Here is a 144,179-nt window from a genome sequence, read left to right on the forward strand (position 1 = left end):
TAGACATCAAAGTCACTTGTATTGTAATGGTCATACATCAGTCAAGGTTAAAAGGTAAAATAATATTTGTTCCGTCACATAGGTTTCCATGTGGGAGCTAAACCAGTGCACCCAGTAATATGAAGACTATTATCCTGTCCATGATAGAACTTCAACATGCAGCAATCACTTGCTTGATAGTCACATGTTGTACCGATTGACTAAAAGGAAAATTCCACTAGCCAGATCTAGAAAGGTGGCCAAACTCAATCCTTCACACTGTCTTAATCTCCAAAAACAGTCACAACTAAGGTTCTTAGAATTTAAAGAAAACCTCTCATTTTACTCAGGGCATCCAGAAGACCTTTGAGAGAATGTTTTTGACTCCCAAAATAAGATTTGACTTTCAGGATTGAAGGAGCATGTCTATTTGACATATGTTTTGACCCTTCACATTTCCAAGAAATTGTGATTTGACTAAATCTGACATTGCTAAAAATTAAAGGTCAACTGGATGCCCTGGAACTAAAGCTTAATGACACCAAATCAGTAAAATGGATGATGCTCAAACTAGGTTAAAATCTAAGTTAAGGATAAACTTTCCTTGAATTATGTAATGGTTTTCCTTGGACAATGTTTGAAGTTTAGGAATTTCTCTCAAGATTATTAATGAATCTTGGGTGCTTGGTGAGGTAGTTTTTCTTGTAAAATTTAAAAATAGGAACAGAACAGAAGCTAATTTCTTGGAACATCTATACATGTATATGTACACCTTATGGTGAGTTGAGAAACACCTTTTTCTGTTTTGTAATTCCTGTATCTTTTGAAGCTTATGCAAAATCATGCTCATGATATGTACACATATTTAATCAAATAATTACATCTAATTATATATTATTATGCATAGAACTTCAAATGTTTTCATGGATTCTGATTTTGTAAGCACACAGTGTGCTTGTAAAGATAGTGTGTGACCTTAAAGGGAACAGGAAGCTTTGGAGCATGCATATACATAACATATTTCTGCCTATATATAGCTATCTCTATTTCACACAGTTTTGCCAGGTATATTGAAAGTAAATACATGTAGCTTAGGTTATTTTCAGTTTCCTGTAAGAGTTAATTTCTTCCTTAATGTAGAAAGTTCTTGGTGAATGTGCAGGTAAATTGGATTAATATGGTCTGTAGTAATTTTATTAGCATGTCAGTTAAGAAGTTCTGAATCAGTGACATGTCTGATTTCATTAATGATGGTGCCGACATCTCCATGTCTCGGTATGGTACATTTTGTCCTGAGTCTAGTGTACCTTTACTCAAACCTGGCCATTCCTCTCCTTCCTGTTTTCTACGTTCTAATATCTACCAGGTAAGTGAATTTGATAACAGTTAATATGATGAACGGTTTCCTCTGTTGATGACATAATTATGATGTTTATAATCAACCACTGATCTAGGGGATCTTTTGGGGTGGTTGGGTGGCCCAGTGGTAACACATTTGCCTTTCTACTAGGCAGCCAGGGTTTGATTCCATGATCCGACGTGTAAAGGTACAGGGCCACCTGCCCCACCACATACATTTTCCCTGGTTACTCCAGTTTCATCACACAGTCAGACACATTGAGAACTTCCATGCGGACCAAAAAAGTGATTAAACAGATTTATATAAGTCGATATAACTTATCGCAATTAGTGTAAAATATATAAAGATTACATTTAGAGCTTTAAGAAAGATAATCTTCTAATAGTCACAATTCTGTGTAGATTGAGTAGAATGGTTATGAGATGATTGACATATACAGTACAGGACTATCTGAGTGATATGGGAGATATATTATTGTACAGGACATTATGAGTGATATGGGAGATATATTGTACAGGACTATCTTAGTGATATGGGAGATATATTGTACAGGACTATCTGAGTGATATGGGAGATATATTGTACAGGACTATCTGAGTGATATGGGAGATATATTGTACAGGACTATCTGAGGGCAGATATAGGAGATATATTGTACAGGACTATCTGAGTGATATGGGAGATATATTGTACAGGACTTTATGAGTGATATAGGAGATATATTGTACAGGACTTTATGAGTGATATGGGAGACATATAGTACAGGACTATCTGAGTGATATGGGAGATATATTGTACAGGACTTTATGAGTGATATGGGAGATATATTGTACAGGACTTTATGAGTGATATGGGAGGTATATTGTACAGGACTATCTGAGTGATATGGGAGGTATATTGTACAGGACTTTATGGGTGATATGGGAGATATATTGTACAGGACTATCTTAGTGATATGGGAGATATATTGTACAGGACTATCTGAGTGATATGGGAGATATATTGTACATGACTATCTGAGTGATATGGGAGATATATTGTACAGGACTTTATGAGTGATATGGGAGATATAATGTACAGGTCTTTATGAGTGATATGGGAGGTACATGTATATTGTACAGGACTTTATGAGTGATATGGGAGATATATTGTACAGGACTTTATGAGTGATATTGGAGATATATTGTACAGGACTTTATGAGTGATATAGGAGATATATTGTACAGGACTTTATGAGTGATATGGGAGATATAATGTACAGGACTTTATGAGTGATATGGGAGATATATTGTACAGGACTTTATGAGTGATATGGGAGTCATATTGTACAGGACTCTCTGAGTGATATGGGAGATATATTGTACAGGACTATCTGAGTGATATGGGAGGTACATGTATATTGTACAGGACTTTATGAGTGATATGGGAGTCATATTGTACAGGACTATCTGAGTGATATGGGAGATATATTGTACAGGACTATCTGAGTGATATGGGAGATATATTGTACAGGACTTTATGAGTGATATGGGAGACATATTGTACAGGACTATCTGAGTGATATGGGAGACATATTGTACAGGACTATCTGAGTGATATGGGAGATATATTGTACAGGACTTTATGAGTGATATGGGAGATATATTGTACAGGACTTTATGAGTGATATGGGAGGTACATATTGTACAGGACTTTATGAGTGATATGAGGAGATATATTGTACAGGACTTTATGAGTGATATGGGAGATATATTGTACAGGACTTTATGAGTGATATGGGAGATATATTGTACAGGACTTTATGAGTGATATGGGAGATATATTGTACAGGACTTTATGAGTGATATGGGAGATATATTGTACAGGACTTATGAGTGATATGGGAGATATATTGTACAGGACTTTATGAGTGATATGGGAGATATATTGTACAGGACTTTATGAGTGATATGGGAGATATATTGTACAGGACTTTATGAGTGATATGGGAGATATATTGTACAGGACTTTATGAGTGATATGGGAGATATATTGTACAGGACTTTATGAGTGATATGGGAGACATATTGTACAGGTCTTTATGAGTGATATGGGAGGTACATGTATATTGTACAGGACTTTATGAGTGATATGGGAGATATATTGTACAGGACTTTATGAGTGATATGGGAGATATATTGTACAGGACTTTATGAGTGATATGGGAGATATATTGTACAGGACTTTATGAGTGGTACGGGAGTCATTATCTGAAAATTATTCGTTATGTTTACATTTTATTCATATTGATTTGAAATACTTTTGTGTCTATTTTATTGATTTAAATCATTTGGTTTTTAGCCCACCGTCATCAAATTGCCCCCATTCAATTTTGAATCTGCAAAATGGCAGACAGGCAGCCATCTTTGATTTTGACAGTTAAAGGTTTTTATTGCTATTTCTTAAGAAGTACCGAAAAGATATTTCTCAAACTTCATAGGAAGATTCCCCAAGGTACCTTTCAATTTTGAACCTGATTGGGAAAACTGTCAGCCATCTTGGATTATTTGTCATAGAGAAAGGATCATTGTTACATTGGACCAATAAAGATCATTGATTTGTGAGAGCCAAGATCTGTCTTGATATCAAGTTTCTTTACCGGATATCACTGTGTGAGGCTGGTGACGCTACTACAGATATAGAATAAAATAATTATATAGATCCGTGTACAAAAATAGTTGTACACAGTGTTGGTTGGTCCTGATGGTAACATACATACAGGTAATATTGTACAGTAGTGTACAACCCCAGGCTTCTGTGTGCTGCTACCTCTTGACCCTTAACTTTGATGTTGTGATATACATCTTGTTTACATCACCGACTTCACTTTTCAGCTTGCAGTCATGCATCTCGACAGTTGATATCCTGAATTGGTGTAAACAATCGCATCTGAGTCATTTGATGATAAATAATTTTTACTTAGTAGTTTAAACTACTTACCAATTTGTGTTTTGTTTTTAATTAAATGTTTTCAGTGTCTATTGGTCCAAAATACATTGCTGTAGATTTAATTTATAGTAAAAAGTTCCAATACTAGGATTATTAAAGTTATGAAATCTCACTGGTTGAAAGTTGACTAAGCTTTGTGCACTGGAGTAAAATTTTATATGAATCTCTCCAAGCTTGAGGAAGATGGATCATTGGGTTTCCAGTTAGCCTCGTGGATAATATAGCTGTTATTGTGATTTCAATTTGAAACCACAAATACTTTAAAGAGATTGTTCACAGACATATACATTAAATCACCCCATGACATATTTATTATGAAATGATAGGGCCAAATATAGGGAGCTTCTGTCTAAAACATGGAGGGTTGGCAGGCATCCATTTGTTACAAGTGTGTAGATAAAATCACTGGGTGTGAGGATTAAAAAGTTCACAGAGACTACTTCTAATGGCACGAATTTCTGCGAATTTCTGCGAATTTCTTGCGTTAACAGAGGGATTATTAATGATATGTTGTCCAGTTTCTCCAACGTGAGATTTGTGTACTCCTTCCTTACAAACCCTGTACACACATCTGGAATTTATAATTATAAAGAGACAACAGCCTTTGACCTATACACAGATGATAAAATATTTGTATAACAATACTGTCGTAACTTTATTGTCATGACCATATGCATTGTTTGTCCAGTAAACAGAAATTATAATCTTGACCCAGCTGTAGATTGGGACCCTCATAAAGGACTCTCTTGAATGGGTTGACAAAAAAATCCAAGTTTCGAAGTGCCATATTTTTATCAATAGTATTGGTTCAAGTTAATTGTGTGTTAAGGATAAGAAAAGTAGAGAAAAGATCAGTATATATAGATCTAATAAAGATCATCCAAAGTGGGTGCAGAGAGTCCTCTGGGATCTCTAATCATTAGGGTATACATTTGTACAGGTTCAAGTTTCCTGTGTTGGTCCCGAAGTATTTATAACAAAGTGATATTTGTGATGCACACCCTAATCGACTTAACTCTCTCCCCGGGAGTTCTAATCCCATAGGTATAATGTGGCGCTCCTTAAAGTGAATTGTTATAAGGAAAGAGATTTAATTTGACTGAATCTCAATGATCATCTATTAGTAAATACTGCATGTTTCTTCTAGATATCAAAATGAAAAATAATGTCAGGAACTAGGACATTAAGTAACGGAATACGTATCATTATAATAAAGAGTAAAGTATTGATAGGATAGAAGATTATAATACCATGGTAGATAAGTCAGAAAATCTGTATTATATGATGTGAATAGACAGGAAACCACTGTTAATCTTCACACAAATTTTTTGACCCATTTACTATGAATCATGTATTTTTTGTTTACACTTCATTTTACTTACGTGCTGTTTAAACGACATATAACAGATAATTTTAGTTAAGGAAAGGTCAAATTGATTAAGGACAAAATGTATTGTCAATATAGTAATAATAGGTCAAAGTTAAATACAAAATGTCAATATTGAGGTCATTGACAGTTTTGAGACAAATAAACGAGGTTTAAGAATGATGGTTTTTAAGTCAAAGTTAATTATACTATGTTCATATGTAGTTGCTGAATATTTTTATTGATTCTAACTCAAGGTCAAATATATGAAGGTAAAAAGTCAAGGTCAAATATATTGCCAAGGTCAAAGGTTTAGGTCAAAGTCAAATGCTGGGACATATATATATATGTGATAAGATTGTACGAGGACAAAGTTAATGGAGATTTTTTTTTACATTTTTATATGTTTGGCTCAAAGTTGATTTTAATAAGGTCAAGCAATGCAAATTGTCAGGTCAACATTTGATAAAATATTTAGGAGGTTTTGTGTCAGCATCAAGTAGAAAGATTCTGGTGTCAAATGTTTACTCTATATGATAACCATACAGTGTAACAGGATACAGAAAAGTATATACATGTATTAACATTTTAAACAAAGTAGTTTACATGTGTATTGTGACAGCTTGGATGTCAAGGAATACAAATACCGTATTTGACCTAATAAGGGCGCCCCTACCTTTTTTCAAGGAAATAAATCTTTGACTGAGTGTCAAAATGGTGTTTAAAAGTAATAATTCATGTGAAAAGTTTTGCTACTTTATGTGTTCAATTTTCTTCAGCAAATTAAGTAACTGGAACACAAGTTTTCGCCATATTTTGTCTATTCCTACAGATGACATGTCAGTGCAAAGAGCACCCGAAACTAAACACACACACAAATAATAACTTACCATCTTTATTTGAAGATAAAGTAAAAGACTTCATTCTTGTTGATAAATAACTTTTGTTCAGAACAGAAAGCTAGTAAAAGACATTGTAAATCAATTATTAGGTCAAAGAAAACGATGTCTGATATGATCTGGGAAATCACCTATGTCTATAAATAGAACACAAAATAGTTCCATTTGAACATAAATGGTGGAACACACATTCTCTGGTCTAAAGATCAGCTGGCATGTTTTACAAGTTTACAGGAATATTCAAGTGATGTTTAAGCTTAATATATAGTAATGAATAGGTATCTTCATCTGGAATATTTTTATGACTGAATATTTTACCGTTTCCACAGCCTTGGGTATTCTGCTATAAGGTATAGTCTGTTTCATAAAACTTCAGAATAACTAATCTTAATAAGGGCGCCCTCACTGTCAATATTACCCGCGCCCTGCGCCCTTATTAGGTCAAGTACGGTAGGACTGTATACATATATACTGTAGTAATGGTAAAAGTATTTTATATGTAACTATTCAGTATGTATTTCATTACAAATATTTCTGACAATGGTATTTATCTGAAAATGTTTATCAGAAAATAGTGTTATTTATCTGACAACAAACATATTGATGAAAAAGACAGCAACAGAATTGATGATAAGAAAACAATTTGGTGAAAAAAACCAGTTTATGGTACAAAAATTCTTGTCTGACAACTATGTTTGCCTGACAACAATTTTGTATGACAACTGTGTTTATATCAAAACAGTGTTTATATAACAAGAGTTTATATGTTTATATGACAACGTATTGTTTATATGACTATAGTGTTTATATGACAACAGTGTTTATATGACAACAGTCTTTATATGACAACAGTGTTTATATGACAACAGTGGTTATATGACAACAGTGTTTATATGACAACAGTGGTTATATAACAACAGCGGTTATATGACAACAGTGTTTATATGACAACAGTGTTTATATGACAACAGTGTTTATATGACAACAGTGGTTATATGACAACAGTGTTTATATGACAACTGGTTATATAACAACAGCGGTTATATGACAACAGTGTTTATATGACAACAATGTTGATATGACAACAGTGTTTATATGACAACAATGTTGATATGACAACAGTGTTTATATGACAACAGTATTTATATGACAACAGTGTTTTAATGTCTGTTTTTGCTGTTTCTTATGTTTAATTTTTCTTTTGACAGGGATGTGTGAGGAAGCCAGCTCAATCAGAGAGAAAGGTGTATGTGGGTAACAAACCATTGGCTGGTGAGGATGTGGCTGTACTCCACACACAGAGGTTTCCCAACAACAGGGTCATATCCTCTAAGGTAAACAACAACAGGGTCATATCCGCTAAGGTAAACAACAACAGGGTCATATCCTCTAAGGTAAACATCATGGTCATATCCACTAAGGTAAACAACAACAGGGTCATATCCTCTAAGGTAAACAACAACAGGGTCATATCCTCTAAGGTAAACAACAACAGGGTCATATCCTCTAAGGTAAACAACAACAGGGTCATATCCTCTAAGGTAAACAACAACATGGTCATATCCTCTAAGGTAAACAACATGGTCATATCCACTAAGGTAAACAACAACAGGGTCATATCCTCTAAGGTAAACAACAACAGGGTCATATCCTCTAAGGTAAACAACATCAGGGTCATATCCTCTAAGGTAAACAACAACAGGGTCATATCCACTAAGGTAAACAACAACAGGGTCATATCCACTAAGGTAAACAACAACATGGTCATATCCTCTAAGGTAAACAACAACAGGTCATATCCTCTAAGGTAAACAACAACAGGTCATATCCGCTAAGGTAAACAACAACAGGGTCATATCCACTAAGGTAAACAACAACAGGGTCATATCCTCTAACAACAGGGTCATATCATCTAAGGTAAACAACAACATGGTCATATCCTCTAAGGTAAACAACAACAGGTCATATCCTCTAAGGTAAACAACAACAGGGTCATATCCTCTAAGGTCAACAACAACAGGGTCATATCCTCTAAGGTAAACAATAACAGGGGCATATCCTCTCAGGTAAACAACATCAGGGTCATATCCTCTAAGGTAAACAACAACAGGGTCATATCCACTAAGGTAAACAACCCCAGGGTCATATCCTCTAAGGTAAACAACAACAGGGTCATATCTTCTAAGGTAAACAACAACAGGGTCATATCCTCTCAGGTAAACAGCAACAGGGTCATATCCACTAAGGTAAACGACAACAGGGTCATATCCACTAAGGTAAACAACAATAGGGTCATATCCACTAAGGTAAACAACAACAGGGTCATATCCACTAAGGTAAACAACAGGGTCATATCCTCTCAGGTAAACAACAACATTGTCATATCCTCTCAGGTAAACAGCAACATTGTCATATCCTCTCAGGTAAACAACAACAGGGTCATAAACTTTAAGGTAAACAACAACAGGGTCATATCTTCTATGGTAAAAAACAACAGCGTCATATCCTCTCAGGTAAACAGCAACATTGTCATATCCTCTCAGGTAAACGGCAACATTGTCATATCCTCTCAGGTAAACAACAACAGGGTCATAAACTTTAAGGTAAACAACAACAGGGTCATATCTTCTATGGTAAAAAACAACAGGGTCATAGCCTCTCAGGTAAACAGCAACAGGGTCATATCCACTAAGGTAAACAACAACAGGGTCATATCCACTAAGGTAAACAAGAATATGTTCATATCCTCTAAGGTAAACAACAACAGGGTCATATCCTCTAAGGTAAACAACAACATGGTCATATCCACTAAGGTAAACAACAGCATGGTCATATAATATATCCTCTAATGTAAGTAACAAGAAGATCATATCTTCTACCTTAAAGGTAACATTGTATACATGAAGGTTATACCCACTCTATATACAGTGATTTTTTGGGGTGGATTTGGGGCCGAATACAGGCCCCTGTAAAATCCGGGTAAGATAATCATTGATATATGTAGGCCATGTGAATCCTGCATTAAGCCCTTGTTTTGTAATTCCTGTCTTTTGCAATTCTGTAAACAAAACTAAAAGATGCAGAGTTTATTGGTCTACAGTAAGTCCTCTCCTGCCTATTTTCAGTCAAACTCTTAAGTGTTGCCTCACCCCTATCCCCTCCCTTCTTGACACCACTACCACTAAAAATTAAAAATCAAACATACCAGGTAGATAGTCAAAACCTAAAACAAAAATATAAAAAAGAAAGTAAGATGGAAACAAAACAGAGCAAAAAAGTTTAATCCTTCCTGAAGACAAATATGTACACATAAATATTGTGGGAGTGTTTCCTGGTCCTATAAACCATAGTACAGCCAGTCTGACTACAGAAGTCATGTGTAGGTAGATGATAGGAAGGTTGTTCTATCTAATATCCGCTGTTATTATACTGTAGGGAGTGGATGATACTGACATTATATCAGGGCAGATATAGTCAAAATTATTCAGACAAACAGGGAAGTAATCTCCTCCCTTTCTATATATAGCTTATTTACCTGAGACAGGTGCTAAATATTGATTAACATATTACATAGGTATAAGCCGCAGGTTGGCTGTCCTGTTGGTGTACATACTAGCCATGAATATTTCATTGATAAACTTCATCAACTCACGTCTTGTCTTCAGTAAAGATACATATACACATTGGGTCAATAATTGTCTAAGGTACAATTAAATACATGTACATGTACACATGTTGGGTTAATAGTTGTGTAGCGGGACTGGACTGGGTCGATCATCGGTGACCAGGTAGCTCAATTGGTAGAGCATCCGGCTAGTGTTCGGAGGTCCCGGGTTCGAACCCCGGTCTGGTCGCTACATTTTCTCCTCTCCTGTTACAAAATTGGCGCCCAACTAAAATACCCACGGTGGTGGTATAAGGGTCTCGTGTGTCTTCGAGGGCGAAGACTTGGAAAAAAGGAGGGAGGTGTGTAGCGGGACTGGTCTGGGTCGATCATCGGTGACCAGGTAGCTCAATTGGTAGAGCATCCGGCTAGTGTTTGGAGGTCCTGGGTTCGAACCCTGGTCTGGCCGCTACATTTTTATACCCCCTGCAACGAAGTTAGGGGGGGGTATACTGGAATCAGGTTGTCCGTCCGTCCGTCCGTCCTTCCGTCCGTCTGTCTGTAGACGCATTTTGTCCAGACAACTCCTCCTAAACCGATGGGCCAATTCCGATGAAACTTCACACAAATATTAAAGATCATGTGTAGATGTGCATGCCACTTTATTTTTCTCAAAATTATGGTTACTATGGCAACTGGTCACTATAAACAGGTTTTCTGATAAGTACCATAACTTTAAGTTTGTCGGACAACTCCTCCTAAACTAAATGGCCAATTTCAATGAAACTTCGCACAAATATAGAGGACCATGAATAGATGTGCATGCCACTTTTTTCTTCAAAATTATGGTTGCTATGGCAACTGGTCACTATAAACAGGTTTTCTGATAAGAACCATAACTTTAAGTTTGTCCGGACAACTCCTCCTAAACCGAAGGGCCGATTTCAATGAAACTTCACACAAATATAGAGGACCATGTGTAGATGTGCATGCCATTATATTTTTCTCAAAATTAGGGTTGCTATGGCAAATGGTTGCTATGGCGACCGGTCACTATAAACAGGTTTTCCGATAAGAACCATAACTTTAAGTTTGTCCGAACAACTCCTCCTAAACTAAATGGCCAATTTCAATGAAACTTCACACAAATATAGAGGACCATATGTAGATGTGCATGCCACTTTATTTTTCTCAAAATGATGGTTGCTATGGCAACTGGTCACTATAAACAGGTTTTCTGATAAGAACCATAACTTTAAGTTTGTCCGGACAACTCCTCCTAAACTAAATGGCCAATTTCAATGAAACTTTACACAAATATAGAGGACCATGTGTAGATGTGCATGCCACTTTTTTTTCAAAATTATGGTTGCTCTGGCAACTGGTCACTATAAACAGGTTTTCCGATAAGAACCATAACTTTAAGTTTGTCTGGACAACTCCTAAACTGAAGGGCCGATTTCAATGAAACTTCACACAAATATAGAGGACCATGTGTAGATGTGCATGTCACTTTTTTTTTTCTTCAAAATTATGGTTGCTATGGCAACTGGTCAATATAAACAGGTTTTCTGATAAGAACCATAACTTTAAGTTTGTCTGGACAACTCCTCCTAAACCGAAGGGCCGATTTCAATTAAACTTCACACACATATAGAGGACCATGTGTAGATGTGCATGTCACTTTATTTTCACAAAATTATGGTTGCTATGGCAACTGGTCACTATAAACAGGTTTTCTGATAAGAACCATAACTTTAAGTTTGTCCGGACAACTCCTCCTAAACTAAATGGCCAATTTCAATGAAACTTCACACAAACATAAAGGACCATGTGTAGATGTGCATGCCACTTTCTTTTTTTTCAAAATTATGATTGCTATGGCAACTGGTCACTATAAACAGGTTTTCTGATAAGAACCATAACTTTAAGTTTGTCTGGACAACTCCTCCTAAACTAAATGGCCGATTTCAATGAAACTTCACACAAATATAGAGGACCATGTGTAGATGTGCATGCCACTTTTTTTTCAAAATTATGGTTGCTATGGCAACTGGTCACTAAATTACTGGGTTATCTTAGTTACTAAGCCTCTAATTAACAGTTCCAATTCACCATTGACTTGTGCAGATTGTGGGGGTATTAGTCAGCCATCCTGGCGACAGTTCTAGTCTCCTGTTACAGTTGTATGATGTACACACTATTGACATGTATTTCATCTGCTGCTTCAAATTCTTAATGATAGTTTGTTGTTTCTTCTCTTCTATTGAATTTTATACATATTGCTTTAAACATCTTAACAGAAGCCATCCCCCAACATTTTCTCTTAATTAATTTTGTAATTTTTGTTCTGATAGATCTGTTTTAATTTTATATGATCAATGCTAAGTTTATTTACTGCCAAATATAACCATCAATCATGATTTTTTATGACTGACAGTTTAATGTATGTATTATATTCCTAAGTATGTCATACGTGTTTTAGTGTCTAGACATCACTCACTGTATTGTAACTAAAATGAAGAATACTCATTACTGTCTTTTACATTGTTTTTCCATTTCTTTTCTTATTGCATGAGGAATCTACCTTTCTAGAGGTATTTTGTCCACTGTTTATAAACCTAAGACTTTACCTAGGATTTATTAAGTTAATATTTCCCCTGTGTTTAATTTGCCCGGCCAATTATTCAAACACTTTCCTCAATTGAATCAAATAAAAATCTTATCAATTAAAACTGTCTTTTGATGATAATGGAAATATTTTTATTTTTATCTTGCAATTCACAATAAGGTCATAATAAGGTCATGCCCTGATAAGCTGATCCATGTCTATTGCAATTTAGTAAAAAAGCACTGTTTAATTGTCCTGTTATACATCTAATAAGACCCCAGGACTTATTACAGGAAAGGAGGGTAATCAATTCTTATAATCAATACCCAATAAACTCAAGGAAATTCAGCCTGTGTCAAATTTTTCTGTCAGAGATGGTAGGTGTCTTAATTTATCAGTCTTTGGAAAATAGGCAGCAATAAACAGGACATCAGGATTGGGAGAAAGACAAATATTTAAAGTACATGATTAGTGTAATCAAAACACAAAATTTTTGTATCCTATCCAACGCGGACTACATAAGGAAGCTTATGTTTTACCCAGTTCTGGTTTATATCTCATTTTTTGTGTATTTGTTGCAGTATACAATACTTAACTTCCTGCCAAAAAACCTATTTGAACAGTTCCGGAGGATAGCTAACTTCTACTTCCTGTGTGTTGGCATTATACAGGTATGTGAAAAAGATTGTTTTAAAACCACTTTCCTCTTACTGTAAACGTGGAAATTTACGCGAGGGGGGAATTTACGCTAATTACGTGGATCCCTTTTGATCACGAAAATTTCCCCCACATGTATTATTTTGATATTAATTTCAGTAAACTCGAACTTCAAATGAAAGGTGGGTCAATTGCAAAAATTACCCCCGCACGTATAGTTTACGTATGGAAATCGCGAAATTAAACCCCCGCAAAAATAACCACGTTTACAGTATATAATCAACTACACCTGATAAATAGGAGTTATCACAGGGATGCTCACTCAGCCATTCATTCTTTTTTTAGATCTCATACAACATATTTAGTACCTTAATATGTAGCTATTTTAAGGTACATTATATTTCATAAAGGTACATTTTATGGCTTTGGCCACAATAAATATTTCACTTGCTTTACACAAAGAATATTACATCGCTTCCTTTTCATGTGATATTGTAAAGGAAGAACATATAACACAAATATTGCGTTCCTTAGCATTGTTTATTCATTTAAAAAATTATCAAATTTCTTTACAAAACGAAAAAAAATAATAGCAATATTACTTAATATAGTTTAATCACACAATTTTCTGATATCTGTGCATAATCAAATGTAACATTGTAAAGACAATATTCAGAGTTTAATTTTACTTAATATTTTATTATGTGTTTTATGTTTGCAACATGTCATTTGATATTAAAAATTCTTAAGAAATAATTTAAAAATCAATTTGATTCTTATTTCAGTTGAGTATCGATACACCAGTCACACCCATCACCAGCATTGCTCCTCTGGTTTTTGTTGTTTCTGTTACTGCAATCAAACAGGTGAGATAGTTCGATATTAACACACCTGTCTCCCCATCACCTGTATCTGTCCCCTATATATTAGCACACCTGTCTCCCCATCACCAGTATCTGTCCCCTATATATTAACGCACCTGTCTCCCCATCACCTGTATCTGTCCCCTATATATTAACACACCTGTCTCCCAATCACCAGTATCTGTCCCCTATATATTAACACACCTGTCTCCCCATCACCAGTATCTGTCCCCTATATATTAACACACCTGTCTCCCAATCACCAGTATCTGTCCCCTATATATTAACACACCTGTCTCCCCATCACCAGTATCTGTCCCCTATATATTAACACACCTGTCTCCCCATCACCAGTATCTGTCCCCTATATATTAACACACCTGTCTCCCCATCACCAGTATCTGTCCCCTATATATCAACACACCTGTCTCCCCATCACCAGTATCTGCCCCCTATATATTAACACACCTGTCTCCCCATCACCTGTATCTGTCCCCTATATATTAACACACCTGTCTCCCAATCACCAGTATCTGTCCCCTATATATTAACACACCTGTCTCTCCATCACCATTATCTGTCCCCTATATATTACACACCTGTCTCCCCATCACCAGTATCTGTCCCCTATATATCAACACACCTGTCTCCCCATCACCAGTATCTGTCCCCTATATATCAACACACCTGTCTCTCCATCACCAGTATCTGTCCCCTATATATTAACACACCTGTCTCCCCATCACCTGTATCTGTCCCTATATATTAACACACCTGTCTCCCCATCACCAGTATCTGTCCCCTATATATTAACACACCTGTCTCCCCATCACCAGTATCTGTCCCCTATATATTAACACACCTGTCTCTCCATCACCAGTATCTGTCCCCTATATATAACACACCTGTCTCCCAATCACCAGTATCTGTCCCCTATATATTAACACACCTGTCTCCCCATCACCAGTATCTGTCCCCTATATATTAACACACCTGTCTCCCCATCACCAGTATCTGTCCCCTATATATTAACACACCTGTCTCCCCATCACCAGTATCTGTCCCCTATATATTAACACACCTGTCTCCCCATCACCAGTATCTGTCCCCTATATATTAACACACCTGTCCCCCATCACCAGTATCTGTCCCCTATATATTAACACACCTGTCCCCCCATCACCAGTATCTGTCCCCTATATATTAACACACCTGTCTCCCCATCACCTGTATCTGTCCCCTATATATTAACACACCTGTCTCCCCATCACCAGTATCTGACCCCTATATATCAACACACCTGTCTCCCCATCACCAGTATCTGTCCCCTATATATTACACACCTGTCTCCCCCATCACCAGTATCTGTCCCCTATATATTAACACACCTGTCTCCCCATCACCAGTATCTGTCCCCTATATATTACACACCTGTCTCCCCCATCACCAGTATCTGTCCCCTATATATTACACACCTGTCTCCCCATCACCAGTATCTGTCCCCTATATATTAACACACCTGTCTCCCCATCACCAGTATCTGTCCCCTATATATTAACACACCTGTCTCCCCATCACCAGTATCTGTCCCCTATATATTAACACACCTGTCTCCCCATCACCAGTATCTGTCCCCTATATATCAACACACCTGTCTCCCCATCACCAGTATCTGTCTCCTATATATCAACACACCTGTCTCCCCATCACCAGTATCTGTCCCCTATATATTAACACACCTGTCTCCCCATCACCAGTATCTGTCCCCTATATATTAACACATGTGTCTCCCTATCACCAGTATCTGTCCCCTATATATTACACACCTGTCTCCCCATCACCAGTATCTGTCCCCTATATATTAACACACCTGTCTCCCCATCACCAGTATCTGTCCCCTATATATCAACACACCTGTCTCCCCATCACCAGTATCTGTCCCCTATATATCAACACACCTATATCCCCATCACCTGTATCTGTACCCTATATATTAACACACCTGTCTCCCCATCACCAGTATCTGTCCCCTATATATCAACACACCTGTCTCCCCATCACCTGTATCTGTCCCCTATATATTAACACACCTGTCTCCCCATCACCAGTATCTGTCCCCCTATATATTAACACACCTGTCTCCCCATCACCAGTATCTGTCCCCTATATATTAACACACCTGTCTCCCCATCACCAGTATCTGTTCTCTATATATCAACACACCTGTCTCCCCATCACCAGTATCTGTCCCCTATATATCAACACACCTGTCTCCCCATCACCTGTATCTGTCCCCTGTATATTAACACACCTGTGTCCCCATCACCAGTATCTGTCCCCTATATATTAACACACCTGTCTCCCCATCACCAGTATCTGTCCCCTATATATTAACACACCTGTCTCCCCATCACCAGTATCTGGCCACTGTTGCACTCATTGTCTGTTAATGCCATGTGTTTGCATTTTGACTGTTAATATTGCACTGCCCTTCTAAAAATCGTTAATTGTTCAAACCTTCTTGTTTCTGGAGGTAATCGCTGAATAAAAATGTCTGAATTTCCTGAAATTTGATTTGATGATAAACTTTTAGTGTTGAATATAATTTTAAAGTTTAACTAAAAAGTAATTTCTGATCATGGTAGGCTATTTAAATTGCTCTTTGTCTGTGGTCTGTCTGTCTGTCTGTCGTCCATTTGTAAAAAAAAAATGCTTGTTATCCCCCGCCCAAACGAAGTCACCAAGATTCCTAATGATGTTTTTGGGGTTGTGTTTCAGGGATATGAGGACTTTTTACGACACAAAGCAGACAATGAGGTCAATAACAGGATGACCAAAGTTATCAGAAATGGCGAAATGCAGGAAATCAAATCTATGAAGATCAAGGTTTGTCATATCAAAAAGTTTTCAAAGTCAATCATCAAAGTTTACATGTTTTCACAAAAAGCATGATTTGTACAGGTGTCTGAAGTCAGTGTAATCATCAAATTTTTCATGTTTCCATAAAAGGCTTTTATTCCAAAATAATATCACAAAAAAAGGTAAAAAGATGCTCAGGAAGTACATGTATATTTTCAATAAAAAAATAATCTGTTTCACACAAAGAAATATTGTACTGCTTACATCTGAGACTCATTATCAATACTTGAATCAATAAATAAACTTTATTGATGATTTGATCATTTTAACTTTATTTTGTGGTAAATTTTATTTTTTCTCATACTATGATGATATAATTTAATAGAAAACATAGGCTAGTTAAGTTCAGTGTTATAGGAATTGTCAATTGTACCAGTATCAAGATCTGTACATGTATAAAACCTGGATCATCATAAAACCAAATGATCTAGCTTATCTCATGCAATGTCAGACAGAAACTGTCTCCGATTTGTTAAGGTCAGCTGAACATATTACCATTGTCGCTGTAGATGGGCTGTAGGGGTGGTCCTGGTTTATAGCTTACATTTTGTTCTTGGTACAATGGCAAGAAATCTCAGGGAAATGACTGAGAGAGAATCTTTTCTTATATACCCATTGTATAATGACTGAAGGAGATAACAATACAATGAGGTCTATACTTGACCCATTTACTTTGTGTACCTGTACCATGTATACTGTCAGATAAATTAATGCTCTTGAAACCCCAATTTCAGAAATCAGTTTAACTTACCATTTAACCTACTGGTCTTTGTCACAGCTTTAGTGTACACAATACTATGTGTAACATGGATATGTGAAACATGGATATGACATATATTCCACAAATAAATTCCCTTTATTTTTGCAGATTCATCAGTTCTAAAATAGTAATTGAATTAAAAGCATGTCTCAAATAAGTCCAGACTCCCTAAACTTTAATACTAACCTTTTAAACTAGGGGAGATGGTTTATTTTAAGATAAATACGGTGCTAAACTTTTACACTAGGGGAGGTAGAGGGAGCTTATTATAGGATAAATACAGTACTAAACTTTTACACTAGGGGAGGTAGAGGGAGCTTATTATAGGATAAATACAGTACTAAACTTTTACACTAGGGGAGGTAGAGGGAGCTTATTATAGGATAAATACAGTACTAAACTTTTACACTAGGGGAGGTAGAGGGAGCTTATTATAGGATAAATACAGTACTAAACTTTAACACTAGGGGAGAGGGGTTATTTTAGGATAAATACGGTACTGAACTTTTACACTAGGGGAGGGGGTTTATTTTAGGATAAATACAGTACTAAACATTTACACTAGGGGAGGGGGTTATTTTAGGATAAATACAGTACTGAACTTTTACACTAGGGGAGGGGGGTTATTTTAGGATAAATACAGTACTAAACTTTAACACTAGGGGAGGGTGGTTATTTTAGGATAAATACAGTACTAAACTTTTACACTAGGGGAGGGGGGTTATTTTAGGATAAATACAGTACTAAACTTTTACACTAGGGGAGGGTGGTTATTTTAGGATAAATATAGTACTAAACATTTACACTAGGGGAGGGGGGTTATTTTAGGATAAATACAGTACTAAACATTTAACACTAGGGGAGGGGGTTATTTTAGGATAAATACAGTACTAAACATTTAACACTAGGGGAGGGGGGTTATTTTAGGATAAATACAGTACTGAACTTTTACACTAGGGGAGGGGCCTTATTTTAGGATAAATACAGTACTGAACTTTTACACTAGGGGAGGGGGGTTATTTTAGGATAAATACAGTACTAAACATTTACACTAGGGGAGGGGCTTATTCTAGGATAAATACAGTACTGAACTTTTACACTAGGGGAGGGGGCTTATTTTAGGATAAATACAGTACTGAACTTTTACACTAGGGGAGGGGGGTTATTTTAGGATAAATACAGTACTGAACTTTTACACTAGGGGAGGGGGTTATTTTAGGATAAATACTGTACTAAACATTTACACTAAGGGAGGGGGAATATTGTAGGATAAATACAGTACTAAACGTTTACACTAAGGGAGGGGGGTTATTTTAGGATAAATACAGTACTAAACTTTTACACTAGGGGAGGGTGGTTATTTTAGGATAAATACTGTACTAAACGTTTACACTAAGGGAGGGGGGTTATTTTAGGATAAATACAGTACTAAACGTTTACACTAAGGGAGGGGGGTTATTTTAGGATAAATACTGTACTAAACATTTACACTAAGGGAGGGGGAATATTGTAGGATAAATACAGTACTAAACGTTTACACTGACTAAGGGAGGGGGGTTATTTTAGGATAAATACTGTAAGTTCTACTCGTGACACCACGGCCATCCCACAGTGATAAAACCTCTTGGACATATTGGCCCTCCATAATCATGAATGAAATTAACGGTTGTTTGAAAGATCACAAAATAAAAAGTCCTGTTACCATATTTATCGTACGTTTAGCCCATTGAGTATCGATGATACCTAGCCTATGTTTAAACATTACTTTGGTTGTTTTAACTTTTAAAATTGATTAACTCTTTTGTTAAATTTGTGATAATCAGTCTGATCAGATTTAACGTGACTGATATCAGTCTGAGCTGACTATCAGTGGATTTGGCGACTACCTTAGATAAACAATTTGAGTTTTATGTGGTCTGGTAAAGGTTCACACTAGAGATTTATATATTGTGTACATTGCTATATGATGGTAGATCCTTATAGATAATGATAATGTATATTCATTTGGCTGGAAGTACTTATTTTATTGATTATATCTAACTCAGGGAGCGGTATACGCCGTTTTCGTTTCTGTTCATAAACTTGTCTGTGCATGCTTGTATTAATAGTCATTGGCGGCGATTAATTTTTCACACTTCGGGTCGAAGTGACATTTTCAAAAACTTTTATATTTAAGAACTTTGGGTTATCTTCTGACTTAGTGTTTTATTACGGTAAAGTTTATAACTTTTACTAGTTTAGAAAAATAAATAATTCTTGTTTTCTTTTGTTTTTGTTAGCATAAACTCATTTCAATAACGGAATGCCCCTTTAAACAATATATCTATAATAATACATAACTGATTTGAATTGTCAGGACTAGTTAGGATGTTAGCTATACAGTATACTACTGCCCTGTCTGAACACTGTGTGTACATTTACTAAAGATAATTTCTAGGTTATCAGTGTAAAGGAGTGTTATAGGTACATTTCTGTCAACAGTATGATAGATAAACGACAGTATATACATATGATAGATAAACGACAGTATACATATGATAGATAAACGACAGTATATACATATGATAGATAAACGACAGTATATACATATGATATATAAACGACAGTATACATATGATAAACGACAGTATACATATGATAGATAAATGACAGTATACATATGATAGATAAACGACAGTATATACATAATAAATAAATTATGATAGATAAACGACAGTATACATATGATAGATAAACGACAGTATATACATATGATAGATAAACGACAGTATACATATGATAGATAAATGGACAGATGTCGGTGGAAATTATGGTCAGTAACCTACAGTTGGGGTTATAGACCACTGCTGTATCTATTAAATATGTTTTAGACGTTCTTCTGAGTTAAATTGATTATGCAAAATTCTCTGGGAAAAAAAATTGTGCATGTCACTCTGCATTGAATTATGGACTGGACCCTTCAATTTTATACAAAGATTAAGTAATATGTCCAGTGAAAAATGAAGTTCTCGAGCTTAGAGGTTTTAAAAAACTTAATTATCTTCTGTTACAGGGTACTTTAGTTCATAAAGGTACAAGAGGTTGTTATCAGTATTTTACAACAGAAATGATGGAATTTTAAATAACAAAAGAGAAATGTATTTTGAGATCTAAAGTTTTCTAGTTTTTACACCTTGAAACAATGATATTGAGGAATGAAGCACCTAACAGCTCATGAAATATTACCAATGTAATAATATTGTCTTGTGATATATATGTTATCCCTAATTGTAAAAAAAATATAAGAAAAATAAAGAAATTTCTGCAAAATGTTTGATAACAGATAAAAACATTGTTATGATAGATTTTGAAACTATAAAAAATTCAGTTTTTTCTTTTTGAACACAGTTTCTGATAATTGTGTAATGATACATTTATTTCAGCAACAGGTTGATTGAGACAAATGCACAATATACAATGTACATTGTACATAATTATGTACCTATGGTACAGCTACCCCAGTATTCACCATCGTCTTTGCTCAGAATTATGTTGATTAAATTGTGTTATAATCAGTACCCGTAGTTGTCTTTCACTTTATCGATGAAGAGCTGTTTTATTTACTTGCCCTTATAGAATTAATTATCTACCTTAATTTAACAAAACAGGTGGGGGATATTGTGAAAGTGGAAAAAAACCAGGAATTCCCGTGTGACCTGGTCATGTTGTCGTCATGTGATGAAGAGGGTCAGTGTTATGTCACCACAGCCAATCTGGACGGAGAGACAAACCTCAAGGTACGGAATTGTCAGATGATGATATTGATTGACTCATCAAATTAATATTCTGCTTGAGTTAATTTGTTTCACTGTTTTTGAGCCAGGAAGGCTGTCTAAATCATTGATAATAAATAATTATCAATAAAATGATTGACCCATGAAGTCCAGTGTCCTCCAATTGAATTATCTTGTTTCATATTGCCCTGGAGCAAGGAAGGCTAGAAATTTAGTGACATAATATCACTGATAATTGACAGGTGAACAGCCACTACTATCAGACACTACCACCAACGATAAGAGTGATCAAATGTAATAGTAAGACTACAGACCTCCATATTTGTCAACACTCACCAAACTACAGACCTCCATGTTTGTCAACACTCACCAAACTACAGACCTCCATGTTTGTCAACACACACCAAACTACAGACCACCATGTTTGTCAACACACACCAAACTACAGACCTTCATGTTTGTCAACACACACCAAACTACAGACCACCATGTTTGTCAACACACACCAAACTACAGACCTCCATGTTTGTCAACACACACCAAACTACAGACCTCCATGTTTGTCAACACTCACCAAACTACAGACCTCCATGTTTGTCAACACTCACCAAACTACAGACCTCCATGTTTGTCAACACTCACCAAACTACAGACCTCCATGTTTGTCAACACACACCAAACTACAGACCACCATGTTTGTCAACACACACCAAACTACAGACCTTCATGTTTGTCAACACACACCAAACTACAGACCACCATGTTTGTCAACACACACCAAACTACAGACCTCCATGTTTGTCAACACACACCAAACTACAGACCTCCATGTTTGTCAACACACACCAAACTGCAGACCTCCATGTTTGTCAACACACCAAACTACAGACCTCAATGTTTATCAACAAAATCCAAAATACAACCCCCCCTATATGTTACTGACAGTAGACATTTAATTTGCTTTCAGAGTCTTGATTCCTTAATTATATGTACAAAATTATAATTACATATTATGCATTCAAAAATGTTTTTAAGTCCCAAGCACACACAAGCATTTGAATAGATTGAGGCCTTTAATGATTAGTTATTGCTAATGAAATTTCTTTGATATTTAGCTTTAAAATTGCATTTGGTTGAAAAGATAATGATGGACACTTTCATTTTGATGTGTATATTCTTATTTAATTAAGCTGTCAGGTTAATTCTGTTTTTTGAAATAAGACATTTATCATTTTAATAAATTAAAATTCTATTTTTTGCCTTGTAGACTCAGATGTGTATAGCAAACACACGGAAATATCAGACCGATGAGGAATTCCAGGACCTTCATGCCCACATAGAGTGTCAACAGCCGATCCCGGACTTGTACAAGTTCATTGGGCGTATCACCGTACCAACAAACACAAGCGAAGAAGTCAGATCTCTTGGCCCAGACAATGTACTGTTACGTGGGGCAAGATTAAAAAATACACCTTACATTTATGGTAAGGAACTTCAGGGCCAAGTTAGAAACATTTGTACAATTTCAAATATGTATTACTAGATAATATATATAGTCCTGTGATGTACTTGGTCATTGATGTTTTCATCAGGTAATTTTGAAATATTTGGTCTTTGATGTTTTCATCAGGTAGCTCTGAATTTCTTTTTGGCTGGTTTCTAATAAAGGCCCTGGTAATTAGTAACCACAGATAATCAACTGCTTTAATACAGCTGTATACTGCTGTGGTAAAGTTGTATATAATAACTTCAAATCATTATCATTACAGGTGTGTATAATTTTCTTTTTTGTAGGTTGTGCAATATATACTGGACCAGAAACCAAAATGGCATTGAATTCCAAAAATAAAGTTACAAAGTTTTCTCAAGTTGAGAGGTAAGTACAAACTGTCTTACTTTGTATATTAGATGTGGTCTGACTTTCCTGAATTCTCCTTGGCCAAAATATAGACACATGGAGGTTAATATTTTAGATATTAACCTGATGTTTCTATTTTTAGAAACATCAGGTCAATATTGTGTTTATAATATCATAATTATTGTGACATTGCAATGCATCAATGTAAATTCCCTGTAATAAAGATCAGTATGCAAGTATAATACATTTCCACCATCTTTAAACAAGTTTCATATCTAAATATAAAAACTAAGGACCTTTGATTAGGTTAATATGGTGTACTACTGACCCAATATAATCAAATATTGACTAAGGGCAAAGCCCTGCGCGCATGCATGCATGCAAGGTCAATATTTAAGAATCTATCAGGTTAGAATAACATCTTATTGATCTCACCAAATGTGTATAATTGATAAATAATTGTTAGATATATTGTCTCATATTAATGAATATCTTATCATGGTCCTGACAACTGATTTTTTCAGTAAAATGAATCTTTGATAGCCATGGAACTTGATATAAGATCATGGTCATATAATATGTTCATTCAAAAATTCATTTTCATCAATAAAATCATGGCTATAAATGAGAAAACTAATGGTCAGGAAATGTGTTCTTTATGGAATTATAATGAGGACTTATTCAAACTTCATGGCAATTTCATGATAACTTCAAAGAATCTTTAGCCTTGAATGCTTACTCTAGAATCTTGAGTCTTGAAGCTTAGGCTGGGATGTTTAGTCTACAATGTTGAGTGAAGTACAAAAAGATGTATATATTTAGTCTGACATGCAATGCACATGTGTTTATAAGGGTGAAGCTATACTAAAGAGTAGGGTTGGAACAATGAGTCAAAAGTATCTATAAACTCACTTACAATATGAGACCATTGGTCAGTGGTTACAACAATATGAGACCATTGGTCAGCGGTTACAGCAATATGAGACCATTGGTCAGTGGTTACAACAATATGATACCATTGGTCAGTGGTAACAACGATATGAGACCATTGGTCAGTGGTTACAACAATATGAGAACATTGGTCAGTGGTTACAACAATGTGAGACCATTGGTCAGTGGTTACAACAATGTGAGACCATTGGTCAGTGGTTACAACAATATGAGACCATTGGTCTGTGGTAACAACAATATGAGACCATTGGTCAGTGGTTACAACAATATGATACCATTGGTCAGTGGTAACAACGATGTGAGACCATTGGTCAGTGGTTACAACAATATGAGAACATTGGTCAGTGGTTACAACAATATGAGACCATTGGTCAGTGGTTACAACAATATGAGACCATTGGTCAGTGGTTACAACAATATGAGACCATTGGTCAGTTATGAGACCATTGGTCAGTGGTTACAACAATATGAGACCATTGGTCAGTGGTTACAGAACTTTTCTGTTAGTGATTAAGTGATCGTTATATTTCTCATTTTTTGTACAACAATTGAAATGAATAATTGTCAGGCGAATTACCAATGTAGTTGTATTAATGTATCCAGTAAAATGTTAACAGAATAGAAGAATATAATACAATTAATATTTAAGTTAAGAGTCAAAACAATATTTGATTAATAATTTTTTTTTTTCCAGAGCAATGAATACATTTTTGATCATCTTTCTCATTGTACTGCTGGTCGAATCATTAACCTGTACAATACTGAAATATGTGTTTGTGAATCGCTCTTCTGTAAAAGACAAGCTCTGGTATGTCCCAGACATGGACAAAGAAACAGAGATCACAGTAAGTGCACATGTTTTAATATCTTACACATCGTCTCAGACATGGACACTGAATCGGAGATCTCCTATTAGTAAACTGTTAGGGCATAAAAAAACAAACTATGGTATGTCCCAGACATAGACAATGTCTTACAGCATTAGAGTTTGTACAGGTTGATATAGTCCACAAAGTGTATATTGTAAATCAAAGGACAACTTTGATTTTCTGTTTGATCTGTTTAAATTCTGTTTTCTTTTTCTTGTTAATTTATCTTTGTTTGTACTGCGTTACTGCTTGAATGATCAGCTGCAATTATGTTGTATATTTTTTGCTATTTTTTAATGGCAAAAGATATAATTTCATTTTCTCAAATTTTCTCAGTTTAGGCTTAATGACAGAACATGTGATTAAAAAAAAGATATTTGATATGACTAAGGAGAAATGATGTTTGAGATGACTATGGATACATTGCAGTGTCTGACTTTCCAAGTGACTGTGGAGGTTTGATTTCACAGGAAAATTGCCAGTGTTGGTAAAATAAAATGTTTACTGTTACAGTTGATGATTTGTATTATAACCGACTTATTCTATTTTACAGGCTCTGCGAGCAGTAGAGACGTTCCTGTCTTTCATGGTGCTATTTAATTATTTCATTCCAATATCTATGTATGTAACTGTAGGTAAGTAATTGTATCACAGAGGGAAATTATTATTTCAAAAAATACTAAAAAAGTTTTGTAATGCATGATTTGGGCATGGGTTAACCTAGCTGAGACAGTGTGTCATGTACATCTATAAAAAGTAGGTCACTCTGACCTACATTTTGACCTTTGACCTACATCAAAGAAAGAAAACTTGTCTCCGCGCTCGATCTCCTACAGTACACTACTTGACACTGAAACTTCATACTGCAGTTTAGGCCTATCTAGGTGAGGTGGTGTGTCAGGTGTCAAACGAAGGTCACTTTGACCTACATTTTGACCTTTGACCTACATCAAAGAAAACGTTTGCTAGGCTCTCTCTCCTACACTATTTGTCACTAGAACTTCATACATACATGGGGCATTGGTTCACCGGCATGAGGCTGTGTCAATCAGACCTACATTTTGACCTTTGACCTACATCTAAGAAAAAGTTTGACCTACATCAAAGAAAACGTTTGCTAGGCTCTCTCTCCTACACTATTTGTCACTAGAACTTCATACATACATGGGGCATTGGTTCACCGGCATGAGGCTGTGTCAATCAGACCTACATTTTGACCTTTGACCTACATCTAAGAAAAAGTTTGCTAGGTTCTATCTCCTAAACTATTAGTCACTGGAACTTCATACATGGGGGCATGGATTCACCTGCATGAGGCTGTGATGAGGCTGTGTGTCAAGTATCAAAAGTAGGTCAATCAGACCTACAAAGTACATTATGACCCTTGACCTACATAAAAGAAAAACTTTGGTCTCTCTCTCCTCCTACACTACTAGTTACTCTAACATCATACTGGGGTTTGGTTTTTCATTTATGCCTTCTTGGCATAATTCACATCTGGTGATAGCCCGAAATATTCTGACATTTTATCACCATTTTTATATCAATCTAGTGTTGATCAATATACATGTATCTCAAAAGTACTAAATGCTACATGTAACAGATTCTACAGTTTACAGCATTTAAAAAAGGGGCTGATATTAATAGATACAGGCCAAATATATCAAAGTTACGTCAGAAAATAGTATTATGAAATCTCAGGTATATAATGTATATCGCGGATAAAAACACAATAGGTTAATACAATGGATGTAAACAGTGTATATTAAATAGTAAATGGTTTGAAGTGACTGAGGAATCCCAGGTTACCTGAAGGCATTGATCCTGACATTGTCTAGATGTATGTTTTCTGTTCCTCCTGATGTGGATGGGAGACTCAGGGTCAGAGTTGATGACCAGACAACAGATATTCTGTATGTCATGGCTGGGTAGACTGATGAGTGTTGCTACCGGGGATACCTTCCGGTTACGTATATTCCAGGGGTGTTCACTGATATGTTTATGAAATGTAAAGCACCTTGGCGTTGACTCATGAAAGAACACTTTTCTGTTGTTCTGTAAAAGGTGAGGAAATAGGAAACATCCTATAAAAATCTATATACAATGTACATACCTTTGGTGATTACTGCTAAGGTTGACACACACATCAATTTTACAATTAATTCCTTCATCAAGTAGATTGATCTCTTTGATTAGAAATTTTGAGATTTTATTTTCAGTAATACAGAAATTGATATTCTCATTTGATTTTTTTCAGAGATACAGAAATTTGTAGGTTCATTATATTTTGGCTGGGATATTGATATGTATGATGAAAAAATGGACCAACCAGCCCGAGCTAATACATCGGATCTTAATGAGGAACTGGGTCAGGTCAGTATCTCTAACACTGTACCACAATGTAAAATTAATACACATTGAAATAGATATCACTGTTAAAGTAATAGACCAGATTTCTTTTAATATATCACTTTGCTTAATATCATGTTTTGAAGAACTACTCTTTTAAAAGACTGAATTTCTAAATATCACAATGCTTAATATCATGTTTTGAAGAACTACGCTTTTAATAAACAGTATTTCTTTTAAAATCACATTGCTTAGTATCATGTTTTGAAGAACTACACTTTCAAAAGACTGTCTTTTTTAGCTCACCTGCCCGAAGGGCAAGTGAGCTTATGCCGTGGTGCGGCGTCTGTCGTCCGTCCATCCGGCGTCAACTTTTCATTTAAACAACTTCTTCTCAATAAGCAAGAGGCCCAGCGACTTGATATTGGACGTCTAGCATGCTGGGGTGAAGGGCTCAAAGTTTGTTCCAATAAATGACCTTGACCTTAATTCAAGGTCACAGAGGTGAAATAGACTATAATCTTCAAACAACTTCTTCTCAATAAGCAAGAGGCCCAGGGACGTGATATTGGGCCTGTATCATGCTGGGGTGAAGGGCTACCAAGTTTGTTCAAAGAAATTACCTTGACCTTCATTCGAGGTCACAGAGGTGAAATAGGCTATAATCTTCCAACGACTTCATCTCATTAACCAAGATGCCCAGGGACTTGATATTGGGCCTGTAGCATGCTGGAGTGAAGGGCTACCAAGTTTGTTCAAATAAATGTCCTTGACCTTCATTCAAGGTCACAGAGGTGAAATAGGCTATAATCTTCCGACTTCTTCTCAATAACCAAGAGGCCCAGGGACTTGATATTAGGCCTGTAGCATGCTGGGGTTAACGGCTACCAAGTTTGTTCAAATAAATGTCCTTGACCTTCATTCAAGGTCACAGAGGTGAAATAGGCTATAATCTTCCAATGACTTCTTTTCAATAACCAAGAGGCACAGGGACTTGATATTGGGCCTGTGGCATGCTGGGGTGAAGGGCTACCAACTTTGTTCAAAGAAATGACCTTCACCTTCATTCCAGGTCACAGAGGTGAAATCGGCTATAATCTTCCAACGACTTATTCTCAATAACCAAGAGGCCCAGGGACTTGATATTGGGCCTGTGGTATACTGGGGTGAAGGGCTACCAAGTTTGTTCAAATAAATGTCCTTGACCTTCATTCAAGGTCACATAGGTCAAAAAGGCTATAATCTTGCAACAACTTCTTCTCAATAACCAAGAGACCCAGGGACTTGATATTGGGCCTGTAGTATGCTGAGATGAAGGGTACCAAGTTTGTTCAAATAAATGACCTTGACCTTCATTAAGGGTCACAGGGGTGAAATCGGCTTAAATCTGTAAACAATAATTTTGCGATAGCCAAGAGTCTCTGAAACCTGATATTAGGCAAATATTATGCTGGAATGAAATAAGGACTAGAACATTTATTGATATGAAAAAGCAAGCATACACTGATATTTGAAAAAAGGGGAAACAGCATAGTATGTGTAGAAATGACCTCAATCAACGTCAAAGTTGGTGTAGAGCCAGGTGAGCGATACAGGCCCATTGGGCCTCTTGTTTTAATACCACATTGCATAATATCATGTTTTGAAAAAAATTGCTTTTAATAACCATATCTCTTTCAATATCACATTGCTTAATATAAATTTTTTTTTGTAAATAAGAGCTTACACATTTTCTATGTGATATGTCCAACTTGTGAGATTGTTTTGGCTTCTTCACTTAAAATCCTGTTCTCTTGACTGTTGTTTCCTATGACATGTTCAGACTTTACTCCAATAAAAATGACCAGGTATTCCATGTGTTGTTGATGTTTACTGTTGTTACTCTTGTTCAATTTCATTTTATAATGTATAAGTTTGTGCTTTGTTTTGTGTAGGTCGAGTATCTGTTCACAGACAAGACAGGGACGCTGACGGAGAATGAGATGCAGTTCCGTGAGTGTTCTATCGGTGGGGATCGCTATATTGAGGTTGACAATATGTTGGTGGAAAAAAGACCTGTTCAAATGCAAGGAAGGCTTGTTACTCAAATGACAGTAAGTCTATTGTTAAGAAAATACTTTTTTGTCATTTAGATAATTTTCATAGATATTCTTTTTGAATAACAGAATCACAAATACTGACACAAGTCTTACAAAAAACATGTAATATATAATGTGTGGATTCTCCTTTCATAGTAGCTGATATTTGTAGAAATTCTTGTCAGTATTTTATTTCTACAGTAAGAAAATGGGTAAACAGTTTACAAGATTTGATGTAAAGTGCCATGTAGTTGTAGTTGTCTTGACGGTAACTACAAATTGAAACAGTCGGTTTATACTTTCAGTATTAGTAGTTATGTGAGGGGGATGTCTATAGAGAGTGGTCATTGTACAAAGGTAGTTATTAACAGTGATCTACATATTAGGTATTTCTAACATACAACTTATCAATTAAGACAAAATCTTCATGCAGAAACAAAGGTTTTATCAAAATTGAATTAATGTATTGAATAAATGTAGTGAAGTATATTTCTTAATTCCTATCAGAAAAAGATGGAGGATTTCTTTACTGTACTTGCCCTGTGTCATACTGTACGAGTGGATCACCCTCGGTCACACCTGATCGAGAAAGCTTCAGACAGAGTTTACGATCACACAGGCATGGACTACGAATACCAGTCTTCATCTCCAGACGAGAAAGCATTCCTCGAGGCCTGTAGGAGGTGAGAAATAGACTGACAAATGTTATTTTTAACAGACCGAGTACTGTAGATATCAAATTAAAGTGAATTGTTAATGTTTCGTTTGTAAAAGAATATTTTTTAACCAATCAAACAGTAACATACAGTGTAGTATGTGTTGTAATGGATTACATAGAGAGGTAGAAATAAAACAGAAGAAAAAATGCAAAAATACTCAAATTTTATTGTATCTTAATTGCTATTATTTTGCAAACAGAATGTCTTTTTTTAGCAGAAATAGTGAAATAAATCCACTTCCTCTGCACCTATTTTTGCAATTTTATTTTGTCCTTGAATAATAATAACAATATTTAGCAGTGCTACCAACACAAAGAGTTTCTCCAGGTTGACCCATTTTTAGACCACACATACCGGTAGTTTATAATCACCAGAAAAAAACCTGCCTACAAATAAACTCCCTTCTTTATTTTTGCAGAATCCTCAATTTCAAAATAGTTGGCTAAAAAGTGGTTCATAAATAATAAAGCCCTCCCCTAACTTTAAAACTGAACTGGGGGAAAAGGTTATTCCTAATCCAATGCAAAATTGTTGCTGTTCACAAAATAAGTATTTTGATGTTTCCACTTTTGATAGAAAAGGAGCTATATACAATGTACATACAAAATTTAACCAAAGTTTAAATTTTAAACATACCAAAAATTTGTGACAATAAAATTGTAAAAAATTGAATTCATTTTCCAATTTGATTCATCTAAAAAAAACATTCAAAAGAAGTCTCATTCAAAATATCAACCCATTGTAATATCCAACCAGTATTAACAATTAGGGAAATGTGACAAACTTTTAAACCAGATTTTAGATGGACATGCAGACAGAGCAAAGGTGGCACTTATGCCAAACTCTTATGACATGTGTGTAAACGATGTGCAATTGTCATGTTAGTATGTCTGGAAAAATTAATCTACAAAATTACAAATGGCATTAATCTCATCTTTTCAGGTATGGTATTGTTCTCCATGGTATCCATGACGACCGTTTGGAAGTGACGTTTAAGGGTGAAATGAGACGGTATAAGCTGTTACATGTACTAGAGTTTGACCCCACCAGGAAAAGGATGAGTGTCATCATACAGAATGAACAAGGTCAGGGTCAAACAAAACACACAAGGTCAAGGTCATACAAATAATTAATGTCTGGTTTGATCATACAGAACTGTTTAAAGTGTAATAAAGTAAACATGGTTTTGATCCTGCAATAAACAATGTCAAGGCTATACAGAATTAAGAAAATAGCATTATGCAGAATTGACAAGGTCAAGGTTAACAAGACTGATGTAGGATCAAGGATGCGATTCATATAAAAAATAAAGGGATCATATTGAACATTGGGACTGTCCGTCCATAAGCTTGTATGCCAGAAATAAATTTATTTTGTTGTTGAGAGGGACTAGGGTATATCTATGTGAGTCCTCACTCACATTGGGTTTATTGTTAGGGATAATTTTGGAGAATTGAGGGTTTTTTCCACATATTTTTAATAGAATTTTCAGAATACAGTTAATTATGAAAGAATTCATCTACTTTCTTCAAAATCGCAAAGTTTTCTCATAGTATTCTGAACCAGACATATCCAAGTACTATTTCTCAAAACACACAGGAAACCTGATAATTTGGAAAAAAAAGTATATAGCATTAACTGAAATTTGTTTTATTACAAACAGATGAGGTTTACCTGTTATGTAAGGGAGCAGAGTCGGCCATTCTGGACCGTGTGGCACCGGGACTGAAGGAGGTCACTCTACAACATGTCAATGACTATGCATTGGTAAATATCAGTATCATCAAAGTTTTCATTTCTCAGTGGAATTTATCATATACTAAGAAGCCAGATAACCAACACCAGGAGGTGGTGGGCTTATTACTAGAAAACAGTTGGGGTGGGCTTATTGTGTGACAAAGTTAAGGTGTGTTCATTGTTGGACAAAGTAGGGGGTAGGTTCATTATGGGACAAAGTTAGGGATGGGCTCATTGTGAGACAAAGTAGGGGATGGGCTCATTGTAGGACAAAGTAGGGGATGGGCTCATTGTGGGACAAAGTAGGGGTGGGTTCATTATGGGACAAAGTTGGGGATGGGCTCATTGTGAGACAAAGTAGCTATGGGGTGGGTTCATTATGGGACAAAGTTGGGGATGGGCTCATTGTGGGACAAAGTAGGGGATGGGCTCATTGTGGGACAAAGTAGGGGATGGGCTCATTGTGAGACAAAGTAGCTATGGGATGGGCTCATTGTGGGACAAAGTAGGGGATGGGCTCATTGTGAGACAAAGTAGGGGATGGGCTCATTGTGAGACAAAGTAGGGGATGGGCTCATTGTGAGACAAAGTAGGGGATGGGCTCATTGTGGGACAAAGTAGGGGATGGGCTCATTGTGGGACAAAGTAGGGATGGGCTCATTGTGGGACAAAGTAGGGGATGGGCTCATTGTGAGACAAAGTAGGGGATGGGCTCATTGTGAGACAAAGTAGGGAATGGGCTCATTGTGAGACAAAGTAGGGGATGGGCTCATTGTGAGACAAAGTAGGGAATGGGCTCATTGTGAGACAAAGTAGGGGATGGGCTCATTGTGAGACAAAGTAGAGGATGGGCTCATTGTGAGACAAAGTAGGGGATGGGCTCATTGTGGGACAAAGTAGGGGATGGGCTCATTGTGGGACAAAGTAGGGGATGGGCTCATTGTGGGACAAAGTAGGGGATGGGCTCATTGTGAGACAAAGTAGGAGGTGGGTTTGTTGCAGGACAAAGTAGGGGATGGGCTCATTGTAGGACAAAGTAGGGAATGGGCTCATTGTGGAAGAAAGTAGGAGGTGGGTTTGTTGCAGGACAATGTAGGGGATGGGCTCACTGTGGGCAAAAAAAAAGCAGCTGTAAGTATTTTCAACTGAATTGCAACAAACATAAATGGGTTTAGTAGTAGTCATGGAGTTAAATAGAATGTAACCCATGTCTACTAAATAAAGAATATTACCTTCTACAGTGGGCAGATATTTCTTGTTAGTTTCTTCATTATGACTTGCAATTATTCTGTATGGAGAAATAAAAAATGTTTTTTATTGAAGTAGTTTTTTTTCATTTTCCATGACAGCTTGGTTTGAGAACACTTGTTTTAGCGAGACGACTGCTCACTTCAGAGGAGTATGGAGAGATTGATAGACGTCTTAATCAGGCCAGAAACTCTCTGGAGAACCGAGAAGTCATGGTAAATGTCCTGTAACCATCTACACCATTCTGATTACAATACAGATCATTATATACTGCTGTATGTGAAGAGTTGAAGGTGGCCAGTAAAAGGTCATGTTCAGATGACCTTTCAGACAAAAAACAGGGAGGTTTCCTTTCCCCAGGAAGCCGAGATCACAAATTGTCCATTGGTTGTGTCCTGGTGAGAGAGATTTCACACAATTTGCTCTGTATAGCTGGCAACAGGCTTTCTGTAGGATGTTTAGTGAAGTAGCTACTTGCTATTATAAGGCAACTCAAATTAGCCCTAGCTGTTCATTAGGAGATGGACACAGTCAACAAACATTATCAAACTGAAAGAGAATGTATTGGTGATATGTCAGACTGTATTGATTTTAGAGTCAAAGGTCAAGGTCACAGTAATCTTTTGAATGAAAATTGTTTCCAGACTCAGTATGATGTTTTTGCTTCATCTAAAACGTTGAAATATCAAAATGAAAAAGAGCTTTATTATGTTTAAGGTCAAAGGTCATATCAGTCTTTTTTTTTTTTGCTTTTTTTTTTTTTTTTTTGGGGTTAAATAAGATACATTTAGTAAGGTCTGACAGACATTTGTCAATTAAACAGATCTTTACTGTCAGCAAAGTTCTTTAAATATCAATTCTTATTTTTAATAGTTGGATGAGGTTTTTGAGTTCATCGAGCATGACCTTGAACTGCTTGGAGCTACAGCTGTAGAGGACAAACTGCAGGATGAAGTACCAGATACGATTCAGTCTCTACAACAGTCTGGCATCAAGGTAAAACCATCTAGCTTGATACTACCAAATCAGTGTCTTATTATCTTCAGAAAATACCCCAAAGTGACTTCATTTTAAACAGATCTTAATTAGAAGTCTTAGTCAAAGTTTCCAGAAGATAAGTATGAGAATACCTCAAAGGAGTTAAGCCACCTGGACTAATGGAAGGATATTCCAGGGGGTATGCTTGGCACACATGGGGATTTGTATCACTTGCAATGTCTTATTTATTAATGGGATAATGTATTTAATCACATTATCTAGTCACATGGCTTAAATACATATAAGCTAGAGGAATTTATCAGATACCGGGAAAAATCATTTAACCCTGCATTAAATATTATTAGGAAAAATATGCTGGTGATTTTTAATATGCACATGATTGAGGTTTTCAATTTAAGATTAAAGATTAAAGTTAAAAAAACTCTTGAATTCAAAATGTTTTAAGAAACTAGAGCATGATTTATCTTAGAAATATCTTATGTACATGTATCTATCAGTAATTATTATCAACATCATACAGGTATGGGTGCTGACCGGAGATAAGGAAGAGACAGCGGTCAACATAAGTTACTCGGCCGGTCACTTCAAACAAGGCTTTGCTGAACTACGTATCACAAAGATGTCCTCTTCACTCCAGTGTTCTGAAGTCATGACCAGGCTTAAGAGCATGTAAGCCAAACATTGATTGAATTAAGTTGTTTTTTCTTACCGTTATATTAAATAGATTACTATACCAAGGTATATGTAATAAATCCTATTTTGTCTGAAAAAGTCAGTAGTTTAAAGTTTGTGAGGAGTTGACCTGTATACCTGGTGAATGTTGTTGATGAAGCATTAAGGACACTTATCATATCAGAACAACACCCGGTTTAATCAATGTTCCTGAAATTACTTATCTTAAAATTTTCCTTAGCAAAGCATTAATATTATCGGATTTAAGGTAAAGTCTTAGTTGAGGAACTTTCCTTCCTTAAATTTTGTAATGCTTACTTATGGAAAATTTTAGGTTAATGAATTCCATTGAATTAGTTGATATTGATGAAATTTGGGTCTAATCTAATTTTACTTTTACAAGGGGCCCTATGTTAATGATCTTTCCTTCACAGTTTGCTCACATTTTATTGGCTTTTGTTAGAATGATAGTTTTCATTGTAACTCGTTAATCTCCTATTTTTGATGGGACTGATTTAGGTCCAATTTTATGTACTAATTCACATAGTTATAAGGTTGTTCATCTGTCCATCTGCATTTGTCAGGATTTTGACTGGACAACTATTACAGTTTTCTTGAAATCTTTGTGAAACTCTGTGAATACTGTATAGTCAGCCACACTGAAGTTGTACACTCATGGGCTTATATTTTAGATCTGTTGATTTTCATAGCCATTACAGTTATGTCCCTTGTCCTGTGTCGAGGGACAGAATCTTGTCTGGACAACTCTGACAACAGTTATGTCCCTTGTCCTGTGTCGAGGGACAGAATCTTGTCTGGACAACTCTGACAACAGTTATGTCCCTTGTCCTGTGTCGAGGGACAGAATCTTGTCTGGACAACTCTGACAACAGTTATGTCCCTTGTCCTGTGTCGAGGGACGGAATCTTGTCTGGACAACTCTGACAACAGTTATGTCCCTTGTCCTGTGTCGAGGGACAGAATCTTGTCTGGACAACTCTGACAACAGTTATGTCCCTTGTCCTGTGTCAAGGGACAGAATCTTGTCTGGACAACTCTGACAACAGTTATGTCCCTTGTCCTGTGTCGAGGGACGGAATCTTGTCTGGACAACTCTGACAACAGTTATGTCCCTTGTCCTGTGTCGAGGGACGGAATCTTGTCTGGACAACTCTGACAACAGTTATGTCCCTTGTCCTGTGTCGAGGGACAGAATCTTGTCTGGACAACTCTGACAACAGTTATGTCCCTTGTCCTGTGTTGATGGACAGAATCTTGTCTGGACAACTCTGACAACAGTTATGTCCCTTGTCCTGTGTCGAGGGACGGAATCTTGTCTGGACAACTCTGACAACAGTTATGTCCCTTGTCCTGTGTCGAGGGACAGAATCTTGTCTGGACAACTCTGACAACAGTTATGTCCCTTGTCCTGTGTCGAGGGACAGAATGTTGTCTGGACAACTCTGACAACAGTTCTGTCCCTTGCCCTGTGTCGAGGGACGGAATCTTGTCTGGACAACTCTGACAACAGTTATGTCCCTTGCCCTGTGTCGAGGGACGGAATCTTGTCTGGACAACTCTGACAACAGTTATGTCCCTTGTCCTGTGTCGAGGGACAGAATGTTGTCTGGACAACTCTGATAACAGATTATGTCCCTTGTCCTGTGTCGAGGGACAGAATCTTGTCTGGACAACTCTGACAACAGTTATGTCCCTTGTCCTGTGTCGAGGGACGGAATCTTGTCTGGACAACTCTGACAACAGTTATGTCCCTTGCCCTGTGTCGAGGGACGGAATCTTGTCTGGACAACTCTGACAACAGTTATGTCCCTTGTCCTGTGTTGAGGGACAGAATGTTGTCTGGACAACTCTGATAACAGATATGTCCCTTGTCCTGTGTCGAGGGACAGAATCTTGTCTGGACAACTCTGACAACAGTTATGTCCCTTGTCCTGTGTCGAGGGACAGAATCTTGTCTGGGCAACTCTGACAACAGATATGTCCCTTGTCCTGTGTCGAGGGACAGAATGTTGTCTGGACAACTCTGACAACAGTTATGTCCCTTGTCCTGTGTCGAGGGACGGAATCTTGTCTGGACAACTCTGACAACAGTTATGTCCCTTGTCCTGTGTCGAGGGACAGAATGTTGTCTGGACAACTCTGACAACAGTTATGTCCCTTGTCCTGTGTCAAGGGACAGAATCTTGTCTGGACAACTCTGACAACAGTTATGTCCCTTGTCCTGTGTCGATGGACAGAATCTTGTGTGGACAACTCTGACAAAAGTTATGTCCCTTGTCCTGTGTCGAGGGACAGAATGTTGTCTGGACAACTCTGACAACAATTATGTCCCTTGTCCTGTGTCGATGGACAGAATCTTGTGTGGACAACTCTGACAACAGTTATGTCCCTTGTCCTGTGTCAAGGGACGGAATGTTGTCTGGACAACTCTGACAACAGTTATGTCCCTTGTCCTGTGTTGATGGACAGAATCTTGTCTGGACAACTCTGACAACAGATATATCCCTTGTTCTGTGTAACTATGACAACAGATATATCCCTTGTTCTGTGTAACTATGACAGCAGTTATGTCCCTTCTCCTTTGTCTTCAGGGACTTATTTTTTTTCTGGACAACTCTGACAACAGACGTAGTAATTACTGTAGTGATTGTCTGGTGATTAATCTAACAATTTTGCTGTGTTTTGTAGAAAAGATCATTCCCCTATTGATCAGCCCTTTGTCCTGATTGTGGATGGAGCCAGCCTGGGGTTTGCTGTGAAGGACCACACAGATTTATTCCGGTCTCTGTCCCAGTCCTGTGTGGCTGTATTGTGTTGCCGCATGTCTCCTCTTCAAAAAGCTGAGGCAAGTAATAATTAATGGACATAATTCTAATCACCCCTGACCATGTGCCATGTGACCAGGGAAAATGTAGTAATTTTCTGTAGGACCAGTTTTTTTTTTAAAGGGGGAGGTTGTTTTTTGTTGTTGTCGATATTCTTTCTAATTTGTTTGACATTGAAGTCGTTGAGGTAATGAAACTCATGTGTGTAATCTACTATGCTATAAATGTTGTCTGCAATATGAAGTGCAGTCATCTCTATACATAATACCAGTAAATGGACTGACATAATTATGTTTATGTTATTTCCCTGTGATCCAGTTATTCAAGATCCTAAAATGATTCATAAATTCCAAATCAATGTCATATTTTGAAAACCCCTCAGTAGATTTGGTTTAAATGTACACGGTAGTATCATAACATCAAGTTGTATACGCGATCACATACTGGTGGTCATGGTTACAGGACCTGAGGGTCTATCTTATAAAGGTTTGGAAGCTTTATATTCAAATGTTGTTTATTGGTTGCTTTAATAATTGCAGGTTGTGAAGTTGATAAAGAATTCCAAAAATAGTCCCGTAACTGCGGCCATTGGAGACGGAGCAAATGATGTCAGCATGATACAGGAGGCTCATGTCGGGCTAGGTTAGTCATTGAAATAAAAAAGAATACATATCCTAATTTGTTATTAATCCCCTACCAGTGAAACCGGAGGCAATATAGGTTTCCTCCTGGTCTGTCTGTCGATCTGTCCATCCGTCTGTCCCTCTGTCTGTCTGTCCATCTGCCTATCTGTCAATCCGTCCACTCAGTTTTCCGTACTTTTCTCAGCCATGCTTTAAGGTATGTTGGTGAAAGTTGGTATATAACTTCAGTATGAGTAGCTTTAGATCAAAGTCAAGTTTCATGGTTTCTGGGTCAAGGTCACTGTTACTATTTTTTGGCGGTGGCCGGTAGGGTGCATGGATATGTACAGAATACTCTCAGATGCTTGTTATTCTTGACAGAAAATTGAAGTAGACAATTCTTAGAATTTGATTACAGAAGAAATCAATATTGTACCTGGTAGAAGACATATTTGTGCCAAATTTTGTGCAGTAATGTATAGTTATTTGAAGTAGCTATTTACAGCTGAACCAGTTGAGCTATATAGAGATCTCTCTAGACAAGTGGTATATTGCAGCTAGTATTTACCATGGTAACAGGGATATATTGAGCCTGTTTATTGAGTCTTGTCAAGATACTGGATCCATAGGATGTTTTAGAAAACAATAAAATGATATTCTGGTTATAATTTTTTTTTCTTCTTGTAGGGATCATGGGAAAAGAAGGTCGCCAAGCTGTGCGAAACAGTGACTACGCTTTTGCCAAATTCCGGTTTTTAAAACGAGCCATTCTGGTGCATGGCAACTATTACTACACCAGATTGGCTAACTTGGTGCAATACTTCTTTTATAAGGTAAGCATGAACATGGTTATTAGTCCCTCATCGGTGAAACTATGGGATGTTAGGTTTCCTGTCCATCTAACTTGTACGTATATATACGTACTTATGTATGTAACGCCAAGTTTGTCTTTAGTGGCTTCATCCCTTCAGGGATTTTTTTCAAAATTCACACAGTGATAAAGGACCATACTATCTCAAGTTCGATTTCAGGGTTTTTGGGTCAAGGTCAAGGTCATAGTGACTATTTTATTGCTTTAGTAATACCCAGTATGCTGGTTAATGGGCTAAACAGGCATGATGAGAGGATGGTCCTTTGAGTTCAATGATGATTTAGATGTAATTTTAGTATTTTGGCAAAATACAATATATATTTTTCTTATATGTCTATCAATTTTTCAAAAGACGAATAGCAACACTACATCTTTTTATTAAACTTTGAAGTGGGTGTTGGTATTTCGATTCACTAACATGTTATGTATTTATTTATTTTTTCAGAATGTAGCTTTTATCACTGCCCAGCTGTACTATGTATTTTTCTCAGGGTTTTCACAGCAGGTGAGTCAATATTCTATAACAAAAATAATTGTATACAACTATGGTTTGAGGGGGACCGAGTCTTTAATTATGACAGGTATACAAATCTGTATGTTCATAACAGATTAAAAAAAAATGTTGAAAACAACTTATTGAAAAAAAATATTGATAGAAAATTATTGGAAAAAAGTTACTGAAAAAAAGTAATTGAGAAAAAGATTATTGAGAAATCTTGAAATGAAGTATTTCATCAATGTATTTTATTCTAAGATATGCCAAGACAGAGTAACCCAGAGTGTAGTACTGTTACAGTAACAATTGATATATGATTGTGTGTTTAATTTAGGTCATTTATAAGATCATCTAACATTTCCACAAATATTTCTTACTCCACCAAAAAGTGATCAGCTTGAACTGAGGCATACTATATCGTAGTTTTCATTTCAACCCTATATCAGTGGAGATCTAAATGTTATTTTAACTATAAAAACAATAGTATTATTTGGTGTATTAAGGGAGCATGTGTGTAAACATTGAGAGTTGATGTTTTTATATTACAGACAATTTACGATGTGATGTATCTCGCCATGTACAACATCACGTTTACTTCACTGCCGATATTCATCTACAGTCTATTTGAAAAGGCCATACCACAGAAGAACTGTTACATAATCCACGCCTATATAAGTATGTCTTTTTGGAAAGCATGTATGTCCTTTATCTTCCATCCACTACCCTATTGTGTAAAATGTAGTCGCTTTTTATACCCCTGCCATTTCATGGTCGGGGCAGATAATGTTGTCCTTGACTGTCATCTTTTGATAATTTAGTTTCCTTTCATTTACTCTTAAACAGATACAGTGTATATACAACTGTAATTTGGTATGTAGTTGTATAGCTATCATATGCAAGTTCTGATTTGGTTTAACATGGCTGATTGATTTTTTTCCGGATTTGTGATCATTTAACACTTAAAGTTTTTATTAATTGAAATGTTACCAGAAATATTATTTCAAAAATTGAAGAGCCTTGCTTAACTTTTGTTGGGAAGGAACAGATTGATGAAAAGTACACCAAAAGTGTATGTTTTGAAAAGTCGTGAGTACACCTCTCAACAAAGCCACTAAAAAGGTTCCAAATTTCTCCTTAGTTACCAATGAGGACATCAATGTCATCCCCTAGTTGATTAGTCTGGTGCCAAGACAATAAACTAGAGTCATAATTTAACTCTGAAGTCATTTATGATTTGACTGTGTGTAGTACTGATGTAATACGTTGATATACAGTATAAGTAAATGCATGAGTTTAATCCCTGTGATGTTTGTATGTTAGCCTGGTTTTTTTACCCTATGCATGTGCCTCTTTTGTTTTGCAGAAAAATTGCCCGGAATGACCTCATGTCTTTTAAATCTTTTGTTAAATGGAATTTCTTAGGTAAGATACTACTAGTTTTACACTAACAAGTTCAAAGACTTTAATTTTTTTTGTTTTTGTTTTTCAATTGTTTCCTGTTTCATCTTATTTACATAATCTCACTATCTTATAGTATTCTAACATCACAATCTTTAAAAATGTCAAATTTGTTTGATGTTTATTCCATTAATTCTTAATTCTTGATGTACTTTTATAACAATTACTAACTTACTTAAAACTCTTAAGATCTTTTGATTAATCTTGAACATACCAAATTCCTTAAAAACATTCTTCTATTTCGCTACCTTTCCCACTTCAAAGTTAAGATAAGCCTTGATTGTCCACTTGTGATAAGAGCGTACTTTACCAAGAAAAGCATACAGCATTATAAGTACATGTACATAGTTGTAAACTATACGGGAGCATATTTTATATACATACACCTAGGGCCCATAGAAAATATATTGATTGTCGTGACGAAATCATGAGAATGATTTAATTTCTGTTCAACAACATCATTGGTCTGATCTCCCAAGGTCTGATCTCCCAACATACTATTGGGATACCCATGGTTTGGTTTGTTTTGTTTAACGTCCTATTAACAGCCAGGGTCATTTAAGGACGTGCCAGGTTTGGAGGCGGAGGAAAGCCGGAGTACCCGGAGAAAAAACACCGGCCTAAAGTCAGTACCTGGCAACTGCCCCACGTAGGTTTCGAACTCGCAACCCAGAGGTGGAGGGCTAGTGATAAAGTGTCGGGACACCTTAACCACTTGGCCACCGCGGCTCCTGGGATACCTATGGGAACAAGCCACTGTTGGCTAACTTAACTTTTTTTAACCTTGTTAAGTCTTTCAATTTCACCTATAGGTATATATATATATTGACGATATGTGTTATCTTTGAATAACAAAAATGTTATTTAATATGTCAGTTGGACATACCAAAATTAAACACATATGATGATAAATGCCAAAATGGTATGCACCAATATTTTACCATCCTATTTTGAGCAAAAGTCACCAAAATATCCCAAAGTACATTGCCCCGTAGAATTTGAAATCAAAGACACCACAGACTCTTCAACATGAGCCATATACCTCCATCTTTACTTTCAATTTTAATGTAACCAGCAGAGACAGTTTACAACTAAGCCATATAACAAGCATGATTATAGGAAGTATTTTGATTATAAATGTTAGTTTGATTAACTTTAATTCTATGGAGTATGTATTAGATATTCACAATTATGTTATCATTTTCACAACCAAAACATTTTTATAGACTTTTTATGGTTGTCAAAGGGTTATGTTGCCCTAATGTAAAGTGTAAGTAACATTTCAATGTATTAGTCTGTTACCGGTGAAACTGGAGGGACAAGTTTGTCTGTCTGTCAGTCCATCCACTCCGTTTTCTTCACTTTTCTCAGCCATGTTTCACAGTATGTTGGTTAAAGTTGGAAATATGTAACTTCAGTATGTGTAGCTACAGGGGGGTGTAGGAGACATAGCATGCTTGTATACATAATAATGATATTTACTCTCACATTAGCATTGAACTTTGATAGCATATTGACATTTCTTACTTACGATAACACATAAATATCCAACATGAATTTAATGTCCTTACTTATAAGAACGTTCAATTATTTTGAAAATAACATGTTCTGGTTTTTAGTGGCAAATAATGCAATGGTACAAATTTTGTGTACAGTTACCGGTATATTTTTGTATGAAATTGGAGGTTGTCTTTTTGGCTGTTGTCAAATTCACTGCATCGAGTTACAATGTATAGGTATTGTAAAAATTGAGAATCATTTCCTACTAGTATATAAATCTTTCCCTGAATTCAGCAGTAATTTCCTGTAATAGCTTAACTTTTGTTTGAGTGTTGAATAATGATTTCATTAATGTTTGTAGTTTGAGTATATGTGTTGTAACTTTGTTGGTAAATCATCCAAAATATTGTTTTTGTATTTCTTCATCAAGCAAGGATGTTTCAATATTACTACATACATTGGATTTTGCTTTTAATGGTTTAAATGTGATGTGAATGTTCCAGTTTTTTAGACTGATTGAAAACAACAAAATAAACAAAAAACTAAATTGGAAGAAAAAAACCCAACAAAACAAAAAACAAAAAAAGACAGAAAGAAAAACAAATAAAAAAGCACAAAATGGCCAGCAATTCAATTTTGACAGTTGACATATCTTATCTCTTTTTCTCAGGAAGTGATTCATGACTTTCAGATTTTATATTTTGTCATTTCTTTTTTTGTGCCTCATTTATTTGGAATAGATTAGGAGAATAACTGGTCGATAGACCACCATCTTTAGTATTGACAGTCACTGTTGAAATTTGTTACCAATTTTCTTAGAAAATGCTCTATTAATCTTTTCCTTTGAGTTAGATAAGGTGCCATCTCTGAGTATGGAATGGTTGTCTTCCATTACAAAGATAACAACTTTCCTATCTGTTATATTTACAGGTCTATGGCATTCCGCTGTATTCTTCTTTGGTGTTTTTTTCCTCTTCTGGAATAACGTGTCTATATTCCATGATGGCAAGGTAAGAACATATAAGCTTGTCTTTGATATGTGACTTTTTTCTTTTCTAAGAATTGAATTATCCGAAGGATGTATGTTCAATGCAAGAATATTCTTACCAGTATAAATGTATCCCCAAAACAAGTTATTTTTGAGGTCTTTATCATCCCAAAAACAAGTTATTTTTGAGGTCTTTATCATCCCAAAAACAAGTTATTTTTGGGGTCTTTATCATCCCCAAAACAAGTTATTTTTGGGGTCTTTATCATCCCCAAAACAAGTTATTTTTGGGGTCTTTATCATCCCAAAAACAAGTTATTTTTGGGGTCTTTATCATCCCCAAAACGTTCCAAGATAAAAGGCTAATGATGTAGCTAGAACTGCTCTATTTATAATCAGATTCTGAATTAGTTGTAGAAGATAAACTTCCCCATCATATACCTGTATGTTACCATGTGTTGTTTGTTGTATTTGAACACCTATCATATATTTGTATGTTACCATGTGTTGTTTGTTGTATTTGAACACCTATCATATATTTGTATGTTACCATGTGTTGTTTGATGTACCTGGACACCTATCACATACTTGTATGTTACCATGTGTTGTTTGTTGTATTTGAACACCTATCATATATTTGTATGTTACCATGTGTTGTTTGTTGTATTTGAACACCTATCATATACTTGTATGTTACCAGGTGTTGGTTGTTGTTTCTGAACACCTATCATATCTCTGTTGGACTGTTTCAGGATTAGATTAAAACCAAATTGAATGCATATTGAAATAATTAAACCTGTGTTCATTTTGTGTCCACACAGTCTGATGGTATTTGGACATTTGGGACGGTACTATATACAACTGTTGTAGCTGGTGTCAACTTTAAGGTAAGTTGTAATCAGTATTGTAGCCATCTATTTTAGCTCACTGGGACGAAGTCTAAGGGAGCTGTTGCTATACCCTCGGCATCAACGCCATCTGTAGGTTTAATTTTCTATAAAACTGTTGCGTCAATACTAATGAATATACAGCTTAGGTATTGCACATGTATGTTTCCATATTTCCATTGGTACTGCATTACCGACCTGCTGGTCTTGTCTGTGACCTTTGACCTACTAGATGTCACTTCTTATAGTTTTTGTATTCTTCACTGACTTTGTACATTCATACTTTTAGCTGGTGATAATGACACACACATGGAACTTACCTATCTTCTTATCCTACCTCATAGCCATTCTTGGGAACCTGTCGATGACACTGTTTTACTCAGGAGTCAGGTTGTCGTAAGTATATCAAAGTGATTGTGATCGTATGATTGAAGGAGAAATCACTCTATAGACAATCTGAAATATGGAAGATTTATGGTATGACTATGGTTTGTTGAAGTTTAAATTAAGCAGGCTGTAGACACAGTACACTTATTATGAAGGGGCAGAAATACCCCGACTACTTCTGGCTTGGACAGAAAAAAGCTAAACCAGCGTAATTGAATTTGTCTAGGTATATGAAGGTGAGGAAAAAAGCCTTCAATCCATATGAAAATTGTTATACATTGAATAAACTCTTCCTTTGAACAGTGCGATACTGGACCTCCAGAATTATTACTTTGTGTTCTACGAGACAATGTCCAGTGTGGTCAGTTGGCTAGCTATTTTACTGTTGGTGGTGCTTGCCCTACTTCCCGATCTCATCATTAGGGTTGTCTCCGACATCAGCAAGACACTGGAGGACAGCAACCTAAGGGTAAGCTTTAACATTCTGTTGTGTGTACAGTAGTTCTTGTAATGATAGATAATTGTGGGGATTTAATTTTCAGTTATATGCTGTAATATGGATATATATTTTCCAATTTTATGTTATACCAACACAAGTATACACTTTGACACACAATATATAATCACCAAATGTTAACACTACCACTTTTGTAATGGAGGTTGACATGATACATATTCTTTTGAAAAAAATAGATAGAATTACGAAAAATACTCTTAAAAAGCATATATGATGATGGATGAAAATATAACTTTACCAAATGAAAAAGTACATTTCTGTTAACTCAAACTGATTATAAAGTAGTATATATTGGTTGCTTGTAAAGTTAGGTTGGTCAAGAGGCTGTTATAAAACAAGACAATTGTCTCCGCTGGGGATATTTTTATCATTCCACCCTTTGCAATAACAACAAAGAAAAACGACATAATAACAAAACACAAATATAATTCCAAGTCGAAATAAAAACAGAAAATAAAAGGGATAATTTCAAAAGTCCTTAACATGATGCTAAAAGTACTGTATGTTCACGAATTAAAATAAATTGATGCTGCATCAATCCAAAAATTAAGGTTTCATGATAAGATTTCCTGAACACGTTTCACGGTCACTTATGATTTGTTAGACCTATAGATTACCTAAACACATTGCTAGATAATTATCATAAAATGGCAAGGAGATGATCAGTTGGAGATGGATATAAATACATCTTACACATATATAGCATGGAGGGATGTTTGGCTTTATAGTGATGACAATTATTTGTCAAAAGTTTATTGCAGCTGTTGACAATGTTTTAAACATAACATCTTCAACTTAATTTCGATCTTTCTCAAAGTTCAACCGTTTTGTTCTTACACCAATGGAATGGAATTTAATGACTTAGATATCCCCCATAACAGAAATGTCATTGATGTTAATCGGTAGTGTTTTGAAACTAAGTACTATTTTGAAATTTGGATGCATTGCCCATGTGGATTCAGCCATATTATGAAAGAGGGTTGATACATTGAAAAGTCCACAGTCGGTATTCATGTCATTCAACGTACAAAATAATAATATGCACAAACTACAAAATGTGTATTTTGAAATCCATTTAATCATCTCTTTTATACAGTCATATAAAAGGATGGTAGTCTTTATGAATTAACTCCTTTTCCCAAATATGATTTTTTCATTCCATTGAGTGTATTGATAGCAACTCTACTTTCTTGATAGAACTCTCTATGGGACACAGTTTCAACTCTCTACTTCCCTAATAGAAAACAGTTTCTACTCTCTACTTCCCTAATAGAAAACAGTTTCTACTCTCTACTTCCCTAACAGAAAACAGTTTCTACTCTCCTGTTTCAATGTCTCCCTTGATACATCTGATTAGCCTGTGTGATAATTTGACTTCCAGCTGACATTTCAGTAATCTGACCCTATACAATGTTACATATGGTTCCATCACTCTTATAGGCAGTGTCAACACCCGGGTATAGCTCTTAACGCAATGTTAACTTTAAATTGATAGCAAAGCATTATACTGAAAATTACATTTACAATACTTCCACCTTTATATATCATTCCCCATGAGATAGATAGGTGGGGGGTGGGGGGGTATATTTCCTGCTTCCCCATTTCTTTCTGTCCCGTCCCAATGCTATTTACCTAGCTAATCTTAGGAACTGCTGATGCGATTCTCACCAAACTGTGTTTTGGGGTGTCAAGTGGCAGTGGGGGGAATATATGTCTTACAGACATTTTCTAGTTTAGTTTATATATATATATAATTAAAAGTAAATAATGTCCTTGTGATGGATATACATAGTAATAATAATAAAAAACACAAAACAGAAAATTACAAGCGCTTTCACATGCTTTGAAAGCATGCATGCTCTTCAGGTGTAAATTTACACTTGAAGAGCTTGCTCTCAAAGCATGTGAAAGCGCTTGTAATTTTCTGGTTTGTGTTTTTTATTATTATTACTATATATATATATTTATATTTCAAACATATAATTAATCAGAATTGCTTTTCACTATGTACCGTCATATATCTGAATGACTTGCTTTTAGACACAATCTGTTTAGCTTAATATGATTCGCTTAACATAAAACTATGTTCTAACTTAATGTAAAGTCCTGTTTTATACTAAATTCCTTAATATCCCCTAGCCTTTAATATTTTGTAACCCCTTTGATTGCATATTCCATTTAAGCCACAATTACGCATTTTGAATTAATCACTCAAGCTAACTACAGTAATTATACTTGTAAACTATATTAAACAAATCAGATGACGATATGGTGATGATAGACTACAATTGCTTACAAATCCATTGATTTCATTTAGATGTGCTATTTCTCTCACAAAGAATAATTATGAGCGATTGAAAACAAGAATTGACTATTGGATATTTTTATAAAATACTAAATGTTTCCATCCAAAAGTTTGAGCTTCACTTTATATTTTAATGAAAATTCACTGGTATTCTAGTTTTATGATTGGTGTGTAATATTGTATCTAACTGCGATAACTTTTACGACACATACTGATATTAAGTTGTTTCGTTTGATGGTGTTAATTAGATATATTTGTATAAATTTAGTGTCGTGCAGTCTAGTGACAAGTAGTTTATATATACTCTCTCGGCGCTGAAGCATATCATTCATATTATTGTGTATCTGTATCACTGAAAAGCACATAAATCCTGGTATCGATCATCACTTCTTGGCTATCATCAAAATATCACATGCACATCATTAATAGATTAGCACTGTCTGTACTGTTGTGTATTGACACAATTACTTACTAACAATTGGTAATTATGCCATCTTTTTTCCTCACGATATTTCTGTTTAATTTTTCACGGTAGCTTTCCCTGTTGCCCTGTATTCAAGACACAAGAGTTTGGCCTGCGGATGATTATAAGGAGAATTCATACTCATAATCCATTGGCGTATGCGACCATCTTCAGTATTGTTCTATTGAACATAGAATCGCTTTATCTGTAATGAATATATATATATATATATAAGAATTATGCAATTTAATATTAATATATGATAGCTAATGTTGAAGAAAGTTTTGAAGATGCACCAAAATCAATAATGGATTGGCGCAGGACTGAATGAACCAGACAATGTGATATCCTTTATTTTATTTTATTCAGTTTTTAAATTGATCAAATTTTGAATTAGAACAATGTTATTTGATTAAGAAGTTAGTTGTTAAATAATTGTTTTACCAAATGTGTCTATGATTTGAAAAAGATGTGATAAGTTGGAGAAATATATAACACTCCGGAACACTTCATGCATTGAACACTTTGAGAATGAAAAGTGAAGATTAATGGTTCATTACGACAAACATTTGATATATGGTTTGAGACGAATAAGAGATGCCACTGACATATTATGATCAAGGTTGCTTTGCTGAAATGACAGAAACGGAGGAACATTCGAACAAAGAAATGTGGCATTGGGAATAGTTAGCATAAACTAGTTTGGGATAGGCAGTAGGGACTGGAAATGAAATTCAGAAGAGAAGTTTGATCTCGGGGATAGAAGATTCGTACACATCTCAAAGAAAGTGATTTGTTAACTCGGAACGAAGGATTGTCGATCTGGACATACGCAGCACAACAACAGCTTCTTGCACTCTTCCTGTAAGCATAAATATTCTACATTTTTAGTCTGCAAGGATAAAGTTAACACTGGGCACAAATGCAGATAAACGTACACAAAGTACGCGAAAAATGTTGCATCAAAACTTGATTTTATCTTATTTAAATCTACATCAAATTGAAATGTGATGCACAGTGTTAATGCAAGCATACTAACTTACCTATGAGTCCTATAGAGATGCTGAGTTACATACAGTGTCATCCCTGCCTTTGGTATATTATGCAGATTTTGTCCATGATGATAGTCAGAATGCGCACATATTAATTTTCCTTTTCACAATAATAATTTGTGATGCATGAACTAAGATGGTATTTAAGGAATATATTTAATGCATCTATCATAAGATATTTTAATAAAAGCACTGAGAGGTTACTGCATGAAAGAATGAACTACTTCCCGTTTGTCCCACTGAGGATGGACATGCATGTGAAAGTTACTAACATCCAAACTTACTCCGAATGCTTTAATACCATAGCCTTTAACTACAATATACTGTAAATGTACATATTTTCGCGTGCTCAAATTTTAGCGCAAAACTTAATTAAAACGAATTAGCGGAATGATAAATTAACGCACCGATGATGCTGACCATGCAAAACATTGTAGGTATACTACCAATTGCACAATCAAAATTCAGGGAAATTTTTCGAGCGCGATAAACGCTAGAATAGTATTACCGCTAAAATATGTACGTTTACATTATCTTTATTATACACCTTCTATTGATTGTTTAATGCCTTGATTACATATTTGATTGTTTGTTCAGGACCTTGTCACAGTTTGATTATGCTACTCTTTAAGTGTAATGCTGGCTTGAAAGCGATGAAAATAACACCGGAAACGTTTTCTAGTGAAATTCCTACCAGGTGTTAGCGAACCTTTCATTATTTTGCTAAAAGCTATCAATCTACCACTAAGTGTTCGATGTTTATGTGTGGATGACAACGGGAACCAGCTAATCTGTCTGGACAAGACTGTTTGTGAAGTAGGCAATGTGACGTTATCAAATATGCATGTATGCTGCATTGTTAATATATATGCATTTGTGCATGCATTTGTATGTAATCAGTTAAGCATTTGATTTTATACCACTTATTGACATCCGTGGAATGTCAGATTTGCCATATAAACATCCCTCCTAGTTTGAAAAGTGTTTTTCCGTTTAAAGGTGACTTCACCATTGAACAATTTGTACATGGTATATGCATCCATAAATGATCGTAGAATGAAATGCATGACTAGTGATTGTATTTATTGTTGTTATGAATGCAACCTGGGCGATAGATTAGTGAATTATTATACAATTACTATCTATACGTCACAAATATTACATTCATATTGTCATTGAATTATGATTTGACCATCCTAATTATATTTCAGAGATATGTTTTATAAATTATATAGGATTTCTTATTTATATCAGTTTTGTGTATAAAGGGATTTATTGATTATGCACATGTATCTAATGGAAAAACTTCCTGAACGTCATAATCTTCAGAATGTTTTGTACAAAACTTGAAGTGTAAACTTAATTTAGGTCAAGATTGCAATATGATGCCACATGACGTCAGATTATTGTCATGTGATGTAATATATTTATAGCCCTGTAAATACAGTACAAATTGTTATCAAAAGACAGAAAAGTAGAAAGCTTCAGTTACGAAGAGCTAAAGATGATTGAAAAGACAACAGTATAATTACGTACTGTATACGTCACAATTTTCTTATGATACTAATATGTAGTGCTTGGTATTCAATATGGTACATTGTGTAACAGTTCACATTTGATATAAAAATATTATACTAAAATGTACGCGTAATACTGTATATAAGAATATATATATATATATTACTTTTTCGTTTTGTGTACCAAATGAATGTAAATTTATTGTTGTAATTAACTAAGAAATCCATATAAACTAAGCAATTTCACATGGCCATTATATATATCTATAAATAACCAATGCTTACATATTACTGTTATACGGCTTTGTATATCATAAGCTGACGGTACATTTATTTGACGTTTACCACTTGTTTGCATTATAGGGGCCTAACCTGGACAAATTGACAATGTCGGTCACTAAGCGGTCTGGAAAGCTAACGCTTTCTCAGATCGATATAATGAGTGACCAGGAAGATACGGTGTAGGTAACTTAGAGATGAATAGTTCTCTTTCACACTGTTCTGTCCTGTATTTCACGTGCTTTTTTTCTGTCGTATTGTAAGTAAACAATATTGTGTGGTAAAACTTATTGTGTCATTTTGAGTATTGATCGCTTTTCATTAGGTTCCATGAACATACATATCACTTATTTCAGAAAAAAAACTGATAAAGAATTTACGAGAATACTCTTCTGGTTTAGATTTGACACAATATGTTTTCATTGTGTGAAACATGTATGCATGCAAACATTACTCAATTCCTAACGTAAAACTTTTCTTACTGTGTGGCTTGACTGTGTGTGCTTTATACAGATATATTGCTAACTTCTATCTTCAACAGAAAATATGTGTTGTAACCTAGTGATTTGGGGTTTAGGTAAGAAAAAACATGGCTTACAACGGAATTATGCTTACAACAGAAGTAGGAATGCAGACTAAATGTCAAATTTATAATTGCAATATTGTGGCTGAAACGCTATGATAAGAAAGTCTTTTATAAAAATTCTAATTTTGTAACATTGTAAAAGCTGTACAAGATAATGTATTAGAACTTCATAATCAAGATTTTCGATATGTAAAGGAAATAAAGAATCTGAGAAAGCAAAGATATGACAAAAGATATGGTAGGGTGTTGCTATCAGATGGGCGTCAAATTCTTTTTATAGCATTTCCGACATTAATTATTGATTTAATTCTTTTGAATTCAAAGAATCCTAAATTTCTATGGTAAAGTAAAATTTTGTCATTGTTGGGGTTCCAATTTATAAGCTAATTAATACTCGTGAAAGAGCTTCCTCATATGGCTCGCTGATGCGAGGTTGTTAAACCCCGTACAGTGCTTGATAGGCACGTTTACTCTTACGTACTACTGATCTGTAAACCGTGTTCCATGTTCACTAGTTTGCTAACCTACGCTTTACTGAGAGACAACCACGTGGCGTGTGCAACATACTATATACGACGTCAAGTGATTTCTGTATATTTTATTTGATATTATTTTTACATTGTGTAAGTATTGTCACATAAGAAATCGCGAAATTAAAATAAAATCCGTATCAGTAGTTCGATAAGTATTAAGCCGCTATAAGAAATATTGTTATGCAGACACCATAAGGTTCTAGATATGTTATATGGAATAAATATTTCATTACAACAATAATGACCAAATATTAACGAATAGTATATAGTAGGAAATTGATGAGTGACGTTTCTTTTTATGGAGTTTTTTTTCATAAATAGTGTAACTTAGTTCTAATAAACAAAACAAAAGAGAAAAAAAAGAAAAAAAAGAAAAGACAATGACGCCTGCTCTTATCAACAGATGCGTGTATGCTACAATATCAATATTGTGTGGAGTTCAGTTTTGTTACTGTTAGCGCTAAATTAAAACCATTGTTATGAAGCAGTCAGTGTTATGTTAATGATATCCATTAAACATTAAGGAAATGTTAATACTTCAACTGTGTATCACTAAAGTATGACTTTTTCATAATCCATGTCTGTTGTTTCATTTGGATTTTGATCCGTGTGTTTACTAACAGAAATGAATGTACGTAGTCGGATATTAACATCACAAACCTTGTGGTCACTATCAAATTAACTCAATTACACATTGGTTGCATGCATTTCATCTATGGAATTATTTTCTACTATCTCTTCTTAAAATCGAGAAATGCATTCTTTGTAAGTTGCACTCGATTTAATATTCTTGTTTTCCCTTTTTCTAGAAAATATCTTTACCTTTTCTATTTCAAACGTATGTAATTAAGTATGTTCATTAGAAGTTTTTTTAAAACTGCCATTGATTTCAAATAACATTATCAAATTCAACCAAGATAATATGACGGTTTTTTGACAATGCTCTATTTAGCCACATGCTAATTCGCGCGCGCTCTCTCTCTCTCTATACATGTATATGTTCGACGGTAGGGCGGATAAGTATTTTATGGTAACATTTTTGTAAGACTACTTTGTGGATAAAAACATACGTTCATTACAAAATGTGTACCATCTGATCAATTGTAATATTTTGAAGATATGATTAAGAATTAATCTGTGTCGTCCTTCAAACATTCATGGAAATTAATTCTTTATTGCTAGTTGGGCATATTTTGTTTGATGTATTGCTTTTGAAGACGGTAGACTGTCAGCAATTAATCAAATGCTTAAATTTAGAAGTGTAAGTAGTGTTGAAAGCAGTACTTCAGTTGCATTTTTTTAGCGATAATTTATTTGTGATTGAAGCACGTGACTTGGTATTGCGAATACTTCATTAGGAATTAAACGGTCTTTGCATGTATTCATGAAATTATGAGATATATGTATGCAATATCAAAGTGCAGTGATAAGTTAACTTTGATATCGTGACTTTAAGCTGCCTTGTGAAATAGAATTTTCTGTTTGCTGGAGATTTGATTTAAATATGAATACTGTATTTTCCTTATCTGTCCTGAAATTTTCTCCTTTCGAATTGAATTTTTACATTAATATCAGGGATGTTTTGATTGAATTCACTTATCTTTTTACCTGCCAACGTAGACCCAACAGGAATAGTCAAGGGTAAGTTCTAGCTAGACTGACGGCCGCTGTTCTGATCAACACTAGTCTGGTATACATAGCTTATTTTTGTTTGCTGTGATTTTTGCTACTGAAGCATTGTAGCGAGAAATTGCGATCGAGAATATATTTTTAGATGTTAGATAATAAGAGTAGTTTTAGTTTAGACAATTAAAATATTTTTTAGATTTAAAACTATTAGAAGATACCTCAACTACAATGTTTGCTGTTTTTATGTATCCGCTATGAAGTGATCCGGTACGAAGTATTGTCCTATGTGACTTAGGAAAGTTTGTCATGCTCATTATCAGCAACTAAAAACAAATAGTTTGCATGAAACACCATCGTTGTGCAATCAACTGATTTGTTTCCTAAATTTTGACATTTTCTTTGATTTTGTATTTAGCTCCATTTTCATCAAAGTTGAAGCGGGGATATAAGTGTTCCATTGACATATATTGCTAGTTTCGTAGACTACCCGTAGAAATTTTCAATCTTTAGTTACATAATTGTGCTTTGATTTACATGTAACGTGACTATGTGTACGCTTCATCCTGTGTCTAATTTGCATTCGGTTTCTGATCTTAAGAAAACATTAACATTCCGTGCGATGTCGTATTTGTATTAAGGTTTGTCGTGTCTTAATTATGAATCGCTTCATAATTCGTTATTTGTTTGCTTTTGTCATGAAAGGTGACTTTACACATACGTACCTGAGTCCCCAATACAATCGATATCCCTTAACTTAAGGAAATCCCTTAACTTAAAATTTACCACTGGAAAAAGATTTATTTTTTCTTAAATACAACTATGCCTTCCTTTGTGGAATTTAAAGTTTAAGGATTTACCTAATTTAAGGAACGTTGATGAACGCGAGGTCAGATCTTTTTAATGAATAGACCATATATTGTCGTAATGACATACATCATGCAGACATCTTCCAAAATTCGAAAGGTTCCGCACTACTATTTGATTTTCCATTTTTGTATAAATCGGTCTGTTTGTCCTCATTCAGGGAAACTTTCTGGATATGTAAGTGCGTTATCTTTCGGAGTTGTCATAATTGCTGTTTTTCGGGATTGTGGATGATTCTCCATAAACTTTCATAAACTAATATTTGAAATGACAAAATGAATGTATCAGTTGTTCAACCATTAGAAATCTCTATATGTTAAAACAGTATTGTATACATTTATTCGGCCAAGTATGAAGCACATGTATGTGGAAAGTTGAACATGTATCATTAACATGGAGAGACAATTTGAACTTTTACAGAAATATATTTTGAAGAGAAAATATCAATTTGTATAAGAACTTAGCTGAAGGTGGTTTCCAATTTAACTTAAAGAAAATATAATGTAAGGAACAAAGAATATATAATGTAAGGAACTTTTCTTCTCTTTTTTTTTCTATCCGCAGTAGGACAAACAATACATAGCCATGATATACTAGACGGTGAAAGCTGATCGAATGTAGAAAAATATCATATGCTGTGGAATCAATATTTAGGTTTCAGTTTCATTTGTTTTTGTTACAGAGGCATTCCGAATCTAACGTACCTTTGACAGAGAAATATGCAGGAAAGACGACCTACTATAGGACCGATCATCCAAACTTCTCAACAGACTGCGTTCCCCTATCGTACACCTCTATTAATTATTCCTAAACAGAAAACTACACCTATAGAAGATAATGCATTGAAGTGCATTCTTGCCGTGACATGGATAAAATACGAAGGCTGTATTACCTGATTGGTGACAGTTTCCTTCGATTTTATATTACGCAGAATTTGACATTCAGTTATACCAACTAGAAGGAACATCAGTAGAGCTGTAAACTTTACCTTTCGCTAAACAATGTATATGCATTGTTAGACAAACAGTGTACGTAGGCGTTTTATACCGTTATTAACTGGGGTCTAGTGGGTTATTTTTCAAAACATATACGTGGCATCAAAACCAGTTATTAATTATTGTATGGTATTTTCAGTTTATCTAACAGAGCGAGGTTACTCGCAAATCAATCTATTTATAGTGCTCATTCTCTCTACTGTTACATTTATGTCTAACCCATTAAGATAACTATCCAATCGTAATGTTTTATTAGCATTTCATTATGACATCCACGTAATCTGTCTGATTTCAGACTTTTGAGTAATGAGTATAATGAATTTACGTTTCGGCATTATTACAAATGAATAAGTAAAATAAAGAATCCTGAATACAAAGCAGTTGAGTTTAAACAATCTTAAAGTAGTCCCCGCAGTGGTTTTCTGGTAAATGCTGATTAATGTTTATAATAGCATTAAACTTTTTGTTAAGTAAGAATCACATTAAACTTCTTATTGCGAATTATTTCATATCAATGGAAAATCCGCCCCAAATGTATATATATCAGATACTGACATTCTGCTAATTCTTGTGATAAAAATGATAATATAAATTGTGATATCTTTACTATGCAAACGATATGTTTGAAATGCTATATGCAATATGTCCAAAAATACCTACTTTTGATACCGACATCTAATCAGAAAATTAAATCAAGATGTTTATTTGTATATATTTGTGCAATTTGTCATAGTTTTTTTTAAGTGTCTTAGGAGAGACTTCTTTGATGTTAACTGTAAATAGTGTTTAATATCCACTACACACATATATATACATACTTATTGTCTCACAAAATATTTTATAAATCATTATTTTACATTTAAATTTTATTTTTATACTGATTGAAATGTTGATTACGCTAAATTGATGCACGTCTGTTTTCTTAGTTCTGTGCGTGGTGAGAAATCCTATTTACGTACATGTATGTGCTACATCATTTTTTGTGCTTACAAATAATTGTGACCTGCATAGATTAATCATTGATAATTAATTAATGCGAACAGTGGTTTTAAGCGATATTTTTATAATTGATAAATGTTTTAAACAAAATGGATGCCTTGTACATGAATCAGTAGTCCCTTTATGTGTGTTTGAAATATTGACGTGTTTTGCGAATTATGTTTTAAGGAAATGACAGCTATGCATCCATATTGTCGTTGATTTTACATCCTAACTGTATGAAATAATCCACTGGAAATACTTTTCATAATGCTGCTGCAAACAAGTTTGTCTGAATTTTCATGAACTGCTGAACTGATGGTTTGGAGTGTTATTCTCTGTTAATTTTAAGTTTTATTGAGGGCAATCTATTAAGAATACCATATTAGTATCTCTATGAGAAAATCTCATTTGTGTACTGCTGACATTCCTTTATATTATCAGAACTGTTTTCGATATCCCGGTGTGAAAGTCAGTGCTTAGTGTTGCCCTTACGATATCACAGGGACAACTATTCCAAATCTTTAATAAAGCTCAGACATTCCATATTAAAACATATTACACTGCTGAAAAACGATTAAAAGTTTTTTTTTTAAAAAGACAAAGAAAACGGTGATTTGTTTCCATCTTTCTTTAAGATTGAAACGATTTTCAACGCACTGTATCTTTCATGTTTCTCTATAAAATCATTTATTTTACAACAAAATATATACTAACTTATAATAATCTCTCTTGTTTATCCCGAATGGAAGAGCGCAACTAGTATAAATGTGGGCGGAAACCGGAGTACCTGGAAAATCGTAAGAAAAGAATTTTATAGATTATGGCATTGTACAGGTGGTCTTCATTTAGGAAATCGAACTTACTAGTGCATAAAGATCCAAAATGTTTTATGAATGAATGAAAATTTACATTTTAATTCACATTTTAATCATAACGCAACATACATGTGTCCGATTTACATGAGCAGTTAAAGGTAAATACTGATAATATGCAAATGAATGTGAGGTGTTGACATTATATACCAAAAATTGCTTTTTTTAGTTTGTGTTCAGATAAAGATAGCTTTCTATTTTATCTTATGTTTTGGTGAGTTACTAGATTGTTGCGACTGATTTATTATTGATGACATAGTGACGATTAGTACTACATTATTGTATAACATATCAGATATTCGGATTTATATCCTGATGCCCTAATGAGCTGTACATATTGTTTACTTACTTGAATGTCAATTATACCTCCGATTGGTCAAATAGACCGTTGTGATAATATTTGAAAATTATTATATTTTAAAGTTTCAGTGCTGAGGATTATGAGTTTATAGAAGTTAATGCTTTAATAGTCAATACAAAAGAAATTAAAAATATTGTACACTTTTATGGCATTGTTTGTTAATCATTGTATGGCAGAGCATGTTGGATATTCCGATGTAGAGAGAAAAGGTGCCACGTCGACAATATACAAGGGAAAATCCTACCAATAAAATACACCAGGAATGACATCGACACAATAGGCATGGGACACATTTATCTATGGTGAAGCCGACTTCTCGCACGCTCCCACTTATTTGTTCTGTCGTGCACTTTAGCACATTAACTTGGCGTTTTATAAAGGTAAAAACATGTTTCATATCAAATTGTCTTTCTCTCGCATCAATTCAATAGTTTTGAAATAGTAAAAGTTAATGATTTCTAGATTGAATTTTTGCACAATTACTCGTGAGAAACAAATATCACCTGTATGTATTCGATATATATATAACCTTTATCGCGTATATGTATTCGTTATATATTAACTATTAACATTATGTATTCAATATAGATTAATTTATATCATCCCCGTGCAGACATCATGTACCTGTTTATTTACTACAGAATCTTGGCCTCTGATCGATCAGTCTGGCATGATTCAGAAGGGAGATAACTCAAATTAGTTACATATCAGAAATAAGAATAGAGATTTTTATTAGTCCCCTGCCGTTTGAAAAACGGGGGGACTTTAGGTTTACCCTCCGTCCGTCTGTCTGTCCGTCCGTCCGTCCGTCTGTCTGTCTCTGTCACGCAACAGTTGTCCGGATAACTTCTAAAGTACTACTCCGATTTTAACGAAACTTGGTATACATGATCAGTATAACATGTAGTTGTGCATCCCACATTTTTTCCCCCGAAAAACCATTTTTCAAAATAGCCGCCGGCTTCTCATTGGTTGAGGCTTGTCCGGACAACTCTTAAAGTACTACTCCGATTTTAAAGAAACTTGGTATGCCTTATCAGTATAACATGTAGTTGTGCATCCCACATTTTTTTTTCCGAAAAAACATTTTTCAAAATAGCCGCCGGCTTCTCATTGGTTGAGGCTTGTCCGGACAACTCCTCTTAAAGTACTACTCCGATTTTAACGAAACTTGGTATACATTATCAGTATAACATGTAGTTGTGCATCCTTTTTTTTTCTTTTTTCTTTTCAAAAAAACATTTTTCAAAATGGCTGCCGGCTCCTCATTGGTTGAGGCTTGTCCGGACAACTCCTCCTAAAGTACTACTCCGATTTTAACGAAACTTGGTATACATGATCAGTATAACAGTTTAAAAAAAGGGAAATGAACAGGTGCACTCCTAGGTCAGGCAGGGGACTTTGTATTGCTTTTGCAATACTATCCATCCTTGTTCAATTTTGACACAATGGGTTTGAGATTGATGTATTCTGAAATCCATCAACGCATAAAACATATTCCATGGAGTTCGGTATACTGGAGGCGACCATACAAAATACCAACAATCTGGATATATTAACATGATCTATTCTATTACGTAATATACAATTATATCTGACGTATCATTACAATGATATCATTTTCGATAGAGTCAACTCGCGTACATACAGTCATTACTTTTCTAACAAACTCTTTACCGGTACACACTCACAAACAGGAATATAATTACAAGCTTACCGAATTACAAAAGAGTATCCTAACTCTGAAGTTATCATAGCGGAGTATTACAGTGGAAATCTATCCATGAAGTAGATAGCAATGTGTCTGTTCTAGGATCCCGATAAATGCATTCGAAGTTCGAACTGAAATGTTGTCGTAGTTGTCCTCGAGTATACACAAAGTGTCCGGTACCTCTCAAAATCACAGTGTGATGTAATCTTTGAGCATGATCTACCGTCCAATGACTTCAGATATACATGTAATGTAATCCTGTAATCCCACGAAAAGAAAAATTCAACAGTAAAAAGGATAAGTTGTGATCTCGGAATTAGATATCGAAACATTCAACAACAAATGGCAGCGGTAAAGCATATATTAATGTATACAACATCATCTTATGTGTTCTGCGTTTTACGTAGACATACTAATTTCGTTATTGAGAGCCAATTTCTTTTCTGTTGAGTCGATCTGAAATAAAAAGCAAATATGTTTTAATATACACAAATACAATATATATTGAATTTATAAACGATAAAAAAATCATAATTTTGATATAATACCAATATAAAAATAACCAAGACTGGATATGTACATTATATCAATTCAAGCTTTTTTTTTTAGATTCCTCGATATTAGATGATATTAAGAAGAAAAACAAAACACAAACAAAGAAACAAAACACTTGATTGTCATTATAAAAACGATCCAGACACAATATAACAATATCACTGCTTGAAAATTGCGGTAATATGGCATACTTAAGGGTTGAATTGTCAACTTTGATTTCCACACTTGTGTCCCCATCATCACTGATGAGTCAAAGGAAAACTTAACATATATTTCCACCATGTTAAATTAATTTACAAAAAACACCAACAAACCTACCACAACTACTTCCGGTTCCTCATATTTCGATAATTTAGCTTTCCTTTTTCTAGCTTTCCTCAACTCTTCTTCTGTTTCCAGTTTCTCTTCGAATGCTTTTATAGCCTGTTTCCGAAGCGACCTCAAATGAGGGTTGTTATGTAATGTGTAAACCAGATGCCATCGATGTTGTACCTTTCGTTTTCGTCTACTTTCGTGTTCTACAAAATCTGGAATAGAGACATAGTACTAAACATTTAATTTGATTTAAAGAAACAATTATGACAAATTAGTACCTACCATAAATTATTACTTACCTGGAGCGTTTCACAATATCAGTTAAATATAATCTGGTGTCTGATGCAAATTAAATTACCGGTCTGCTTACAACAGACAAGGGCACCGGGTCTGCTTAAAACAGACAAGGACATCGGATCTACTTACAACAGACAAGGACATCGGATCTACTTACAACAGACAAGGACATCGGATCTACTTACAACAGACAAGGACATCGGATCTACTTACAACAGACAAGGACATCGGATCTACTTACAACAGACAAGGACATCGGATCTACTTACAACAGACAAGGACATCGGATCTACTTACAACAGATAAAGGATCTTACGATTAGGTCTTTAATATGTATATTTATGTCAGATTGAACAACTACATTATGACATCTGGAATTTTAGTCAAAGTGAAATAAACATTGATATATACCCATTGCTTTTTCGGTTTTCTCTGAATCCAGTGTCTTGGCCATTTCCGTGGATGACGGAGCATAGACTTGAAGTATTGAAATGAATGCCAGAACAACTGGATGTCTTTGTGCATTTTCCATATGAAGGAATCCAACAAATGCATCAAAACCTGTAAATAAGTGAAAAGTTAATGGAGAATCGAACTGCAAATCACAGTGCTTTACTGGCAAACGTTAAATTATATCTATATAGCGAGTTGTGGCGTTCTACATACCCACGTAAATATGTCAAAAAATGAAATTAAACGTAAAGGTTAAAAGAAATCGTCAAAAGGAATAATATGAAATTCGAATAGTGAAATGAATATATCATAATGCATTAAAAGATGTGTAAAGTATTTGTAATCTTAAATATTTCAAAACTGATGTATAGGTTAAAACTATGATGGTAGATAGGATCTCCCAATACCACAATCAATTAATCATCCGTCTAGTAAACATGAAAACGGTTAAGGGATTTAATAACAGAAAGAAATAATGTTTGTTAGTTGATTTTTTTTGGTGTGTGTTGGGATGTGCTGGAGTTTGGGCACCTTTTGATGTAGTACCTGGTGAAACCTCGGACAGATGACCCCACTACCCTTTCAAGTCTGATTAGGGAATCGAACTCCGTCCGTCTAGGTGAATAATGAGTGCGCTACCCAGTTTGGTGTGTGATAATATCCTTGTAATAGAACCATCTTTGTATATACATTTGTACCTGTATATATGTAAATTTCGATTGTATGTTTAGTCGTCTATGTTTCTATCTGTGTGTTGATCTTACCCGGATCAAACAACTGAAATCTCCTAGGGAGTGTCGAGTGGTCGAGTCTGCCAAGGAATAAAGCTCCTAGTATGATGGACTTAATGATCCTCATCAGACAGGAAATGAGACCAAGGAAAATATTATAGTAAAACATAAAGTACGTAAACACGAAGAAACCGCGTCTGAAACAAAAAAAGAAGACGCCATTTTAGGGGTATAACCCTTGTGTTGTGTATGCATATTGATAGGTTTTTTCTACTAAAGATTCATAACTACTGTTTTGGGGAGTTATAAAAAGATTTAAAAACAAAATTATTTTGCGATTCACAAGTACAATGTATGTTACCCATTTTCTACCGTTAAATAAAATATTGGTACTATAATTTTTTTGCCTAGAGAAATTTCAAATATTCATTTTGATTATATGAATCGACAGTCTTATTTTTCGAGAAAATGTTTCTCTATATTTTGTAAGGTCTGAGCAATCGAAATCAACATTTCCCCCTTTAACACAACATTGTCTGTTTGTGTAATATAAATAAACCATTATGAAAAAATTATCAAATTTTATTTATCAAAGATGGTGCTCTTCCGGAAAGAAGGTAAACCTCCAAGTTATGTCATATGTTTTCATACTATTACCTGTTTTTTTGTTGTTGTTTTTTTTCAATTCATCAATAATTCCTTTTTCATACCTGTTATCGAGGGCAAGCACTTCATCCTTTTCTTGAAGAAATACCAACTTTGATATCCAGGTCTGTGCCAGATTTATTACAATCGTAGTAACAGGGATTGACCTGAAGAGAAATCAGTATTTGTTTCAGAAAAAAAATATTATAAAAGCGTAACTGGATATTTATATCCTAATAGTCAATGCATTGTATCATTGATCATTTTTTATATTGTAGATATCGACCGTTATTAGATAATAGGTTTACAAAACATTAATAAACCACATCATTGCGAAAACTTTGATACGAAATATAATATTGATTAATATGACAGGAAAATAAAAGAGAGAATAACAAAAAATATATATTGCTAATGTAATATATACATTTCTAAATTGCAAAAAAAAAAAAAAAACCAACAAAAAACAAAACAAAAGAACAAAACCAAAAAAACGGTCCATCCTTACTTTAAGACAGACGTGGTCGAAAATTACATCCACAGTTGATGAATGAGCTCAGCCTATACTAAACCATACGTCATATTACCAGAGGTTGACTTACGTTGATATTTTAACACTGGTTTTGGAAATACTTGTATTGTGACACGGAAAGATGCCCTTATGAATTGGAAAGACTTTAATAGATAAGAATTGTTTACATATTACGTACATCTATTTCGATTAATAACTAACCTCAATCTTCATATGCTAATGTTGGTAATTGATGAATTTAGAAGCCTAGGACCTGTTTTGTTGCTCGGCGCTGTACATTTTTTATCACTATTGCACTTTCTTTCTATATTGATACACCAAACTGGGTTTTAATACTCTATATGTATTTGGTCTAATTAAAGCAGTAAATGATATTTTAAAGTTGTTGATGTCCATGTACAATTTGCATTCGTTCTTCTCAATATGCCCATAATAGAATTTTGGGAGTCTTAAGTAACCACGGATTTTTGTAAGTTATGTACTACATTAAATCAACTTACCAGACGGCAAGGATGATGTTTGTTATGAGGTATCCATATCCTTGTTCAAAAAGAATGATGACGGTGGCGAAAGCCATGCAAAACAGCAGCAGGAGAAACCATTGGATTAAGTATGCTGCAATATAATACAAAGTAGAAACTTATATGTAGATAAAGTGCAAAGATAGTAACAGAAACTATTGAAAGCAATTGGGAAAAGACTGTATCAAGTAGGCTGCAAAATACATCTGAGGAATATTGCCTAACCAAGCTGCAAAGGTAGTAACTATGGTATCATCTAAGCTTCAACTGTAGTAACTATGGTATCATCTAAGCTTCAAAGGTAGTAACTGTGGTATCATCTAAGGTTCAAAAAATAACTTTTGTACCCAGGACTCCTTCAAACATATCTTTCCCATGAGATTTATTTTCGCGTTAATACACAATGCGATTCAATCGCGAATTCAAATCCTTCGCGATTATCTGTTCAAAACAACACCTTTGCATGGCGGTTATCGCTCACCGATTTAGGAGGCTTGCTGAGTTAATGACGCTAATAGGTCAGCGTTCGTGAAATCATTTATTCGCGAATATGGCTGAAGAATTAAGTTAGCGAAATATAGTACTCGCGAAATCTAACTGATTTACAGTAGTAACAGGAATTATTGTAAAAGTTGTAAAGGTATACATGAGATATTACGCGACCACCGCTCAAAGATTACTTTGAGTTCCAAACTTTTATCATGTAAACATATGCGTAGTTTGAAGTAAATGCATTGAAAACGGATTCATACAATATCTTATTTTGAAATGACATTTCTTTTAAAGATGACATGGTCTGTAATATTATTTCATCTTAATTAACATATGTTTTGACTATTGACGTCATACTTTTAATTTTAACATATATCTTACACCATGTGGTATATCCGACTTGATAACCGCTATATCTCATCGTGCCAACCTGTTAAAAACAGAAATAAACTGTTAGATATTGTACTTGAAATAGATTTGTAGTGTTTCATGCTATTTGATGTGGTATCTGTAGCGTTGTAAAACAGTTCTTTTACTCTGTAAAATTTAGTTCTTAAGACGAATGTGAATATTTTGTTTTTTGTTGTTGTTATTTTTGTTCAAAAGCGGGATTTATTAGTAGTATTAAGTATGAATAGAATCAGTAATACAAAAAGAAAAGATGACAGGCAATCAGAGCTGCAAATGTCCTGCTCACACTCCAATAGGATTGTGGATGCTTCCTTATCAGAGAACAAATATTTTATTAAATTCTGCCAATATAATGTATGCTTACGGAATTATTTTCTAAATTGATTTGAAATTGTAAATTAATGTTCAGTTGAGTTAAATATGAAATTACAACGATACATTGGAAATTCGGTGAAACATGTCTTACCAGAATTGAAGAATTAGTTTTCTCCTCTCGAGCCGGAACATGGTAGTTAATTCCTTTATGTAGAGCTAGTAGGTATTTTCTATGAACAAAAATTATAAAAAGACTTATTGAGGAATAATAATAATAATAAAAAAAAAATAAAGAATAAAGTAAAACAAAATGAAACACTATAAACGTATATTGCTCTTAAGACGAAGATAAATAATGACAAAAAAGCAGAAACTAGGAACCGAAAAAATAAGACAGTTATCATTTTCACAAAAAAACAACCGGAAATTGTACAAAATGTTAATATCATTATATCATTTACAAATATAGACAATGACCCTGCAGTACTACGGTTTATATCGGTTCCAAACGGGCACCTGGGCACTAACGTAGTTTTGTATCAACATTACAAGTACGATAGTTTGATATTCTTGTGCTTTGAAAAGATTACTGTGTTACATTTGTTTCATATTTACCTGTATGAAGAAATGATATGTAAAAGGATCAATGAAGCCAGGACACACTCCAAGACTGTCGCTGCTATTATACAGGCTACAAATCCCGGGTAGAGAATGACATATATTTTCAAAAATATAAATCAGATATAAACTAAATAGTAGATAAAGCATTTGTAAAAAAAAAAATAAAAAAGACACAAAAAAACTCGTGTATTACACCACAACACGGAGAATTTTTTTTACTTCATGACAATATAAAGAATGTAGAGAATGTAATTGATGAAAATAGAGGTACAAAAATGTATGTGAAATGTAGATAAGGACATAAATGATTATTCAGACATTAGCCACATATATACATACACTCTATTAATGTCCTGTAATCATATATATGATGTCGGATTATGTGAATGGCACTCAAATTTTTCGCGTATTATTTAAAACATTAAAAATAATTAGATATATACACCTGTAATATTTTCGATAAGACGATTATAAAGAATCTAGATTAGCGTGTGTATGATATAGGCAATGTTATCAACCTGACTATAAGGTATCTAAGATATATACCTGTACGGTTTATTGGTATACGTACACCTGTAAGCGTCGACCAGATAGTAGGTAATATATATTGTGTCTTGGAGCGAAGCACTTGGGTTGGTACTCAGCAAATCAACAAGGTATTGTAAGAATTCGTCAATTAATGGAATGGTAAATATCAATAGTTCCACGGTTAACTGTGAAAAAATAAAAATGGTGTTCAGAATTTATCAAGAAGGTTTTGTAGGAATTCGTCAATAAATGATATGGTAAATATCAATAGTTCCACGGTTAACTGTAAAAAATGTTTTCAAAATTAATCAACAAGGTATTGTGGGAATTCGTCAATCAATGGAATGGTTAATGTCAATAGTTCTATGGTTACTGTCAGAAAAAAAATAAAAATAAATAAAACACGATGTTCAGAATTAATCAATAATCCACTCAATACAATTAATGATACAGGTCATTCACAGGAAATTAAGTGTGAATTTAAGAACATCAATTGTTCACGTGAGTGATACATGTCATTATAGCCACACTAATGTTAATATAACATGTCCACGTTCACGTTGGGTATAAATGCCAATAAGTCTATGGTAAAACACTCTCCATTGAAGGATTAATGAACCACATTGATCTAAGAAAGTCTTCCAAAACCAATAAAAACAACAGATGGAGATAGCAGCTACATTACTCAGCACGTCAATTAAAAAAAATAAGAGATTAATATTTTTTCATAAAAATCAATAACTTGCTATGGTGTTACGTTTTAATTCAGCATGACATGAACACATGTATCACGTTTTATTTATCAAATAGCTCATAATTCTGATTAATAAATAAAAACAATCCTTTAAATTCTGCAATGGCAATGACAAAAAAAAGATTGCAATTTGTCTACTGAAAAGTCCAACAGCAGACCTCACATCTGTACGGTGGAGTTTAACTAGTTAATCTCTTTCATACAAAGCGTAGCTATCAAGTCAGATATATAAAGGTGATATTGCGTGTACAATTAAATTTATTAGGAAAACTCATTATTGTCTTCAAACCTGCGGCAACGTACCTTGTAGATCAAAATGAAGCTGACCCCCACTGTGGCGAGGAATCTTGTCGAATACTTGAACTCTGGAATAATGTTAAGGAGCTATTTGTAGAATTTGATAAAACGCAGTTGTATAGTGATCGGATCGGTCTCTATAATTTATGTGGACATCAAGTGCCATGTTATCTATCCTTTCATGTAGCCTTTGTTCGAAACGTATCTATCATTTAAACGATAGTTTATATATCATAACCAATCATCGACGTCCTTTTTAGTACTTTTGATATACTTTTAATATCTGCTGGTAATTTTCGTTTTGAAGTTCATATTTATTTATCAATTCAATTCTTGACACACCTTGGTCACCATTAATACTTTTTATTTGTTAAATAGAAATGCAGATTTCATTAATTTTCTTTTATTAATTAGAACTGATATACGTAATGCCTCCTACCTGGATTTTTCTTATACAACCAAGGTTTCACTAGAGGTTTCAGAATTGACTTTATTTTCCCTTTGATCCCTGGTTCTACAACACTGTAGACAAAAAAAGAGTAAAATTAATATAATGAAAATAAAGGGGATGCAACCCATTCGTTATAGAAAATAGTGAGATGGAACTCGAACGCAAAAGATAATAGTATAAGTCGAAACAATATGAAATAGTGGAATTAATGCAAAATGGAAAAGAGAGTTTCGATAAAATCATGAAACTGGTTTTCCTATGAATCCTGTCGGCTGAGGTGTACGACACGCCATATATTTATATATATATATATATATATATAAAGAAATCTTACATTTTCTTGGGTCGAGGCAAAACGAAGTTTTTCTGAATATGTCTTCCCAGTATCGACTTTCTAAGATCTGTTAGCTTGTCCTCCTGACTAATAACCTTCATATCCTCCACGGATGTTGGTTTTACTATGAATTCCTGTAATGTCTTTATGAAGCGGACGGGTAGCACTATGGACAGGTACGTGAGACAGACAAGTTTGGGCAGGATCCGCAGCAATAATAAGACAGTGAATGTCTAGAGATATAAGAAATTAACATAACATAAAGAAATCACATTTTATGAAATGACTAATTAGGTCAGTTTATTCAACTGTTTCAAACTAAAATATGCTTTTTTTGTAGCCAACAATGATATAATACACCAAGCTTGTTGTGTGAAATGTGATTTTGTTGTTTGTCTTTATTACATAGTATGAGCAAGAAAATTGTGATCTTTTTAAAAGACACATTCACAATCTAGTTCATAAGCATATGTACTGTTGTGATGTTTAGAAGTTTTGTTTAAACTTCATGCAGGGCTAGCTTAAAGCTTGTTTTTTTATGTTTAAACGATGCATACTTGATTTATTTACAAATTGAGAGCTATTGATCAAATTTATTCTTTCCAGACGACTAAACATTGACAATGAATCCTTAGACTTACATAGTAATTTCAATGTATAGAAAAAAGATCTGTTTAACTTACCGCTCCATATTCGTTGCTACATACAAATGCTTCGTAGTACGCTATCACCATGAATGTCCACACATGGAGCGTACCAAAGCCGTAACTAAATACGGTCCGGAGGGAAAGAGAGGCGAAAAGAGGAAAGCATGCTATTCCATATACGATGACGGAGAGGATGATTACGAATACTGAAAGAGTAAGAAAAAGAATTCATGAATACTTTCAAACAGAAAGATGACTTGCGTTTGATCATTTTGACTCGATGTTTAGAAACGACATGGCAATATTCTTTTGATTGAGGTCCTTTTTTTTGTAAAACAAACCGTGGCACCAAAAAGATCATTGCATCCTGCGTTATCTTCTTTACTCATTATTTCATTTCTATTTTTTTTCTATTATCATTGGCTAAAATATGGTCATGACGGTGTGAGAAGTAAGATAAATTAATCTGGTTAAAAACACAGAGTGAATACTGCGTTTATGACGTCATACTATCTGTGACGTCGCAATGCCCCAATGTCGATTCCCTGTTATCAAGATCAATATAATAATATGCAATTCAAACCTTTTGCAAACAAGTTTCATATCTAATGTTAATATAAAGGAACTTGTAGAATCTATAACATTGACCGCGGGCTTCGCCCTCGGTCGATATTTGATTCTACCAGGTCGATGTTTTTTTTCAATATATACCTCACCAAGGTCTATAATTGATAAATAATTGTCCTCGAAAAATGGCATTCCTGACCATTTTGTCACTTACTTACTTACTTACGTTTATGACCTACCTCTATATCCGCCTGGACCGTTGTACTCTATGACGTATTTCGATTCCAGTACGATCTCACTACAGAGGAACGCTATTGAGCCAAATGCTGCCATGTACGAAATTCTGTGTTCCATAGCAAACACATCCATGGGGCTGTAATATTACACGGGTAGATAATATGATTTTATCGGGGTTCTGAGTTCAATGTATATGGAATAAAATCAAGATTTCTTTCATGTTTCTTCTCAAATGAATACTCTTATATCACTCTTAAATCACTGTTGATACGATAGGAAATATTTCTTTAGCTTGGATACAACGATATTTTTTCAACTTGATATGATTGTCAATGTACGCAATTTTTGTATTGTATTACATCTTTTCCAGTGAAATGTCGAGGAATATTTATCTTACAAAAGTGATATTTCTCACTTGTAAAAAAAATCACTTTTGTATATTCGAAACCAGTGAAAATGATTACTTTTTCTGATATTTGTCAGTAATTATCACTTTTTTATTTGACCAATAAAAGCACTGCTTACAATCAACAATTGGACAACTTGTGCGGCTAACAGTTTGATATTTTCACGAGTGCGTCAAAATATTAGCCTCATTCGAGAAATATATTTGGAATAACTGAAGACAATGTTAGATAACCTCTTTATACTATTATCGTACAAATTTCCTTTTTCTTTTTCTTCAAAATTAGATACATATAAGACTCTTTCATATGTGTATATGTAGGATAGGGACATTCCACCCGAGGGGTCACAAAATGTGGTGAAACCCGAGGCTTGCCGAGGGTTTTACCACATTTTGTGATCCCGAGGGTGGAATATCCCTATCCTACATACACACATAATGAAAGAGTCTTTTTCTCTCATATCATTACCGAATTTCTGGCGAAAGTGTCCCTCAGCCATCCATTTTCTTCAATTTTTTAATTTCTTTATTTGACGTTTTTACTAAATATACTTATGATATTCTGAAAGATCATACCCTATTTTTAGCAAACAGTGTTTGCACACAAATTTCATTCATTTTGTGGTTAAGTGATGAACGAATGAACAATTCGCCGATAAAAATTACCGTAACTTGACCGACTTTTACGTGGCCGTGATCAAATTGTCAACATCCGAGAAAAAGAAGTTCTATCAACAATACTGAAAGCCAACGCTGAAATGAGTTTCCCAACTTCAAATATAATTTGATTTGCACCTCGACATATTTAATCATTTCACAGAGCACACTGTACTTTTAAATGTCAAGTCAAATTTTTTTTTATAAAATACTACGTCACTGCATGACGTCACGACTGTCATTGGAATTCCATTCATAGTTCAATGAGAGTGATGTCGATCTCGATCGCCATGACGCGGCGATGTTTCGTGGCTGGTAATTTTAAATTCACTGTGATTTTGGCAACTTCGTGTGTGAACCAGCGAACAGTGACTCTATACGAGTATTCGATCTTTTCTGTGACATAGGATTATATGTGTTTAACCGGTTGTCTTGATGGAATGACGAAGGTAGGTCAGTCGATAGGCTAACGATGATCATATTGAAAGGCTAGGATGGCAGTTAGTTTTCATGGTTACTCTACACAAATATAGACTCTGAGTTACAATTGAACTAAATATTTTTTATATGAACATCGAGGGGTGTCATTTTTACCGAATGTTCGTTCATTTAAGAGCCAATTCCCAACTTCCAAATACACAGGTTACTGAGTAGGCCTAACAGTTACTGACAGTACCGTAGAGTAAACAAATTCCAGGGCCCCCTGCTGACGCAAACGGAACCATTTCATAGGTTGTGACGTTTGACATTTTCTTTTTTATATTTTTTTTTTATGTATGGCTTTTATTTTACTTCCTGTCATTGCCAGGTGATTGTGTGTGTTTACATGTTTTTAATGACAAATGACAAATCTGTCGGGTAGGCAATTCTGTATTGTACTGTACTGTAACTGTTACAACAGGCCTGTAGGCGTAGTCTAACTGTTTGTTACAGTAACGGAGTTATACGTTCGCTCAGATGAAATGTCTAATCGTTTAACCGTGTAGCCCTATTGATTTACTGCTGATATGATATATATTTATCTAAGAATGTATGTATTTTTATAGTTAAGTCCAACGTTTCAAAACCGACACCGACGATAAGGACTGTCGGATGTGAACACAAGCAGACGACGTTGTGAAAGTTGTCCCCCTTGAACGCAGATTAATCCGCGCGCGTGAAATGCTATGTAAGATAGATTTATCTTACATAGCTATCTTACATGGGCAAACTCTATCCAACATGGCGAGATATGAGAGAATAATCTATCTTACCTTACTAAACCTGGTTTTCCTCCACAACATTCTAGTTTTCTGTGTTTCCTCCTTATTGTAAATGCGAGAAACAGTATCTCCAACACCTATAATAATATCCGATCATAATTGAATATGACAAAGTAGGGGTGTTTTGAAATATGAATATGTGTAACTCAAAGCAACTGAGGGTATTGGTGATGTTACGTAAAAAGGGCTTTTATAAATACAGAAACATTGATGATGAATTAACAAATCTGGTTACGTAAAAAAAGGTTTTTATATCAACAGGTTTTTTTTCCTGGATAATAATTATTTCACTATGATTTTAATTTTTATGACACTATCCCCTGAATAAGATCGTATGTAGAATTAAGGAAACTTCAATGTATATTCAGAAAATCAAACTTACAGCCGGAATGACAAAGTAGTTGTATACATATCCGCCCGCCACGTCACTGTTACAAGTCCTGTAAAATACAGACAAATGTGTTACAAAACCCCTCACTAGACACCAACGCTTCATAGGAAAAGTTCATAAAGGAAACACTGTTCGAACTGGTCTGGATGTAACCATATTTGTCTGTGGAACCCTTCTAGAATAAATATTTTTGTAAAAGGGCGTTCTTCAGTCAAATATATTAAACAATGTCTTAAAATAAAAATCAGTGCTGTTGTTAATTATTCTTATATCAAAATATAATTTCATATATTCATTTTTTCTATTCAAATCAATTAACAAAACTGGGAACAAAAGATAAGACTCGGTGAAGATATAAAAGTGAAGATGTATCTCTTTCTTATACATGTTTATGCATTTTTATTTTTCTATCATTCTGTTTTCTTTTTTTAAACAAAAAATATTCCATGGAGTCGACATCTAAATTCCTCGTTCCTTGTATGTCAAAGAAGGAAAGACAATTCAACGCAAGAACTTAGAAATGTTTAAATACATTAAAAAAAGATAATTAATCAAATGATTTCATAAAGATACGTTATTGTCTTATTTTTAAGTGGTAACCGAATAAATAATAGGCAGTTGGAATTCCAATCAATTCAGTTTTGTAGATTTATTTATGATAAATGGTATTACAATGTATTAATACTTACTGTCATTTTTGTAGATTTACCTATGATAAATGGTATTACAATGTATTAATACTTACTGTCAGTTTTTTAGATTCACTTATGATAAATGGTATTACAATGTATTAATACTTACTGTCAGTTTTGTAGGTTTACCTATGTTAAATGGTATTACAATGTATCAATACTTACTGTCAGTTTTGTAGGTTTACCTATGATAAATGTATTAATACTTACTCTGTGGTGTCAGTTTCAGTTTCTGTAGTATTTGTTGTTCCCAAATTTGCGGCCAAATCCAGAAGAAATGATGATAAGAAAGACATCTGTAAACAAACAAAAAATTATTATTATCATTCTAAACTTTTCCCAATTTCAAAAAAAAGTTAAACTTAAAGCGTAGATGTAAATATGATATATATAGATAATATAGCCACGTTGGCTTTAACATGGACAGAAATCCTGGTGATATTGTCTGAAATAGATTGGAAAATTGCGTGACGAAAAAGTAACAAATCCTAACTAACAGTACCAACCGTGGATATCGAAGACCCAGTGAACTTTGCATTAACAGTTTATTTCTGTGACAATGCCTTGTCTGAGATCTGAAAGCTAATTACATCGTCACATGAGTTGAAATCAGCTCTAGGTAAATAACTTTCTCCACACCAGTTACAAAATATAGGTCATCATAAAAACTCCAGCTCCCCTCAAATATCAACAATAAACTTTGATTTTTTTGTTGATATAGGGTTAATGTATTGTAAGGATTTAAAAGGCTCTGGACAACTTCATTGGCCAGTTTTATTCGTCATTATATTGACAGTGTACTTCGCTGATATTCACTGTATTGAATGAAAACACATATTTAACTATGCAACCTGGTTGATAAATTGTATGAAATGTCCTGTGTCCTTATTTATTATCAAACTTTTTAACAAATATGGTTGATCGGATATGTGATTGATATTTCAAAATCATGGTACTTAAAGCACGTCTATCTCGAATGAGCATGGCTACATAATATGGTGCAGCTTCATCGATCAGATATAAAATGGTAAAAATATAATACATTTATTCGAAAACGGCTGTAATCAATAAAGTGGCCGCGGTGGCCGAGTGATTAAGGTGTCCCGACACTTTAACACTAGACCTCCACCTCTGGGTTGCGAGTTCCAAACCTACGTGGGGCAGTTGCCAGGTACTGACCGTAGGTCGGTAGTTTTTCTCCGGGTACTCCGGCTTTCCTCCACCTCCAAACCTGGCACGTCCTTAAATGTCCCTGGCTGTTAATAGGACGTTAAAAAAAAGCAAACTCAACCAAAGTAATCAATAAACGTACATTATTGAAGACCCTCACAAAAAGCTGTATATAACTGGTATATAAAGTAAACTATACATTAACACAAACGGGGCCTTGTTGATTCCGTCGACACGCAAGTTTAATCAAAACAAATATTTGCCCTATCGATTTTTCACCTTTTAAGCATTTATGTATAATTCATAGTTGAAACTCCCATTTGTAAAGAACGCTTATCAAGATATGAATATTTAATCTCGTTATAATTTACCAAACATTGAACAGAATGCCTATCAAACAATCATTTAAGATATAGTTCGTGTACCAAAAAGGACAGGACTTTAAAGACACGTGACAAAGCAATTTGTTTTTCATTTTCATTTATCTTTGATGTGACAGAAATCCTTATTTCTACCTCTGAAATGAATTTTATGAAATACAAATATATATATATATATAGGGTCAAGTAAATAATAACGACGGTAAGTTCCAATATATTTACTCGGTCCTACCAAACAACTAATTGCTGGATGCGTATTACTACACATAGATAATTGGATAATACAGATTTGCAATATATCAAAGAGCAAAGATTTTCATTAAATAATTAAGCCGCATGGAGACATTATGTTTTCATTTCGACATCACTGCTTTAGATTATGTTTTGAGGAGGCGGAATCCAGGGTCCTCTACATTTTCAATCACCTGTATACATAGGCCACAACTCTGCAGTCTACATGTTGACACAATACTGGAATATAAGCCATGCTAAGTGAATATTGACGCTGAATTTACAAACAAATATTGTTTAATGTACTATATATTGAGTCCAATAAAATCAGATGATGCTACAGTGGGTTTATAGGAGAAAACTCTAAACCAATATATCTACAATCTCTCATATCAATTTTTGAATAAATTAATTCGCATGATCTTTTTTTCTTTTCTTTAAAAAAAGAGTAAAATCTGCCTTTCAAAATTCATCTTGGTCATCCATCTTAAGAAATAATACATAGATCTGCAATAGACTTATATGTGACATCACCTTTATTTAATAATGTCGCATGCATATCTATCTGCGGTACAAAAAGCAAAATCCTGTCATTTGACATTGAATACTGCAGTTCAGTGCGTGGGAACCCTTCATGTCAAGCCAAACAGAAAATGTACACAGAACACGAACAGGTACCGACATGCTACACTAGCAACAGTGGAAAACCATCCACATATACAGGACAACAACATGACTCATCCTCAACTTCAAAATAATACAATAACATGGAGGTATAACACAAATATCACAGGCAATTTATATCTGAAAAATAGTATAATAACGTGTAGCCTTAAACACACAGACAACATATGGTCTGCAGAATGATATATAGTTATAGCTTTAAACACAGATATCCCAAGACCTACAAAACAATACATTGTTACAAAGCCTAAAGCATAGATATCCACAGGCCACATAAACAACACATTGTTACAAGGCCTGAAACACAGATATCCTCAGGCCACATAAACAATACATTGCTACAAAGCCCGAAACACAGATATCCTCAGGCCACATAAACAATACATTGTTACAAAGCCCGAAACACAGATATCCTCAGGGCACATAAACAATACATTGTTACAAAGCCCGAAACACAGATATCCTCAGGCCACAAAAACAATACATTGTTACAAAGCCTGAAACACAGATATCCTCAGGCCACATAAACAATACATTGTTACAAAGCCCGAAACACAGATATCCTCAGGCCACATAAACAATACATTGTTACAAAGCCTAAAACACAGATATCCTCAGGCCACATAAACAATACATTGTTACATAGCCTGAAACACAGATATCCTCAGGCCGCATAAACAATACATTGTAACAAAGCCCGAAACACAGATATCCTCAGGACACATAAACAATACATTGTTACATAGCCCGAAACACAGATATCCTCAGGCCACATAAACAATACATTGTTACAAAGCCTAAAACACAGATATCCTCAGGCCACATAAACAATATATTGTTACATAGCCTGAAACACAGATATCCTCAGACCACATAAACAATACAGTGTTACATAGCCTGAAACACAGATATCCTCAGGCCACATAAACAATACATTGTTACAAAGCCCGAAACACAGATATCCTCAGGCCACATAAACAATACATTGTTACATAGCCTGAAACACAGATATCCTCAGGCCAATTAAACAATACATTGTTACAAAGCCTGAAACACAGATATCCTCAGGCCACATAAACAACACATTGTTACATAGCCTGAAACACAGATATCCTCAGGCCACATAAACAATACATTGTTACATAGCCTGAAACACAGATATCCTCAGGCCACATAAACAATACATCGTTACATAGCCCGAAACACAGATATCCTCAGGCCACATAAACAATACATTGTTACAAAGCCCGAAACACAGATATCCTCAGGGCACATAAACAATACATTGTTACAAAGCCTAAAACACAGATATCCTCAGGCCACATAAACAATACATTGTTACATAGCCTGAAACACAGATATCCTCAGGCCACATAAACAATACATTGTAACAAAGCCCGAAACACAGATATCCTCAGGACACATAAACAATACATTGTTACATAGCCCGAAACACAGATATCCTCAGGCCACATAAACAATACATTGTTACAAAGCCTAAAACACAGATATCCTCAGGCCACATAAACAATATATTGTTACATAGCCTGAAACACAGATATCCTCAGACCACATAAACAATACAGTGTTACATAGCCTGAAACACAGATATCCTCAGGCCACATAAACAATACATTGTTACAAAGCCCGAAACACAGATATCCTCAGGCCACATAAACAATACATTGTTACATAGCCTGAAACACAGATATCCTCAGGCCAATTAAACAATACATTGTTACAAAGCCTGAAACACAGATATCCTCAGGCCACATAAACAACACATTGTTACATAGCCTGAAACACAGATATCCTCAGGCCACATAAACAATACATTGTTACATAGCCTGAAACACAGATATCCTCAGGCCACATAAACAATACATCGTTACATAGCCCGAAACACAGATATCCTCAGGCCACATAAACAATACATTGTTACAAAGCCCGAAACACAGATATCCTCAGGCCACATAAACAATACATTGTTACAAAGCCTGAAACACAGATTTATCCTCAGGTATACAAAACTTGCCTTAAACACAGATTATTACAGCGAAGTCTACGTCTCAATGTCCTATATCAGCAGAAACTAAAACAATACAAACATATATGGAAGAAATATACAAACAACACAATTGTCTTACCTTGTTTATCTTCTTCAGCCCTATAGGATTACAGGAATTGTAATAAGATAGTCACCGTAAAATAATATAAGTTTACATCGCCAAACTCATGGAACACACACTCAGCCTTCAGTATATGCAGGATATTATCATATAGAAAGAGAATCGACCAGCTACATGTCCACTGTTAGGCCACAGTTGCTTACATACCCTCCGCACGAATTTGAATATGTTTGTCAAATAAACTAATCCCTTCGGTCGACATAACGATGAAACGTCCCTCTTTATGAATATATATAGTCTATTTCCAACTAGGCACCAAGACAATCTACACACTACATGGTAGGTCTGTTGTACATGTTGAAATATCTATCACGTGACATACCCGATCATTCATTAAATCATATACCGCAGTAAGTGAATATTTGACTGTTCATTATATATTGAGGACTCAGAATTATTTATACAAATCATACATATAATTTCATTTGCGTTTGTTTAATGCCAAATAGATATTCCCAATACCAGAAACATTAGCCATTAGTATGACTAAACTGTGGTACAAATTATCTCTAGAATTAGCAGGATATATCAACAATTCAAGTCCCGTGTCATACTGAATGGAAAATAATTTAATTTTGTATGAAACACGCATTTTCATTGGCTGAAATAATTTTGTTATACCTCCATAACAAAATTTTTGACGGTGCGAAATGTAACGTCATTTTTGATTGACTGATGACGTTGCGTAATAATTTATCACAGAAAAGAGTTCGCCAAAGAAAGTGAAATATCTTGGTGTGTATAAGACGAAATTAAATTATAAGAATTAACATTAATTATTTTTTCTGTTACACAGTCATAACAGAAAAAACCGGAGTGTACTCTAAATAAACCGCGAAGCGGTTTATGAAGAGAGTACACTCAAGTTGTTTATCACAGAAAAGAGTTCGCCAAAGAAAGTGAAATACCTTGGTGTGTATAAGACGAAATTAAATTATAAGAATTAACATTAATTATTTTTTCTGTAATACAGTCATAACATAAAAAACTGGAGTGTACTCTCTTCATAAACCGCTTCGCGGTTTATTTAGAGTACACTCCAGTTTTTTCTGTTATGACTGTATAACAGAAAAAATAATTGATGTTAATCCTTAAATGTTCAGATAGTTTGGTAAACAATATTGGACTCGCTCACAGGAAACGTGTCACCAATTATGTTTATGTTAATGATTTTGAAAGGGCATGTTATCTCTGACAGAGCAAATAATAGTGATTATTTTTGACAGTTAATTCTAATTTTGATGATGCAGAGTCCACTAGTGACTTAGAATTACACTCGAACTCAAGGTATCATTTAAAGAAAACAAAGAACGTTTTTATTTAGTATTGGAAGAATACAAGGAAAAGTTGTTTGGTATCATAATGGTCAAATACATAGAGACATCCAGTCCGACGGTCCACATATTAATTATAGATAGTGCGCATGTATTTGGATCATTAGCTTGGAATTTGTGGCAATTAATTTGTTGATATTTACCTGGCCGAGTGTCTTACGAGGACGAGTATCAAAGAGAGAAAGGAGTTAGTGAAATACAGAGGTCAGTGGTACGAGGACGAGTGTCAAAGAGAGGAGGGAGTAAGTGAAACACAGAGGTCAGTGGTACGAGGACGAGTGTCAAAGAGGGGAGGAAGTTAGTGAAGCACACAGGTCAGTGGTACGAGGACGAGTGTCAAAGAGAGGAGGGAGTAAGTGAAACACAGAGGTCAGTGGTACGAGGACGAGTGTCAAAGAGAGGAGGGAGTAAGTGAAACACAGAGGTCAGTGTACGAGGACGAGTGTCAAAGAGAGGAGGGAGTTAGTGAAACACAGAGGTCAGTGGTACGAGGACGAGTGTCAAAGAGAGGAGGGAGTAAGCGGAATAAAGGTCAGTATTTAATGTGCTTCTTTTTCGCATGAATAAAAGATTTCAACCATTTGACATAGAGAAATAATCGTGGAAGGGTCTCGTTGTGGTGTAAAAGGGAAAATATTGCCTACGGGGACTGTAATACAATATTGAAAAAAGAGGGAAATGTTCAAAATTAATTTGGAGATTCAATGTGTGACGAGAAATCAATAGTGTAAAATAGGAATGTGATGAAGAGAGTTTCGTAACTGAAGGACCTCCTAAGACTTCAGAAAGCCATGTTGGAGAGAGTCTTGGGTCTGACAAAACACCTTAAACGGCAGAAAGTCATGTTGGAGGAATTCTAGAGCATGAAAGAACTCTTAAGACTTCAGCATGTGTGGGACTATCTCGGACGAAGTGTGACTACATGGGAATTGAAGTATCGTGGTTTAATAGGTTCCCTATAACAAGCTCGTTTTGTTAGATACAATGTGGAAGCCCGGTCGGACAAAAGGTCCGACGGAAGGACTTAGGGGTTCCTACAGAATGTCCTCTCGTAAGGCGGGGTTAGGGGAGCGTAAAGAAGCGGGGATTTTTTTTAGATAGACAGAGGTGATTAGCATATTTTACATACAATGGTACCGTGAAAGTCATGACTTATAATTTGTAATACATTATAAATTATGTAATGATGTGGATTGAAAATATATATCGTGTACAGATCCAGGTAATTAATCATACAGATGTCATATACATGTATATGGAAATTAAGGTGTGTGTTATAATAGATTATGGATTAATAGCTTTATATATAATTAACAAACATGGTCACCACTGTGTCTAAATCTACAAAAACGCCGTCCATGGTTGCTCTCAGGTACGAGGGCTGATTGTTGTGAGCCTCATATTGTATTATTTTTCAACAAAATCCCCTTCAGTATCTATACACTTTTGCCAGTGGTGTTTAAGGGCCTCAATACCACTTTTATAGAACTCCATTTCATGGCTGTTCAGAAAGAACCATCCACTGCATGCATGACGTCATCATCGGACTGAAAGTGGGTGCCTGAAATAGCTGTTTTCAGTTTTGGAAATAGATGAATGTCTGATGGAGCGAGATCAGGTGAATTAAAGCCACAATCGTCAGTGGCAGCCATCGCAATGACAGACTTGTGAACAGGAGCATTTTCCTGATGGAACAACACACCTTTAGTGAGCGTTCCGCGCCGCTTAAGTTTAATATTTTCCCGTAACTGTGCCATTGATTGTTTGTCCTCTTTGGAGATACTACATAAGCAGAATACCATCTGCATGCCAGAAAACCGAGGCCATAACCTTCCCAGCTGATGGAGCAGTCTTTGCCTTCTTTGGCGAGGGAGAGCCAGGGTGCCTCCATTGTTTCGATTGTTTTTTGGCCTCTGGGGTAAAATGATGGACCCATGTGTCATCCATAGTGACAAATCTCTGAAGAAAGTTGGCAGGATCTTCCTCAAAAAGGTTAACATTAACATGCGATGATATGCGCCTGATGTGCGTCTGATCAACTGTCAGAAGTATTGGTACCCATCGGGCCTTAAGCTTTCTTAATGCAAGATCCTCGGTCATAATGGAATTAACTCTTTCCTGTGAAATACCAATTATACTAGCTATATATCTTTCTGTGACTTGTCTGTCAGTCATAACAATATCATGAACTTTATTGACCATTTCTGGGGTTGCAACATTGGCAGGCCATCCAGGACGGGGTCATCCTCAAGGCTCTGTCGGTCGCACTTTAATTCCACCACCCACCTTTTCACTGAAGCATATGAAGAGGCATCTTTCCCTAGTGTTGCATGCATGTCATTATGGATATCCTTAGGTGTTAAACCTTCTTTCACCGATTTTGTCCATATTGCAAAAGCCGCTTGTCTTGTTTACAATGTACTTTAAAGTGCTACCTCGTCGATATAAACTAACCAAATTAGACCAGTCCAGACATACACCTGGCTTAATATACAGCAGTATATCAAGTTACAAGTTTTATTAAAACTTTGGGCCATTGGCCCATCAGTACCAAACATACAATTATATTCAGTACAATGTATACAATGTAAAGACAGTGATTCCCCTGTAACATGTATTTGACAGTAAGAGTATATAATTATTTAACATCCAAATTATGAAGTTCTCAACTTATTTGCTTCAAAATGATTTCTTCAAGTGCATGCATTTCTTACATTTAACAGCTGTATTGCTTTAAAAACAGAGGGATTTTTCCACGAGTAATTATACAATGTTGCCCTTTTGTTGATAGTTTTTGTTTTATTTACTTATTTATTTATTTATCATTGACATAAGTGTAGGCAAAGAAGCACAAGTTTTATTTTTTCCAAATGAGATAAATACATAAATTGTACGTGAAAGTTTCTCTTTTTATTCACAACTGTTTAACAGGAGGCCCATTTCAGTGCTTATGAACACTCATATTACTCACTGTACTGTTTAGGAGAATAAACAATTGTCGTTGCCATGAGGACGCTGTCATTTGATACAATTACTGTTGCGATCGTTAACATCTCATCAGGTTAAATAAATGAAGAAGATGTCATGTTATCAAATAAGACAAACTACGTGCATAAATGTACTCAGGAAAATATAACAGAGTCAGATTTTTCTCTATCTATATTGTATTATCTGTCAGACATGATAATTAAGTGATCACGAGATGGTACGTTACTACCAATAAAGGGGAAATCCAATCAAGAATCACTGCATTCAGATTAAAGTATAAAATGTATTTTCGGCCGGTTATTGTAATTAAATCAACATGATATTTCATATACAATGTACAAAACAGAATCGTGTATGAGTGTAGATTTATTGTACCAATATTACATAATGATAGGTATAATGTCTATATTTCCCTGGACTGATTTTTCTGTGGCCCTCCAACATGTTCGGGGCCGCGGAGGCCGAGTGGTTAAGGTGTCCCGACACTTTATCACTATCCCTCCACCACTGGGTTGCGAGTTTGAAACCCACGTTGGTCAGTTACTAGGTACTGACCGTAGGTCGGTGTTTTTTCTCTGGGTACTCCGGCTTTCCTCCACCTCCAAAACCAGACACGTCCTTAATTTTTTTGGTTTATTTAGTTTAACGTCCTTTTAACAGCCAGGGTCATTTAAGGACGTCCTTAAATAACTCTAGCTGTTAATAGGACGTTAAACTAAATAAACCAAACCAAACCTGACACTATGCTATTATCTGGTGTAGGGCCCTTTTAAGGATATGGTGTAAGGGCCAGAGGAAACTCGGGCTGCGGATACTTCTGTTTCCTCCCACCATCAGGACCTCTCGCGGTCCGAACCAACAATAGTGATTAATATAAACTGATAGTGATTAAAATCGATATAACATCCTCTCACTTTTTCAGATAAAGTAAAAATACGCCACTGATCGCTGTTTAATATCTGTGACTATTTATAATTCTACACGCTAAAGAAAATGCCACAAGTTCAAGAATTAATTCAGAGTTGTCTTTCTTCCATTGTATACCAAATGTTCAACGCAACTGTAGATTTTGATAATTCTATTTAACGACGAGGCGGAAAAAAACAGTCATTAAGGTATTCGATAGAGAATTAGATTGATATGAGGCTAACCTTGAATTTGCCTAACAACTGACCTTTTAAAAAAGATATATCGATAACGGTTACAGTTTGGCTTCATTGTTTGTTTCTTTTATCTTTTGATATAACAACATATCAGCTTTTCTGCTCGTGAAGTCAATTTACCACACTCCGGAGTCGTGTTTTACTGTACATGGCTGTCCAATATAGAATTAACGTTGGACATAATAAGGGTTTTCTGTTGGAAGTACTTCAATCTAGGCTGAAAAAAGGGAAACGGTCGTCGTCACATTTTTAAAACATCAAGTGTCCAAGTGTTTTTCTTAATCAAATTAATAATTTCATAAAATGTTATGGGTGATGACAGGTGCCGCTTGTGGTACCAAAGTAAGGCAGGTACCACCTGTGGCATCGGAAAAAGTAATGACGTGTCGTTTGTGGTGGTACCGGATAATGACTCGTGCCACTTGTGGTAACGGAAACAGTAATCGTATACGTCACTTGTGGTACCGCTGTTATGACAGGTGCCACTTGTGGTAACGGAAACTAATCGTATACGTCACTTGTGGTACCGCTGTTATGACAGAAGTCACTTCTGGTACCGAAGTAATGACAAGTGTCACATGTAATGCCGCAAGCAGTAATGACAGTTACCACTTCTCGTACCGGAAACGTCCCCTGTTCCTGATCTTGAGTATTCTATCTGCAATATATCTTATATAGTTGTATTAGCCCTCTCATTAATGGACGACCGGCCTTGGTGTTCTTACTATCACAAACCATTAAAATAGTTTCCTGAATATCACGAATTCCAGAAAAGGGGAAAAAAATATATACATCATGGGATTTTGTTTTCAAATATTATAATGTCAATCAACATGCTTAAGATTCTTAAAATACATTGGTCATATTACGTTTCATTTATTTTTACTGTTTCTTTTTATATCGACCAATATTCTATAAAAGGATTGCTACGCTATAAAAATATTGTTAAGATTGTATGCTTACCAAAAATTTTAGAAATATCAGGAAGTATTTGAAACTCGAAAAATTAAAACAGTCACAATTTTTGTAATCTTTATTTTGGTTGAACATTTTTCGTTATACATCTTTGATATAGCGAAAAAATTAACAACTTGACAATATCTCATTATTGGCCACGTGTCTTACAGGGCAATGTTACGTCAATGTATGTAGTAAGTCGGGATACTAAAATGTGAATTCTTCGCGTGATATTACCCGGAAGACATTCAAAACCACTTATTCATAATTATCTGTCTTGAAAGAATATGAAAAAAATATCTTGTGGTCAATCAGGAACTGAAAATTCCGAATCAAATAAAAGGTGGGCACGAGGCCACGAGAGTTCTCAAAATTATGTAATATGTGACATTTGTGGGGAAAACCGACACGTCACCAAATCACAACTTCCCTTACGTATCTAAAATTGTACCCACAGTGAATGTAAGTTAAGGACTGAAACTACTTCCCAATTATGACAAAGATTATCTTCCTTCCGAAAATTGCTCTGAACCTGTCCACAGACTGACTGTTTGTGACATAGAATAGCTAGCTTTTAAAAGCATTATCGTAAAAATCAAACTTTCTTCAAAAGAGACCGCCTTAGTATAACTTGGTCAAGTCCAACATTAGCAATGCCCTGTCTATAATAACCGTCCAGTCTGACTTATGGACAGCATTTCTATATCTGCAGTCAAACCTACTTCGTGTGACCAACTTTCTATAACTTTAGTCAAACTTGCCTAGGAGACCATCTGTCTATACATACAGCCAAACCTGTCTAGGAGACCATCTGTCTATACACCTACAGTTATAAACCTGCCCTAGAGATTGACTGTTCATAAGTAAAGCCAGTTCTAACTTCGAGATCATCTTTCTGTAACTACAGATAAACCTGCCTAAGCGACCACCTGTCTATGACTAGTAAAACCAGCCTTAGAGATCACCTCTATACCTAGTCAAACCTGCTTTAAACACCACCTGTCTATAACAACAGCCAGACCTGTCTTAGAGACAACCTGTCTAAGCGACCACCTGTCTATAACTAGTAAAACCAGCCTTAGATATCACCTCTATAACTAGTCAAACCTGCCTTAAACACTACCTGTCTATAACTACAGCCAGACCTGTCTTAGAGACCACCTGTCTATAACTACAGATAAACCTGTTTAAGCGACCACCTGTCTATAACTAGTAAAACCAGCCTTAGATATCACCTCTATAACTACAGTCAAACCTGCCTTAAACACTACCTGTCTATAACTACAGCAAAGCCTGTCTTAGAGACCATCTGTCTATAACTAGTCAAACCTGCCTTAAACACCACCTGTCTATAACTACAGTCAAACCTGCCTTAAACACCACCTGTCTATAACTACAGTCAAACCTGTCTAAGCGACCACCTGTCTATAGCTAGTAAAACCAGCCTTAGAGACCACCTGTCTATAACTAGTAAAACCAGCCTGAGAGACCATCTGTCTTTAACTAAAATCATACCTGCCTTTGAGACCACCTGTCTGCAACTGCAGTCAAACCTTCTATAGTGACCACCTGTCTGTAACTAGTCAAACCTGTGTTATAGAGAGCATCTATATATATCACTGACTATAACTAGTCAAATCTGTCTTATAGAGAGCATCTATATATATCACTGACTATAACTAGTCAAACCTGCTTTAGACCGCCTGTCTGTACGTAGACTCGTCAATTACCAGTCTATATCTGTATTAATGTGTTTGTAACCAGCCATTTCACATAACCTGTCTGTCTAGAACCTTTCATTTTAGTCCTCAGAAACAGATATCGCTTTAATTGATATTTGGTTAAAAAGACATAACAATCTATGATTTTAATACGTTCCCTGTTCATATTTGTGTTAACGATGTAGATCTCATGACCATCATAACTATCCATCTCCCTCCGCCTACACGTTCCCGACCAAACACTGTGTCAATGTTTTGTGGCCAAATATATTTTTGTCAGCCATGAAATAAAGATAAACAAAACATGTTGAAAATATTTTCTTATTTTATTCAAAGAACAACAACTTTAGTGTTGTACAATGATAACCTACTTCTGTACAAGACAGCATTTCTTATAAATATAAATATGTAATGTGTGCTAGGCACATTCAGCAGTCTAGACTAAACTTACTTCTGAAATACATATTTGAAATTTCAAAAATAATTGTCAATATAGCATTGATTCTTGTAACAATTTATGCTGATTTTTATCACGAGATTATAATCCATTGATGCTGAATGGTTCCAATAGAAACAACTATTTATGTCAAGGTGCGACAAATATGTGCAATCTCAAATTACTGCAGGTGTTCACTTTGAATGAAACATGAACATGAACAGATTATCATTACATTTTTTTCAAATAATTACTTATTAAACAAAACATGCTATAAAATCTTTCACACATCCAATGCACACTTAACATTCATGAATGAAATTCTTTCGGACATTGTCGCTCGGTATGAGGAGTAGATGTACAGGTTTATGTAATCAAACATACTTATAATGAGATAACCTCTCCCTAAGTCGGTTATGTAATTTTTTTTCCGTGAATGACTAATACTTGTGATATTTTCACATTCATAGATAAGGAAATAGCTTTCTAAATATATCTCGATATCATCCCTAGCAATGTGTTAGTGTAGCACCGAAACAGGCAGCCGGCTTAAAATAAATAAATTTGTGACTATGCAAAAAATATTCCAAAAATATACATACAGACGGCACACAGTTCACTAACAATGGCTCATTATCAAAAAGACCGTTACTACATGAATTACAAAAATAACATTTAAAATCCTTCAACAAAAATGCCCTGCGAATTCATCCATGATTAATCAAAATACGATAATTAACAACTTATAGAATATTCTCTTTACAAATATCTTGAAGAGTTTGTGAAGATATTTTGAGTTTCTCATACATTTGACAATTCAATGTCTTAATCGGTGTTTTCTTTAAATCTAATAAGTAAATAAGATGCGTGTTCAGCTGTCCAGAATCCGATAGAAACTGAATCATTTTTCACAACCCTTCTTTTAGAAATGAAGACATTAAAATATGATGCATGATCATGAACTTTTAATTAATTTGAGAGATTTTTTTTCAGTTTTAATATACGGCTAACTCACAATAAGCTTTGGTGCTATAAAGTTGGGGAATAGACATGGCTACATGTATATTTCTTTTTTTTTAAATCAAGAAGAAAGAGCTGAAGATTTAGGTTACCAAAGAGATACATTGTATAGCAGGTAAGCACGAAAAAAATAAACTTCAACCAAGGCGTTTGAGATGATAGATTTGAAACAGGAATTAGGTATCTTCGAAATCAAGGAGATCCGCTCTCTATAAACAGATTTTATGTGCAAGGACGGAGTATAATACCAGGCCCTTGGATTTAGACGGTGGAATTAAGTTGAATGTTATATAATGACTAGATAAGCTATCAAGGCTAATAAAATATGACGTTAGAATGGTCAATATTTCAGATAAAGAGGCCCTCTAAGTTCGAGTAAGTTAACTTTAACCCGTTTTTGGTATTACTATAACGAAATATGTTCCGTAAAAACTTTACGGTGATGCTGTTTCCAGGATTAGCACAAACAGAAAGAAAGAAGTGCTTCAAAAAATTATTGCTACAGTACAAATTCAAATGTAGATGGGAGAGAACGCAACGTCAACGAAAAACTCAAAATAATACATGAAACACTTTTTCACAACAAATAATATGTTAAGTGGCAATGGTTACCTTAAATAACAAAATATAATGACTGCTTACTACACTTAAACGTTTTATATACTGACTTTAAAGGTTATTAATTAAATAATTTATAAAGCTGTAAGCATGCTATACAAAACTCTGGTAAAAGCAATATGGGGAATATTAAATGCCTGCCTACCAATAATTTTGCAGTAATGTATTTTTGGGCCTAATCAAAGCCACAAACAGTTCATGATCGCTTCTCTAATATGGACTCCGCATTGAAATTCAGTTGTCTTTTTTCTTGAAACAGCTATAAGATTATGCCCTTTTGAAGTAAGCTGCTCAAATTGACAGGATTTGAAAACAACAATCTTTGTCAAAAGCAGATTAGAAATCAAATCAACTTGAAATTAAATTACAATGAGTAACTGTTTGTAAAAGAAACCGATCATATATTGTCAAAAACCCATCCAGCTAACGATTATGAAATCACATTGCATCCCCAACTCTGGAGAGCTGGGACCCAAGTTCACTTCCGGTCCAGAAAAATAACCATCCATCCCACAGGGGCTTGATACTATAATACATATATATATGGACCATCATTTGAAAAATCGTGCCAAGCCCCTGTGATCCATCCGAGGTCTAAAAGACAAATAAAATAAATGTCTTCCTCGAATTTTGTCTGTAACAAATTATTCTGGAATAACGAGACAACTCTACAAGAATTAGGACCATTCATCTGTCATGGCATTCTATGACGTCATGTCTCCGCAGTGCGCAGAACTGACGCACGGTCATCAATAAATCGATTCAATTATAATGACCGTCGCTTACTGGAATGGTGCCATATTATGCCTGGCAACGATCAGTTACCGTGGCAACCTCATCGACTGGGGTGTCGATTTCATATCAGTCAAAGTATTATAAATACCCTTTTTAGGATTTTAACGTTTATTGTTCACCGTGTTTTCTTATGTTTTGAACTTAATCTCATGGTGAATGTGTTACTGTCGCTTGTATCCGAAATAAAACCGAGTTTACTGATGGTGACGTATACTTCCTGTCCTGCGCTCAAGTGCACCAAAGAGTCGTACACGATATCGCTTCGGATTGCATTGACCGGAACTCCATTTGTGGAGCATGTCCGCTGCTGTGTGTTTTTTACATTTACACAATGGTGAAAACGGATTTCTTTTCCGGTTTCCTTATCGACATTGCGGGTATCGAACACCAGTGTAGATGTATACGTATAGTAACCATCCATCGGAACCTTGAAGGAACCATTGTTGTAGGTGATTCCTTGTTGAATGTGTTTACCCTGGGGTGGCCTCCACAGAACCACGTGACCTTTACCTGAAATGTACAGGAATAAACATAAGTCATGTATATTGGTACAAATCTCTGTCATAGACAAACGGGGGTTTAACGACTTTCATAGGGAATCTGGAATGTTAAACGTTCTGTAATTTGTGGCAAATGCTCCACGAATACGTGTACGTTCTAGCCCGAGTTTCATCTGGCCCTGACACCATACTTGAGACATTCTGACAGGTAAATGTCCTGCACCAGGCATCTATCTGTCGTAATGTCTGATACTGTGTAGTGGTCAGTGTCAGGATTTTAGCTCTGAAATATTTTTAGATGGTGTTCAATATGCTCATGCTTATTGTGCGTTCGTAGTGTTCAATGTTGTGTTTTCTATGTTCAACGTGACGTAGCGGTGTTTATGTATGTTAAGCAATCCATGCTTTCAGTGTATGCTTTGATCGCGTCCTTCGTGTTTTTTTGTATTTAGTAAACACATCATATGTCATTTGTGTTCTATGTTTCGTGCCGGAAGTGTTCAATCAGGATGTTTTTGGTGTACAATGTTCGGTAATGTTTGTAGAGTATATGACATTCATTGGTCTATAGATGCAGTCGGTGTTCAGTATCACGCGGTGTAAATGGTTTGTGTCGCTAATGTTCAGTGTAAAGTTGATAACTGAATATGTGTCAGTCTTTCAGAATTTGTATTTTGTGTTTTTGATATTTAAAATATCGTTTAGTGTATTCCGTATTCAATATCTACTCAGTGTAAACTGTTGTCTTTCCTTATTTTTTCAAAAGAAACTGTATCGCACTGTCGAAATCTACACAATAATACAGAGTTAAGGTTCTTGATGGTTAAAGATTAATTTGGTCGACCTCGGTATTTAGACTACCCCGCTATTAAGACCACTTTCACTTAATCCCCCAGCTGGTCTTAATAGACAGGTTTCACTGTATATTTCGAATCATTCACAAAATAAAGAAATGAGAGGACCATATTTTAAAACTCAGCACTGAAAAAGGATATAATTGATTTCATATTACAAACAAATAATTTTTTTTTATTATTGTATCTGATTTAAAAAAGGATGAAAAAGAAACACATACCGTTTTCAACATAATCTTCATCCACAACCATCCTTATGGCCACTAGCGGATGGGTGTGGTCAATCGAAGGAGTCTCATTTGTTGGAATCTGTTTAAAAGCAATGAAAATGAATAAGAAATTTGATTATTTACATATTTACAGTGTCCCCTTACTGAGCCTCTGTCACGCGGCTTAGAACAGTCGCGAATCGATAATTATTCTGAGTAATGGAAAACCCGGATATATTTCATAAAATATAGGTCAATGTAGTTTCGCATGATGTGGTTCGGCTTAGCATAAACCAAGCAATAAATTCAGATTTTTTTCAAGGAATATACTTGTATGTCATATCGCCTTTATTGAGGAGAAATGTTAATAAGTATTGTTAATTCCATTGTGATAGGGAAAGTGAGGCTGGACAAAATAGTATTATTTAAATGATCACAATAAACATTCAAGTCAGTTTTCACGAATCATTCGTAATCTTGGCATATTGAAATAGTTTTAATTCGTTTTTCGTATCAGAAACCAAATCAATAGATTCCTATGAAAAGATGATCGTATAATATACACAAGCTCCAGAGATAACCATACTCAACATATAATGGGGACAGTTGGCCCTCCGCCAATCCCTGAGTTGAAGGGAGTGGGCGATTTATGAATGGAATTCCTTGGTACTATGCGGTTGAAACCACCCATATACTCGATAGAGAAAACTCAAACATTAACATAGGGGAGTCAATGGATCCATTGGGGAATATATCCCCTACCTCTGACCAACTGATCTTAATTCACACAACAGCACCAGATGGGCCGTCTGCTTTAATTTAATATAGGTCAAAACAGTTTCACATCTGATCATTTGAAGGGGAGTGATTTTAAAGTCCATGTGACATTTGACCCCGACAGTACACTTTGGGCACCTGTGGTCAGTCTAATGTCCTAAATCTTGATCAAATATCTTGCCATATATATATACATACACACACGACTGGTAGCCACTCGTAAACGTATTGTTTGTGAGGTGATACCAGTCTCCATGCAAACATAATATACACTAAATATTCTATACATGGATCCTGATAACGACACATGTTTTATTTATCCAAGTTAACACCGTGGGTGGGGGCCCACGAAGGTTTTAACTATTAAAGAGGAATTTAACATTTTTAATTATGTGTTTTTATAGCCCACGAACATCTATCCTGCGCTGTAGAACAGAGTGTGTAAGAGCCAACAAGCGTACAGACTCGGGACGCCTCATCAACCTCTGGATCAGAACTGCTGCAGACTTTTCAATATGTCCCTTTACTTTAAACAATTAAGATTTCATCATATTCTTAACAAACAAGATCCATGTAATCTAGCAGATTTATTATAACGATAATGTAAAAGTTCGTTTGATAGTTTTGTCCGCAACTCGGAGCGTCAAGTTAACAATGCTTGACCCTATCAGGTCCGTTATAAATCATGCATGGCACGTCTCTCGAATACCTTGTATACAATACAAACTCACAACTGCTTCAGCTGTAATCTATCACCAGCAGTGATCAGATTGGGATCTGGAACCATTCTCCTTGTATATTTATTTTACCAATGGTTGATCTTGGTTTGTTTTTGTCATGCTTTATCGAGTTGACGTCCGTTGTACGTCTCTACTTTTGGTATTTTGTGATCAATCCACACAGTAAATACAAAATCACCAATAAATCCTTTTCCCTATTACATGTATTTTAGTTGTGTAGTGAAAATTGATATACAACGGAGAATACAGACATATTAACGGAACCATAATTCTACCACAAAAAGACGGAACGAGAGCAAATGACAAACAGAAGTTAGATATAAGGAGAATTGGACCAGGCGTTCAGGAAGTGTAAACTTGACAGCTTTATAGAAACATCCTAAAGTAGTGCATGTGCTGTACCCGAAAAAATAAACTGGAAACCTACCTGAGATTTTGGTGTTGTAACGATTTGCACATGGGAATGGTTCGTGGAAATATCATCCCCGTCACTGTCATCTGAAGATTCCAGATATTTTGATAAATAAATCGCTCCGAATATCACACCAAATAGAATAAGTGTCCCTCCGATGATAGTTAATCCAATTTTACATTTTGACCAATAACACTTGTTTCTCGTCCGTTTTTTTCGTCTGTTTCCTTCACCACTACCATCTGAGGAATCTAAAAACTGTTTTTGTTCCTGTATACTATCTTGTTCAATATCCATCACATGATAGGAACTTCTTTTAGAGTCTTTGGAATTATCCTCATAACTATCATAGCCACTAGACTGAGGAATGCTGATGGTCAAGGCAGACTCTTTTCTCAGTCTGTCCAGTCTGTTTTTCTCGGCCGTATTGATATTGGCCTCATCGGTATTTACATTCTCATCCAATTCGTCGATTCGGACAGCTTTATGAAAACTGTCTTGAAATGATGATGGAAATGCAAACCCATGTGGTCCAATAGAATTAGAATCCGGCCAGCTTGGAGTAGGCATTGTTGTGGTTTTGAGTCCAACTTATCGTGCAGTGAGAGAAATACCTAGCCCGTTCAGGTAAAATTTACAAATAACACATGTAGATCATCACATGTGTAAGCGTGTATGATGTACGCCGATTCGGTCCAGTTACATGTAGGCTGGCATCAGACACAAACCTGTTATACAGTTTTACACTGACAACCTTGTTATATAACATTGATCTTCTGTGTTTCCCGAACAGTAGAACAACTAACGATTCGTGTATTTACCTAGCTTTAACGGTACATGTACTCATGAGGACAGACAGAGATGGCTGTGGAGTGACGTTATAATTCTTGTTCCGGTCGGAGTTTCCCATTTTGACAGAGGCCCTCGACGGGGATAACTTTACTTGGTACAGGAATTTTCCGCGATATAGTGAACTGCTTTGGGACCGGATCTGTTCATGTAATATGACTGTACATATATATGAAATACTTTAAGATTTAGAATGTTTATTGGTTTAACACCGGGGAAATCTCACCGTGATTTTCACTCAATAAGAGGTAACGTTTAAGTTCTGTATTCACACAAAAAAAGTTAATGTGATAAAATTACGGTAGGTTTTAATTTACACGGAAACATGATAATCTTTTAGCTTCGTGCTAACAAAGACCGAGGAGGATCCCTTTAAACGGAGCTCTGACAAACTTCACGGATTTAAATATTCATGATTTGTGTGTGTTTAGTTTTCATAAACATCGCCCACTTTATTACACAATGAGAATGGCATTTACTTGTCTGAGTTTATTGAAACAAAGTGATGCAGACAATTAAAAAAAAATGTTAACGACTCGACCTGTAGAGAAAATGCATTGCAAATATTAATTAAATTGCATGCGTAAATTATGTGATATATTCATAATTTTAATTTTGTCTCACTTGCTTAATTGATTATGTAAAGTATTGTTATATCATTTTGGTACAACGATTGGCTTCTTCTTAAGGATCACAGAATAAGGCGTTACAATATTATTAGGCTCAGAGTATGTGTGTGTATGTTTTTTGCCTTTGTCATATATGTCTATTATATTGTTTAACATGTGAAAAATCTTCAAAAGATAAAAGAATTATATTTTTTTATTAGCTTGTATGATGGAGCTCGACAGCTTCAGACGAAATATATAAACAATTTAATAGTGTAAGTAAAACATGAATGCAAATTATTTTCCATTTTTGATAACTTTCTATAAACTGTAACGACAACCTTAACCTTGTCTCTGTCATTGTCACCTTGACCGCGTTATAATGAAAGAAACATCATACGTATGTCTTAAATACATGTACTTGATATATTTGATCAGATTAGTTTTGATCAAAACATTGATTTCAGAAACAAAGAGACAAAAAAGCGACGAGACTGAATCGGTAGACAATGTTCTATACATGTAATTACTACAGAAGACCTTGTCATTGATCTTCGTAACCGGAGACACCCCGAGTCATTTTCATATTTTCTCTTTATATATAGTGGATATTTAATGGTTTCTATGGTGATTTATGCGTGTCATTTCTTTATTTCGCCCCGAAATAGCGATAGCATCGTCTTAAGACATCGCCGAAACAAAATAGCGAAACATGTAACGCGAAATGACAAAATCACTGAAGTCTTTGTTTAACAATATCAAACACCATAGGTTTCACGTCGAGTATGATAATATATTTCAAGAGTATGACAGATTATCAGTACCTTTACGGGGGCAATGCGATGCTACTGATATTGAACATTTACTTTTTCTTATTTCTCTCATTATGAAAGAAAACGAGAGAAATTTAAACTCCGACGGGGATGTACACTGTATAGTATATATTCTGACTACTCATTACCAAATGTGCATTTCACCAATTCCATTCGTTGTATGATAAGCATACATTGTGGTTATCTGAGCTTTGACCCCTAGTTTATAAGGACAATTGATATTAGAATCACTGAACTTTGACCCCTAGTGTAGAAGGTTAATCCGTATTCTAATAATATTTTTTTTTGTATGTGACTATATAATATACTTCAGTGCAACTCCGACACACTTGTTTAACAGTGTCAACAGTTTTACAAATATACAGGCCCTCTGGGCCCATCGTTGATTGACAAGGAAATGACCGATCAGTATAACAAATCGTGCCATACACTGTTATAGTATTAGTAACTTGTCAAGGTTATTTCCGTTTATCCTACCTTGTGTTGGAACATTGGATCATTACGTCACTCATATTTCTTAACAATGTAAAAAGGGACCAATCACAATATATCTTCCTTTTATTCAAATTAATTCCATTCTTTTATTTCCACATTATCTTACATGTATATTGTACTTCGTATTTTGAATTTGGAGATTTTACATAAGTTGGTAATTCTTGCCTTAAATTCGCGAAATAATTTTTATTTTAAATATGTGTCCAAATACTTTTGTTTGATGTTTCTGTTCCATATCACAGAATTTGTTTTGTTTGTGTTTGTTTTTTTCTATTATCATCAACAATCATCATTTTGGTGTATTCAATATCAAAATATCGTAAGTATGGAGTATTCATTCATCAAAATGTTAAATAAGATTTTTTCAATCACAGAAAATGGTGAACTATGGTGTAAATAAATATCGTAAATATTGGGTATTCAATCTCCAAATATCATAAATATGGGGTATTCAATCTCCATATACCATAAATATTGGGTGTTCAGTCCCCATATATCATAAATATTTGGTGTTCAATCTCCAAATATCGTAAATATATGTTAATCAATCTTCATATATCATAAATATGAGGTATTCAATCTCCATATATCATAAATATGGGGTATTCATTCTCCATATATCATAATTATTTGATGTTCAATCTCCATATATCATAAATATGGGGTATTCAATAATCTCCAAATATCGTAAATATGAGGTATTCAATCTCCATATATCATAAACATTGGATGTTCAATATCAAAATATTGTAAACATGAGGTATTCAATCTCCATATATCATAACTATGGGGTATTCAATCTCCATATATCATAAATATGGGGTATTCAATCTCCATATATCATAACTATGGGGTATTCAATCTCCATATATCATAAATATGGGGTATTCAATCTCCATATATCATAAATATGGGGTATTCAATCTCCATATATCATATATATTGGTTATTCAATCTCCATATATCATAACTATGGAGTATTCAATCTCCATATATCATAAATATGGGGTATTCAATCTCCATATATCATAAATATTGGGTATTCAATCTCCATAGATCATAAGTATGGATTATTCAATCTCCATTTATTATAAATATAGGGTATTCAATATCCAAAAATCTTAGATATAATATTTTTATTGAATTACACATTTTTGGCTGACTGTCTTTGTAGGAATGTAGTTTAATACGAGACACAGGAACCTTCATACTAAGTAATGATACACGTGTATAAAAAATAAGTATGGCCATGTCTGTGTTTATATACAGCTATCAGAGATGATAACAAGTAACACACTCCGACTAAATATATCTTACATATCGATGAGGTCAAAATCTATGTCCCTGGATTATCTGGATACTGTATGAAAAACGAATACCACTGTGTCTATCCCCTGGCATCTATTGGCATTGGTGTGTTCAGAAAAAATCTGTATTGTGTTGTTTGTATGTGTGTTGTTTGCATGTGTGTTGTGTTGTGTTGTTTGTATGTGTGTTGTATTGTTTGTATGTGTGTTGTGTTGCTTGCATGTGTGTTGTGTTGTTTGTATGTGTGTTGTATTGTTTGTATGTGTGTTGTGTTGCTTGCATGTGTGTTGTGTTGTTTGTATGTGTGTTGTATTGTTTGTATGTGTGTTGTTTGTGTTTGTATGTTTGTTGTGTTTGTATTGTTTGTATGTGTGTTGTGTTTGTATGTTTGTTGTGTTATTTGTAGTCGTAGGCTGGTTGTGTCTGTTGGTGTATGTGTGTTGTGGTGCTTTGTATTGTACGTGTGTTGTGTTTGTATGTGTGTTGTGTTGCTTGTGTTTGTATGTGCGTTGTGTTGTTTTTGTTTGTATGTGTATTGTGTTGTTTGTGTTTGTATGTGTGTTGTGTTGTTTGTATGTGTGTTATGTTGTTTGTATGTGTGTTGTGTTGTTTGTGTTTGTATGTGTGTTGTGTTGTTTGTGTTTGTGTTTGTATTTGTGTTGTGTTGTTTGTATGTGTGTTATGTTGTTTGTATTTGTGTTGTGTTGTTTGTGTTTGTATGTGCGTGGTGTTGTTTGTGTTTGTATGTGTATTTTGTTGTTTGTGTTTGTATGTGTATTTTGTTGTCTGCTCAGGTCTTGTGCTGTTTGTCTTTCTGTTATGTTTTTTGTTTTTTTGTTGTCTGTGTTATATATATAATATGTCATGTAGTAATAACGAGGGTACAGACAAGTGATATCATCCTCTACTGGGCTTATATCGTTTTATTCACAGATATAGAAAGCATGTGGTGTTATGATTCAAGTGATAAGATACATCGCGTGACAATATTTCAAGAAATTTAAAAATATGAATAATAAAGAATCAAGTGATCGCGATGATGAAGCACTTTTGTGATAGTTATTGCTATAATTAGACAGTATTATTACATAAACTTCAATAATCGTTTGGGTTTTGTGTGTGTGTGTGTGTGTGTGTGTTTTTTTGGTTTTTTACAATGCATGGAAAGTTAATCAAATTTATAGATATTGCTAAAAACTATTTTCACATGATAAACAAATGACATTAAACTAGCCCCGGATTTTATGGCAATAAATTACGTCATCATCCTGACCTTAAGTGACGTCATCATATTGGCCTTCAGTGTAACTTCCTCTGTGTCATCTATTTTCATAATACTCAGAAGAAAATTAAATTTTTGACGATGACAAACTGTACGATTGGTGTTTTATTACCGAAAGTAATGGTTTATATTTAACACACTCATGATGTAGCATCGAGTTTCTAAAAAGTATCTCAAGTTTCAGTTTCGGAAATGTGCATCATTGAAATGTTAAATGAGAAATGCACCGTTCAATGAATTTCAATAGGTCTAAGTCCCTACTTCACTGACGTAACCCGGCCCCACTTAATTGAGGACAAATAAAATAACTTTGGCATTTAAAAAGTAAATAACCATTCATTAAAATTTTTGATTTGTCTTATGACACAGACCGCGGTGAATTCCCAACTCTCGGTCCATATACTTATCTATGAGCCTGTGACCCACATACCACCCTAAAGTTGATAAAGTTCGAAGTTTTTTTAGAATATGCGTGACCATCTTCGCTAACCCTACAGACGACCCGCCTACTCCACGTCACGAGAGTGGGCAGATCGTAACCCTTGGTTAGGGAGGAGGAGGGGAAATGATAGAGTTAAAAAAAAAAAAATAAACTAAACAAAAAAGAGATAAATAAAACAATAGTTTATGAAAATATCGCCGATTCAACATGGCCACCCTCGGGGATGAAATCAGCACCATGGTCGAGAAAGACAACCTGTATACAAATGATAGAAAGAAAATGTATCAAAACAAATATATAAAAACATTTGGAATGGTAAGTAACAGTAAACCTTGAATCTTATCTATTTATCGAATCATCTTTAATTCGGACATCTATGAAAACAGACAGCAGATCGGGGTATGGAGGGAGGTATCGGAGTTTGGTGGGGGGGGGGGGGGGGGGGGGGGGGGGGGGGGGGGGGGGGGTGGAATCGGGGTAACGTTTGGTGAAGTGGTTAGGGAGGGGGTCGGAGTTATATTTGGTGGGGAGAGGAAAGAATCGGGGTAACGTTTGGTGAAGTGGTTAGGGAGGGGGTCGGAGTTATATATGGTGGGGAGAGGAAGGAAGTGGGGTAACGTTTGGTGAAGTGGTTAGGGAGGGGGTCGGAGTTATATATGGTGGGGAGAGGAAGGAATCGGGGTAACGTTTGGTGAAGTGGTTAGGGAGGGGGTCGGAGTTATATTTGGTGGGGAGAGGAAGGAAGTGGGGTAACGTTTGGTGAAGTGGTTAGGGAGGGGGTCGGAGTTATATTTGGTGGGGAGAGGAAGGAAGCGGGGTAACGTTTGGTGAAGTGGTTAGGGAGGGGGTCGGAGTTATATATGGTGGGGAGAGGAAGGAAGCGGGGTAACGTTTGGTGAAGTGGTTAGGGAGGGGGTCGGAGTTATATTTGGTGGGGAGAGGAAGGAAGCGGGGTAACGTTTGGTGAAGTGGTTAGGGAGGGGGTCGGAGTTATATATGGTGGGGAGAGGAAAGAATCGGGGTAACGTTTGGTGAAGTGGTTAGGGAGGGGGTCGGAGTTATATTTGGTGGGGAGAGGAAGGAAGCGGGGTAACGTTTGGTGAAGTAGTTAGGGAGGGGGGTCGGAGTTATATATGGTGGGGAGAGGAAGAAAGCAGGGTAACGTTGATTTTTTTTTTGGGGGGGGGGGTGTTACTTTTGGTAAGGTGTTGATGGAGGAGGTCGAGGTTACATTTGGAGGGTTGGTGATGGAGGTAGTTGGGCTTACATTTGAAGAGATGCTGAGGGAGGGGTCGGGGTTACATTTGGAGGGTTGGTGATGGAGGGGGTCGGGGTTATATTTGGAGGGTTGGTGATGGAGGAGGTCGGGGTTATATTTGGAGGGTTGGTGATGGAGGGGGTCGGGGTTATATTTGGAGGGTTGGTGATGGAGGAGGTCGGGGTTATATTTGGAGGGTTGGTGATGGAGGGGGTCGGGGTTATATTTGGAGGGTTGGTGATGGATGGGGTCGGGGCTACATTTAGAAGGGTGGTGATGGAGGTGGTCGGGGTTACATTTGGAGGGTTGGTGATGGAGGAAGTCGGGGCTACATTTAAAGGGTTGGTGATGGAGGTGGTCGGGGTTACATTTGGAGGGTTGGTGATGGAGGAGGTCGGGGTTACATTTGGAGGGTTGGTGATGGAGGAGGTCGGGGTTACATTTGGAGGGTTGGTGATGGAGGAGGTCGGGGTTACATTTGGAGGGTTGGTGATGGAGGAGGTCGGGGTTACATTTGGAGGGTTGGTGATGGAGGTGGTCGGGGTTACATTTGGAGGGTTGGTGATGGAGGAGGTCGGGGATTACATTTGGAGGGTTGGTGATGGAGGAGGTCGGGGATTACATTTGGAGGGTTGGTGATGGAGGAGGTCGGGGTTACATTTGGAGGGTTGGTGATGGAGGAGGTCGGGGTTACATTTGGAGGGTTGGTGATGGAGGAGGTCGGGGTTACATTTGGAGGGTTGGTGATGGAGGAGGTCGGGGTTACATTTGGAGGGTTGGTGATGGAGGGGGTCGGGGTTACATTTGGAGGGTTGGTGATGGAGGAGGTCGGGGTTACATTTGGAGGGTTGGTGATGGAGGAGGTCAGGGTTGTATTTGGAGGGTTGGTGATGGAGGAGGTCGGGGTTACATTTGGAGGGTTGGTGATGGAGGGGGTCGGGGCTACATTTGGTGAGTTGGTGATGGAGGGGGTCGGGGTTACATTTTGAGGGTTGGTGATGGAGGAGGTCGGGGTTACATTTGGAGGGCTGGTGATGGAGGTGGCCGGGGTTACATTTGGAGGGGTCGGGGTTACATTTGGAGGGATCGGGGTTACATTTGGAGGGGTGGTGAGGGAAATGTCGAAGATAAATTCGGAGGGATGGTTATGGATGGGGTCAGGGTAACATTTTTAGGGGAAGTAATGGAGGAGTTGAGGATTTGATATGTGGGGTGGCTGGTACTAGGAAGGGGTCAAGGTTACATTTGGTGGTGTGACGAGTTGGGGTTTCGATGAGTGTGTAATTATAGAGTCCGTCAATCAAATTAAATGGAGGATAGGAGATGACAATTTAGAGGTATTCTCGCATAAGAATATGTTTTATGTCGGGCGCAGGATACCTAATCACGCTGAAGGTCACTGTTGGATTCCGATTAACTGTGAGATTGACAAACCACAAGAATTTCCATTTAAATCTACTTTTTGTTTCGTTCTGACTCAGTCCAGTTCTATGGCTCTCTCGACGTAACGAATCTCGCCACACACAGGAAAGCGTTACACTTGGTGCAGATCTCCACGTGTCCCCAGCAAGTGGCCAATACACGTGTACGGTCGCCCCTGGGGAGGGAGGGGCCAACGTAACAATACTATCCCGTGTGTTTGTTCGTATCTCGTTCAACAGGCCTCTCACGATATGGTTTGCACTCCCCTGCCCGCGTAACCCCATATACTACTATAATTTGGCACGTTTTACATGTATGCACAAGATCGTAACTAGGCGTTTTATCAAGCTGATAAAGAGAAAAGAATTTTAACATTTGATTATTATTAATGAGTATGATGGGATTTTTTAATAATGGGATTTCAGATTGCGAATCTTTCCAATAAACTGTGACGTACGGCGATGATATACAGGTATGATAATAACTGTCATATTTCCAGTTGATGTGGTAATGTCTGATGTTCTGGGTAATTCTCAAGAAGATGTGAAATCTTGATCACCTTTAAAACACAACGAATCGTCTGAGTATCGGGTATTGTCGTAGTATCTGGTATTGTCGGAGTATCGGGTATTGTCGTAGTATTAGGTATTGTCTGAGTATCGGTTATTGTCTGAGTATCGGGTATTGTCTGAGTATTGGGTATTGTCTGAGTATCGGGTATTGTCTGAGTATCGAGTATTGTCTGAGTATCGAGTATTGTCTGAGTATCGGGTATTGTCGGAGTATCGGGTATTGTCGGAGTATCGGGTATTGTCGTAGTATCGGGTACTGTTGGAGTATCGGGTATTGTCGTAGTATTGGATATTGTCGGAGTATCGGGTATTGTCGTAGTATCGGGTACTGTTGGAGTATTGGGTATTGTCGGAGTATCGGGTATTGTCTGAGTATCGGGTACTGTTGGAGTATTGGGTATTGTCGGAGTATCCGGTATTGTCTGAGTATATGGTATTGTCTGAGTATCGGAGTATCGGGTATTGTCTGAGTATCGGGTATTGTCGTAGTATTGGATATTGTCGTAGTATTGGATATTGTCGTAGTATCGGGTATTGTCTGAGTATTCGGTATTGTCTGAGTATCGGGTATTGTCGGAGTATCGGGTATCGTCGGAGTATCGGGTATTGTCGTATTATCGGGTATTGTCTGAGTATTTGGTATTGTCTGAGTATCGGGTATTGTCGGAGTATCGGGTATTGTCGGAGTATCGGGTATCGTCGGAGTATCGGGTATTGTCGGAGTATTTGGTATTGTCTGAGTATCGGGTACTGTCGTATTATCGGGTATTGTCTGAGTATTTGGTATTGTCTGAGTATCGGGTATTGTCTGAGTATTGGGTATCGTCGGAGTATCAGGTATCGTCGGGGTATCGGGTATTGTCTGAGTATCGGGTATTGTCGGAGTATCGGGTATCGTCGGAGTATCGGGTATTGTCGTATTATCGGGTATTGTCTGAGTATTTGGTATTGTCTGAGTATCGGGTATTGTCGGAGTATCGGGTATTGTCGGAGTATCGGGTATCGTCGGAGTATCGGGTATTGTCGGAGTATAGGATATTGCCGGAGTATCGGGTATTGTCGGAGTATCGGGTTCGGAGTATCGGGTTTCGTCGGAGTATCGCATGACTTTGCCACATTCTGCGAATTCCTATTAAGCATTTCAGGCTATTGAACCTTCGAAATACTAGACGACAGATCCAATACTATCATTTGAACATCAATGATATTTTAACGATATGACATGATGTATTTTTGTGTGGTCCAATCTTCGCGAATTCTAGACTAACCATACTTGTCTAGTGAAATACGTCATTGTTGTTGTTTACATAGTTATCAAACTGTCTAAAGAGTTCGGGAACCAATTCGGGTGAGTTGATTAAACTGATTGATATTTCTTCAATACGTCTTTGTATCGTAAATACCACTAAATCATTTCAGTGTATATATTTAGAATATCCTGGATCAAGAATTGGTAAAGAAGATATTGTGACTTGTGTTATTATGTAATCAGATAGAGATCATTTAGACTGATTTAACTAAAATCGTGTAGAAAACGCCAACGATCACACGAATTACTAAACAGGTTTTCTTGGATATGTTTGTGTGTACAGTAGAATCTTTTTAGTCTGGACACTTCGGGTGTGAGTGTACAGTAGAACCTTGGTAGTCTGGACACTTTGCTTTGTGTGTACAGTAGAATCTTGGTAGTCTTGACACTTTGGTTTGTGTGTACAGTAGAACCTTGTTAGTCTGGACACTTTGCTGTGTGTGTACAGTAGAACCTTGGTAGTCTGGACACTTTGCTTTGTGTGTACAGTAGAATCTTGGTAGTCTTGACACTTTGGTTTGTGTGTACAGTAGAACCTTGGTAGTCTGGACACTTTGGTTTGTGTGAACAGTGGAACCTTGGTAGTCTGGACACTTTGGTTTGTGTGTACAGTAGAATCTTGGTAGTCTGGACACTTTGGTTTGTGTGAACAGTGGAACCTTGGTAGTCTGGACACTTTGGTTTGTGTGAACAGTGGAACCTTGGTAGTCTGGACACTTTGGTTTGTGTGTACAGTAGAACCTTGTTAATATGGACACTTTGCTTTGTATGTACAGTGGAACCTTGGTAGACTGGACACTTTGCTTTGTGTGTGCAGTGGAACCTTGGTAGTCTGGACACTTTGCTTTGTGTGTACAGTAGAACCTTGGTAGTATGGACACTTTAGTTTGTGAGTACAGTGGAACCTTGGTAGTCTGGGAGCTTTGGTTTGTGTGAACAGTAGAACCTTGTTAGTCTGGACACTTTTGGTTTGTGTGTACAGGAGAACATTGTTAGTCTGGACACTTTGGTTTGTGTGTACAGTAGAACCTTGTTAGTCTGGACACTTTGGTTTGTGTGTATAGTAGAACCTTGGTAGTCTGGACACTTTGGTTTGTGTACAGTAGAACCTTGTTAGTCTGGACACTTTGGTTTGTGTGTACAGTAGAACCTTGGTAGTCTGGACACTTTGTTTTGTGTGTACAGTAGAACCTTGGTAGTCTGGACACTTTGGTTCGTGTGTACAGTAGAACCTTGGTAGTCCAGACACTTGGTTTGTGTGTATAGTAGAACCTTGTTAGTCTGGACACTTTGCTGTGTGTGTACAGTAGAACCTTGTTAGTGTGGACACTTTGGTTTGTGTGTACAGTAGAACCTTGTTAGTCTGGACACTTTGGTTCGTGTGTACAGTAGAACCTTGGTAGTCCAGACACTTGGTTTGTGTGTACAGTAGAACCTTGGTAGTCTGGACACTTTGGTTTGTGTGTACAGTAGAAGCTGGTTAGTCTGGACACTTTGGTTTGTGTGTACAGTAGAACCTTGGTAGTCGGGACACTTTGGTTTGTGTGTACAGTAGAACCTTGGTAGTCTGGACTCTGGTTTGTGTGTACAGTAGAACCTTGTTAGTGTGGACTCTGGTTTGTATGTACAGTAGAACCTTGTTAGTCTGGACACTGTGGTTTGTGTGTACAGTAGAACCTTGTTAGTCTGGACTCTGGTTTGTGTGTACAGTAGAACCTTGGTAGTCTTGACAATTTGGTTTGTGTGTACAGTAGAACCTTGGTAGTCTGGTCACTTTGGTTTGTGTGTACAGTAGAACCTTGGTAGTCCGAACACTTTGGTTTGTGTGAACAGTAGAACCTTAGTAGTCTGGACACTTTGGTTTGTGTGTACAGTAGAACCTTGGTAGTCTGGACACTTTGGTTCGTGTGTACAGTAGAACCTTGGTAGTCTTGACACCTCCGTTTGTGTGAACAGTGGAACCTTGGTAGTCTGGACACTTTGGTTTGTATGTACAGTAGAACCTTGGTAGTCTGGTCACTTTGGTTTGTGTGTACAGTAGAACCTTGTTAGTCTGGACACTTTGGTTCGTGTGTACAGTAGAACCTTGTTAGTCTGGACACTTTGGTGAGTGTGTACAGTAGAACCTTGTTAGTCTGGACACTTTGGTGAGTGTGTACAGTAGAACCTTGTTAGTCTGGGCACTTTGGTTTACAGTAGAACCTTGGCCTTGGTAGTCTGGACACTTTGGTTTGTGTGTACAGTAGAACCTTGGTAGTCTGGACACTTTGGTTTGTGTGTACAGTAGAACCTTGGTAGTCTGGACACTTTGGTTTGTGTGTACAGTGGAACCTTGTTAGTCTGGACACTTTGGTGAGTGTGTACAGTAGAACCTTGTTAGTGTGGGTACTTTGATTTTTGTGTACAGTACAAACTTTGTAGTCTGAACACTGGTTTGTGTGTACAGTAGAACATTGAGAGTCTGAATAGTTTGGTGTGTGTGTACAGTGGAACCTTGGTAGTCCGGGCATTTTGGTTTGTGTGTACGTTAGAACCATGATAATCTGATTTTCACTTTGATTTGAACATGGGCAGGCAGACAATTTTGTCCCGTAACACGTGTCATGTACACTGGAATAGCGTATTGTCCAATCAGAAGCCTCTGTAAGTTTACGTCATTCATTATACGTGTGTTTAATTAGCTTAATGAGGGTTGCAAGTCCCAGGGGTCAGCTTAAAATACTAAATACTGTCTTTTGTCATACCAAGGTCCCTAACTGGTCCTTCTTGTTTTCAAGTTCAGATACAGTATTTTTAGCACAATATTCGCACTGCTGAAAATAACCAACAAAAGTAGTTCATTTCCATTGTTTGTTTTTATTTTAGTATCACAGTAAACATTTTACATCAAACATGAATTCAATGAAAACATTTTCTCCAAAACGTAACAACCCTTGTTAATATCACAACAACAAGTTAACGTAACTAATCCTATTGCAAACAACTGGATCGGAAAACCCCATACAAAATGGCGGAACGAAATGAGTGACCATCTCGAGGACAACATTCGCAATGGAAGCCCAACATATTTTATTTGCACAATTAGACACCGACCAATGAAAAAAATTGATGTTCAGTTTTAATTAAACACTCACGATGTCTTTTGCAGGCAAAACAGTCATTGAACTGAGTCACGTGGACAACAGCCAGGGGAGATAACTGGTGAAAATATTTTTACGTCTTCTCCAATTTTTTATCAAATTTGAGATGTTTTCCTAGCTGTTTTCCATCTTGCTTTTATCGCCATTTTGTAATAAGGGTTGTGTGCCAGTTATTCACAAAATTTAAATACTATGTATATTTACAAAATGTATAATACTCGCGGGTATGTTGTAGAAAAATATATATCTATTCTGGGTAAAATACATTGCAGCATCAGCTATACAATACTTTCCATGCAATATCGGATTCTTACAAATCATTTTATTCAAATCACACCAGCTAAACTATCATCATGAACGTCTCGTACATGAAATCTGATTTAGTAGATGCTGATGGAATAGACATAAGACGTTTGAAAATGCCAATCTGAAAACTCCTTCCTGACTGGAAAGGTGTATATAAATATCATTTCTAATTAGAAAAGTTTTGATTTTATACTCCGAAAATGAAAAACTAATCTACAACAACTCAAAAGAACCGTTGGATGCCCCGGTTGATTATGATTGTCAAACCGCAAAACAACACGTGTTCTCTCGTTTGCACACCACGCATGCGCTACACACAGTACTTCCACTATGGCCGTCACTCCTCTACATCCTATAATGATTTTTTTTTTCAGTTTTGCGGTTTCCAGAACATACATTGACTCCATAAACATATGTACATGATTTCAAAGAGCTCCCGTGAATAAGAATGTCATATATTATATTATTGAGAAGCGAGAGCTTGCCAACAGATGAACGATATACCCATATTTTCACTTCATTCGTGGAGTACCAGGATATTATGCTATCTGATAAGAACCGTTACACGCTCTTTCTGAAATTTGATTGAAAGCATATGTTAATCTCAAAGTTCAATCTGTCGTTCGTCTGTTCTTTTGCTCTCGTGTATAACAGTTATCGCAAACTTGCTGTTGATGAACTGTTAATACAGACATAGCTATACATATTTTGAAAAAGATGAAATCACATGTCAAATTCCATGTTGATTTATGAAGATGATGCATTCTGTACGAAACAAACCCCCCGGAAGTTAACTACATATATTCCGGAAGCTCATTTACCCCTATGAACAATGTAAATGGACCACACGTACACATTCACCCACCAACACATACCCTTACATAAATAAATACCATTCATACAGTTCTTTGTAAGAACATAACAAATCTATTCTCTGACACGCTATCGTATATTTTGGTCATGTGACTAATTGACACGTGCACACTACTTCCGCTCTCAAGGTACATCATAGGATCTTGGACGGTACTTGCCCCCGCTTTGATTGGGGTTAGTTCTATGTTTTCACAGACGTCCATCTTGGGCCGTCCATCAACTTTGATGCAGTGGTTCAGCCGGATGTGGCTGTTGCCGTCCTCGTCGTTGTTTGGACGATGGTCGAGGCTCAATGTTGACTGGATAAAGTAGAATCCGGTCACATTGACCCTGAAGTAGCCGTTATGATATTCTATCCCGGTCAGGTGACGCTCACCCGGGTATGTCCACATCACCGTATTACCCGCACCTGGAATCAGGAAACACGTGACTTTAGTATTTCAGTTTCGTTAAAAAATATTATACGTTCTAAAAGAAGATTTTTAACTTGAAAATATATGATCGATGAGTAGACGAGTCACAAATATTATGTATCTATATCATATATTCAGCAATTCGAAAGGAATGTATTGGCACAAGTAAACTCAAAAAATATTGCAAAGATAATTGCTCTGAACAGATTAAAAGTATAGTTTTTTTTTAAAAAGAAATTTAAAACTTACTCGATAAAAATGTCGGATCGATCTCCATTTTAATCCCCAAGTTCGGCACCACCGGAAGTGGTCTCGTCGTTATGGGCGGGGCATAACTCGGATACTGTGGAGGCTCTGGAATTTTCACAGGAGACATCTGCAATGACAAAAAACGGAAATGACGTCACTAAATGTCAGCTGTCTAAATACTTCAAGTTCTGAACGTGAGAAAGCTGAAGTTAGATTTCACTATTGAAACCAACTACTGTTTTTTTCAGCATAAACACGCAGTTACACAGTGTTATTTGTGTGGTTTAATGATGACAACGTGTTATTTAGTTTGGGTATTCAACGAACGCGGGAAAGTGGAGGGGGTTCAATAAGTACGTAACGAGAGCGGAAGACATGGGACTATAAGGGCGTGTGTGGAGGTTTGAGGTTGAGCAAGGGAAGTATGAAGTGTGCAAAACACAAAGACATAGACTTCTGGCTAGATACCTATTCGTTCACGACATATCTGATCCGAAAATATTTAATCTTGGATTAGTTGCCAAAAGATCAATAGTTTTGTCTTGGTATAGCAGAGATATCAAAACAAAGAAATCTGCAGGATTTAAACGGTAGATCCCCTTCTATCTACTGCATCGTTCTATTTCTGACTATTTGCACAGACACTTTTTATAACACACCTGGGGAGTTTACCTGTAATTGCCATCCGGGGAATCTTATCAGGTCTGTCTGAGCAAAATTTGTGCAGTGTTCGTTATGGTCAAGGTCAAATTCATGTTTTTTCCATTGACGTCATAAAGCGGGTGGGAAAACCCGGATCTTCGGGCACAGGCGAGTGGAAAAGTAGGTTATCTATCTCAATATCGTGAGAGTAGGAACTATTATGTACATTGTAAACCGGCTATAATGTGTACCTGTATAACAACACTGGAAGTGGGAACTAAATATAACTGTAGACAAATACTACCTAGGCCAAGTCAAAGTTCCATGATATGGAATGTCAAGACGTACCACGTCCAAATTCAATAGACGGGGTACTAGCCGTCATAGTTTGATGAATAAATATATTAATACAGTTTAGTTAAGATCTGTATGATTTAATGGCTGTAAACAAATAGAACAAAGTTAAACGATTAACATTCAACAAAGTTAAACAATTAACATTCAACAAAGTTAACAATTAAACAGGATTTACTTCTGTACTCATTCCTCGGTGACAGATCTAAAAGATACACGATTCTAGCCCGAGATTACACCAGACATGGGTGTCAGGACCAGAGAAAACTGGGGCTAACATGATTCATATCAAATTAAACTCAGACACGACCAACATGTAATCCAGTGGCATACCCTGTACAATGGAAACCTCATTATAAATTCTAATAGTAAAGCAAGTGAAAACCCCAGACCACATCCGTAAACAGGTATATGTATATATATACAAAATCACAGGTAGGTCCCAGGTATGACTCACACTGGAAAGACATGGGCCAGAAAACCTACACAAAATAGCTCGTCTTTTCCACGAAAGTTTAAATTTAAATCAGAGAATATTTCTAAAACCGGAAAAAAAAAATCAAAAACTGCTGAATGTGGCAGATTTTGTGGAGGCCAACAGTACGCGTGAATGGCTAAACGTTGTAAAGAATTTTAGGATTTGTTTTTAATTGCTGGCGGTATATTGGTGTATACAGGTGTTTTTATCGGCGATAGACACCGCGTGCTCGAGATTATGTGTAATATTATCGCCCGCTGCATTCCAAGGCCGAGATTTCATCAGGGTTATACATGGCTGAGAAATCAGGCCTAATAGGCGCTCCTGTGTAGGGGTCAGAGGGTCGGTATGAAATGTTGAGGGGTTTCCGAGGGGAGGGTGTTGGTTGAGGGTCGAAAAGGAGAGGACAGATGGTCGGAAATAGAAGCGAATTTAGGAACGACATCTTCGGAAGGGTATGGGGGAAATCGGGAAATAGCCAGAGAAGGAAAATATTGCAGTTAGCAGAGAATGATACACAACGAAATATTAAACAATAATTGTATAGATTGCCGATAATACAGATATAAATATATATATACATGTTAATCATTTCATAACATTAATAGTTAATAAGTTGTAGAAGAAATTCTGATTTTACTTAAAATAAATAACTTACTGTTACTTGGTGAGAATCATGGCTGCCGTGTCCCCCAGTCTGGTCTTTATGTGGTAATGTATGTCCGTCGTCTTTCAGATCAGAATGACGAAAGTCTGTTTTCCCTACAAGTAACCACGCAAACAGTCCCATCCATACCAGCTGTAAAAACACCATCGCCACAATAAAACATGTCAAACACGTGAAATTGGAAGATTTCCGAGTTTTCGGACACAGGTTTGGACACCCGTGGTTTTGTGACGCCACACAATTCTCTATGTTAATTGGACAATGGTTTTGAGCGTGTGATTGTGTTTGATATTGTTGATGTCCACTAACTGTCTGGACACTTGGATGACCAACATTGGTCATTTGCTGTTGTCTATATTGTAAATTTCTTTTGTTTTCTTTTTCACACTGGCTGAGATCCACGTACGAATCCATTCGGTTGCCACCCTGGGAAGGCACGAACGTAGCAGCGTATTCGTTCATCTGTCCATTTGGTTGGTGGTATGGCACGTGACAATGTTTCTGGTCATAATCAAAATGATCAAACTGAGGTTCTGCTGGTTTGAGGAGGACGTGAGCACTGTCAACAGGACTCATACAGCTGGCATCCTGTTCATTCGTTTGTTTCACTGAAACTTGAAGTTTCTTAAAATTCTTTTCCTGTAATGAAGATTTCTTCATTTGTCCCGCCTGTAAATTTACCTCTTGGCTGCTACACTCCTGTGCTAAAGTACTGGTTGGCATTTTGTTTTGTTTTTCCTCCGATGAATACTCTTACTTACACGACAACTGTGGACATCGTCAATAACGACCGGCTTAGCTGAACGTCTACACGGTTTATGAATGGGCCGAGTATTACCACGGTATAGTATGTGCTGTAGGAATTTCCATGTGGGCGTCATTTCTAATAATAGCACCCAATGGAAAAACACGGCAGAAGGGGATTCCCCTGGTCTTCTGAAGGCATGTACCAGCACGTCTGAAACTACACCGGTACAATATCGACTCGACAACGACCTGATTAGCACACCAAACGCGTATAGACCTACTGCACATCATAAAGAACGGAAATAAGGCATGTATGAAACGAAATAAAGTTGATACTTAGACAAATCAGTTTATATGATTCGGCTGTCAATGTGATAAGGACACCACGCAAAAATATTTTATGTGATAAATAACACCAAAACAGGTGTATGAATTATACGACAAGTGGAACTAAGGGGAAACACCTAAATACGTTTTCTTGAAAATCCCTACCCAAAACGAAATGAAACTAGACTATGCGTGGTTTAACTGTAGTTTCAAGTTCAGTTTGAAGCTGTACTTTGGTGTCACGCCCCCACCCCGGGTGGAACGATCGGGTGATGTAATGATGACATACATTATTAATAACTTGCATCAGAGACCACAAAGTATGTTTGTCGAGACAGATACATGTATATATTAATAGAACACGTGGAAATGGAAAAGAACGGGCCGGTTTCTAGTTCCACACCTGGCGGAGGAAGGTTACCTCAGCATTATAAATAGACCATACATATTTTATAAATCCACACCTCTGGTATTTGGACTATGTTAACTTATAATCATGAACCCAGTCAAGGGTACATTGATGTAGGTATAACAAAAGTGAGTCTTACCCCTCAGTTGTTTTAAATTTTTGATTGTTTCATTTGTTACATTAGGAACCGTGGGTTCCATATATTGATCGCATAGTTAAAACGTACGTCACGTCATTTGTTTCTGACAAAAATAATTTATGATCGGCATATCAAACATATTTGTATTCATTATTGATTGGTTAATTGCTAATCTGTTAATTATTTATTGATTTATTATTGATTTTTTATCGATTTATAATTTAAGTAGTAAGATCCTGAGGCTAATTACTACTTCATAAAACATTAAGAAAAACTCTTATTGTAGTTAGCTACATTTCATACGTTTTTAATCATGTGCTAACGATATTATTTTATTAAGTTAATTTTGATCTGTAATTCTTCAATTAGTGATCCTGATAATGTATAATTAGCCCTGTTATAGTTTGTGATTAGTTTATGTGATAATGGGGAGTCTTGAGTGTTGGTATGTGTGTAACCCGTCTCTTACAATTCTATTGTCTATTTAAATAACAGTTGTACAATTAAGGTTCGAATTCTTATAATCAAATAAATAAATGAATACCGAACCTTGACGGAATTGGCCGAGATGTTGCTATTGTGACAGGGTAATTTGGGGTAGCAACGGGGTGGTGTGGGGGTATTGGGGTAGCGACGGGGTGGTGTGGGGGTATTGGGGTAGCAACGGGGTGGTGTGGGGGTATTGGGGTAGCGACGGGGTGGTGTGGGGGTAGTATGGGGGTAGCGACGGGGTAGTGGGAGGAGAGTAGTGAGGGTAGCGACGGGGTAGTGTGGGGGTAGTATAGGGGTAAGCGACGGGGTAGTGGGAGGAGAGTAGTGAGGGTAGCGACGGGGTGGTGTGGGGGTAGTATGGGGGGTAAGCGACGGGGTAGTGGGAGGAGAGTAGTGAGGGTAGCGACGGGGTAGTGTGGGGGTAGTATGGGGGTAAACGACGGGGTAGTGTGGGGGTAGCGACGGGGTAGTGTGGGGGTAGCGACGGGGTAGTGTGGGGGTATTGGGGGTAGCGACGGGGTAGTGTGGGGGTAGTATGGGGGTAGCGACGGGGTAGTGTGGGGGTATTGGGGGTAGCGACGGGGTGGTGTGGGGGTAGCGACGGGGTAGTGTGGGGGTAGCGACGGGGTGGTGTGGGGGTAGCGACGGGGTGGTGTGGGGGTAGTGTTGGGGTATTGGGGGTAGCGACGGAGTGGTGTGGGGGTATTCGGGGTAGCGACGGGTGGTATTGGGATATTGGGGGTAGCGACGGGGTGGTGTGGGGGTATTGGGGGTGGCGACGGGGTGGTATGGGGGTATTGGGGGTAGCGACGGGGTAGTATGGGGGTAGCGACGGGGTAGTATGGGGGTAGCGACGGGGTGGTGTGGGGGTATTGGGGTAGCGACGGGACAGTATTTCATCATACATCCGTCTGTGGAAGAAAGGTTTACATCGTGTATATACAGTGTATTTGAATGTTATGGTGGGGGCTGTTATTGATTATATTTAACAGGGCGTTACCGGACTTGTTTGTGTTTATGTCATACATACTCGACGATTCGATTTAACTTTTTAAGTGTTTATTTTTTTATTGAAAATCTTCGCTTCGAAATAACACGGATGTATAATTGATGGTGACGTGTCTATATAATGTAATTCTGCGTTGGTCTCATTGATACACAATTATCATCGTTTCCATCCAGACGAACTTACATGCATTTTATTAAATCTAAATATGTCACGCCCAACTAAGTAATGTTTAGAAAGTTGATGATTTGGGACGTGACCGATTTAAATATTCTATAAATAAACATAATTGACGACGTGGAAGAAATGACAATATTACCTCAATGATGAGACACAGACACTCGCCTGATATACAATCAGGTGTATTGACAGAATAGACGAGGGCCTGTCATTTGTCCTCTTCTAGAGACACACGACAGAGGAGACAGAAGTGTCATTTTCTGTCCTCGTTAGAACATTTAACAAAACATTGCAGCTTCCGAGTTCACGTAGATTACCGAATGTTACCGTTTGCGTTCGGGTTGTGTGACTAGGCGATGTATGGTTCAGTATGATATCACTATAATGTTGCTTGACATGTCTTTGTTCTATTTTACTGGTTGATGGTTTCTTGAAATGCTGATAAAATGAGATATTGTCTTTCACGTTGGTAATTTATTGTTTTTCTTACCTGTATATCAATTTTCAATATTTTCTGTCATATCTACAAAAAATAAATCAAACAAAATTTGGTCTATATCTCAAAACATCATGTTCAGTGGTGTGTGAACAGTGAATGTCCATTTAAGGCAATGTCTAATTAAGGATGTATACTAGTATATGGGCGACATATACGGAGATTTACACAACAATACACTTCACCAGGAAACACTGGTAAGTACTCTCCTTCACCAAACTACACCACACACTTGGACATAACAACCCAGCCATACAGAGACTACTCTATGTATAGAAGGCAATATAAACAAGCTGTGTGTCAAAATATGTTTGTTGGCTTAATAAGTGTTATGTTTTTAACGTATACAACAGTGTCAGCCTCCAGAGATACTTTCAATGGACGTAAACAAATGCAAAAATCATAATTTGCAGAAGATAGTAGATAAAATATACTTCTGTCTATGGCGATCCGTGGACATAGTAGATATAACATACTTCTGTCAATGGCGATCCGTGGACATAGTAGATATAATATACTTCTGTCTATGGCGATCCGTGGACATAGTAGATATAATATACTTCTGTCAATGGCGATCCGTGGACATAGTAGATATAATATACTTCTGTCTATGGCGATCCGTGGACATAGTAGATATAATATAGTTCTGTCTATGGCGATCCGTGGACATAGTAGATATAATGTACTTCTGTCTATGGCGATCCGTGGACATAGTAGATATAATATACTTCTGTCTATGGCGATCCGTGGACATAGTAGATATAATATACTTCTGTCTATGACGATCCGTGGACATAGTAGATATAATGTACTTCTGTCTATGGCGATCCGTGGACATAGTAGATATAATATACTTCTGTCTATGACGATCCAAGGATATATTAAATATCACTAACCAGTATCATTGTGCTAAGACATCATACGATATTAAAGTTTTATTTTAAAATAAAACTAATAACTCGCTTAATGCATGGAGCTATTGGATCGTCGATAAATAATATTCCAATAATCTTTTTTATTCTATGAAACAGATAATGTAGAATCTTTACATAATTGATCTTATTCACTGATCTCGTTCATCATGACACTACATGGTAGCTTCAGGTCTACTTCCGGAACTGACGTGACGTCACATGCCCAATTAGTGCCTCGCACATCACGAACTGAAGAGCAGGTCAAGTGTATAAACAGTCGCGTAGGCTTGTATGGCCTGAATCATCACAAGGCAGGGACGATGAATTGTTCCCGCCATCACTTAATATTTATCAGTCATGAAAGATATTTTTATATGTAAAAGGGAAATTTTATTTATTTTATAAAAATTGCAGGAACAAGTTATACCAGCCGATATCAAGGGTCGTCTATGCAGGAGAATAATGCTGAATTAAAAAAGAAAAAAAAAAACACGAATGAATATTTACTTTGAACAAAAATAGTCATGTAATATACATTAAATGTTTGTTTCGACATGTAGTTTCTTAAAATCTCCAATAATATGCTGTAGATGCTTACAGTTTCTTCTATAGAGTTATTGTGTGGTGAAATGTAGCACGGAATAATTCCAAGTCACACAACTAATTAAACCTGAAAAATAGCCAAGTTTTTAGGTTCAAAAGTGTCTATAGAACAGGGTAGGAGCATTTTTTTGACTTGATTTGACTTTATGTACGTATAAACCCTTATTTGTTTGACATTGAAATGCAAACGGCGGTTGTGTAAAATGATACATAAATATGGCATAAAGGGAGACATTTCAATCAATTAAAAAGCTGCTATATAAGACTTTTAAGACATCTTATCTTAGTTAGGAGGACGGTCTTTAGATCAATTGTTAAACTGGCGAGTTTGAGGCCTTTTTCAGAAATATGTCTCTTTTTTTACCCCAAACATATATTTTTTTCCCCTAAAAACTGTATTCTTGCCATGTCTAGAGTTCTTTATAGTGTCTTATGTCTTATAAGAGCATTTTTATGCTTGAAATATCTCCTTGTATTTGTGTGATATTCACAACCGCAATTTGTATTCCAAGGTCAGAATATAATCAGTGTTTATGCATATCATACACTCAAATCTGGTCAAAGCAATGGTTCTGTTGTGTGCTTTAGACACTTGTGAGCAAAACCACATGGTTGTTTGTGTAATATATATATGTGATACAAATGAGCTAATTGTGCCCCCGGAAACATGCATTTTACGCATGTTTTATTGAATTAATAAACAACTTAACAAATTACATGTCAACAGCAAGGCCCACGGTTTCCCAGGATGATACTAAACGTTAACTTTAATTGTACCATAGGAATTTTTACTGGATTTGCTATTAGATACCCCCTCATCTTCTTTTTGGCCCGGATGAAAGCGCGCGAAGGGTCTTACTGTGGGAGGAAACAGGAGTACCCGGAGAAAACCCTACGTGGTCGGTCAGATGATCCCATACCTGTTCACGTCCGATCTGGGAATTGAACCAAGGCCGCCTAGGTGAAAGGCTATTGATGACCATTGACCAATTCAATATTTTCCAAAGTCACCTTGAAAAAAATGCTCTAAATGAATATAAGTAAATAGAAATATAAAACAATTAATATATTCAAACATTGAACTGCTACAAAGTGCTAGTACACAATATATCAAAATAGATCTATAAAATAAATAAAGATCAAAAGCACAAACTGACATACTGAAGACGATGATAATGTAACCATGTCTAACTTGACCTTATTATCTTGAATACGACTTGACTCGAACAGGCGTATAATTTTGGCATTGAATTAGAAAATAAAAAAGTACCACGGGGCGGAACAATATACGCCCGTTGAATGTTATTAAGTGTTAAATACTATTTGTAAGCCATCTTGCATTAAAATAAGATTTGCACCACCTTAAGTGTGGCTAGCTGGCAATGCTTTAAAACCCCACCTTTCCCTGACAGTTTAAGGAAAACAAGTAATCAAAAATCTCCAACTTATTAACACAACCTTGTTGTCTGTCAGTATGTCAGTATTGTTGTCTGTCAGTATTGTTGTCTGTCAGTATGTCAGTATTGTTGTCTGTCAGTATGTCAGTATTGTTGTCTGTCAGTATTGTTGTCTGTCAGTATGTCAGTATTGTTGTCTGTCAGTATTGTTGTCTGTCAGTATTGTTGTCTGTCAGTATTTTATAGGATTGCCATAACTTACCCTTAAGCCATGAACATTATTATATTTTAAATGTTTAAGATGTAGGAGAAAACTCACTGAGCGAGTGTATGATTTTTTTAAGTTTAGCACGAAGTTTTTCTATAATGTTAAACCTCAAAAATCTTATCTCAAGGTCTGAGGTTTTTGGGCTATTGTAAAAAGACTTGTCTGCTATCAATTTAACTCAACGGAGTTCGTCTGCTATCAGAGGCGACTAACGTGGACCCCAGGGGCGACCAACGTGGACCCGTATACTAGTAGTCAGCTAGGTAACTGATTAAATCGTCATTGTAACGGACGTAAACTTTCATTTGATAATACATTACATTTGATGATAAATCAACTTCCCCATTTGACTGGAGGTCGCCACACACAAATCTTTCCCGATGGGATAGTTTTTGTGTAACCTGACTGATGTAAAAACATTTTTGATGTACATAATATTATTTTGCAGGCAAATCCAGAATGAAATCGACTCGTAGACAAAAATGTCCCCAGCTCTGCACAATGCTATTTTCTTTTTTAATAAGATCACGAAATGATTATATTGTTTTCTGAAAGTTATATGATATTAATTATATAGACTGCTGGGTGATGTGTCTCATCAAGCACGACATTGTCCCCGAATGTTATATTCAACATCTTACATTGGAATAACCACTCACCGATAAAATAGAATCTAATGAACTCATTGTTTAAATCAGTTTACAAAAATACACTTATAGTTGGCGATGCTATACATATATGTAGATAAATAAATCCTGTCAATAGTACGGCCCTACAGTGCGATGGATCGAGACATTTTCTGCAGTCGTAATGACATTAACAATTGTCTGTGTGAAAATATAGGTCGTAGGGATTGTGAAATATGTTTTAGGTATACGTATGCATAGTATTGTGAAATTTGACAGCAGGATCTTGATTTAACCTCCAGAGCTGAATTTTAATTTGAATGTTCACAAACTTTTGAACCTCGAGTAATTTGCATATGACTTAGGGCTACTTTTAGATCAGCTATAACTATCTTTATACCTGTAGCAGGTTATGATTGTAAATGATGTACATTTAAGCATTGAACGGCTTTAGCGCGCTTCATGTTGAATTTGCCTCTATCCAGTTGGCATTCATATTAACTATGAATGCCAACTGAAAGCCGTTCAATGCTTATATTTACCATCTGCGATTTTTTATTTGTCGTGCGAATTTTTTTTTTTGAAATTTCCAAATTCAAATTTCAGTTGGCAGTTCATAAGCTGATGAACTCGCAACTGAATTGGTAGGGTTATATAGTGGCAGTGCCATGCAATGGTAACTATCGTGATATGGTCGCCTTCTAACTCTGTCGGTAGAGCGGCGGACCAGTAAACCGAGGGTCGCTGGTTCGATCCCCGGTGGAGGCACACTACTCTCTTTCCTGTTTTATACCATACAGTACGCTACACATGACCCGAGTATTAATCAGACCAAATAGAGGTCATATCCGAGGTAAAGGATGTGATATGGAATATACAGCTGACAGAAGACGTCATCTTAACGTTGTCACTGTACCAATGATACATCATACACCATGATGGATTACACCTCTTTACGGGGCGTCATGAAACTAAGACTGAATGCTACCTTACACATTAAACGTATTTAGTTAAGAGTTATCTCCCTTCTTTTTAAAATTAATTTTCTTCGTATTCGATTAAGATTTTTAACAATATATTTCCGATTTGAATGTGAACAATTGTTGCGTTTTACTACAGGATTCATATTTATAATTTTGCACACAGTAATTTCACTTACTTGTTCATTTACATAGCCTGCATGGATAATAAGTGATAAAAATGGAATTAAAATGTTTAAAATATGCAATTACGTTATATATATGATACATGTCCACCTGTAATAAGTAAGGAATGATTTACATTATTTTTGAACTCGGAATTAGACAGTAATCGGTTACTATATATCCTGAAGCGTTTCTATAACCGCGACAGGTGTTTATCAAGTGCTTAGGAACCTCCGCCAATCCCATATTATCGTAATTACACATTATCAACGACACGTGATTTGTGAGAAGTCCAGCTCCTGCTGTCAACCATTCGATGACATTGTCATGCAAGTAAATTCCATTCTGTAGAAATAGTGTGGTAATCAATTGCCTTACAAACACTGTACTGTCCTGGAGGTCCCGCCCCCACACAACGCCAACTCAATCAATCTGTCACACAAAACTCCCTCTCTAGAACATGAATGAATTCCTTTCCATGTAAAAATAGACGTTGTGAAATAGTCACTCATGCGTGAAAGATTTGATTTCATACTTGCTATTACAAATGTATTGTATGATGCTACTAAACATGTGCTGATTTTATAATTAAATTATCCATTAGTTTTGTATATAAGTGAAATTATATACTATACATTGTGTCAAAACCACAAAGATTTTGTTTATAATTGGTAAATCTCGGCGGAAATGAGATTAAATGCATTGTCGCTTAGACATCATGAACCGTCATCTAGAATTCACGAAAGTGATCATGCATACTTCTTTGTAATCAAACTAGGTCGGGGGTATGCACGAGTCCCTACGACCAAAAACGGCTAGCTCCCCTTTCTTTACCATTGAAATAAAAGCTGGCATGCTTACCAGCTAACATGGAACCTCCATTTTGTCTTTTCTTTCTGTTAAATACCCGGCTGACATGTTTGAAATAAGAAAGATTAATTATCCATGTAAAAGTCATCATGTGAAGGAAATGTCAAAGGGCATTTGCCTTTGCGGCCCCTTTATTTACTGCGACCCCATCAAGTTTGGATACCGTATGTACGTAGTCAGGCGATCTTGGAACAGCCCCATTAAGTTTGAAACCGTCGTCAGGCGACCTTGGTGCAGCCCCATAGAGTTTGGACTCGGTTGTCAGGCAATCTTGCTGCGGCCCAATCAAAATTAGACGCCGTTGTCAGGCGACCTTGCTGCGGCCCCCTTAAAATTTGACGCTGTTGTCAGGCGATCTTGTTGCGGTCCAATTAAGTTGAATTCGAAACCGCGCACTGCCGTCTAGCGACCTTAGTTGTGTAGAGTAAGGGTACGTAATTTCGCACAGTACGTAAATTCGCACACCTAGACGATTTTTTTACGTTTTTCCTTCAAGTGGTCGAGGACTGTGTTTTTTGTTTATATGTTGACTAATGCCAGCCTTTAATGGAACATTTGCCGTTTACAGTACATCTTTTCAGATTAAGTTCGTTTTGAAAACAAAGTTTAACTGGTACGACTCTTGTCCGATAAAATGGATACCGGATGATTAAATATTTTATTAAAAATAATCCCAGTTGTTGACTGGCATGTGAATTTGCAAATATTTAAGGAAAATATCATTTGATCAGATTATAAACAAAACTTATTACAAATCCACCAAGTATAACTAATAACAGCGCTGACCTGCAGACACCCCGTCATTTTCACTGCCTTGTTTACATTACCTCCGTAGGGAGCGGTTATTATTTAAAGCAAAAATGGCGGTAAATTGACACTTTCCAATTTTACATTATTTTGTTTTTAAAGATTTTTTTAATCATGGCATTGGGTTTTATCTTAGTTTAGGATGTTGTTTGTCTACAAAATGGATGAAAACTATTTTTCCCAACAAAATTAAAGAAATTAGATGGGTGTGCGAAATTACGTACCCGATCGTCTTCAAACCCAGCAATAAACACAAGTTAACAACAGCTCCCTTGCGCAGTGATACGTGTGCGCATATCAGGTTGCACACTTGTATGTTACGAAGCATTTGTACATCTAACAATGTGAGGTATTTTTTCTTTATTTGAAATTGATTTTACGGAAATGTATTTAAAAACACACCGAAAGTGTGCGAAATTACGTACCCCCACTCTAAGTATGAAATAAAAAGTAACCGTCAAATAGTGTCTTTTCTGTCTGAAAGTAGAAATGAGCCCCCGTGGTGCGAATACTTTACTTGGAGGCAAACATGCATTTTCAATAATTATATAAACATTTTTTTTGATCAAGATGTAAATTTTTTGAAGCAAACAATTTTCAATGAAACATTGCTTAGCGTTTGTGTAAAGCAATATAGTAATTTCCTTAGTAATTTCAGTTAACACAATGGAAATACAACCATTCCGGCAGTTATTGTAAAGAAGGGACCCGCTGACTCTTACACTAATAACTTATCTCTGCCTGATTCGAAACTTAAAAGCAGACATTATCCTAGAGACCAAAATTACAAAGCTCAACTTTATTTATAATTTTGAATATTCCAGAGATAGGGGACCGGTCTAAACATCTCCGGTAGTCACATCTCTTGTAAGATCGCTGTGTTTAGATTCTCGTTTGAGATAAAGTATCGTCTTAGTTTCTTCAGATGCAATGAAGGTATTGATAATGATGCTTTAAAATTAAATTTCCCCTCTATGATAAGGTATATATTCTAATCAAGAGTCTTTAAGACAGATATGATTATGTGCACCACTTTAAGACGATTTACGCCTACACAGAAGCTGGCCGGTGTCGATGCGTCATAAACACAAAAATTACTTCAAGGACCTGAACCTACATTGTACCTTACATCAATATGCACCTAGGTGTAATATAGAATATGTAATTTACACTGTCACAGCAAAGAAAACATTTAATGTTTCCTTTAGATAAATATAAGCCACCATTGTTAATTATCATATTACACTCGAACTATCGGCGATTAGAGTACTTTAAAAGTGGCATGTTTACTCTAGAACTACCGTGGGGATTTCCCATTGTGTTCCGATTACATAGCTCTGTGATACAAATAAGTGTATGAAAGACAAGTTCATGTCACCTTTCAGTATCAATTTCGTATTACAAATATAAGTGTATAATGCAGGTGTTTGTTCCAAGGATGTAACTTACAAAAGTCGCTCAAGATATAGCACTTTTCAAAACAAATTGAGATTTAGATAAGGTAGAGAGTTAGAAACAGTAGAGAGTTAGAAACAGTAGAGAGTTAGATACAATAGAGAGTTAGATACAGTAGAGAGTTAGATACAGTAGATAGTTAGATACAGTAGAGAGTTAGATCCAATAGAGTTAGATACAGCAGAGAGTTAGATACAGTAGATAGTTAGATACAGTAGAAAATTAGATAAAGTAGAGAGTTAGATAGAGTAGAGAGTTAGAAACAGTAGAGAGTTAGATAGAGTAGAGAGTTAGAAACAGTAGAGAGTTAGATACAGTAGAGAGTTAGAAACAGTAGAGAGTTAGAAACAGTAGAGAGTTAGATACAATAGAGAGTTAGATACAGTAGAGAGTTAGATACAGTAGAGAGCTAGATACAGTAGAAAATTAGATAAAGTAGAGAGTTAGATAAGGTAGAGAGTTAGATATAGCGGAGAGTTAGATAAGGTAGAGAGTTAGAAACAGTAGAGAGTTAGATACAGTAGAGAGTTAGATACAGTAGAGAGTTAGATATAGCGGAGAGTTAGATACAGTAGAGTTAGATATAGCGGAGAGTTAGATACAGTAGAGAGTTAGATACAGTAGAGAGTTGGATACAGTAGAGAGTTGGATACAGTAGGGAGTTAGATACAGTAGAGAGTTAGATACAGTCGAGAGTTAGATACAGTAGAGAGTTAGATACAGTCGAGAGTTAGATACAGTCGAGAGTTAGATACAGTAGAGAGTTAGATACAGTGGATAGTTAGATACAGCGGAGAGTTAGATACAGTAGAGAGTTAGATACTGTAGAGTTAGATACAGTGGAGAGTTAGATACAGTCGAGAGTTAAATACAGTAGAGAGTTAGATACAGTGGATAGTTAGATACAGCGGAGAGTTAGATACAGTAGAGAGTTAGATACAGTAGAGTTAGATACAGTGGAGAGTTAGATACAGTCGAGAGTTAAATACAGTGGATAGTTAGATACAGCAGAGAGTTAGATACAGTAGAGAGTTAGATACAGTAGATTTAGATACAGTAGAGAGTTAGATACAGTGGATAGTTAGATACAGCAGAGAGTTAGATACAGTGGAGAGTTAGATACAGTAGAGAGTTAGATACAGTAGAGATTAAGATACAGTAGAGAGTCAGATACAGTAGAGTTAGATACAGTAGAGAGTTAGATACAGTAGAGTTAGATACAGTGGAGAGTTAGATACAGTCGAGAGTTAAATACACTAGAGAGTTAGATACAGTGGATAGTTAGATACAGCGGAGAGTTAGATACAGTAGAGAGTTAGATACAGTAGAGTTAGATACAGTGGAGAGTTAGATACAGTCGAGAGTTAGATACAGTAGAGAGTTAGATACAGAAGAGATTTAGATACAGTGGAGAGTTAGATACAGTCGAGAGTTAGATACAGTAGAGAGTTAGATACAGTGGATAGTTAGATACAGCAGGGAGTTAGATACAGTAGAGAGTTAGATACAGTGGATAGTTAGATACAGCGGAGAGTTAGATACAGTCGAGAGTTAGATAAGTAGATAGTTAGATACAGTCGAGAGTTAGATACAGTAGAGAGTTAGATACAGAAGATAGTTAGATACAGCGGAGAGTTAGATACAGTAGAGAGTTAAATACAGTAGATATTTAGATACAGTAGAGAGTTAGATACAGTCGAGAGTTAGATACAGTCGAGAGTTAGATACAGTAGAGAGTTAGAAACAGTAGAGAGTTACGTACAGTAGAGTTAGATACAGTAGAGAGTTAGATACAATAGAGAGTTAAATACAGTAGAGAGTTAGATACAGTGGAGAGTAAGATACAGTAGAGAGTTAGATACAGTAGAGAGTTAGAGTTAGATACAGTAGAGAGTTAGATACAATAGAGAGTTAAATACAGTAGAGAGTTAGATACAGTGGAGAGTAAGATACAGTAGAGAGTTAGATACAGTAGAGAGTTAGATACAGCAGATAGTTAGATACAGTAGAGAGTTAGATACAGCAGATAGTTAGATACAGTAGAGAGACAGTGGAACCCAGATTTATCAGGTGAAATGAGACAGCATCCAACATTATAATAATGGGTACACAGTACAGAAACTGGAAAATTAGAAATTGTTCCGATAGACGGTCATGTTAAAGCTATCTTTTACCGAAATATATGATGAACAAACAACAAATATGACAGCATTGTCCATTCTCTTGCCATGCATTGTCCATTCGATTAAGAAATATTTGAAATCATTCTCTGGCTTTCAAAACAACCCCGTGTTTTTTCTTTCTTTTTCTATCAATATATACACAATTGTTCACGACCACAATTGAATGACTATCCAAAAGACTATTTTGGAAGGGTTTCGTGTGAATCTATAATATGGGAATGGAGATGGTCTGGAAACATAATACTTCACACTTGGTGAAAAACGTGAGTAATTAATAATCTCTTACAAGAAATCTATATCCCAAGATGTTAATGGTGCCCCGGAAGTGCTGATACATTGATCTAGATCGGTAGATTTTATGAGATAAAAATGTCGAAAGTTGCATATTTTCCATTGTGTGTAATAACACGGGGAAGTGCTGATGGATTGTCTACGGTCGGAAGCAGGTGTTATGTACTATCGCCACATTACAACATTCATGTTGCACTTGACAGCCGAATTACCTATCTCTACAGGTATATACGATGCGTCATCCTTGACAACAACCGCAAACAAAAAGGTCAGAGGTTAAACAGCAGGTGATAGGTCAAATTAGTGTAGACGACACACCATTGTACAAAGCATTGTAAGCTTTGACTATCGCTACGGTTGGGATCGAGATACATGTGAAAAAAACCCTTAATAAACAGAAATACAGGTGTGGGTAATGTTTTGTCTTATGTTTTAGTAGTGTTAAGGTGTATTATTCGAGTACAGATCGGTGATAAGAAATCTGTCTTTACTTTGAACCAGCACTTCAAAATAAGCTAACTAAAAATCCGCTTGACAGTCTGATACCATTGTACATAAAGGAAGACTCTAAGACCTCGATGACTCATATCGTGTTCTGTGGAAACCAAAAGCCGATACACCTGGCCAAACCAGATCTAATGGAATAATTATGCCGACAATTTATCTCTTACGGAACAGCGGGTTTACAAGTTTCTGTGTGAGCTCCAAGTGAAAAGTCATAGGTATTAGATGGGAAGTGGGATAAAGTGTGTGTACAGTAATGTTACGGTAGACGAGAGTTTAATTGTGTGAGAATGTAGGGCAGTAATCAGCTCACCAATCAAAAGTACTTCTCTGTAAGGTATACGGTATTACAATGTCTACTTCTATCTGTCAATCAGATCACACGCACCATTTAACAATTTAAAGTTTTTTGTTCAACCGGAAGTAGGTCCGGAAATGAAAGTGTCACAGTTGAAAAATAACGTAATATTTTATAATGATTAAGTTAAAAGTCTTATTGATTTGAGACATACATAGATATCTATATTTACTAAATATTTAGCTGTAGTTTGTACGGTCAGTGAGTAATAACACGTTTTTGAATCGGCAAATTATTAACACCAAATTGCATCTTTATGTAGGTTTCGTTATCAAATCTAATCAAATTTTGAGCAAATTGGCTAGTAGAATTTAGATTGTCAATGTCCATATAAAGAATGTACAGGTGCTTGTAAAAATATAAGGTCAATAATTACATCAATTAACCTGCCTTTTGGTCCCTCTACTCTATGTGTACATGCGAATTTTTTGTTGCCCCACCCCACCTCGCCCCACCCCACCCCGACCTCGTAAGTCGAAGTTAAGGCGATATTTCGCTAACTTTCCTTCCGGTTTGACAGAGTTTCGCCCTTACTGGCATCAGCTCTCTGAAGCAGTTTGATTCATTAATATTTAAAGCAGATCCTTTTTATATCTTTTTGTAATATTTAGCAATATTGTTTCCATTTTTACAGAAGAAAAAGAAGTATTTTGAAAAGAGAATGATCTTTTTTAACAGAAATGTCTGCTGCAATTAAACGGATATTTATTCATACATGTCTAATGCATTAGATACAAAGCGGACCCACAACTAAGTGTAGGTGCACTTTGAGTTAATTACCTGTAAACAATTCTAATTGCCTTTTTATGAGCCTCGAGTCATCCATTAGACATCTCAGAAGTTGGTTGGTAAAGTAACTGTGAATCAAATGTCTTCGTCAATTTGATTGGTTAAAATCCTGAGCTATAACCCTGCACTTTTGCATTGCGGAAAGTCATCCGTTAGTAGAGCATTTCCTCATTTTAAATTGACTGTTTTTTCATAAAAACAAAGACAAAAAGAGAGAAAAAAACATAAGAAATAGATGTCACTTATTCAAATCAGCCAATTTTTCCATAAAAGAAGTGTATCTATATATGATAATTTTTTTGATTGACTATTTCTTTAATTTGACCAGTTATTCAGAATTAGAAGACCAGCTATTTTAAGTTTCTTCTACAAAGAGAATCACTCATCATTTTATCGCCGTCTTCTCCAACAGGCAGACAATATCGATATCAGTTTAACCCCCTAAGGATGTTATTTGTAATATCATATCCATAACTGGCCTTGAACTTGACTCTTCCTCCCAGGAGTGGTCGAACTCGATCTAATTATACGTTTCGGCTTTCCCTGTACATACTTTATAGTTGAGTGCATATGCACCATAGTGATGTTTTATGGTGAATAGGTCCAATCGAAACCACTCGGCCAAGTCCGTCTAAGAACGTAATATATACGGAGTTACCCGAGATGTTCCGATTGATATTGTACAGGCATTGGAAATCACCTCAACACATATATATTTATATATATCTAAGTAAACATATTTGAACATTTTAACCAAATTGTGGAAGACTTTTACTGTGCTTTTATAAAATAAGAATGCAACTCGGGCTTTTCCGATTTTTTTCTTTCTTAAAAATACTTCGTTCCGTACCTATTATCGCTGAAACACAAATTTGGTCCACAGATAAAATTCAATAAAATGTCTGAATGAATGCAGTATTATCTGTAATTTATCTGTAATTTATCGGTATTTCAAATTTTTCCAGACATACATTTTAAAAACTTGATAACGCAAATACATATCATTAGTTATATGTATGTGTGATAAAACGCGCAATCAGCACGCGGTCGTCCATGTTTGATACACAGTCGCGTGCCTGAACTCATCCGCCGTTCATTCACACCGCCTTGGGAGTTACTGCAGTAGTGGGCGGAAAAATGACCAACTGACCCGGTAATAGGTCGTCCGAGATGACGTAACAGAAGTCTAGACTTACACGTGACGTCACTAGACCTGAAGGCCAAAGGTCTGAATCATGAGTCAGTCATTTGATGTGATTGTCACTGGTCATTTATCTGTTTGATCTCTGGGAATGGATCAATGAAGAAAGGCCATGGAGGGACAACAGGAATTTACACCTCGATCCAAAGTGATTATCTTATCACTAATGAGGTAGACTTGTATTAGAAAATGCATATAAAAGATGTGAAAATATTACCAATACACTTTTAACACCATTTCAACTAATCCAAATCGCAAACGCTAAATGTACATTTACATACACTCAAACAACAAAAGTTTCTGATTTATACAAACAACACCGACATTGCTATAATATAGGATAATTTATCAAAGTTCGCCATGTCACATTGCAGAGTTCAATATTTGAGCTAAAGAGATAATAATTCCTACTTCAGGACATGACAAAGGATAAGTTGGATCTAAGTGATTTGGGTGGTTGACCACATAATTGGACTATCGGTAGTACAATCTACTTTGTGGTTTGTATTGACATTGAAACGGATACATTAGATCAGGCGCTATCGATCACGTTGACAGATGTTCCGCTATAGTCTCTGCTGGGACGACCCAAAGAATGGAACATGCCCTGTATTATAAAATCAGTCATTTATCACTAACAATGAAAAAAGGGACTTCAAACACCAGCTTTAGATATTCTTTTCAGTTTTGACGTCATTCATAGCACTATAAATCGTATACCGCTAACATTTAGCCGCTGACCGGAAATAGCGCTGATAAACGAAAACCGCAAGATCGGTCCAAGGCCAATACGGATGGCCGCCATATCGCTGACTCATGCCCTACCAACGCTCGCGATGTCCATAAGATCTCAAGTCCAGAATCATTCTTATACGGCGAAATATTTCTGCTGTACTAGAAGTATTATATTTCAAAGGTAGCGATTCATGATTACATCCGAAAGAATTCGGTCTGCTTTTTTGACAGGTACGAACATAATATACGACTTCCGGTGGAACTGTGATGTCAAACGAGCATGTTTATATACACAGCCGAGATTGGTAATAAAACGTGTTGCAATTGTTTGGATTCCTTTGTGTTAACGTTAAATATTTGCTTTTCTTGAAAGCAAACATCGCCTAAATGATATGGAGTTCGGACTCAATTGCTCCATTCCGCAAGGAATGGAATATTTCTTTAAAACCACGAACCGGAAATACTTCACTAAAATTACAGTTTAATAGATCTATAGTTTATATCAATATATTGAAATACGACTATTAACCTAACCAAAGTTTTTTAAAGCAAATTACGTCAGAGGATCTGGTAGTCACGTTAAAGTAGCAGGCCGCTTTAAAGGTCATTTAACAATCAACCAGGAAACAAAAGGTCATTGTAATCAGCTAGGTAACAAAATGTCAAGAAACAAATGTTGAGATGCTTTTGCACCAATATCGATACACCAATGAAAATACAATCTGTCGCGAATAGAGAACCAGGTTTGATATAAAATATTCTGATTATAGGGAATAATATTCTGATTATAGGGAATGGAAATGCATGGACTGCAGGTTACATGTTAATCATTCATATAATCTATTTCCATTCCTACCGACACGGGTTTTAATTGGTCTAATCCTGATAAAATAATAATAAAATATTTTATTTACGTGTCACACATATTTTACAACATTTTTTTCACACAATTCAACTAACATATTTGTGAAACATGCCCAGCCAAATTTTGACTTACGAGACACTTAGGGTTCAGAACATATTATTGGACATGAACATGCAAAATATAGAACCTATATACGAGGGTGGGAGAAGTGCAAGTGTGGCTGGGCCGGGATCCCTACCGACAAGTTGCACAACCCCCATCCTCGTCATCACAATATCAATCTGATGAATTATAAAATACAATACTTTACAGTATATTTGTGCTAAATGCACAACTAATAAAGGACTTATCTTTAACTGGATTATCTGGAGGCGTGCGAATAGATTAAGATATTGAAACGGTAGGAATTGAAAATTGTACTCTGCTTAATGACCCATGGAAGCAAATAGCTCCACGGTCAGATTGTACAATCTTGTAATGATATGTATTATGCAGCAGTTTTTTTTATAAGAATAACACCATAACGACTTATTTTTCCACCATGAATCAATACCATAGAGGAATGACCATATTTACCTGTTAATTAACTCAATTCCTTATCGCCATGATTTACGTCACAACTAAAGTACATGACAGTAATTCAAAGTAGATCGCGATATACTTGTAAAGGAAAATTAAAGAATAGTCACAACAAAAGGATTCAATTGTTTAACACAATAGCGCCAATACACACAGACATGAGGGTAAGATCCGGGAAGAGAACACAATACCTGTATACATACGTCATCATTATGTAAATAGACGTTATTGGAGGCTAATCTACATAACATTAATCCCAAATAGCTAAAGTTCGAGGGCGTTGTAAATGATCATAAGTTATATTTATTTCAATGTGTATTTAAAGGGAGGCGTCGTCTTAAAATAGCTACACGCGCTGCTATAATTAATATACAGATAGCTTTATTACACTGTCAGAATGAAGTGGGCGAAACCAGGGAACGGGGTTATGAAATAAACGGTCATTTTTTCGGAATCCTTCAAATGGAATTGGTTTATCGAGGGCTAACTTTGAAAATTGCAAGGTTAGAAGAAAAATCAACGTGTTAGAGAAGACAAGCAGCCATGCAGCATCGTCGAAATTTCCCCGCCTCTGTAGATACCATCCATGTTTCATTTATTCTCTCTCCATCTTTCTTATTGACATTTTTTATTATACGTTTTGCGCTCTGGTAATCACTAACAGTCACTAGAGAAGGAAAATCGCTTTATAAATGTCACCATGTTTTTGTAAATATACTTAAAGCTGTTCACAATTTCTGGTAATAAGCAGCTACTTCATAAGGTATTCGCAGGGCTATAAGCACACTTGCAGTATTGTTTTCCATTTCAATACATTTTGGACGCAATCTCATGCGCAATTTATACTTCCAATCTCATACACAATTTATACTTCCAATCTCATACACAATTTATACTTCCAATCTCATACATAATTGATACTTCCAATCTCATACACAATTTATACTTCCAATCTCATACACAATTTATACTTCCAATCTCATACATAATTGATACTTCCAATCTCATACACAATTTATACTTCCAATCTCATACACAATTTAAACTTCCAATCTCATACACAATTTATACTTCCAATCTCATACATAATTGATACTTCCAATCTCATACACAATTTATACTTCCAATCTCATACACAATTTATACTTCCAATCTCATACACAATTTATACTTCCAATCTCATACACAATTTATACCGAGATTTTGTACAGGGAGAGAATGGATACAGACCTACTATAACAGGTGTGAAGATGATGGCGGTCCTGGACGTGAACACTGAGTAATACATACATGACATTCAGTCAGACAGAAGTTTGTGGCCGAATGGCTGTAGTGTCTCTATCAGCACAATTATCGTTTACTCATCTCAATACCGTTTATTGTGGTGATGACAGAGAATAGGTAAAATGGGAGCGGGCTTTCTGACTTTAATATCACCTCTGATAAAACTAGACACTGTTGCTAGTGGGGACGACTCCTCCCAACACAGATTCCCGGAGAACAAAGGGCGTGGTCATCATCACAGCCACGATACCATTAATTATCAAACAGTGTTTTGTATTTTGACGTGGAACAGAATCTTTTTGCTAAGATACGAAGCGCACGCATGACTCAATGATGCCAAAACCGGAAGCAACACTTGCTGTCTAATTAACGAATCTGACATTACTCCGGATTTACTGACCAAAAGTGAAGATAAAGAAAGGAATTATTTTGTGTCAACCATTATCTCATATACACTTAGGAAAAGGTTCCTCTACGAGACATAAATTGATTAAAGCACGTGCTTTGCATGCCTTTCAGGCAATTTTGGTCGGTCAATTTACGGGGGTGTTGCTGTAAAAAGTAGCTGGCCTTAGATCAAAGGCTGGGCTGGTTTACAAATCTGTAACAGTAGTTTTAGTATACAACGGAAGCGGTGTTTCATTTGTTTGTATAACAAGTGTTAATCATCTCGGGCGGAGATGTTACAAAGAAAGTTACATCAGCTCACGTTCCAAATCATGTCAACTGTTCTTCACAACCATGCATCTTGCAGATCAACAAACACGAAAATATTATTTATCAATTATAAACTATTATTTAGAAACTTTATACTACAAATAATATATGCATAATTTATCAGCTTTATGTTGTTTATTTTTGTGTGTTGTCGCCTAAAAGGTAACAGGTTCCTATTTTGGCATCCACGTTGAACCGCTGCTGAATGTAAAAAGTGTTGTCCTAAAAAAATATCACGATTAACAATTTATAAAAAATCATTTAAAAAAGTATTACATTTCTTTTGGTTATCTGTTATGTAAATAAACATTCACGACTTGCACGAAGTCAGAACTAATAACTGTCAGACTAATGGCGTACTCTTGCCCCTCGCTTTAACACATTAACACACGAATGTAGCAAAATTAACATTCTGACAGTGCCAGAGCGGACACGTTTTCCAGGACATGTGTAGCAGACGTGATGTGAATCTGCATGTTTTACCTACACCACACATAGTTTAAGTGACCTCGCATGTAGCTTTGGAGGAAGTAACATGTCCATGTCTTCTCTGTATGCCCGGGAAAAATGTGTAAATCACCAACAGCGCTCAATCTAAATATTTGGAATCTCCGTCACCTTGTTTCTTAATTCATTTGATATCGTTTTAAGCGTGTCGTTTGGCAAATCGAAAAAATACCCATGTCTTATCTGTATGCCCAGAAGATATGTGTAAATCATCGTCAGCGTTCATTTAAATACTTGGAATCTCCGTCACCTTGTTTCTTAATTCACTTGATATCATTATAAGCGTGTAATTCGGCAAATCAAAAAAGGTAAAGTTTAAAGGCAAACGTCCAGCTGTCTCGGTTGTATTGGCAGGTTTGTGTAACCAGGAAGAGGTCACTGATAAACCCTGGAGTCCTGGTTTCTTCAAATGTCAAATTGACGATCTTCCTTTGAAATATCATCCTCAATATGAAACAGAAATAACAAGCGCATTAATATTCTCTTTATCAAACATTATCGTAAATGTTTCCAGGATATTTTCATCTCTTTTCTCATTCTATTTGACAGCTCTATAAAATGCATTCAATTTTACAACTATAAAAGAAAGAAAATCAATTGAGAGTTGAGAGCAAAGATCAAAGGTTGCATTCAACTGAATAAAGAAACAAAGGGGAAAATAAAACGACCCCCCCCCCCCCCCCCCCCCCCCCAAAAAAAAAAAAACCCAAAAAAACCCACAACCAATGGCTTAGACATGATAACGACTAACATAGGTAACTGGAACGGAATAAGACAGTGATGACAAACAATGGGGCAATGAGGATAGAAGACTTTATGAAGGAAGGGAAATAATAATAGTATGGAACAACAGTACGAAATTTCGGTGTCACATCATCAAGAGAATAATAATGTGTCGTCGAATTATTGGTACGATAACACTGTAAAAGAGTGCCCCCGAGGAACCCCTTTACCAAACGTAACGTACCCACCCCTGGACATGGTAGAATGATAATAAGACAAGCTCCGCCCTTAAGGTGATGTTTCATCAGCACGTGCATTGCACGTGATAGTCAGTGGTCAAGTTAATTACTCCAATTAGATTACTGTCCAATGTATGATTAACTGAGTGATGTAAACACGGATTGAAAGATTTGAACATTTTTTTTATATCATATATCTAAACATGTAAACAAGGACATCGAGCTCTGATATCATTTTAGATTCTGCAAAACATGTTATGGTTCAATGACAATTCCAGGTGAACTAGGTGCTAAATGAGCTCAAGTCATCAGCTTTAGAATAGTGCAGAACAATTGGTCTAAAAATATATTTGTTAATAAGCGTAGAACTGGGTGACTAATTCATCATATGGATATGTATGGCAGCGATAATTGATTATTGAAAGTTCAATGAATTTGTCAGTATGAAGCAATAAAACATGATCAACAAATTAGGAGCCAATGAATAAAATATGAGAAATTTAATAAACGTTGTTTGCCCCAGGTTGTGTATCATGTAATGACTATGGATGCATGCATATGCATGATGCCAAAGTAAACACGTTGTTACGTGATTAAATCTATAAATAGACATGTTGTCGTGAGCGTCAAAAGCTAATTACATAATTATAATGATTCAACTTTGATTTCAACAAAAGTATTTGACCACAAAATGTCTATTTTTAGCGGTAATTCGTTCCGTATTTTGAGATCATAGTATCAGATAGTTGCTTGTGTGGATCATAGTAATATACATAATAAAACATTTGTAATGTCAAAATGAACTGTTATAATTTGTTGCATCAAAGTCCAGAAGTGGTCATTTGGTCTTATTTTCTGTGCATCATCAATATTGTATTTAAAGTATATGACTCATCTTAGACTAGTTATCTAAGAACGGCAAAGTCACATCCAAAAATCCTAGTATATTTCTTCTGCCAAAACCTTTATTTTCCACTATGAAATGGTAACTAGAAATGCACTACCTCGACCTTCTCCAAAAAGTTTCTTTTGTCCTTACATTTGACATTTCCATTCCGTATATTACCTAAACTCATAGTAAGATGAAGAAATGACAGTCGTACAGCAGCTTATGTTTGGTTGTTGTTTTAGAGCTTGGAAACTCGACGGTGGAAAAGATGAATTAAAATTGAGATGAAATTGTGGTGGGATTAATTCCTGAGTAACAATATCATTTTTGACTTGAAATGTTAACATACCCTTGACGAGTAATTGTAGATTTCGTTTGGCCTGAGTTTATCGAAGTACTTTTCAGGATAGGAAAGGTCGAGTCCTCAGCTTGACAGAAAGTGGTTTGAGCAATACGTTGTATTTAATGCGTAAGACATTTGACTATGCAAATATTAACTTTATTTATTTTACAGGAAGTCGCATTTATGGTCACTTTGGCCGCAATAGAAGCGCACGAGGGGTCTGATTCCGAAACCAGAAAACCTTGAGAATTTCACGTGCTCAGCCAGATGATCACGTTCGATCGGGGAATTGAACCTCGACCGTCCTGGTAAAAGACGAATATGTTACCACTGGGCAATCCGACCACATTTGACTACTTCTACATCAAGGGTTATCTTGACCGTTTTCTAATAACGATCACATCATGGCATGACTGATTTGGTATTAACGAGATATACCGAATGTTACAACAAGGATATATGGCAGAAACATGTTCATGGAGACTCCATGTTTTGTGTTCGCCATAATGATATTCTGAAATAAGTTTTTCCCTTACGAGTTTTGTTTATATGTTAATTATTAAACTCCATTTCTCTCTTTAAGAACAAGTAATTACTTGTATTTCGATTATCACTATGGCTTATGATGATTAATCAAAAGACGCCTACCTTCCTGAAACATTTGGTTCTACTAGTATTATACTATTATATATTGTTCTAAGTTAATTTTTTTATTTGTTGATATATCAATTATGATTTTGTTTACACATCGACTGTCACTTTTTCTCTCCATAGTTTGTGTCGATGGACCTTATAAAGCTTACGGAAATACAGTACCTTTTACAACATGTAGATTTTTTAGGTCATCTCACCCTATAATCATTGTGCTTCGTCCGTCGTCGTGTGCCGTGCGTAAATTTTTCACATTTCAAACTTCTTCTCAAGTTCCACTAGTGGGATTGAGCTGGCACTTGCCTTGAATTATCCTGAGATGGTCCTGACCAAGTGTTATCCTTTTTTTGATCGGTCCGAAATCCAAGATGACCGCCACGACTGCCATCTTGAAAAATACACTGTAAACTTCTTCTCCACCAGTTCCACTGGTGCCATTGAGCTGGAAAATGGTGAGGATGTTTAGAGAGGGGAGCCAACAAAGTGTTGTTATTTTTCAGTCTCGTAAAACCTTTGACATGGCAGCCATGGCGGCCATTTTGTAACATGATTATGCAATCAGCATTTTCCTGAACATCTTCTATTTCAAACTTCTTCTCAAGTTCCATTGGTGAGATTGAGTTGACACTTGCCTGAAATGATTCTGAGAGGGTCCTGACCAAGTGTTGTTATTTTAAGGACAGTCCGAAATCAAAGACGGCCGTAATGGCAGCCATCTTAAAAAAACCAATTCAAACTTCTCCAGTTCCACTAATGCCATTGAGCTGGAAATTGGTGAGGATGTTATGGGAGGGGCGCATGTTATTTTTCAGTCTGACTCTCGTAGAAATTTTGACATGTCAGCCACGACGGCCATTTTGTTACATTATTGCACAATCATGGTTTTCCTGAACAACACATATTTCAAACTTCTAAATACTTGGTTTTGCTAAATCAATACATGTCCCTTATTGAAACTTAATAATGGAACTACACCATACTTATATAATAAGTTAAGTATTTCACCACGACGTAATTCTTAATAGTCCACATAAGGATTAACTTGAATGTATTATGTTCTGGATGTATAACACAACTAAACGGAGTGTACCCTTAATAAACCGCTATGAGAGTACACCTCGGTCGATCCTTATGATTTACTTTAGTTTCAAGCATTTTCATTGGCTTAATAATCAATGTTATCGGTCCATAACGTAAAAATGACGCTTTTATAACGTCAAATTCGATTGGCGGATGGAGCAGCAGCAATGATCTGTAAGAGAAAAGAGGCCATCGATAAGGTAAATGTTTGCTGGGTATAGATTACATTATCACTAGATTTAATATTAAATGATAAAATGACGTACATTATTACTAGATTTGATATAACAATATGATAAAATGACGTACATTATTACTAGATTTGATATAACAATATGATAAAATGACGTACATTATTACTAGATTTAATATAACATTATGATAAAATGACGTACATTATTACCAGATTTGATATAACAATATGATAAAATGACGTACATTATTACTAGATTTAATATTACAACATGATAAAATGACGTACATTATTACCAGATTTAATATTACAACATGATAAAATGACGTACATTATTACTAGATTTAATATTACATGATAAATGACGTACATTATTACTAGATTTGATATTACAACATGATAAAATGACGTACTTTATTACTAGATTTAATATTACATGATAAAATGACGTACATTATTACTAGATTTAATATTACATGATAAAATGACGTACATTATTACTAGATTTGATTTAACAATATGATAAAATGACGTACATTATTACTAGAGTTGATATTACAACATGATAAAATGACGTACATTATTACTAGATTTAATATTACATGATAAAACAACATACATTATTACTAGAGTTTATATTACAACATGATAAAATGACGTACATTATTACTAGATTTAATATTACATGATAAAATGACGTACATTATTACTAGATGTAATATTTCAATGATAAAATAACATATATTATTACTAGATTTGATATTACAACATGATAAAATGACGTACATTATTACTAGATTTAATATTACATGATAAAATGACATACATTATTACTAGATTTAATATTACATGATAAAATGACGTACATTATTACTAGATTTAATATTACATGATAAAATGACATACATTATTACTAGATTTGATATTATTACATGATAAAATGACGTACATTATTACTAGATTTGATTTAACAATATGATGAATCGACGTACATTATCACTAGAGTTGATATTACAATATGCTAAAATGACGTACATTATTACTAGAGTTAATATAACAACATGACAAAATGACGTACATTATTACTAGATTTAATATTACATGATAAAATGACGTACATTATTACTAGATTTGATATAACAACATGATAAAATGATGTACATTATTACTAGATTCGATATTACAATATGATAAAATGACGTACATTATTACTAGATTTGGTATTACAATATGATAAAATGATGTACAGTATTACTAGATTTTATGTTTCATGATATACTTATATTTGACATTACTCTATCTCTGATGCAAGCATTGACAGTAGATCAGATGCCGACAGAGATAAACGGACTTTGGACCCTAAAAAACAAAATAATTATTGTGACAAGTCAGCATCAGTTTACGCCTGTCGATCATACATATTACGTCATACATAAGTGGTTTGTCACAAGACTTGGTGCTTTATTAATCATAAACAGCTGAAAAAACAATTGAAATAAAATTGAACTAAAAAAGGCCACTGGATTTTATTTACACCCAATATAAATGTTATTTATTTTACAAATATTACCACATGATTGTAAAAGTGCAATGTTGACTATGCTTAGAACACTAGGGGACGTCAGCTTAAACGATCAATTTATTACTGCTTCAAAACAAAATAAGATATTGTAATACACAATTTCGGCAACAGATTTCAATTTAGAATATATCTGAAAAGTTAAATTGGCTTTGGGTAATATAAAATATGTGAACTAGAATGGCAAGTTACTTATGATAATGTATACATCAACATTTCATCCAAATCAACTCTTTTTTCCGTAAAATTTGATTAAAGATCGAAGACAGGCTTGTTCAATTATAAAGGTTCTTCCAAGCATCAGTATCGAAAGAAAAATTTTAAACCGTGGGTATGAGCGACAATTTGTTTCCCCTTTGCTACATGCAACTCATATCACTGGCAATTCTAAACAATAATCATGATACTTATAGGATGCTCAATGGAATTCTGAAAAGCATGCATTAAGAAACTTCCTTACACATGGGGAGAACAGGCTGTCTGGTTCCTTTAAAATAATTCAAAATCTAAAAATCTTGTTCTGCGACGAAACAGAGTTATGTTTACGGAAGCGTAACGTAGATCAAAATATAATTTTAATCATATTGAAGAAAAAAAAAACAAAAAAAAACTTAATGAATTGAATTATGGTGCATATGCACCTGCCCTTCTTTATTTCAACACCTGTTTAGACCCATTCCAAGTCCAATGGTTTCCCTCCCCTTCTTGATTTTCAAACTTTGCCCCGCTTGATTTTCACACTTCGCCCTCCTTGATTTTCAAACTTCCCCACATTGATTTTTAAACTCCTTGATTTTCAAATGTTCCCCTAATTGATTTTCACACTTTCCCCTCCTTGATTTTCACACTTTCCCCTCCTTGATTTTCACACTTTCCCCTCCTTGAATTTTTACACTTTCTCCCTTTTAGTTTGAAGCAGCAATGACAGATATTTCTTCAGTACTCATTGTATTGATTATCAGATTGTGGTTAGCGCAATCATTTGGACATGCATCATGTATAGTACTATATGACACATGGAAAACAACCATGCATTAATATTCAGCAGTCATGTGATTGAATAAGGAACGCTTCTGGGGATGTTATATGTAAAAATGTAAATAGGATAAGCGGAGTGGTGTTCATATTGGTTTATTCGATCTTAAACAACATTATTTATCACCTTTTCAAGGTTTTGTCTCGCATATCTCTTCATAATGAGTTCGAAAAAAAACAACAAAAAAACAAAAAAAAACAGAAAAGATGAAAAGATTTTTGCGTGATTCACGCTGGTACCTGTGGGCCTATATATTACTGTAAACACCAGGTATATATACTGAGGTGGTACCGTTAACTAGAATACCTATGTACTCAGGTAGTACTCCTAACCGGATCACATCTGGAGCGAAGAAGTCCTGACTCAGTCTCGCACTGAATCATTTCAGCTGCTGGGGCTGGAAATCGGCGGTATCTATGCTACCTACATCTAGGACAGTTAATCATTCAGCATTGTTAGATTCATTGCAATATTTATAAATAAGAATTCAATAACAACAGTAATTTGACATGCACTGGAACACGGCTACAGGTAAAAAACTCTTTTTAAGATTAGTATTTCATTAGTCTCAGTGTTGTTTGGGTTACCAGAACACAGCAGTTAATATGGTATGTATGCTGTTTAAGCAACATATTTATCGAAGTAGGTTTCGTAAGATGGATCTTTGTTTTAAAGTTCTAAAAATTCAAATTTGCTATTCCTATAAAGTAGAAAATTAAATTTACATTTTATATAAACAAGCAAAATAATCGGTATTCTGCCTTCTTCAGTAGATGAGGAAGACTGTTTTTTCTGCCTTCTTTAGTAGATGATGAGGATGGCATCAACTATTAGATGAAAAACAATGTTGGTAAAACACTTAATAGGAATCCATAGGAAAAGTTGTTTTTAGCGAATTAAAAAAAATCAGGAACATCTTCCTATCTACAATGTATATATTTTTGATGGTAGATTTATAACGATGTCGTGATTCGTATGGTGAAAAACGAAAAAAAAAAAAAATTGAAAGATTTCGCTCCTAAGTTAGTTATTAATAGATACCAAATCTTTTGAATTTTTTATAGTTTTTATTGACTTCACAAAAAAACACTATCTCGTTTCTGCAGTGAAGCTAACAGGGCTTCGGCCTTATCAGATGGCCTTGATGACTCAAAAGATTCTGTGTTAGGGAGAACAATATGTGCCTGATTCCTACGACCAAAGTATCCTCCCCTTCTTATCATTGGTTTATCGAGTTAGCTGTGAGCCATGCGTCATTCGGGAGGGGGAGAGACGTGAGAAAGCGGTCTGGTTACAGGCATTAGATAATTATTCCTTAAAACTCAAAAGTGCAACTGATAATGTATCATCTCATAATTTAATTTGATTAGAAACTTAGAAATTACGATGGATATAATTGTTTGAAATCTAAAATAAATCGGATTCTGGATATCGTTTTATATTGAAGTCGTTTAATGTTACAGAGGGAAAAATGATAAGATATTGCGATCTCGTCTGATACATCGATTACCAAACACCAGATCTGAAAAAAAACCTCCGGCGTTTTATACTATTTTTTATTGTTCGTTTTTCTTTTCTTTTTTCGTTGTTGTTTTTTCTTCTTATATAGTTGACACAATTCGATTCTGAACTCTGTACCCAACGCAATAATCGCTTAAGCTGATAAATATATTGAACAACTCAACCAGCCTGCCGATTATAGCAATCTTATATAACATGATTCACACTCACATACATCCATATTATCTAATGACCGTATGATATCATTTTAGTTTGTCATTATCGCATTTACTCACTTATGTATACTTATCCCCAAATTATGTTGCTGCCATAGCGTAATAGCCATATCCACATGACTGAAATAATTAGAATAATTAAAACTTCATCTAATTAATTCCTATTTAATTTGAAGATTCTGTCCTCCATTAATACACAGTTCACAGACTACAGGGTATTTTGTGAGGCACTTTAAAATATCAGACGATGGATCAACATTCTTTTACGACTTCTATGGCACTTGATACATTTAAAGAATGCAAGAAATGTGTTTCGGTGTAATATTGCTAGCTGATAGTCCACCAGAATTTGACGAAGTATGTACTGCCAAGGTTCCATTAGTTTGGTTTCTCGCAGATTTGCTTGTGGATTGTGACCCGTGTTTGAATGTGCAATGAGTTTAACCCATGGGTAGAAGAATGCTGATATTTCATGTTTTTCTCCAGAATGATGAAAGAAAGATTTTTTAATTTTTCAAAAGTTTTCTTATCCGTTACGTGTTTTAACCACAGGGCATATCTTCACTTACTGACCTGTATCTGTCATAATACTCCCTACATTGTTACTTTTTCTGAAATAATAATCATAAATAATCCCTAATAAAACCAATTGATTATCATTATGTGAGACGAGGAAACAAGCTCACTGAGTATTGCTGAATCAATATATGTCCCCGATAACTATTATCGTCCTTTATTTTTTGTCTATATTTTGATCAAAATCCGTTAAAGAATGAAGTCACTAGAACACTGATAAGGATTTTCTTAAAATTGTTATAGTGACCTAGACTAAACAACCCTGACTCTCGAACATGTCCGAGATATTATATGGCTCTTAAAATCCCTCAAGTGTACATACGTGCAAGAAAACTATACTCCTCCGGGTCACCGGTAGGCGAATAATGACAGGGAAACATCTTTTAATACATTTTGATCGGTTAAAAATGTCCATATCCCATATCCTTAAAAAAAAAAAAAAAAAAAACTAAAACAAAACTGCACAATCGAGGAGTTACTAAATGTATCTTAACCAATTGACTTGTCTCCATCTACGGTTTATTCTTACGCTAGCTTATCCCCTCCTAATTTGAAACTCAGATTATAAAGCTCAATTCCAATACTTATACATTTGAAAAACAGCTACTTTGCCCACTGCATGCAATTTTAAGACACATTACATGTGTACTTTAACATACATAGCATATACAATGTACTGGGTGATCGAGTTTATGGCAGTGCAGTGGACATTAGGTGGCAACATCGATTTGTATGCATACTTCAGGGATAATTATAGAGTAACTGCATTATCTCAAGGATCACATACAGACCATATAAATATCTGCAGTTCGTGAATGTCTGTCTATTTATAGAATGATACCGATATATGATCTGTAATAAACAACCTTGATAAGCGACCTAAGAGTACGATCAAAATATTTTGAATATTTGTAAATAGGAGTTATGGAATAATACAAGAATTCTTCCCTAGCATTTGATCATTTTCTTGGCGTGTATATATATATAGAAGTGGAATTTTCCGGATGTAACACCTGAAGTAAAGATCTGGGGAATTTCGATTTATTATACATTGTAGCCGTATACGGTTGTCGGGTGGGGATGACGCAATACGTACAGTGTAGGGTAGACTAGTAGTATATTACTGGGCCATTATTATAGCGTAACATCGTTAAAGTCAGTACTGAAGATTTCAAAATACACAGCATATTTAAGGTTTTTAAAATAAACTAAACTCGGCATAAGGAGCAGGGCAAAGTGTCAAACGTCAAAACTATATATAAACAATATGAACAGTGTATGGATATGATAAAATCGTTATTTTGTATAATTCTCAAAATATGACAACCATCACCAATCCAGTGACACACGTAGTGGGAAGTGACGATATCGATTACACGTGTACATGTGATATGTCTCCGCTATACCAAAATCTATCCAGGTTTTAGTTTATCAACAAAATCTATCAAGGTGTTAGATAACAACCAAAATCTACCCAGGTGTTAGATTACCACCAAAATCTACCCAGGTGTTAGATTACCACCAAAATCTATCAAGGTGTTAGTTTATCACCAAAATTTATCAAGGTGTTAGTTTACCACCAAAATCTACCCAGGTGTTAGATTACCACCAAAATCTACCCAGGTGTTAGATTACCACCAAAAACTCTCAAGGTGTTAGTTTATCACCAAAATTTATCAAGGTGTTTGATTACCACCAAAATCTATCAAGGTGTAAGGTTGCCACCAAAATCTATCAAGGTCTAAGATTGCCACCAAAATCTATCAAGGTGTAAGGTTGCCACCAAAATCTACCCAGGTGTTTGAATACCACCAGAATCTATCGTGTAAGTTTATCACAAAAACCTATCAAGGTGTTAGTTTACCACCAAAATCTACCCAGGTGTTTGATTACAACCAAAATCTATATAGGTGATAGTTTACCATCATAATCTACCAAGGTGTTTACCATCATAATCTACCCAGGTGTTAGATTTCCACAAAAAAATATCCAGGTGTTAGGTTACCACAGAAATCTACCCAGGTGTCAGAAACCATCGAAATATATCCAGGTGTAGATATTGATGTTTGATACTTTGGTGTAATGTAAAATATTTCTGTTTTGGGGTTCGTGAAATATCTTGACAAATGTGACCTTTGACTCTTTCACCTTGAATGATATAACTCTAATCAAGAATCTTGATGTCTTGATATTATAGTTTGAAAATTGTCTAGTATTGCAAACTGCAGGTTTTCTGTATTATCTGTGAACAAGACCAGGAAGCTACTATGTGTGGTTGTTACTCGGAGTAACTATATATATTGAGGGGTTCAAGGGATATCTTGTTATCTCAGAAATTTTTAATGTTACCTTTAACCTCTAACCCTTAAAGATAAGTATTGAACCTAATTTATGGTATTTCTATGTGAATTTATGTGAAATAAACTAAACATGCCCAGTGGTTTATAGTTGCCTTGTATATTTGTGTAAGGATGGACGGACGGCCATAAGGACGTACGGACAAATATATTATTATATAACCACCAATCATATATGTGGGAGATATTGACCACTAATTGAGAGACACCATTGTATGGCCCTAATGACATGTATAGTGTTGGGAGGCCGTTAAGAACTTATAACTACTAACTAATTGAGAGGAATATTTTCAGAGAGTCAGTTCGCCAAATCAACACGGTAGTGGTACTTCACCTATATATAACAGGTTATTTCCAAACGTATGATAAGGTGGTACAACGTCCTATCTAATATGAAGTAGAATAGCCTTCAGAAAGGCGTACTCAGTTCTGTCGATTACTTCCTTGTCTTGTCCTGAGCTAATGCAGTATACAATATAATTGGACAGTTTAAAAACGATTGTGTGCAGCGTTTGCAGATAAATCAGACAGCTAGATTTTGATTCGAGAATAGATAACCTGTAGTTTACAGTGATAATCTCCAGTTATTGGGCCTGCATTTCGTAAACAATATCAGCTATAGGACAAAGTAATTGACGTTATCCCACCAGAGATTTTTACCTTTGTATACTATCGTCATAGTTGTTTCCTGATATTCATCTCTTACCCGGCAATTTAGTAATACAATGGTAGTTTTTACTTCAATCAAAAGCATGTATATTGTTAGATAATGTACAAACTTAAAAACAAAAATAACAAAACAAAGACCAATAACAAAAACACATACAAAGGTATTATTGCATATGTGTGTTTGTCTGCAAAATCACAGCAACTAACATTAAACATGTTTGTCCTCAGCTGTATATCAAAGTCTGCAAGATCATTAACTAACCTGTTTATGGATGATTTTAAGTTCATTTGATTAAAGTGAAAACCTTGATAACATTCCGTATCACAGTGAAGTAAATGTCTTTATAGATCGACAGCCGATAGTTGATGTTATATACTGGGCTTCAAAAATTGTAATTCCCATACCAGATATTATTGACTTTGGTTCAATGCTTGGTGCTGAACC

General features: G+C 35.8%; 4 protein-coding genes and 1 non-coding gene across 7 annotated transcripts; 2 read left to right on the forward strand and 3 right to left on the reverse strand.

The window, feature by feature from the left end:
* Positions 1-1,170: 1,170 nt before the first annotated feature.
* Positions 1,171-58,415, forward strand: LOC117341669 (probable phospholipid-transporting ATPase IF). Its single transcript, XM_033903538.1, is given in 32 exon segments — positions 1,171-1,345; positions 7,801-7,926; positions 13,389-13,478; positions 14,250-14,330; positions 17,106-17,213; positions 21,654-21,782; positions 23,047-23,263; positions 23,574-23,655; positions 25,283-25,433; positions 26,011-26,092; positions 27,715-27,830; positions 29,741-29,899; positions 30,392-30,567; positions 31,546-31,688; positions 32,267-32,370; positions 33,690-33,803; positions 34,462-34,584; positions 35,108-35,256; positions 37,969-38,125; positions 38,645-38,747; positions 39,416-39,561; positions 40,045-40,104; positions 40,644-40,737; positions 40,740-40,770; positions 41,459-41,517; positions 43,984-44,063; positions 44,863-44,928; positions 45,218-45,324; positions 45,619-45,784; positions 51,533-51,630; positions 54,188-54,208; positions 55,743-58,415. Coding segments are annotated over 32 exon segments (3,501 nt in total). The 5' UTR covers positions 1,171-1,210; the 3' UTR covers positions 55,771-58,415.
* Positions 10,375-10,446, forward strand: Trnat-agu. Its single transcript has one exon. It is a non-coding gene; the product is annotated as a tRNA-Thr (tRNA).
* Positions 58,416-59,820: 1,405 nt separating the features above from the next.
* On the reverse strand, positions 59,821-78,012 carry LOC117342120 (stimulated by retinoic acid gene 6 protein-like). Of its 3 annotated transcripts, none has more exons than XM_033904123.1 (19): positions 77,704-78,012; positions 73,302-73,387; positions 72,391-72,448; positions 72,000-72,085; positions 69,686-69,819; positions 68,916-69,085; positions 68,233-68,465; positions 67,887-67,969; positions 67,454-67,515; positions 66,440-66,581; positions 65,863-65,938; positions 65,399-65,477; positions 64,903-64,951; positions 64,009-64,123; positions 63,042-63,143; positions 62,365-62,528; positions 61,559-61,708; positions 60,854-61,062; positions 59,821-60,436 (listed from the first exon to the last, which is right to left on the reverse strand). In XM_033904123.1, the coding sequence occupies exons 2-19, from the start codon at positions 73,385-73,387 to the stop codon at positions 60,380-60,382; spliced, it is 2,055 nt and encodes a 684-aa protein (XP_033760014.1). In that variant the 5' UTR covers positions 77,704-78,012; the 3' UTR covers positions 59,821-60,379. The 3 variants fall into 3 exon arrangements, with proteins under 3 accessions (XP_033760014.1, XP_033760015.1, XP_033760016.1); XM_033904124.1 differs by lacking the exon at positions 77,704-78,012 and adding an exon at positions 73,598-74,160; XM_033904125.1 differs by lacking the exons at positions 72,000-72,085; positions 77,704-78,012 and adding an exon at positions 73,598-74,160.
* Positions 78,013-86,215: 8,203 nt separating this feature from the next.
* LOC117342122 lies at positions 86,216-93,155 on the reverse strand. The gene is made up of 3 exons (XM_033904126.1): positions 92,285-93,155; positions 90,353-90,440; positions 86,216-89,287 (listed from the first exon to the last, which is right to left on the reverse strand). Exons 1-3 carry the CDS (start codon positions 92,837-92,839, stop codon positions 88,893-88,895), a joined length of 1,038 nt encoding a protein of 345 aa, XP_033760017.1. The 5' UTR covers positions 92,840-93,155; the 3' UTR covers positions 86,216-88,892.
* Positions 93,156-105,483: 12,328 nt separating this feature from the next.
* Positions 105,484-110,584, reverse strand: LOC117342324. Its single transcript, XM_033904450.1, has 3 exons — positions 109,761-110,584; positions 107,629-107,755; positions 105,484-107,375 (listed from the first exon to the last, which is right to left on the reverse strand). The coding sequence occupies exons 1-3, from the start codon at positions 110,490-110,492 to the stop codon at positions 106,990-106,992; spliced, it is 1,245 nt and encodes a 414-aa protein (XP_033760341.1). The 5' UTR covers positions 110,493-110,584; the 3' UTR covers positions 105,484-106,989.
* Between the last annotated feature and the right edge of the window lie 33,595 nt (positions 110,585-144,179).

This window comes from Pecten maximus, chromosome 14 (assembly GCF_902652985.1).
Source record: "Pecten maximus chromosome 14, xPecMax1.1, whole genome shotgun sequence".
Classification (NCBI taxonomy): domain Eukaryota; kingdom Metazoa; phylum Mollusca; class Bivalvia; order Pectinida; family Pectinidae; genus Pecten; species Pecten maximus.

Bases quoted from the DNA above. Each gene is read 5' to 3' on its own strand.
- LOC117342120 (XM_033904123.1), bottom strand. From the start codon at position 73,387: ATGTCTTTCTTATCATCATTTCTTCTGGATTTGGCCGCAAATTTGGGA. The intron at 69,820-71,999 runs GTAAGATAGATT...GTAATATTACAG, and splicing joins GGAAAACCAGGTTTAGTAAG to CCCCATGGATGTGTTTGCTA. The intron at 65,478-65,862 runs GTAAATATGAAA...TTTTGTTCATAG, and splicing joins CATATCATTTCTTCATACAG to AAAATACCTACTAGCTCTAC.
- LOC117342122 (XM_033904126.1), bottom strand. From the start codon at position 92,839: ATGCCTACTCCAAGCTGGCCGGATTCTAATTCTATTGGACCACATGGG. The intron at 90,441-92,284 runs GTAGGTTTCCAG...GCTTTTAAACAG, and splicing joins TTACAACACCAAAATCTCAG to ATTCCAACAAATGAGACTCC. The intron at 89,288-90,352 runs GTATGTGTTTCT...TGTACATTTCAG, and splicing joins TGAAGATTATGTTGAAAACG to GTAAAGGTCACGTGGTTCTG.
- LOC117342324 (XM_033904450.1), bottom strand. From the start codon at position 110,492: ATGCCAACCAGTACTTTAGCACAGGAGTGTAGCAGCCAAGAGGTAAAT. The intron at 107,756-109,760 runs GTAAGTTATTTA...TTGTCATTGCAG, and splicing joins ATGATTCTCACCAAGTAACA to ATGTCTCCTGTGAAAATTCC. The intron at 107,376-107,628 runs GTAAGTTTTAAA...TCCTGATTCCAG, and splicing joins CGATCCGACATTTTTATCGA to GTGCGGGTAATACGGTGATG.